Genomic DNA, 144,179 nt, shown 5'->3' on the forward strand with positions numbered 1-144,179 from the left:
TGAGCCAATTTTGGATCCAATTTGGAGCCACATTTCCCTGTATCCCTTGGGCTTTTACCTTTCTGACCAATCTGCCATGTGGGACCTTGTCAAATGCCTTACTAAAATCCATGTAGACAACATCCACTGCACTACTCTCATCAATCCTCCTTGTCACTTCCTCAAAGAATTCAATCAGATTTGTAAGGCATGACCTTCCCTGAACAAATCCATGCTGACTATCTCTGATGCCTTTCCAAGTGACAGTTTATCCTATCTCTCAGTATTGATTCGAATAGTTTCCCCCTCCGAGGTAAGACTGACCGGCCTATAACTGACCGGCCTATAATTGTTCGGCCTTTCCCTCGTATCCTTTTTAAACAATGGTACTACGTTTGCAGTCTTCCAGTCCTCCGGAACCTCCCCTGTATCTAGTGAGGATTGGAAAATGATCCTCAGAGCATCCGCTATTTCCTCCCTGGCTTCCTTCAATAGCCTAGGAAACAATCCATCCGGCCCTGGTGACTTATCAACTTTCAAGGATTCCATCTGGGACCTGATTGAACTGGGCAAGCAACCGGTCCCAAGCAAGACTGAAAGATTGTTAATGAACAGTGCAGCTAGAATAGTGAATTCAATGTCAAATCAGGTACAGAAAGAGAAATAAATAGGGAAAGAAAGATTGGATTACGAGAGGGAGAAAAAAGAGACAGAAAGAAAAAGTAAAAATAAAAATAAAATTATTTTTTTTAAATCTCCAACAACAATTAAAAGCTGAAGGAATGAGACTCTACACTTGTAAAAGTTAATTTTCAGTGCCAGAGAGGTTGTTTGGCGGTAATTAAGACTTAACACGCCGTTAAAAAGGGTACTTAAGACTGAAATGGACAAACCCTAACTTTGTGGCAAGTTGAGATCGTATCTATCTTGCAAATACAGCAACTTCACGCCGTTCAATGTATTTGAATGGTGAGTCAGACAGCGAGATGCTGTTTTCGTGAAGCTAATGGTGAAGTGGCGCAACTCAGACAGCAACTTCTGGCTTTTCATGTTTGACCACGCATCTGCCCTCACCTGAAGTTGCTGTGTGATTTGTGCATAAATAACGGTGAGCGTCATTTGCCTCACCATTACCTTGACAGTAAATTCTGGCCCAATACAGGGCTTTCTGGGTACATTACGCTTCCCGCACTTTTACTTGAACCAATCACAACATAAAGCATTCGAGGCATGGACACAACACAGAAGTAATTCGCCAATGTTTGCAGGTTTAAGTTTGCAGATGTTAGTAACAAGTGGCTCAGCAGCATTATTCAAGGAGGGTTCTGATTGACTCCTTCACTGTGTCTTAGTTTTAACGTAACTACTCTCATGGAAAGCGTAGAGTAAAATGGCGCAGAACTGTTAATGCATTAAATAAAAGGGAATAAATATTAACTCTCATTTTGTACCTACAGGAAATAAAGCCACTCAGTGAATAAAAAAGGCTACCCAATATTGCCTGTCACCACCACTGAAAGAATTGACAAGGAAGGTTACTTGGAATGATCAGATATCCTCAGCAGGAGATAGGCCACACATTCCCAGCTTTAATTAACTTGAAACTGATATCCAGGCACCCAGTTTCCATTTTGGAACATCAGCCTCACTTCATCAATAAAGTGGTGCCAGAATTCTTCCTACTAAAGATGGTTATACTATTAGTATCACAGCTCCTTTCTCCTTGTTCTTCAGACGTGCAGCAAATGTGTGTACAATTTTATACTTTAATCTGGGTTGCACTAAATCATTAAGACAGGTAGGACAGTTATTTATGTTCAAAGGAAAACTCAATCTAGGGCAACCCCCTTCAAGATAGCAATTGCCAAATTAGGTAACTGGAAAGGTTCGCAGTCATTTAACTGGGGCAATTCCACAAACTGGACTAGTTTCAGATATCCCCACATGGGGGAAACATCTTCAAGGCTGACACAGAACATTACTGTAAAATGAGTCATTATTTTCCAAAAATATATATTTTTTTAAATTAAGGAATCCTTTTATCTTGAATTTTCTCTTCAGGAATGATTATAGGAACATGGGAACAGGAGTAGGCCTTTCAGCCCCTCGAGCCTGTTCCACCATTCAATGAGATTATGACTGATTTATATCCTAACTCCATTTACCTGCCTTGGCTCCATATCCCTTAATACCAATGGCAAGCAAAAATCTACCAATCTCAGATTCAAAATTTAAAATCTCAAGGCTGAGATAGACAGATTTCTGGACTCTAGGAGAATCAAGGGATATGGGGATCGGGCAGGAAAGTGGAGTTGATCAGCCATGATCTGATTGAATGGCGGAGCAGGCTCGAGGGGCCATGTGGCCCACTCCTGCTCCTATTTCTTATGTTCTTAAAATTATTAACTGAGCTAGCACCTACTGCTTTTTGTGGGAGAGAGTTCTACACTTTTATCATCCTTTGCATGAAGAAGTGTTTCCTAACTTCTTTTCTGAATGGCCTGGCTCTGATTTTAAGGTTATGTCCCCTTGTCCTAGACTCCCGCACCAGCAGACAAAGTTTCTCTCTATCTACCCTATCAATTCCTTTCAAAATCCTAAAAAACCCAATCAAATCACCCCTTAACCTTCTATTTTCCAGGGAATACAAGCCTAGTTTATGTAATCTCTCCTCATAATTTAGCCTTTGGAGCCCTGGTAACATTCTGGTGAATCTGCACTGTACTCCTTCCAAGGTCAATATATCCTTTCCACAGTGCAGTGTCTAGAACTGTACACAATCCTCCAGATGTGGTCTAACCAGGGCTTTGTATAGCTGTGGCAAAATGTCCTCCTCGTTATATTCTAGCCCTCTAGATATAGAGTCTAACATTCCTTCAGCATTTTTGATTATTTTTTGTACCTGACCACTACATCTTAGTGATCTGTGTACATGAAACCCTAAATCTCTTTGGACCTCCACTGATCCTAGCTTTTCACTATTTAAAAAATATTCGGATCTATCTTTTTTTGGTCCAAAATGGATGACCTCACATTTAATTACATTGAAATCCATCTTCCACAGTTTTGCCCCCTCATTTAATCTGTCAATGTCTCTTTGTAATTTTATGCTCCTGTCTACACTACTTACTATGCCACCAATCTTTGTGTCATTGGCAAACTTGGATTGAGGCTCTCTATTGTGTTGTCTAAGTCATTAATAACTATAGTGAATAGTTGAAGCTCCAGCACAGATCCTTGTGGGAGACCACTAGCCACTTCCTTCCAATTTGAGTACATATCCATTATCCCTACTCTCTGTCTTCTGCCGCCTAACCAATCTCCCAACCAATAATTTGCCTTCAATTCCATGAATTTTAATTTCAGCTAACAGTCTCTTATGTGGAACCTTATCGAATGCCTTCTGGAAGTAGACAAGACATTCCCCTGTCTACTACTTCAGTAACTTCCTCAAAAAATTCAATTAGGTTCATTAGACACGACCGACCCTTTGTAAATCCATGTTGGCTCTCTCTAATTGGCTCAAATTTCTCTAAGTACTCAGTCACTCTGTCCTTATTAATAGATTCCAATAACTTCCCCACAACAGATGTTAGACTAACAGATCTATAAATTCCTGTCTTCTCTCTCTCACCTTTCTTAAATAATGGAGTTACATTTGCAATTTTCCAATTTAAAGGGACAATTTCTGAATTGAGAGCGCTTTGGAAGATTATGGCTAGAGCATCTGCAATTTCCTCACCTCCTTCCTTTAAATCCCTGGGGTGGAAACCATCAGGTCCTGGGGATTTGTCAGTCTCTAGTGCCACTATGTTTTCTTGTTTATGTTAACGTTAATGAGTTCCAGTCCTTGATTCATTATTAGTTTCCCTGGAATGGCAGGTATATTATCCTCTTCCTCTAATGTGAAGACTCACACAAAGGAATTACTCAACAAGTCTGCCATTTCCTTATTTTCATTTGCAATATTACCTGCATCTATTTTAAAGGGCCCACATTACCCTTGACTACCCATTTTCTTCTAATATAATTATAAAAACTTTTTGTGGTAATCTTGATATCCCTCTCAAGTTTCTTTTCCAATTCCCTTTTTACAGCACTTCTTATCTTTTTTGTCTTCCTTTGCTGTTCTTTATATCTCTCCCAGTCCCCTGGATCTACACTATTCTTTGCACTTTTGTATGCTCTTTCCTTTTAGTTTCATGTTATCTCTCACCTCTTTTGTCGGCCATGGCTGTATTATTTGGTAAGTAGAGTTCTTGCCCCTTAGGGGTATGTACTGGTGCTGTATTAAGGTAAATTCTTTTTGAACACCTTCCACTATTCATCTGTAGTTTTACCCAATATCAGTTTTGACCAGTTTGCTGTTGTCAATCTCTGCCTCATCCCGTTAAAGTTAGCCTTACCAAAATCTAGAATTTTAGTAACTGTGTTCTGTTTCTCCTTTTCAAACCTAGCATTGAATTCAATCATATTATGACCACTGTTAGATAAATGTTCCCTTACTGTTAGATTATTAACTAAGTCTGGATCATTACTCATTACAAAATCTAGTATGGCCTGCCCTCTTGTTGGTTCTAGAACATGTTGCTTCAGAAAACTATCTTGAATGCACTCAAGAAATTTACTACCTTTCTGATTTGAGCTAATTTGCTCTTCCCAATCCAAATCAAAACTGAAGTCTCCCACTGAAACAACTTTGCTTTTGCTACAAGCCTCTCTAATCTCTGAATTAATACATTCAGCCATTTCATTACTGCTATCAGGAGACCTGTAGACAACTCCCATTACAGTTTCAATTCCTCTCTTATTCCTCAATTCTAACCATGGAGTCTCCGCTGATTGCTTTCCATGACCTATATCCTCTCTTACTAACGTTGTAATAGTATCTTTAATCAATAAGGCTACCACTCCTGCTCTTCCAGTTTCCCTATCCTTTCTAAAGACCTTATAACCTGGAATATTCAACTCCCAATCATGATTAGCTCAAGGGTCCTTTATTGGGGTACTGCTGTGGGCCTCAAGGAAACCAGACGTGAAGGAACAAGTTTCTTTTCAAAGCCCCATTCTTAGATATTGGTCTCTGTCACAAAATAATTTCACATCCTACTCCCCACTTGGTTTGTGGAATGGGAAGATGTAGGTTAACTCTGATCAAACCAAAAAAAAATGAATGGAATGCACAGAGCATGGGATGGGGAGAGTTGCCTTTAATTGTGAGGTCTTCAAAGTGCAATGACACAAGACTTAAAGAAACAGAGGCACAGATACTCTCCCAAACTTTGTCCGTGGTCAGACCTGACCCATAGGGATAATTTTTTGTCTTCACCGCAAGGGCAGTAATCTGGTGGAGCAGATCAGATGACCCAGCCATTATAGAACACATCGATTTTCAAAAATCGGATGGGTTCCATCCCAGGGTGTGGACGATCCACTCCACCAGATTACTGCCCAAGCAGTGAAGGTGAAGATTTACCTCACAGTTTAATAAAAGTTTTCTTTGGAGAATAATTTCATTTGCAGCAGTGTCATTAATTTGCCTTTACAGATATCAACATTCTGATATTCTTGTGCTGTATGTTTGTGTGAAAGTTTACTTTGATATTATGATGGCAACTTTCATTGCATAATACTTCATTGATGTTTTAGCTTTGTGTTGAGTCTAAAAATACTGCCTACCTTTAAGGCTTTTAGGATTAATTTTTATGGAGGTCAGCCTTCTAGCCCTCTATAACAATGTTATTCAAACAACTTTTCAGATGGTTAATAGTTCACAAAATTAAACATCAAAGGAATTTTTTCTTAGTATAAAACACTGTCATTTGTATACCCTTTTTGCTGAATTATAGAATTTTACAGAAGGAAATGATTCAGGCCTACACCAGCTTTCTGAAAGAGCTATCCTCTTAGATTCAGTCTGCTACCCTTTGTTGTATTGTTTTCCTAGTCAGACACGATTTGACACATACTTAGCTTTGACTGGGGAACGGCATGTGGGATTTCAAGAAATTAAGGCAACATTTTTAACTGAAGGAAAATATAAAAATTAAAATCTGATTCTATAATTTCTAATAATAAATATCAAAGAAGAATTTGAAAATTCACAGAATGACATTGTTATAGAGGGCTAGAAGGCTGACCTCCATAAAAATTAATCCAACAGTATTAAAAACCTTAAATGTTCCTAAATACTTCAATATTTACCATTTTATTTTTGATGTCAGTGTAGTAATTTTAGTTCAAAAACTATTACTACTTAATAAAATTCATTACAAGTTACATGACTCAGCAACTCAGTCAAATTCCACTTATTTGATCCTGTGCATTGATTTTGTATGCGTGCTTCATATTCTCTTTGTTCCATTACCCTTATGTTACCAAAGCACAAGTATTACTGTGCTAACCCAGAAAAGACAATTTTATCAATACACTCATATTATTCTGTTTCACAAGTGCATGACTCAAGTGACTGGTTAATGTTTGACTACAGACTGGCAACCTTCAGAGCTAATAACTTGCTGGTAGACTTAATTTCAAGGCTCAATAAAACAACACGGAATTAGATCAGAGAAATTTTGCAATGCCTGGAAGATTGCGGTGCAAAGCTGTGTTTACTGGCTATGAAGGAGGCCTTCGAAACCAAAGAGAGCACCCTGCTCTCCTGAAGATTGAGAACATTTATTGACATGATAAAACGGATTTTTACCTGGGCTAGAGGTGTGCCCATGTCTACAAAGCAAAGAACAACACTGTCACTTCTGGTGGTAAACCAAACAAGACTGGCGTCATTTGAGATAAAGTGACCCGTGCTCATGGAAACATTGGCATGTTGCATGCCAAGTTCAACCATAACCTGCCCGCTAAGGCAATTGGGCACAGGAAATGTGTGATGCTGTACCCATCAAGAATTTAAAGCACAATATAAATTGACAATAAATAGTAAAAAAAAGAGTCCGACAGCAGGAGCACTCAGTATAATTGCGAGAGTGATACTGTGCTCCAATGGAGTTTAAGAGCAGGCCCTTCATGGAAGTGAGCCTACCTGAAAATTTCTGAGATGATAACTCATCAAAGTGAAAGGGAGAAATATAGGACTTGAAAGCATTTATAAAAAGTCCTGAGGCAGGAAAGGAGTGGAACTGTGCCCCTTCACGTTTTAAATCAATTTTAGCTCTACAAAAGACAATGGGGCAGCAATTGCTCAGAGTGGTGAACCAACCGTGTTTACCGCTCCATAGATTCATACTAACCCACTAACTTACCGCTGTCTTTACATCGGGCACTTCCTCGAATAGGAAATGGAGAAGAGCCCAGTGTCAGTTCAAACAAAGCTGGGACCTGTGGGAGAAATGGGAGGATCGATCTCTCCTCTCGACCAGTCAGATTGCAACATTTTTGACAAGCTGCGTTAACTGTCTCTGCAGGCTTCCAACATGAAAACCAGGAAATGAAAGGTACAACATTAAAATCATTGTAAAAACAGTAATAGACAGTGAAAAAATGAAAGGTTAAGAAATAATTGTATTAAATAAAAGAGACAGAAAGGAAAAGTAAAAAAACATTTTAATTTTTAAAAACTACTTGACCAAAAACTATTCCACATTTTTAAGTTAATTTTTAGTTGTTTGACAGTCATTAAGACTTACCATGCTGTTAAAACTTAGTTTAGACCTGGTATTTTTAAATGTACCTGAATTGTGGCGATATTAGTTACTTTCCAGCTGGGCAGATGAGCAAGTTGGTGCTTTTTCAATGATTTCACTGATTGCAGCGGGCGATATGCCTTTAATTCGAAGCTGTCATATCGCCAGTGAACCAGAAGGAGCAAGTTCCGGATTTCCGCGTTTCACTGCGCATGTGCGAACGTTGGAACTTGCTCCTCTATTTCGCCACTAACAACGGAGAGCGCTGTTGAGCTCACTGTAATTTTGCAAGCAATTTCTGCCCCAATATAAAGAAAACATAGAATCCTGTTCATTGCATGTGAAAGTTTCTATTTTAATCTTTCAGCAAACATGATTCTTTTCAGTCTTTGTGTACAACCTTTAATTACACAAAATCCAGATCCACCTGTTTGTACAGGCTCCTTTCAAGTGACTGTAATTATCACTATGATAACAGAAAAAGCAGAATGTTTTGTTATTTATTTTTCTGATTAACGGAAAAATTCCAAATTTATTACAGACAAAACAGGCAGTTAATTGACCAAAGTGGTGAAAACTAGAAATAGCTCATTTTAAAAGCCTAAGATATAAGTATTACTTTGTGAGCTGCAACTGGGTGTAATAGTTGCCCAGTTTGTTCCAGTGTAAATTGACTATGTACCAATAAGAATTCAAACTCTTTTGCCCATTGCATTTATTTCATCTTATAGTCTTGGAGAAGTTAACCATTGTCAACTCCACCCGAGGTATCAAGCAAGGGACATCGTTATTCAAGCACAAAAGAAAAGAACAAAGCATATAGTTGATATGTAGGCAAATCGAGGAGAAGGTCCTACAGCAAAAATTTAATTGACCATTGCCTTCATTTATCTATAATACAAATTATAATATATCCCTGATAAAAATGCTATGTTGTTTCTCAGTGAAATGGTTTCTTTCAGTCAGGTGGCCCTATAATAACTCTAGTGCCATGATGTTGTAACAAGGCAAAACTCAAGAGCCCAAGTGGCAGTTGTCAGGATAAAATCTCAATGGTAATGGAAAGCACAAAGTCCAATTGAAAATTTTAAACAAGAAATCTCCAAAACAGTTTTTTTTAAAAAAACAAGACTTATTTTTAAATTGCAAAGTGGTTTTTACCCACATTATATACCCACACTCTTGGGTATAAACTATTCAGTCTTTGCTACTATGGTTGATGATATTATCCAGGCTCCTAAAATGTGTTGCAGCCTTGAACGCACTCTTAGGCATCTGTTATTCTTTATGTAAATGATCACAACACTGATTAATATGACACCCGTGTATACACAACCATCTTCTGGCATTTACTGTGAAGGTAAAGCAGGAGCGGACTGACTCCCCAGAAGGATGTGGGATTCACATGGTAAAGCAAGGGGGGGTGGGTGGTGGTGGTCAATGAAACAGTGCTGAGGAACCATTCACCACTCAGGAAATCTCCCAATTTCCAATATGGCCAGTCCAGCCCAATGTATAAGTCATATTTTTGTGCATTTTTTATCTCCTCTAAATACAGACGAGCAAAATCCACACCTGCATAATTTAAAGGCTTTTCTTTCACCAAAATACTGACTGTTTCTCCTAAGCTGCAAACACGTCATGCTACACATGCTTCCACCTCCCTGCATTATCACTGTGTTGAAATCAAATTTGACCACTTTGTCTCTTACTGGAAATCACTATCTGAGGACCTCAAAGCTGTGGAACCTTTAGCTCTCTCGGCCTTTTCTTCCTTGTACAGTCTTTAGGTTTTTAAAATCCAAGCCTAGCATCATTAAATCACTGCTTCATGATTTATCTTGTCTTTGCTTCCACTCTTTTCAAACTTGGTTATGTCTTACATTTTAAGCTTTCACCATTGACCCAGCTTTAAAAAAAAATACCTGTACTACAGGGCAGTGATGTATGCATCGGATTTTATGGTACTTGATTTCAAAGATGGAAAACTATGTGCTTCCAATAGTGCCATTGTGGCACTATTCAGCCTCCAAGTATTTGTATTCAGTGTCCTAATTGCTGCTTCTAACACAAGTCACTTTGGTGATTATGCAAGCCAGTTAAAGTAAAGTGTTAGCTTTATCGTAGCAATAGATAATGCAAAATTAATTGCTGGGTCTCCATGATTTAACCTTGTGTATGAGAAATGGACTTTCAGAAAAAAAATATTAGTGCTTATTCTACAATGTCACTTTTGTTGAATGCCTTTCTTGCGTCTCTAACACAGCTTCATTCAAACCTAGATGCAGGTAAAAGTACAAACTCATTTTTTTAATTTTAAGTTTAATTAACTTTTGCTAAATCACAAATATTTCATGGAGCATAACATTGTACTGTTGAAACATTGTCACAGAAACTTCATGTAAACAATGAATTTAGTTATATTGTTATTCAATGTTTTTTCAGAAAGGAATAAATAATGAGTAAAATCACGGCAGTTTCATCACACGATACATACTCGAGAATACACTGGCAAATTTAGGATTGTTGGTGAAGTTGTGCACAGGTTGGACAATCATTTCTGATGTTAATTGTCGTGGCTGCATATGGTAAAGACTAGCTAATGCTCACTTTTTTTTAATGGGAACATCCAATTAAAGGGAGAATGTACTCATTATAGATTTAACTGTACATAAGATGCAAAGGAAAATTATCTGGTTTATGGAAACGGTTTCAGATGGAGTGGCTGCTTTATAGAGGCAATATTAAACCTGTTTTGTAACAGATTTATTATTGCACCAACAGATATAAACACTTAGAAAACATTCCAATATCATCAGCAGAGTTTGCGACCCTTCACAGTGAGTGCGGACCCTTTACAGGAGTCAGGCCCCTTTTGCACAGTGGAACCACTGCTATTTGAAGTGGTTGTACTATGTGCTGGGGCTCCCCTTGTTCTTTAAATTGCAGAGAGGGATTCGGAGCACAGGCAGTAACTGAGAAACAACTTGCATATGCCATTGCCACTTTCATTTTCCAGCAATGGATTTTCATGATTATCATGGAAAGTCCACACAGATCAGCAATCTAAACGTTGCATTGCTGACCTTTCTGATCAGGCCAATTGCTTGGCCTACTCATGGCTGAGAACAACAACCGTTTATAAGGGGTTCTCGGCTCTTCCCACCATTGACGGCTATGCCTTCATCTGTCTAGGCCCTAAACCTTTCCGTTCTCCATATCTCTCACCTCCTTTAAGATGCTCCTTAAAATCTACCTCTTTGACCGAGCTTTTGTTCACCTGTCCTCATATCTCCTTATGTGGCTCAGTGTCAAATTTTATTTGATAACGCTCCTGTGAAATGCCTTGGGGCATTTTGCTACATTAAAGGCGCTATATAAATGCAGGTTGTTGTTGTTCTGGTGCCAGTGGCATCATCACATTTACATTACAGTGCTGTCACTGATGGGAGGCCTGTAATATGGAGAGAGGGGGGGATCAAACTGATGAAGTAACACGAGCACAACTGAGGAGAATTTAAATTACTTCCTGCTGCCGGAAGTTTTACACCCCTCTTATCACTTCTTGAACACCTGCTACTGGGGAATGATTCGACTTCTAGGGCATTTTACAGAATCACTGCACACAATATTAAATTTAACATGACCTGATAAAGTGAATGGTTTGCTTTAAAGCCGGCTTAATATTATGCGAGACCTGTGCTACTGCTGCTGACTCCCAATCAATGGGCACTGACTCCCAGCCAATAGGTGCTAGCTCCCAATGGACGGGCCTTCTCAGCCACCGGTCTAAGTGAATCTATCGAGTTTACTTTGGTGTTGCCATGGGCTACTTGAGACCCAGACATCAGGAATCAGCAGCGCAGTTGTGGCAGTTAAACCAATAACTGCGCAGCTTTTGAATGTTTGTTTTTAAAACTGAAGTCCAATTTTCTAAAAAAGTGTAAATCTTTTGGCTGGACACCGTTAAATTTACAAAATTACGAGTAAAATAATTGGGAAAAAGACATGGTGTCTCTACTGCCTGTGTACTTTATGGGAACAATGATTGGCTCTGAAAGGATACCAAGCAGTTGCAAAGCACAAGGTAATGCATGTTTTCTAATTAAAGCACTGATCAGAATTACACTTCTGACACCTCACTACCTCACTAATTGTATTTGGAACCTAAATTTGAACAAGTTATTAATCTCAGTTTCCTATTTATTACAATTATAGCTGAGTTTGTGCCATCCATCGTTACTATTGTTCAATAATTGACTTTGCCGTGGTATTATAAAACCTCGTAGCTTTAAATGTAATGACAATATTCTCTTATTGCATTTCTGCTTCATTTTTGATTAAATCAAATTTGCATAATGGAATGTTAATAACTTTATATATTTCTCATTCCTCTGTCTGCAGATTTAAATGTCCTCTTTATGACAAACCCTACTGTTACATTGTAGGAGGCCAGGAGATAAACCCTTGCCTCCCTGTGAACTGTTTCAAATGTTTTTTGTGGGATTGCCTAAAAATTGATCCTTGGAGAATTATATATGTTCTGCATCTTAACAACATGCCTTTTTTGTGTATAGTAACTTGAAAGATTATGTTTTACAAAGATAGTAATTTATTAGGTTGTGGAGATAATATGGAATACAGAACATTGAAAAGAAATCATATTTTGAAATACAATTTGGAAAAGCTGGGGTGCATTGGGAATATCTCAAGCAAAATGCAACAATAATTTCTCTCAGTTTGGGAACCACAAAAAACTAATCGTGTTAATTGATTTATTGCAGAATCCCAAATGGCATTTGCAAAAAGCACAATGAAAGTGATTCATCACAAGTATTCCCAAAGGGGCTGGATATTTATTTTAAGTAAGCACATGTTTTGTACATGTATACTAGTACTGTGCTTCGAAGCTTGATGCCCTCCAAAAATAATTACAATATTTTTTGAGACACAAAGGGATAAGATGTATAAGAAATTACATTTAAAATTGATTAGCACAAGCTTGAACGTCTGTATACATATCCGAATAAGGCTGCCTGCATTAAATATCTATGGGTAAATATTTGTTGATGCCATTCTGAAATATTAGATTAACATAATCCAGATTATAATTTGTGACCAAATTTTATTCCGCTAAATCAGGCTTATTACTCGGAGTTATAGGTGCCGTCCCTCAACTTCAGGAGAGTCATGACCTCTACCCATACCACAAATTTTAAAAAATATCTTTGCTCAAGTTGTGGATCTGGATGGTACAAATTTGTTGCTGTGAGTGGATCATAACCAGTGCTGTATTATAAACTATTTGTAGAGACAATTCCTGTGCCATGTTAATCTACAAAAAATTAGACATCACTGTGATCTTAACTATTTTTTTAACAGTTTGAGTCATGAGAAACCCTCAACTGTATGTTCTATGATAAAGCACAGTACTGTGCTTTACACAAGCTCCACTGGTACAGATATCCTTTGTCTCCAATTTCAGGCCCTGCTATCTATCCACACCTTCCCATTTTACTTCCAACAGCAACAGAAACCTAAACATAAAACGTCGCCAAATGACTTACATTAAACATACAATTAAAATACTCTGGGAAGATTTTCAACCAGCCACCCAGGCACAAAACTGGCATTGAGGATCAGCTGGCCGTTATAGAAGCTGGATGATTTTCATTTCTATTGATTTCAGATAAAGTGGACCTTTCTATACTCTGTCCTCAAAGGTACATACTTGATTGGTTGCTGTCAATGGCAATCATGGCAAGTGCCCCCCCTCTTCAATTTGGCTTCAAATCCAGTTTTAAAAAATAGTCTTCTGAGAAGTGGTGCTGAGGGGAGGAGGCCCAGGTATCAGTACAAAAGCGGGAGCGGAGTGGAGTTGAGGGAAGCGGTGCTGAGCACCAGGGGAGGAGCCCCAGGTATCAGTACAAAATGGCAGAGCAGGCTCGAGGGGCCGCATGGCCTACTCCTGCTCCTATTTCTTATGTTCTTACTAGAAAGGCTGGCTGCACTTAAAGTAGATAGGTCACCCGGTCCGGATAGGATGCATCCTAGGTTGCTGAGGGAAGTAAGGGTGGAGATTGCAGAGGTACTGGCCATAATCTTCCAAACATCTGTAGATACGGGGGTGGTGTCAGAGTACTAGAGAACTGTAAATGTTACACCATCGTTCAAAAAAGGATGTAACGATAAACCCAGCAATTACAGGCTGGTCAGTTTAACCTTGGTGGTGCAGAAGCTTTTAGAAATGATAATCCATGTCAAAATTAATAGTCACTTGGACAGGTGTGGATTAATAAAGGAAAGCCAGCATAGATCTGTTAAAGGCAAATTATGTTTAACTAACTTGATTGAGTTTTTTGATGAGGTAACAGAGAGGGTTGATGAGGGCAATGCGGTTGATGTTGTGTATATGGACTTTCAAAAGGTGTTTGATAAAGTGCCACAAAATAGGCTTGTCAACAAAATTGAAGCCCATGGAATAAAAGGGGCAGTGGCAGCATGGATATGAAATTGGCTATGTGACAGGAAACAGTATAGTGATGAACGGTTGTTTTTCGAACTGGAGGAAGATATACAGTGGTGTTCCCCAGGGGTCACTGCTTTTTTTGATATGTATTAATGACCTGGACCTGGGTGTACAGGACACAATTTCAAAATTTGCAGATGACACAAAACTTGGAAGTGAAGTAAACAGTGAGAAGGATAGTGATAGACTTCAAGAGGACATAGAAAGACTGATGGAATGGGCAGACACGTGGTAAATGAAATTTAACAGAGGAGTGCGAAATGATACATTTTGGCAGGAAGAATGAAGAGAGGCAATATAAACTAAAGGGTACAATTCTAAAGGGAGTGTAGGAACAGAGAGACCTGGGAGTATTTGTGCTCAAATCTTTGACAGTGGCCGGACAGGTTGAGAAAGTGGTTTAAAAAGCATACGTGATCCTGGGCTTTATAAATAGAGGCAGAGAGTACAAAAGCAAGGAAGTTATGTTGAACCTTTATAAAATACTGGTTCGGCCACAGCTGGAGTATTGTGTTCAATTCTGGGCACCGGACTTTGGGAAGGATGTGAAGGCCTGAGAGAGGGTGCAGAAAAGATTTACTGGAATGGTTCCAAGGATGAGGGACTTCAGTTATGTGGATAGACTGGAGAAGGTGGGGATGTTCTCCTTAGAGCAGAGAAGATTAAGAGGAAATTTGAAAGAAGTGTTCAAAATCATGAAGGGTTTAGATAAATTAAATAAAGAGAAACAGTTCCCGTTGGTGGAAGGATTGAGAACCAGAGGACACAGAATTAAGGTGATTGGCAAAAGAACCAACGGCAACATGAGGAAAATCTTTTCTATGTAGCGAGTAGTTATGATCTGGAATGCATAGCCTGAAATGGTGGAAACAGATTAGATCGTGGCCTTCAAAAAGGAATTGGATAAATACTTGAAGGGAACAAATTTGCAGGGCTACGGGGATAGAGCGGAGGAATGGAACTAACTGGATTGCTCTTAGAAAGAGCCAGCATGGGCTCGAGGGGCCAAATGGCCTCATAAGGGGTAGGCCATTCGGCCCCTAGAGCCTGCTCCACCATTCAATAAGATCATGGCTGATCTTCGACCTCAACTCCACTTTCTCGCCCTATCCCCATATCCTTTGATTCCCTTAGTGTCCAAAATTCTTATCAATCTCAGCCTTGAATATATTCAACGACTGAGCATCCAAAGCCCTCTGGGGTAGAGAATTCCAAAGATTCACAGCCCTCCGAGTGAAGAAATTCCCCCTCATCTCAGTCCTAAATAGCCAACCACTTATCCTGAGACTGTGCCCCCTAGTTCTAGACTCTTCAGCCAGGGGAAACAGCCTCTCAGCATTTACCCTGTCAAGCCCTCTCAGAATCTTATATGTTTCAATGAGATCACCTCTCATTCTTCTAAACTGCAGAGAGTATAGGCCCATTCTACTCAATCTTCTTCTATGTTGTAACCATTCTATGTTTCTATAAATAGAGCAAACATTTTTGGAGGATTAAAAAGGTTTTTTTGTATAAGAATTTGCAAACTGCAGAGACAATTAACTTGAGTGACTTATGAGGTAATTTTTTGAGTTACAGAAATTTATATTTATTAAAAACTATGGAAGTCAGCAATATACGATGCATTAAATGCTTAAGGACAGGACTCGGCCTCCAACGGGGAAAGCCGAAGGGAGAGGTGCCCAATGGTTCAAGAAAGGCCAAGGGCAGTTTGGGAAAGCAGCTGACAGACAAGATTGGTGCAAGGACAGTTTAGATCTTATTCTCTTGGGCCCCCTAGCCCTTCAAGGCTGCTAGATGCTGCACTCCCAAAAACTGCTAGACCCCACAACCCTCAACACTGCCAAGATCATGGCGATCCCAATTCTGCCAGTACGATTTCCCCAGTTATCCTGATCGCTAGTAGTGCCTCCTCTTGTCTTCTCCCTGACTCCCATATCTCTGGAATCCCCTCAGTACTCTGAAACCCCTAAAATGCCCCCCAGATCTCCCAGACCCTGAGATTACACATCGTAATCGAAAAGTTAGTATGCAGGTGCAGCAGGTGATCAAGAAGGCCAACGGAATGTTGGCTTTTATTGCTCGGGGGATAGAATATAAAAACAGGGAGGTATTGCTGCAGTTATATAAGGTATTGGTGAGACCGCACCTGGAATACTGCATACAGTTTTGGTCTCCATACTTAAGAAAAGATATACTTGCTCTCGAGGCAGTACAAAGAAGGTTCACTCGGTTAATCCCGGGGATGAGGGGGCGGACATGTGAGGAGAGGTTGAGTAGATTAGGACTCTACTCATTGGAGTTCAGAAGAATGAGAGGCGATCTTATTGAAACATATAAGATTGTGAAGGGGCTTGATCGGGTGGATGCGGTAAGGATGTTCCCAAGGATGGGTGAAACTAGAACTAGGGGGCATAATCTTAGAATAAGGGGCTGCTCTTTCAAAACTGAGATGAGGAGAAACTTCTTCACTCAGAGGGTAGTAAGTCTGTGGAATTTGCTGCCCCAGGAAGCTGTGGAAGCTACATCATTAAATAAATTTAAAACAGAAATCGACAGTTTCCTAGAAGTAAAGGGAATTAGGGGTTACGGGGAGCGGGCAGGAAATTGGACATGAATTTAGATTTGAGTTTAGGTTCAGATCAGCCATGATCTTATTGAATGGCGGAGCAAGCTCGAGGGGCCGATTGGCCTACTCCTGCTCCTATTTCTTATGTTCTTATGTTCTTATGTAACATAGAAACATAGAAAATAGGAGCAGGAGTAGGCCATTCGGCCCTTCAAGCCTGCTCCGCCATTCAATATGATCATGGCTGATCCTCTATCTCAATACCATATTCCCACTCTCTCCCCATACCCCTTGATCCCTTTTCTGTCTAGAAATCTATCTAGCTCCTTCTTAAATATATTCAGTGACTTGGCCTCCACAGCCTTCTGTGGTAGAGAATTCCACAGGTTCACCACCCTCTGAGTGAAGAAATCTCTCCTCATCTCAGACCTAAATGTCCTACCCTGTATCCTGAGACTGTGACCCCTCATTCTGGACTCCCCAGCCAGGGGAAACATCCTCCCTGCATTCAGTCTGTCTAGCCCTGTCAGAATTTTATACGTTTCAATGAGATCCCCTCTCATTCTTCTAAACTCGAGTGAATACAGGCCGAGTTGACCCAATCTCTCCTCATACGACAGTCCTGCCATCCCAGGAATCAGTCTGGTGAACCTTCGCTGCACTCCCTCTATGGCAAGTATATCCTTTCTTAGGTAAGGAGACCAAAACCGCACACAATACTCCAGGTATGGTCTCACCAAGGCCCTGGAAACTGCAGGAAGACATCCTTGCTCCTATACTCAAATCCTCTTGCAATGAAGGCCAACATACCATTTGCCTTCCTAACTGTTTGCTGCACCTGCATGTTTGCTTTCAGTGACTGGTGTACAAGGACACCCAGGTCCCTTTGTACATCACCATTTTCCAATCTATTACCATTTAAATAATACTCTGCCTTTGTGTTTTTCCTTCTGAAGTGGATAACTTCACATTTATCCACATTATACTGCATCTGCCATGTATTTGCCCACTCCTTCAACTTATCTAAATCGCCTTGAAGCCTCTTTGCATCTCCTAATATTCCCAGACCCTGGGACGCCCCCTAATGTTATCAGACAGTGGGGTACTCCCTAAAGTTCCCAGATTCCAGGACCCTTTGCCAAGTGATCACTGATCCTAGAACTTGCCCCAGTGCTCCCAGAAGCCCTGTCCACAGTGCTGCTGGACCCCAGTGTTCCCTCCCAGTATTCCCAACATCCAGGGACCACTTCTCAAAGTACAGTTAGACACTGAGACCTCCCTCCCAATGCTGACAGACCTCAGGCCCCTAAATCAATGTCCTTGTTAATACCACTTGGCATAACACCCCTGTTCTTATAAAACCTCCCGCTGACCGTGAGCAATGCCATCAGTCATGTGTATTATATATTAAAACAATGCAGAAAAAGCAACTTTGTTTCCATTGTATGGGTTCAAAATGTAATATGGAAAAGACCCAAACCTCTATTTCTGAGGGGAAAACTCTCAATTCAGTACACAGATAAATTTAAAAAGTGAATTTTTTCTCATTGCTTTAACTACACACTGAATCAGATCATTTTATGTTTGCAATTGACAATGTAACGCAAAGGCAATAACTCTAACTCTCACTTATTATTCCACAATTTCTGGAAAGTGCTGTAATTGTTTCCCATCCAAGAGAAGAAAATTCATGTTTGTAATCATCGCAGCTCAAATTAATTTGTTTTTGATGCATACGTTTGCTTACATAACTGCAAATGAAAAAGTCATCCATTGGTTGTAAAGTGCTTTGGGACAACTCAAGGATGTAATAAGGTGCGATATAAATGCAAGTGTTTATTTCTTATAAATGTTAGGTCTGCAAAGAATCATGGGATACAAAGCAGTATTGACAAACCAATTAGCGGTTTGAATTTAACCTGGGAGCAAATCTACAAAGGATTACAGGCAGCTACAAATTGGGTTGGACCCTGTCAAAAAGAATTCAAACAAGTGATATTCTACTTTATGAATTATCAAAATGGGGCACAAGTTCCACTCCATAACACACTGCCTACTTAACCAGTTCCAATATGATCTGTATTTCAACGTCACCATCATTGAACTAATGGAGAAGTAGGTACAGCCTTCAATTTTGACCACATCATTAGGCAATGTCTGATAATTCTCCACCTTGTGCATGAAAGAGACTCAGGCTCAAAATACTGTCACAATCAAGTGACAGTTAACACAAAAGCTTTAAAACACACACACACGCTGTGAACTGAATACTGCTCTATAATGTATTGCACTCATGGCATCATCCACATAACTCATACATGACCTTGACAAGGCTTGGTGATGAAAGAAAGGGTAATTTGTAGAATAATTTCCATTTCAAAAAACTAACATACATTATCTCCATTTTGTTGTTCACCGATTTTCTACTGAAGGTAGTGACTCCATACTGTCGCACAGTTCCATAGTTCTCCTTCTGGTATCGTGCCCAAGAGGCCATTATGACAAAATGAAGCATTTTTGTCTCTGATGTATCATGCTATTGGCTTCTTTGTTTGTGTAACGGTACATACAGTGTTTAAAAACCAAGTTCACTCAGACAGTAACTGAATTTCTCATGATACATAATAGCTTCAGAACAGATGTTATATCTGTGACAGATATCTGCAGGAGGGGGGCCAAGCTACTCAATTCAAAAACTGTGGACTTTATTTGAATACTTGTTTAATTGACAGCTCTATTTGGGTTCAAGGGATACATATTTAAAATTTCTTTCTCACGTCAAATTTTGAACAGTGTAGCTCAGCTGATCTTATTCCATTTGAGTAGCCCATCTGAAATCTTCAAAGAAAGATGGGTAGGTCAGAGAAACTCCATGGATGGTCCACAACAAACATCCATGTAAGGTTAATATTTGGGATCCCCAGTTGCATTGAGATTTAACATCATAATGCAATTGTTATTTTCTATCTTCCATGGAAGCATAGCTAAGCTTGTAACTATTGTAAATCTACAGTGTGTCATTGCTTCTGTTCACTTATCCCTTCACTGTTTAATAAGTCTCTAAACTAAAATACAATGATGGGGGTTTTCTGTTTGACCCCTGGGCTCTCTGGAAATTACCTCGATATTGGGATGGTAATGGTACATTCCAATTCATAGGGAGTGAGAGCTTGTCTATGGGAGTGGTTTGAGATATTAAACCTGAGAAAATATCTGGAGTAATACCCTCAAAACTTAACAGTCATTATGCTTGTGTGAGCCTTGACAGTGCATATCATCAGGTTATTTAACAATGGGGGAGCATCAGAGTCAAGCCTGATTCTGTCCTCACCTGATATCCACAACACATGCACTTTCAACATTCAGCATAGGTTGCCAGATAGCAATCAGGAGCAGGAATCCTGGATGAGTTTCCCTTCCCAAATCCTGGGACAATGAAGTCAACTCTACACTCCCTGCCACAACTGGCTGACATCAGGCTGACGTAGAGCAGGGATTAAACCTGGGACCTTCCTCATCTGCTTGGCTCAGATACTCACTGCTTCACCATTGGGAAAAGCCAGCAACCATTTTTGGTTGTCTGTGGATTAAATTATTTCCAGTCATGTTTGGTTGACATTTCATTGGTAAACACAGTTTTTTTCCACCAGATTGTTCATAAACATTAACAAATACCAGAAAATATCAAAAAGTGATGGATAATATTCTGATTTTAATACACAGAAGTGCAAATGGGTGTTAATTTAAAATTAAGCTGTGAAAAGAAACATAACATGTGCCAAGACTGCACCTACAGTCTCTTTCTCACCAGCAGCACTTGCTCCATATGTAACATAACAACAGCAATTATAAACCAGAACAGGTTACAGGAACACCATAAATAAAGCGCAGAAACAAATATTTATGTTACCACTAAATTATAGGATTGGTTGTTAAAATAAAATGGGTTGTTAATCTCACAATGCATCTGTGACAGTTATGCTTTGACACTTTCCGCAAGCTAAAAGCTAGAAAGATCACCATATGAAGTGGTCAGAGCTGAAAATTTCACAACTATTACTTATGTTCATTAATCCTTGTCATGAACAACAACCCTCATTAAAATAAGATTTTAGTTACAGTCGGTGCCAAAAATACCAAAGAGAAGCTCAGAATTTCTTGACGTTTTGTAATGAAGCTAACTGGCTTCCTGCCCAATATCTTGATGTCTCATCTGATGATCCCGTCACATATCAGTTTGCTGGGGAGGGACATATGAAGTAGAGACTCACCAGGGATGGAAGGACAGAGACGAAGAGGATCGCATGATTTGGGAGACATGGGCATGAAAAGGGAATTTCAGGAGTATGTACTAAACCCAAGGGTGAGGGTGATGAATATTTTGGAGACATGGAGCAGTGAGAGGTAACCAAGAGACACAGACTAGGCAGGGAATCTTAAGACACAGCGAGGAAAAGTGATCTTGAAATGCAAGGCAAGAAACTGGACTAATCATCAGCTGGTTTTGTCTAGTTATTGCTGATAGATGATGCAGTCTGTTGCTATCATCAACACTAACAGGACAATTGAAGTAAATGCTGAGGTATAACCAGCATATGCCAATTCATATCAAATTGTTGACCATTTCTAAGTGGACTTGCTCCGTCTTACCTTATCATAATTGTAATGCTGCATCTCTATGTGGTTCTCTATGAAGAAATAGGCAAGGACATGGAAGGTCCTGTGACCAGCCAATCAGTGTGTATGTCAACTGTGATCACGGCTGCTGCTACTTACACCATTTTAGTTTTAATAATGCACACGCTGGTAATTTGGGCAGCTCGGACTCCAAAAATAACATTTTAAAAGTGAAGAGTGGAAAGAGAGGTTAAGAGAAGCAAAGAGAGGAAATAATAAAAAAAAGGAAGAAAAAATACTGAACAAAGAAATAAATTGTAACAGAAGAGACAAAATAGCAGGAAAAGAAAAACAGAAATCACAAAAAGGAATACGAGGGAGGGTTAAAAAAAAAGAGCCAGCGAGAGTAAGACGTAAATTATAAATATTACAGCATAACCTTATAACATCATCGGTTCAATCACCAGCTAGTTTTGAATTAGTTTATCTTAGCCGTACAGCAGTTGAGATATTATAAATGATGTCACAGTCCCTTAGTTAAACAAAGGAGAAATAAGCTGAGGTCCCCATTCTTGATCACTATCCAGTGACTCCTGCTGGGAAGTGTGATTGTATAATTGCTGGATGAGGGCAGGATCTCAGCTGTGTTGCCCTCCATGGTTGAATGGCCTCAGTAACATTTAATCTTTAGGGTGGCACATGAAGAATGACCACCTGGGTCAGGCGTCAGAGATGTCCCAGCACCCATATATTCCAGTATGAGTCAATGCACTTGATGGGGAAAATGGAATTAAAAATTAAATCATAAAAAAATTCTGTGTGCGCATGAATGAGAAGGCAAATTCAAACAAAAAAAATGTAGCAACAGTTTCATTTTTCCTCATACATTCCCATGTGAATATACCAAAAAAGTATGAGAAAAACAGATGAAAAAGACTGAGGATGAAAGGGAAGTGTGCGAGATCCAGGTTTGTTCCTGCTATGGGAGCACTTTCATTTAATCAAATAAGTGTATTATCCATTCCTTATATTTTACACAGAGAAAAGTTGTTTCTAAATATAATCAATCTTCTGTCATCCTGCAAATTCAATGTAGATTTTTTTTCTACTTTGATTAGGCCAGGGGTCCAGGAGTGGGTTTAATTTATAGGATGAAACAATTTAATTTACTGCATGGAACAGGGCAGACAGGAAATGTACGTCCTCACTTTGCAATACACTGGTGCCTCAGTAAGAATCAGGTGAAACTATTGTATTTCGTTACTATTCAACAAACTGGGAGAATAGTTTCATTTTTCCCATGTGCTTCTTGAAAAGCTCTCACCAGGGTGAAGATTGTGTGAAACAGGAAACACTCTGGAGTTTGCTGGATAATTTTGGTCATAAATTGGGAGAATTGAAATAAGTAGTGATTATTATTAATAGTATTACTTTGGTTATTCGTGTGTTCACGGCATGCTATGATAAGTATACGAATCTCGGTGGAGACGCCTGTTAATTAATACTTCCCTGAAACCTTCACTGGAAATGGGACTATTGCTGATAAACAGAGGAAATACGGTGTCAGCAGTTATCAATCTCTCAGTGCAAAAGTTGTAATAAACACTATTGCGATAAAAGTTATTCAACTTTTTGCTCAAACAGGTTGTTCAATGATACTTATCTATGTATATATATATATATGTATATAAAATATATATATAAGTTTTATAAGTATACTTCTGTGTATGCCTATCAACCAGTGTCTATCTGTATTGATGGGTATCCTGTGACCATCCATGAATCATGACCCAGATATGTTTCACTCTATTAACATTCTATTTTAAAGTACAATATATGAAATGGCACTTCGTTCTTTTTTTTGTCGAGGCGGCGCTAATTTTTTTCCTTTACCACAGTCGCCAGAGAGTTGACGCTAAAGAGAAGGGTAATAAAATGGGTCAGAGCAGGGCATTTTCAAGATTCTTATCTGTATTGGTGAATCATTCAAAAGACAAAGATCATCTTAAAAAGAATAAATCAGAAGCACTATTTAAGTCACTACTTAAAGAATGATGCAGATCTCCCCCCATCTCCATTACTTCATTCATGTGCTGGTAACAGGGCTTGCCCTTCCAATAGGTAGACTGGATGGTGTCTGAAGAGCAGAAAGATCTATTCTGAGCTGAGCTCTGAGCTGATCGGCATGGGAAGGCGGGAGTGTGTCTGCCGCCTCCCGCTGTCTGTTTAACCGTGTACATTTCATTCAATGTCTGGTCGGAGGCCGGGTGTGGTTTACTGAGAGGGGGGCAAGGAGCCAGCTCGGCGGGCACACGGTGCGCCGTGTGAACAGCAAAAAAAAAACCTCAATCGGCGCCACCGTCTCTCCAGAATCGATGAAATCAAATGAACATTAAATAAAAAGAAACCTGAGAACCCGCTGCTAACTTTGATGCTCTGCTGTTGCTCGGCAACCAAGAGCGCCTGGCTACATCTTTTCGGTTCCAAATCTTCCCAGTTTCCCTTGATCTTTAAACATGTCGAGGTGTTTAAATGAAAGAGCAGCACAGGGTATCGTCAGATTAACGAGTCAGGAATAAAGAGGGCGTTATTACTTTTTTTTTTAACCTGCTCGTTTTAACCCTGCTGAATCTTGGTGTCTTTGGTACTCGGTGTTCTATATAACACTAAATGCACCGCCGTTCACGCCCCACTTACAAAGTATTCAGACAGATTCATTAAAAGCTCTAGTTAGGAGAATTCCCACTGGATTCAAACCCATTTTCCCAGCGCATCCCTTGGAGAGACTCGCTTATTAATTCTAAATGACTGGACCATGCCATCACTAAACTAAATCAACCCTTTCAATGTGGATCTGTTTTCTTTCCCCCCAATCTTGCCGGGAGATATCACTGGAAGTAGAAAATGTTAATTGACAATAAATTAGTTTCAATTAAAGCGAAAACATGCAGGGTTTAAACACACTCGGGACGCCAGTATATGAGACTGGGTGATAACAGTCTCAGACTCTCAATTTCAGCAACAGACTATGAAGTCGCCGCTTTGCCAAGGAAACAAATCTTCAATGGCGAATCATTGATGGGAAATTGTGCAAATACTGTGTGGGTTGGAACATCCAGTTTCATGACTTAGTCATAACCTGAGCGGATTCAGTTACTCAAAGCAATGGTTTGATATACAATTAAAACACACACCTCTCTAACCATTGGATATGCATTGTATCGAGTAGCTTAACAGTCCACTCTTAACTCAGTCACTTCATTCAAATTATCTGACAATTCAAAGTTTTTATCGCCGAATTCCCACTTTGTTCTGGTATTGCCCGTTGCTTCATTCAAATTATTGGACAATTCAAACGTTTTAGTGCAAATATGTATTTTGGATTATAAGGCGTAGACTGGAAAATCCTCCAGAATCTAAACACGTTGAAATTTTACCTGCTGTAAAAAAAATATTTATCCCAACTTATCATTTCAGGAAAGAGAACTCATTGGGAACAGATCAAGACTTGTGAAAAAATGTAACAGGAGCTTGATCTGGTCAGTACTTACGGTTGGTAGCAATGGCATGAAGGAAACACCATAGTTGGGAGCAGTAACACTGCCACTTAGCGACATAGTTATTCCGGTACAGGGACTGCGTACTGATCTGGTTAGAAATGAGCATTTGAGTCTGTTCAGTCCTTATATTCAACATACGCCACATTCTGGTTTTGGCAAAGCTAATACATATATATATATATACTAATAATATGGACACAAGCTGGTACCATGCAACGCCACGAGACCAAGAATCAGACACAAATTATGGGGAAGAATTGCTCTAATTGCAATTTGCCCAAATGGTCTCTTTGAAAGCTACAAATCGCAACCAGAGCAAACCTGGTAAAGGATAGATAGTCGCAATCTAGTATCAGAGTACATTCTCGATAGGGTGGAACTAAGGTGACATTTTTATCCCATGGCGACATGTTCGTTTAAAAAAAAGAGCGGGTTTACCATGTCGCTAAAAATAACGACCAGAACAATTCTTTCCCCTTCTCCCCCAATGTTCCACCTCGCCCAAAATATACTTTGCTACTGGAGTGCTAGGTACTTAACCTATACTCCTTCGCCGGGTTGCTACGGTTTGGTTTGCTCTACAAAATGTGCAGGAGCTGGATTACCCCCCGCAAAAACGAATTGCGCTTAACTCCAATCCAAGACCGACCACCTGTTATCATAAAGGAGAATGTATGAGGAGGAATGGTCGAAGAGACAGGTCCAGGAGGCTGGTGTGGTGAGATGGCGAAATGGCTTTGTACATGTTATGAGAAACATTCTTGGTCCTCTTTGTCCTCGGGCAATCTGTTTCTTTTAAAAGAGATACAAGGCATTAATCCGAAATGAGCCTAAATTTCGATATAAACCAATGAACCTGTTTGTTTCACTGGATTGAATATGGGTTCGTCATGTATTCCAGTGCAAGCACATACTCAATTTGATCCATGAAGTTATAATAATCTGATGTGTAAGTTATTTATATTCATTGTCCGGCAGGTTCAATGCAACAAATTCACCGTGACTGTTAATCTCACGCCCATTTTGTACAACAGCTTGTACATTGGGCTTTTTAAGCTGTGGCTGTTTGAAGTGCACGCTTTCTATTTCCCCATAAACCAAGTCCTCCCGCGCCGCCCCATTCCTCAATTCCAAATAGAACTTGCTCCCCCATCTCCATTTTGGTATCTAATACATTTTTTCTAACCTTTCATAGGTTAAGAACAGTTCACACCCCACCTGTATCGTTTATAAACGACAAAAAGAGTTTACTTAATGTGTTAACTGCTTAACGTTGACTCCGAATTGATTTTAATAAAGTTTTGGTCAGATTCAGATGAGAACGTGGAACACAACTGCCCTTGACAAATAGTTCCATCAATTCAGATCAGCTTCTTACCAGACATGGACTTTTCATTAGATAGGAGCTTGATCTATCAAGGATCGACTTAGTCTTGTTTAGTTATTGATCGGATACAAACAGACTGTTGAAACACAACTCCCAGCTCCAGAAACGCTTATTCTGTATAACCACACAGTACCACCCCCACATATATCTCAACATGTGGCAGATAGACAGGGAATAGCACGTCAGTGGTGGGGAGCTGTTGTTTCTTTTTTTTTTCTCTCTCTTAAGTTTTTTTTTGGGGAAGGATCTTTAAGTAGAAGGCAGTGTCTGAGGCGGTGACGTTCGCTGGCCGGGTGAGCAGTGCGTGGGCTGTACTGCCGGGGGTGGGGGCGGAGCGGCCGGGCTCAAGCGCTTCGCAGCTTCACTCACTCACTCACTCACTGTCTCTCTCCTCGCTGTGCCAACGTGAGTGCCATCAGGAGCGACCGGAGCCAGCCGTGTAACGCGGTAAGTCTCACCAAAAAAAAAATGAATAACAAGAGCAATCGGCCACAGCGTTCGGTGTCAACTGGCCGTGGATCCTAGAACAGCGATGATTTCAATCAAATAAACTTAAGTCCCCCCACCCCCCTCCCCACCCTCTTTAATCTATTTAAAAGATATCACTATTCGGACAATGAATGGCAGCTCTTAATACCATTCCATACCTGGTCCTTGCCTCACAGTGTGTGTGTGTGAGTGGGGTTATTTTTTAGTAATGTATTCACCTCTATCTGGTTGCGTTGGGTGCGCCGTACTGTTTCTGTACTGAGTTGATATTCAGTATGTAGATAGCGATATCTCTCCACCTGACACTGCTATAACTAGCCTTTTTTTGTTCTTGTTGCTGTCTTCCCCCCGCTCCCCCCACTCCCCCCGCCCCCTGTTCTTTTGCACCCATCAGACCAGCCTGGGCAGTGGAAACTGAGAAGTGAGATTACATCTCCCCCATGCTCGATGGGAGAAAATGCTCTTTAAAAAACTTCCACATTCCGACAGAAAGGAAGGAATTTTCGCCTGCAATCGAGTGATGGGATTTAGTACAACCCCCATCTTAATTTAGAAAACCCAAGGACTTTTTTTTTCTTCTTCCTTGGGCTCGGGTTGCCCAATTTGCCGCAGTGGAGAGCGATTCAGTTTGATTTATACCTGTGTATATCTATTAAAATAGATATCTGAAGCCATTTGTTTCCTCTGCGGATTGAAGGAGATGGTTCTGGCGAGCTCATGGATCATGGGCATGTGGGAGCTGGTCGCTAGCGGAGGTATCTGGGAGCAGGGCAGGAGAAGCCACCGTTAGTTGTGTTTGGGGAGATCGCAGGAGAGGACCGCGTTAGAAGCAGGCAGCCCAATTGCAAAGAGATGCAGCACCTTCTACTCTTTCTCGTCTACTTGGACCCATTGAACCTGCTGATCTGCGCAGGGAGGACTCGGAACAACAGGACGCTGGCATCTCCCCGGCGTCAAAGGGGCTACACTTCGAAGGTGCAGCAGATCAACGCCACCGTCGTCGTGCCCGTCCTGCAGATCAACAGGATGAAGCCCCTTGTCCTGCAGCACTCCGAGAAGTGCCGGGGTCATTACGACGTCGCCGGGCAGTGGGACCCCGATTTTGAATGCAACAAGACTTCCTACAATTACTGTTGTGGCACTTGCTACGTGCGCTACTGTTGCCAGGACAAGAACCATATCCTGGAGCAAAACAGTTGCAAAAACTACGTGACGCCTAAAGTGGAAATCCAAGTCACCACCGACCCGGATCGGGACAAGTTGAAGAACGTGTACGATCCGAGCAAGGACAAGACGAACAGCACCGTCTACATCACCTGCGGGGTGATCGCCTTTGTGATTATAGCTGGTGTTTGTGCTAAAGTTGCCTACGATAAAGCGACTCGACCTCCTCGTGAAATGAACGTGTCCAGGTAAGATCATGATTTTTTTTTCTCTCTCTCTCTGATTGAGAAGATGCAGTGCCAGACCAAGTGGTTTTCAAACTTGTGTGAATATGTGTGAGAGAGACCTCTTGTAAATGTTTCACACATTCTAGGGAATCCCCTCACCCTAAAGTCCCAAAGACCCTGTCAGCTGCCCAAAGGAAAACCCAATGCAAAAAAAAACCTGTTCTTTTTAATATACAACCATAGAAATGTGCTGATAAATGAATACAGAAAAAAATTGCAGAAATCTGATGAGGGTTCGACAGGAATCTATCTGATGACGTCTGGGATCCCACCTCCCAGGCTGAAAACCGATGTCGTGCTGTGTAAAATATTTCCCACCCTCCCATATGCAAAGGTGAAATATCCAGCTTTAAATATGTTAATCAGTACTTGATTGTTTTAGCGCCTCCGATGAGAAAAGCAGTGAAAGCATCAGGTGAGGAGAAGTTAAGAGTTCTCTGAAATGAACACTGTCCTTGGAGCGTTGGGGTGATTGCTAACACATGGAGGGAAAACTGACCAAAAAAATGTAAGGATCCACAGCACAGACAAAAACAAACCCACAATAAACCAAAACAAAGTTAAGAATCTTTAAAAACAAAAAAGGCGAGCCACAAATTATTTTAAAGTAAGAACATTTTAAAAACATGCTTCAAAATATTAAAAAACGTGATGAAACAAGCAATTTTGCAATTCATTTGTCAACATTCACTTTATAAATGTTTGTTTTAGCCTATGACTATGTTATCCTGATTTTTTTTTTGCCAAACTGTACAAAAGGTTTCAGTGGAATAGCTAATAATTCAAATCATCTGTACCAACGTATCATGTAGTTGCTGTCTTCCCCCAGAAATATATTTACAGAAATAAAGTATATTTACTTTAGTTTAATACTTCAAGTTTTAAACACAAACTAAGTGACATGTAAACAGGACAGACAATATATTCCTCTTAAATTAGCCCCTAATTTATCACCTAATATTTTAGGTGCTAAAACAAGGTGAATTTTCTCTCCATAATCCCGTCACCAAGTTTATTGCCTACAGTCTCGGGTGATAACTAAAGCGCTAAATTAAAGAGAATTTACAAATGAAGATTTTGGGATCATTGGAATATACTTTACAACAAATATATTGAGACAGAAATTTCAGACCTTGGAATTTTTTTTGTATAATTTCCTAATTTCTACTCAGTGAAACACCAGTATAATATAATCAGGCAGCATCAGGAACCATTTGCAATGAATGAATGTGTTTGTTGCTATACGATATTTTCAAAATGAAATCACAATTCCTTTTATTTTTCTGCTTTAAAAAAGATTGTCATAGAACTTTGTATAAATTATAGTGTGTATGGCCGTTGCAAAGAGGGTCTTTGATAACTATGACATATGCTTTTCCTTTATCTGCCCATCCTCTATCACAAAAATACAGCACAAATATCTGATATTGCTATAGAATTAGACTGCCATTTTCACACTGATGCAATTTAGGTTTCGGGTGTACATTGTTGTTAAAGCAGCAGTATACCTTGGGAGCAGATCAGTTTCTGAGCACACGAGACAGAGAAGTCATACCACCTTGAATATGTTGCCTCACACTGCTTGGACTGTGTACCATGTGTAATATAACTCTAGCCTGCTACAAATCTGCAGGTAGTATCCTGGGCCTCCTAAGGAATATATAACCTTATGATTCAACGCTTTTAATGTCTGGAGAAACCTGATGCTTCTGCTCCCATTCTCCTAACATCAAATAGTATCATAGTATGTTACAGCACAGAAGGAGCCATTCAGCCCATCGTGCCTGTGCTGGTTCTTTGATAGAGCAATCCAATTAGTTCCATTCCCCTGCTTTTTCCCTATAACCCTGTACATTTTTTCCCTTCAAGTATTTATCCAATTCCCTTTTGAAAGTTATTATTGAATCTGCTTCCACCACCCTTTCAGGCAGTGCATTCCAGATCATAACAACTCTCTGTGTAAAAAATGTTTCCTCATGTTGCCTCTGGTTCTTTTGCCAATCACCTTATATCTGTTACTGACTGGAAACAGTTTCTCCTTATTTACTCATGATTTTGAACACCTCTATCAAATCTCCTTTCAAACTTCCCTGCTCTAAAGAGAACAACCCCAGCTTCTCCAGTCTCTCCACATAACTAAAGCCCCTCATCCCTGGTTCCTTTCTAGTATAGCTGAAAATCTGTACAAGCATGCAACAAAGTGTTCCTTTGTTACTATGCGCACTGGAGGTGCAGCCAGCAGAATAACCTGGGGCTGCCATCTGTAACATCACACTTTACAGGTACTGCCCTGAAACTAGTAGCTGTTGTATTAGTGTAGCCTTAATCACATCATCTTTACCTCTAGGCTGATTGCCATTCCTCCCTTTATTTCCCCAACATGTACATCATTTGCAAACTTCATGCACCAACAGCAGAAGATGCAGCAAGTGTCAGAAATCAAAATCAAACTAGCTTTAGTGATAAGTGTGACCTTGTATATTTTGTAATGAATGAAATATGGCTGGCAGAGATATGAAGCTGTAATTGAATCTCAGAGTTCTGTTGATGATTAAAACTCATTGGGCTTTGCTCTTGCAGCACTAGAATCATCAGAGGCCCTCGGTTTAACTATTGCCTTGTATCTCACTATCATCTATCAGTGGTCTATATTTATTCTCACGTATGAATACAGAGTCAGTGTACTCGTGGATGGTAAGTATGCATACATTTTGTGTGCCAACAGTACAAAGTAAATAGCACCAGTGATCAGCAACCAGCCAATTTACAAAACAGTAGGCATCCCTTTTTATTCCAGCAAATCATATAGGAATATAATTTAGGGTTTTATTTACTAAAGCTGCCAACAACTTACAAATGATTGTTTATGTTTTTTTGCTCTAGAAAATCTATTTTTGCAGCAACCTAATATAGATTCAAACTATAAGTATAAATGTTAGAATTTGTGTAGATTCTCAACACAATTTGAAAGCAAGTCTACATCGTGACTGGTTTGCTTCAGTTGAATTCAGTAATTTTTCATTTTTAAATTTTGTACCGATCTTCAAAGTGGTTCATTTTCATATAACTTGTGGATGGATTTCCTTTAGGAGGTAAACTGAGTTTGTTTTCAAAACAAAATTGAAGAAGAAAAAAATAACGAAAGGACAAAGTAAAAAAAATCTTAGATGGGGGGGAAAAAAATCCATGTTATTGTTTATGGAATTGATTCCCAAACTGAAGCCCTCCCCACTCCTTCTGGATCAGCTGGGTGACAGAAGCATCAGGAAGCCTAGCATACTGCCAGTGTAGTATACAATAAGAGAAGCATTGGGAAACCTAGTATACTGCCTGTGTAGTATACAATAGAGAAGTATCAGGAAACCTAGTATACTGCCAGTGTAGTATACAATAAGAGAAGCATCAGGAAGCCTAGTATACTGCCAGTGTAGTATACAATAAGAGAAGTATCAGGAAACCGAGTATACTGCCAGTATAGTATATAATAAGAGAAGTATCAGGAAACCGAGTATACTGCCAGTATAGTATATAATAAGAGAAGTATCAGGAAACCTAGTATACTGCCAGTGTAGTATACAATAAGAGAAGTATCAGGAAACCGAGTATACTGCCAGTATAGTATATAATAAGAGAAGTATCAGGAAACCTAGTATACTGCCAGTGTAGTATACAATAAGAGAAGTATCAGGAAACCGAGTATACTGCCAGTATAGTATATAATAAGAGAAGTATCAGGAAACCTAGTATACTGCCAGTGTAGTATACAATAAGAGAAGTATCAGGAAACCGAGTATACTGCCAGTATAGTATATAATAAGAGAAGTATCAGGAAACCTAGTATACTGCCAGTGTAGTATACAATAAGAGAAGCATCAGGAAGCCTAGTATACTGCCAGTGTAGTATACAATGACAGAAGGATCAAGAAGCCTAGTATTCTGCCAGTGTAGTACACAATGACTGGGTAGGTGCACTGGAGCAGTTTGCTTAGCCCTTGGAGGATAGCAGGAATGTGGCTCCACTTTTAATTCATTAAAATACAAGCGACTTTCTATGTGTTCCAATCCCAATGCAAACAATTGTAATAACCAAAATGCAAAATTAATACGTACAGCTTGTTTAACTTAATTCCTTTCATATGATTATTGAACCACAAAATATTTCAACAGTTTGAGCAATCTTTGCTAATTAATTCTGAGACAGCCAACTGTGAAAATCCAAGTTACAGAGTGAGGGTGATAGAACAGGATATAAGGATGTAGTGAACACTGATAGACAGACAGAGGCTGAAAGAAGCACGATGTAAGAATTTCACCAGTGAAAGCTACTGAAAGAATAAAAGAGTACTGTGTACTGAGCTGTTTGAATTCAATCTGCTTCAGCTGAAAGAAGCAATCAGGCCTCGCAGACACCACCTAAATTAGAACATATTGCACAATACACGTCCAATGGAAAGAACAGAATTTGAAACTGATCAATAAATCCTCAGACTGATCAGTTTCAAATTTCTGTTCGCTCCCACACTGCAGACGATCCTCTGATCTGTCAGCAACGGAATACAATGGAGCCTCTTCTATATGAAGTAAACCTATCAATTCGCTCAAAAAACCTAAAGCCTCAAGAAAATACATTCTCTAATAGGTGTCACCAATGCATTATTGAATCTGTAACCTTTAACTACTTAACTCCAACACAGCCAAGCTTGTTAATCCCATGCAATGCAACACCAGGTAGCAATGGAGCACAAAGTCATCCACTGATAGAGCTCAATAACTGGTGATAAGATCAGTGTTATGGCTGACAGAATAATTGATGTAGGAGGTATTCCAGCTTATATCTTCATTGGTAAATACAAGCCCTGGTACAGTACTAAGTCACGCAGACCAGGGCGGTTACAGTTCTATCCCTGGTATATGCTGAGTTGGGAGAGGGACAATAAGGATGCTGTAATTGGCATTAATGCTTCTGTGCTAAAGAGAGGGAAATATAAAGTCATCTTGTTCCAGACCACTATTCAGTGAGCCCTTTTGGAAAGTGTGCATCCATGGATATTGGATGAGGACAGAATAGGGCACAGCTGTGATGCCCGACACTTGAATAGCCTTCCGACACTCACTGTCTGGGCTCAATGTTACTTGGACAATCACACTGAACTGTTCATTTTCTACAACACATAGGATTGTTTTGTCAAAGTTCCTTGAATTTTTGACACTTTGGGGAGCCAATGAGTCTGTCCATGTAGGGACAAATGATATCACAGAGGCTACTGTACCCTGTTGAGAGATTGCTATGGGTTTATTAGAAAATAATTTGCTTGTACCCATCACAGCAAACCCACATCCTAAGTTTCTTGGGAGCTAACCAAGTAGCATAATGTATGAGGAGATTTTAGAATAAGCTCCTGTGCTCCATCGTAACTAATCTCTGCTGGTCCATTGCAATTTTATTTTAAAATTCAGTGAAGTCTTATTTACCTTATTTTGAATCTATATTAGCATCTTATCTTCAAAAAATCAATCCTGAAAAATTCCTCTCTTCTCTTGATTTCAATTACTACTCCCTCTTAGTTGACTGTTAAAATCTGTCCAAGTAACTTATTTCCCTCAGCTGTGTTTCTGGTTCTTTCCCACTGCTCCGTATCTCCATCTCCCTGTCTCTGCGGTCTTTCAATTTTTTTCTGCTCTCAGTACCACCATCTCAACATGAACAACAACTTGCATTTATATAGCAACTTTAATGTAGAAGTATGAAGCAAAGTTCTTCACAGAGGCATAATCAGACAAAAATAGATGACAAGACAAATAAGGAGATATCTGGAGGGGTCAAGCTTGGTCAAAGAGATGGGTTTTAACGTGGATCTTAGAGGAGGAGATGGAGAGATATGGCGGGGGTGGGGGGGTGGTTTAGGGAGGGAATTCCAGAGCATGGGGACCAGGCAGCTGAAGGCATGGCTGCCAATAGTGGGGTGAAGGAAGTGGGAGGGTTTGTGCACAAAAGGCCAGATTCAGAGGTAGGGTGACTTCGGGGGTGGAGATTGTAGGGCTGGAGGAGGTTAAAGAGATAGAAAGAGACAAGGCCATGAAGGGAATTAAACACTAGGATGATCATTTTAAACCTGAAGCAGCCCCCTCTCTGGTGTTTGTTCCAATTTTGTTTGTTATCCGTATCCCCGGCTCCTTCTCTCTGCCGTGTTTCCACTTGTTTCCCACTTAGCCTCTGATTAATTATTCCTTGCTTCCTTCAGGTATTCTGCAAAGGTTGAGACAGCATGCTTTTATACACATATGTTTCATTATTCATGTTTCATTTTGTAGCAAGACAATGTAGCCTTATACAATTCGATTTAAAATTTCTGCGGAACCACTGCATCAGTGTAGTTTCTGAAAGGCCACATCCATAACTCAAACCACTGGCTGAGGTGACTGCCAGCCTCAACCAATTTGAAGCTGAATTCACACTACTCAGCACAGAGAACATTAGTGTTTGTACTCAGTTCAATATTTTTATGGCTCCAGGTTCTTTCCTTCGGAGATTGGGAGCTATAAACTGCAACATTATAACCACGACTGCACTATTGGAAGGAAGGCTGCAACAGAGAGCATTTATGCATATTGGACAGAGAATGAAAAATAGATCTTTAATCCACTTCCAACCTTATATTTTTATAAAATACATATAATCTTCCCCCTTTTGTAGTTGCATTTTTCTGTATTTAGCTTTACTGTTCGAGTATTGTGAGTTTTGCTTCGTAGCTTCATGTCACACAGGATGAATAGATTTTTTTTTGAACAATACCACATAAAGCCTCATACATGTCATGAAGGGGCAGTTTATTGAATGGTAAAACAATAAATTTCCACAAGGCATTGACCATTGTGCATGCATTATACAAAGGATAAAAGATGACCAAGAGTGCATTTGAAGACTGAAAAACACTCATAGGGTTGAGAAGATTCGATAATAACAAGGAAATGCGATTACAATATATAGCTCCAGTTAAGCAGCCAGAACTGGCCCAGACGTGAAGGCTAAAAGGCCTCATGCTGTGATGTAATTTTTATGATAGACACAATCTCAGCCCTTTTTTGTAATATATGTACATTTCCCATCTCCAAGCTTTGAGTTAGTATTATTCATTAAGGGTGCTGAATTGTGCTGTGCGGGTTAGCACAATATAACCAAAACAGTGATTTTAAGATTATGACGCTAAAACTTTTACATTTTTTAAAACTGCTATATTAAAAAATAGCTACTTTGCATCAGTCTGCACGACTGATGATGATGCTGGATTACCCATAACACTATATGGGGTTGATACTACATTGGAATGATCTATGATTGATGTGGACAATGTCCTTGCTAGAATTGGTAATGTTAAACTGGATCGAGCTGCTGGCCCTGATGCCATTCATTCTAGGGTGCTCAAAGAAATAGGGGCAGGGCTTTGCAAGCCTCTTGTTCATATATTTAACAGATCACTGGGGTCTAAGATTGTTCCCATGGTCTGGAGAAAGGCCCATGAAGTACCAATATGTAAAAAGAGCAATAAGCCAGAGCCAGGCCCATTAGCTCGACTTCAGTTATAGGCAAGTTTCTAGAATGGATCACTATCGACATACTGTATGACCAACTTGACAGACAAGGGGCTATTAGGGAATCTCAGCATGGCTTCCGGAAAAGAAGATCCCATCTCACCAACTTGGTTGAGGTTTTAGAGGCGGTTACGAAATTGGTGGATGATGGAAGCCTCTTCGCTGTTGTGTATCTAGAATTTCAAAAAGTCTTTGCAAAATGCCACACAAAAGGCTATGAAGCAAGATTGAGTCTTGTGGGATTTGCGGACAGATTTTGGATTGGATAAGTAACTGGTTGCATTTGTGTAGACGGAAGGTAGTTATTAATAGTAGTAGTTCTGCATGGGAGATGGTCACTAGTGGTGACCCACAGGGATCAGTGTTTAGGCCTGTTGCTCTTTGCCATCTTTATCAACGATCTGGATGAAGGCACCAGAGGAACTATCCACAAGTTTGCAGCTGATACAAAGATATGTGCGGGTGTAAGGATCTAAGATGAAAAAAATAGATTGCAGGCAGATCTAGATGCAATGGGGAAATGGGCCCGTGTCTGGCAGATGTAATTTAATATAGATAAATGTAGCATAACTCACTTGGGTAGAGGCAACTGCAAGAATGTGTACACTATGCAGGGTTGCACACTCAAGGCTGCTGAGTGGAGAAAGGACCTGTGTGTTACAATGCATTATTCATTGACGGTCCATGACTAGAACCATGAGGCTACGGTGAAAGTGAATGGGGTGTTAGGATGTATTTTCAGCACAATTAAATGTAAAGCATGGCCTTGGTTAGGCCATGTCCAGTTTTGATCCTCTCACATGGAGGGGATGTAGAGGCCCAGGAAAAGGTGGAAAGGATGGCCACTAGATTGATATCTAGTTTAAAGGCACTTGGTTACCAGGTGAGGCTTAGAGAGCTAGAGCTACATACTTTACAAATGCATAGACTTAAAGGAGATATGATTGAGGTCTTTAGAATAATGACAAGATTATAAACTTAGTCCAAGTGGATAGGTTATTTGAGCTTAATAGGTTAGCCAAAACCAGGGGACATAAATATAAATTATGAAAGCATAGAACTAGGTTAGACGTTAGAAGGTGCTTCTTTTTGCAGAAATTAAACAGACAGAAAACAGAGAGTAGGAGTAAACGGGTCATTTACGGGTTGGCAGGTTGTAACTAGTGGGGTGCCGCAAGGATTAGTGCTTGGGCCTCAGTTGTTTACAATATATACCAATGACTTAGATAAGGGGGCCGAGTGTAATGTATCCAAGTTTGCTGATGATACAAAGCTAGGTGGAAAGTAAACTGTGAGGAGAATGCAAAGAGGCTGCAAAGGGATATTGACAGGTTAAGTGAGTGGGCGAGAAGGTGGCAGATGGAGAATAATGTTGGGAAATGTGAAATTAGGAAGAATAGAAAAACAGAATATTTTTTAAAAGGTGAGAGACTGAGAAATGTTGGCATTCAGAAGGATTTGGGTGTCCTTGTACATGAATCACAGAAAGTTAACAGGTACAACAAGCAATTAGGAAGGCAAATGATATGTTAGCCTTTATTGCAAGGGGGTTGGAATATAAGAGTAAGAAGGTATTGCTACAATTATATAGGGCTCTGGTGAGACCAAAGCTGGAGTACTGCGTAACTAAGGAAGAACATACTTGCCTTAGAGGGGGGGTGCAACGAAGGTTCACTAGATTGATTCCTGGGATAAGAGGGTTGTCCTATGAGGAGAGATTAAGTAAAATGGGCCTATGTTCTCTAGAGTTTAGAAGAATGAGAGGTGATCTAATTGAAATGTATAACATTCTTAGATGGCTTGGCAGGGTAGATGCTGAGAGGCTGTTTCCTCTGGCTAGAGAGTTTACAACTAGCGGTCATAGTCTCAAGATAAGAGGTCGATCATTTAGGACCGAGATCAGGAAATAATTCTTTGCTTGGAGGGTTGAGAATCTTTGGAATTGTCTACTCCAGAGGGCTGTGGCTGCTCATTCGTCGAGTATATTCAAGATTGAGAGCATTGGATTTTTGGATGCTAAGGAAATCAGGGGATATGGAGATGGGGCAGGAAAGTGTTGAGGTAGAAGATCAGCCATGATCTGATTGAATGGTGGAGCAGGCTCGAGGGGCTGTATGGCCTACTCCTGCTCCTGTTTCTTATGTTCTTATGTAATTGACCTCTGGAATTAATTGCCGTCGGGTGCAGGTTCACTGCACGCATTCAGAATGGAGCTCAGTGAGTTCCTGTGAGCAGGAAACATATCCAAATGTAGAAGGGAGGTGGGTCATTGGGGATAGTGCCACCCAGTCACTGGTCTCCTGGAACTTGATCGCCTTTGGGGGGTTGGAGAGGAATTTCCCAGGCATCTTTCCGAATTTGTTTTCTCCCAGGAGATCGCATGACTGTGTATGGGATGGAGGAGGGAATGAGGGTGTCGGTGTGTAGAACTTACACCATGGGATAGGCTTGATGGACCCAGCTGGCATTTTCCTTTTTCATATGTCAGTGGTCTTATTACAATCCACAAGCTTTTAAAACTCAAGTTTGGTGTCACCTATCTACTACTACTTGATTTATTTCCAACCTTAGTGGTGACTTGCACCATGGGGCTTGGCCTATCATTAAGGTTTCCTAATAAAATCTGGAAAGGAAGTGTATTACTGAAAAATGGTATATGGTGGCAGTTTACTCCTGTATTTATTTTATCAAGGAAACAGCACTCAAAAAAGCTAGGGAGTAAATTAATTGTAAACTTTACAATTTGATTTCTAGTTTATTTGAAAAAATGATGAATATATGACAAAATTGTAATTTGGTAACATGAACACTGATACAAGTTAACTTTAATGCAGGGTATGAACAGAATATATCATATAAATATTTATGTAGACACATATATAAAATATACACACACTAAATTACTTAAGCAATTCATCGGCTATGAAGCACTTTGGAGCATCCTGAAATTTCTTCTTTCCTTCAAGGGAATGTAATGCTAGTCACTGAACATGGGTAGCTCTGCAGTAATGTTTTCAGAGACATTGTTGCTGGCTGATGTGAGAAATAAGACTGCCTATAAACACTGCACTTATGTAACAACAAGCCTTTAAATTGGTGTATTATATCGATACAAGAACAGGCTAGTTCATTTTTTGTATCTGTGAAATGTGTCACTCCCATCTCCAACAGATGCCACGTTTAGTCATAGCTGTCATGATCGGGGAGCTGTTCCAAGTGAGATTTATGATCAAAGAGTGAGACTGATCACAAATCCATTTAAACATATGAAGCTGGGTTATTTTTAAGTGTTAAAAACATTAAAAGGGGTTATTTTTTTAAATTAAATGATTGACTCTCATTTCAGATGAGTAAGCCTTGGTAGGTATGACTACTGTTACCAGTAGCATACTAAATTTGGGGACTATGGTTTCCTCAAGGTCCACATTTACACTTGGCTTCAATTCAGAGGTGTCTTGGAATCAAGAATTCTCTGACTAAATACTGGTGGTGTAAATTCCCATATATGGGCATTTGGCAGCACCATGATGTCAGATACCCATAGAAAGATCTTTACAATCTAATCTCTCCTTGCTAGCAACTCCAGAACTCCCAACACAAGTGATATCAGGAACAAAAACCAGAGGGGCAATACTGAACAGGACATTAAAGATTAGAACATAAGAAATAGGAGCAGGAGCAGGCCAATCGGCCCCTCGAGTCTGCTCCGCCATTTAATAAGATCATGGCTGATCTGATCCTAATCTCAAATCTAAAGAACACAAGAAGTAGGAGCAGGACCCGGCCACTCAGCCCCTGGGCCCGCTCCACCACTCACAGGGCCTTGACCGATCCGAACTCAGCTTCATGTCCAATTTCCTGCCCGCTCCCCGTAACCCCTAATTCCCTTGTTGTGACAGAACACAATATGAGGACAGTTTGTGCTGATGAAATGATTATTCATTTAAGTGTCGTGGTGATGCACAATCAGAAGTTAAGTAACAATCCATTTTCTTTGAAGATGCAGAGATGATTGGCTATTTGTTGCCTGCTGCTGATTAAGAGCGCTAAATTGGTGACTTGCAAGTGGAAATTTCCAAGTAGAAATTGACAGTCCACAGCTTTATTTTGTGAACTCCTCTCAGCTGGAACACAGATTATCCTTCATTGTGTACCAGATAGTCATGCAGATGCTTTTAGAAAATATCAAGAGATTGGCATCACATCTATTGATACTGCAGCCTTCAATCCCTTCCATCTTGCTAACTTTGCTTAATAAATATAATCTTATTGTCCACAACCGCTTCTCTTATCAGTGTTGAGAGGAAACAAGATGCAAGAGAAAACATCATATTAGTTAGTCAATATCAACAGCTCAATTTCCTGGCAGTGAGATGTCATCAAAGTTTCCTGTAGCAACTACAATGAGCCGGGCATTACATATATTATCATTGGCTTTTAAGAGCTTATATAATGGGGCTCCAGTGTTCAAACTAAACCAAGCAAATCAAAAACGTGTCTATTTTGCACTTTTCCTTTTGTTATTTAGTTCTCTTTGAGCCGCACTATCATTCTCTGGCAGAGAGCACCAGCAGGTGATCTGCTTCTAGGCATCTGCCATTGCGTCTTTCAGACAAGAAGTTAAACTGAGGTCCCGTCTGCCCTCTCAGGATGGAAAAGATCCCACGGCACTATTCGAAGAGGAGCAGGGTAGTCCTCCCTGGCCAATATTTATCCCTCAACCGACATCACTAAAACAGATCATCTGGTCATTTATTTTATTGCTGTTCGTGGGACCTTGCTGTGCACAAATTGGCCTGCTGCGTTTTCTATATTACAACACAGTGACTACACTTCAAAAGTACTTCACTGGCTGTAAAGTGCTTTGGAATGTCCCAAGGTTATAAAAGGCGCTTTATAAATGCAAGTTCTTTCTTTCTTTCTCAATAATCACCAGCAGAACTATGGACAGCAACCTGCAGTGATTTGCCTACTGTTCCCAGTTGTCTCCTGAAATGGGGCGAGAGCGTTTTGCTGGAGGGTGGGGGGGGGGGAGGGAGGGGAGACGGGAGGGGATTTGGAATTTGGCACCACTAAAGTTAGGGAATTGCCATATGGAGAGGGGGAGGGAGAGGAGAGAGGAAAATCTTGACAGCGACACCATATCCTACCACTAAATGCCATGAACTGCCCTAAAACCATCTTTTCAATAGGACACAACTCAACTCGTTACTGAAGCAAACAAACACCCTCTCCAACCATTTGGCCGTGTCTTTTCCTGCTCCTTCAATTCAATCCTGTAATCACTTTTTTAAGGTCACCCACAGAAAACCCAGGACAACTGGTCCGTCTGATTACATTACGAGGGAAACATTTGCTCCCATGGTATTCAATATATTTTTGTTAGATTTTAATTGCATTTGATATTAAATATTATACTTTTTGATTGCCTTTGTTCAAAGTACACTGCACATAGAGCTGAAATATCAAGACCCAGGGCTGCTACTTTTAGACTTATATTGGTATTTAATGGTAAGGAGAAATTTTTAAATAATAGGTGATCTGACACAGCTTGCAGTTGATTGATGGTCTCAGTGCTGTACTTGTGACCTGAATATAGTGCTGAACATCCTGACCATGAATTGAAAACTTGTTATTGAAATAAAAATGGCTCTGGTGTCATTGAAAACAAATGGCTGCAAGAGAGGAAATTAACAAAAAAGTAAATTTCAAAAAAAGGCAGGAAGAATCAATGCCACACCATGTTTTTCTTGTTTCACTGAGGAAAAGTATTATTAAAATTTAAAATAATTGAATTTTGCAATGTCAAGTAATGGTAAACTTTAATTAATGGTTGATGGGGAAAATCAATAGGAGATTGTAGCTACCCCAGTTAAACACACTGCTACACTGCGCATATAAATGGTGTTATTTTACTGTTTGCTATGCTTTAAGGGTTTCAAATTTACATATCTCAATACCAGTTGAGAACAAAGTCCGAAGCTACTGCAGGGTTTGAATCCCAGTACATCTCCTTTTCTATGGTGCACAGCACATATGTCAGGCAAGAGTTTGACAGGGCAGCACATGGCCTACTTTGGAAAGATGGTGCAACATAAACACTAGGGACATGGAATTTAGCTTGGATCAACGCTTTCCAATCTGAGTTTGATCACCCATGTAAATACAACAAAAATACATTCCTTGTTCTCTTGCTGCATTGACTTACTGAAGTCTTTTATCACTAACATGCTGGGAAAATGTAACCTTCAATTTTCCTGTCTTGACCAAATAAACCCCAAAATAATTCAAAATTCAATTTACACAAAAGTTGCTTTGACTTAAAATGATGGACCTTACCATGACAAAGCACAGAAGACAAACTGGCGCTATGGGGGTAATTTTAACCTAACTCGCTGAGCGGGAAACCCGTGGGATCGGATGGAAGGCCGGTTTTGCACCCCACCCAACATTATTCTCCATTGACTTCAATGGACGGGTTAGGTTAAAATTGACCTCCATTTGTGTAGTCCATGAACTAGCTATGGCTGAAGTTGAAAAAGATCTAGGAATGTTAGTTGGCTTGGCTCTGAACATAACCACACATGCCAACAGTTATGCTATCCTGGCCAGTCTCCCATCCTCCACCTTCCATAAACTTCAGCTCTTTCATAGCTCTGCTGTCCGTATGCTGACTCGGACCAAGTCCTGTTCACCCATCACCCCTGTGCTCGCTGACTTACATTGGCTCGCGGTCCAGTAATGCTTCAAATTTTAAATTCTTTTCTTTGTGTTCAAACCCCTCTAGGGCCTCACCCCTCCTCCAGCCCTACAACCCTCCAAAAATTCTACGTTACTCCAATTCTGGCCTCTTGTGCATTCCTGATTTCCTGCACCCCTCCATTGGCGGCCGTGCCTTCAGCCGTCTAGGGCCTAAGCTCTGGAATTCATTCCTTAAACCTCTGCACCTCTCTACCTCTCTCTCCTTTAAGACATTCCTTAAACCTACTTAGAAGGTTATGCTGATAGGGTTTGATGAAATAGGGTGGGAGGAGGTGCGTGTGGAGAATAAACACCAGCATAGACCAGTTGGGCTGAATGGCCTGTTTCTGTACTAGAAATTCCATATAATGTAATTCTATGTATCCCTTTGACTAAGTTCTTGTTCACCTGTCCTAATATCTCGTTATGTGGCTCAGTGTCACATTTTGTCTGATAATGCTACTTTGAAGTGCCTTGGGAAGTTTTACTACATTAATGGTGCTGTCTAATTGTAAGTTATGGTTGATGAGGTTATTGTCCACTTGTCCAAGTTTACAGTTGAATATCTAAGCTCCGTAACTTTGTGGCGCTTCCAACACCTACCAAGGCTGCTGCAGTTCTGTTGGGGGTGGGGGGTGGGGCGGTGAAACACTGCTGTACTCACTACAGTTTTGTGAGATCAGGAATTGCTGGTAGCAATAGTGATTTCAGAGAAGATGAAAACCTGGTTGCAGCTTTTGGGAATCACTAAACATAGGCAAGAGAATTCTCCAGAGATATTGGCTTACGAATGGAGAGAAGAAAGAGTCAACAAGTTAGTCAACCTATGTTGTACTTATGCACATTGTGGGTGAGGGGGAGGGGGAGGACCAGGGAGAGGGGGAAAGAGAGTGCCAGCATGAATTGAAAGAAAGAGTGCTAGAATGAACCAGAATGGGGGGAGGGAATAAGAGTGCCAGAATGACCTTGGTGAAGGACACCACCAAGCCTACATGGCACAAGGTGCAGGGACACCTGAAAAGGAGGGGAGGAATTAGTAGAAATGAGAATTAGAATATGTTTTTTCCTCTCTAACTTTTCCCCTTCCTTTCCTGTAAGCTTTGACTCCTTGCTGCAGTTTGGTTCCACAGGTACCTTCCAGAACCCTTCCCAAGTGCCCATTACTCACATGTGAGCTGACAAAGAGTATTGACAGGCTGTCCTACTGATGGGGATGGGGTGAAAATTACCAGTGTGATATGTGATATGAGGACGGGATAAGATGAGCACGTTCTGAAGTGGGGAAAGCGGACAGAAGAGTATCTTCCTGACACTTTGAATACTGTATAAACAATTTTACAATCAAGTGCAAATGCATATCCACAATAGCATACACAGTACAAATACATATCCACAATAGCAAACAAATTTTCTGCAAGAAATTGGGGCAGCTCCCTTATTTTTACCACAATCTTCCACTATACAAGTGACTAAATGTTGAGTGTACTTGCAGCGTATGTCTTTTGACAGGCATGAGCCTCACTGCACTCAGTGTAAGTGCATGTCATTTACTGGGAATTTCCTCAGAGCTGCTTCCACTTCGCCCCCGTAACTTTGCCGGAGGTGTGTCGGAAACCCCATTTCCACAGGTACACAGGGTTTCCGCCGCATTTCTGGTGAAGTCACTGAGGCAGAGCAAGTGCAGCTCCGAGGAAATTCCCAGCCATAGGTATATCCAGCACTGATTTTGAAATGTCAGCTTTTTTTGAGGCTGCATTGGTGTGCAAGTCAGAGGATGTTATGCTGAACTGTCTAATACTCTGGTTAGACCACATCTTCAGTGCTGTATCCAATTTTGGTCACTGAGACACAAGGAGACATTTTAATCCTAGAGGTAGTGCAGAGAAGATCCCTAAGAGGCTGATCCTTAATTTGAGTGGATCGGGAAAGATGGGAGAAATGTTGGCTTTTCAACCTTGAAAGGAGGAGAAAGAGACATGATATTGCAGAAGTAGGAACATAGGAACTTAGAAACAGGAGTAGGCCATTCAGCCCCTCGAGGCTGTTCCGCCATTCAATGAGATCATGGCTGATCTGTATCCTAACTCCATCCACCCGCATTGGCTCCATATCCCTTAATACCACTGGCTAGCAAAAATCTATCGAAATTATTAATTGAGCTAGCATCTACTGCTTTTTGTGGAAGAGAGTTTTTACCGCCAGGTAGCAAATGATACAGAAATGGTAAATCTGGAGCATATAGCATAAAGTATGCCATTAAAGTAAGGCACAAGCAGTGGTTCAAACTGGAGCAAGGAAAATTTAGGATCAACATCATGAAGTTGTTCCCACAAAAAGAGGCCTTCTGGGTGGAGTAGTGGAGGCAACAGCCTTTGAGACATTAAAGAGACAGTTGGTTGCTATGGTGGGGAACTGTAGGTTTTCCTTGATGGAAGCTCTGCAATTCCCTCTCTCAACCTCTCTGCCTCTCTCCTCGTTAAACTTACCTCTTTGACTAAACTTTTGGTCACCTGTCCTAACATCTCCTTATGTGGCTCGATGACAAATTTTGTTTGATAACGCTCCTGTGAAGCACCTTGGGACGTTTTGCAATGTTAAAGGTGCTATATAAATGCAAGTTGTTGTTGTTGAAGAGGCAAGATGGGCTGAATGGACTTCCTCGTGTGTATTTATCTTGTGATCTTGTTATTTCCTGATTAATGAAACATTTGAGCATGTCACAAATTTGTCTGGATATCCAAAATAGCAGCATGTTAGCTTCTTCATTTTAAAGGTAAACCAGACGACATCCCTAGAATAAATCTGGAAATGTCAAATTTATTGTAGGACCAGGGTAACATGTTCTGTCTGATTTGACTCGTGATTTGCTGCAAAACAGCTGCATTTCTTCTGTTGAAAATGATGGTGTGCTAAAAAGAATGATAAAATAACTAGTTGACAAATCATGATAAGTTGACCTGCTTATTAGTCACTCTCCTGTTTTTTTATGATTCTTGTTTTATTATAAAGGAATCGAATAAGGTTTGGATCAGTGTGTAACTCACTCTCCTAAAATAAGATAATAAAGGATCTCCCACTATGGCCAAGGTGGTAAGGCCTTGTGCTCAAGTTAGCCACAAACCTAGTAGGTCCCAGGTGTGATTTCCAATCTGAGCTGAGTTTGGTGAACTACAGTTAGGAACATATGAACATGAGTAGGCTATTCAGCCCCTCGAGCCTGTTGCTCCATTCAATTACATCAAGGCTGATCTGTATCTTAACTCCATCTACCCGTCTTGGTTCAATATCCCATAATACCCATGCCTAACAAAAATCTATCAATCTCAGTTTTGACATTTTCAATTGACCTAACTTCAACAGCTTTTTGGGGGTAGAGAGTTCCAGATTTCCACTATCCTTTGTTTGAAGAAGTGCTTCCTGACATCACTCCTGAATGGCCTAGCTCTAAGTTTAAGATTATACCCTTTTGTTCTGGACTCTGCCACCAGAGGAAATAGTTCCTTTCTATCTATCCTAGCAAATACTTTAATTAGCTTAAAAACCTTAGATCACCCCTTAATCTTGAGTACTGAAGGGAATACAAGCCTAGTCTAACCTGTCTTCATCATTTAACCCTTTAAGCCCCAGTATGATTCTAGTGAATCTGTGCTGCACCCCCTCCAAGACCAATATATCTTTCCTGAGGTGCGGTGCCCAGAACTGAATGCAGTACTCTATATGCAGTCCAACCAGAGCTTTATATATCTGTAACATATCTTCCACCCCTTTGTAAATCCGTCTCCTTGAGATGAGGCTAACATTCCATTAGCATTTATAGTGGAAGGGAAGTGGAGGATGAAATATGTAGACAAATCTATGAAATGAGTAAAAAAACAACAAATAATAATCATAGGAGATTTCAACTACCCCCAAATAAACTGGCAAGAAGAGGTAGGGTAAATAGAAGAGGGAATGGAGTTTTACAGTGTGTACATGACTCCTTTCTTACCCAGTATGTGAGAAGCCCAAGAGAGGAATCACTGCTGTATCTAGTAATGGAAATGAAGCATAACAGATAAAAGAAGTAAGTGTAAGGGGACATCTAGGCAATAGCGATCATAGCATAATAAGGTTTAAAATAAACCTTAGTAAGACAAAGTTAAGACAAGTAAGACAAAGACCAAAGTAATAGATTGGAAAAAAGTTAATTTTGAGGGGATGAGAATGGAACTAGGGCAGGATTTTTTTTGACACAGATAGAACAGCAGTGGGAAGTATTTAAAACGGTGATCAATAGAGTTCAGGAGAAATATATTCCTCTAAACAGCAAGGACAATCTAGTCAATAATGAAACATCATGGATGAATAAAGAGATAAAGATAAAATTGAAACTACAGAAAAAGGCATACTCTAAGCACGTAGACAATAAAGGAGAGGATGACAAACAGGAATACGAAGAGGTTAGGAAAGAAGTAAAAAAAAAAATTAGGAAAACAAAGAGGAACTAAGAGATTAAATTATCAAGGAATATAAAAAGAAATAGTTAAGTATTTTACAGACAGATAAATAACAAAAGAAAAATCAGAATAGGGATAGGGCCACTAAGGGATGCATAAGATAAACGCACAGGTAATGACAGTGAAATGGCAGAAATATTGAATAGTTACTTTGCCTCCCTATTTACCAAGAAGATGAATAAGACTGGCAGGACATTAGAAGAAGGTCAAAAAAGATATTAAAACATTTAAGATAGAAAGGGGGGAGATAATTGATAAACTAAGGGAGGATAAGACTCCTGGTCTGGATGGATTGCATCGGCGAATATTAAAAGAAGTTAGGGAGGAGATAGCAGAGGCACTATTACATATATATAAAATTTCACTAGAAATGGAAATAATGCCAGAGGACTGGTGGATAGCTAATGTTATTCCTATATTTAAAAAGGGAGCTAGAACAAGTCCAGGGAACTATAGACTAGTTAGCTTAACATCGGTGATAGGAAAGATAATGGAATATTTACTCAAAGATGTAATCGGAAGACATCTAGAGAATGAAAATATAATGAAGAATAGTCAGCATGGATTTCAGAAGAGGAAGTCATGCTTGATCAACCTTATTGTATTGTTTGAAGAAGTAACAGAAAGAGTAATAAAGGGTCATGTAGTAGATATAATATATTTGGATTTTCAGAATGCCTTCAATAAATTACCGCATTGTAGACTCATAGATAAGGTCAGAGAATGTTCATGACAGGTAGCAGAATGGATAGCAAGTTGGCTACAAAACAGAGCGTAGGGTTTAAGGGTAGCTACTCAAGACTGGCAAAAGGTGGGAAGTGGTGCTCCATAGGGATCAGTGCTGAGACCAGTGTTGTTTACAATTTACATTAAAGATTTGGATTCGGGAATCGGAAGTACAATTTCAAAACTTGTGGACGACACCAAATTGGGGAGTATAATTAATACAAAGGAAGAATGTGTCAAAATGCAAGAGGACATTAATAAACTTCTTCTAATGTCCTGCCCACCTTGTGTAATTGGCAAATGAGTTTCAATATGGATAAGTGTGAGGTGGTGCATTTTGGTAGGAAGAATAAGGAGGCCACATACTGCTTGGATAATAAGACTCAAAACGGGATAAAAGAGCAAAGGGATCGAGGGGTACAGATACACAATTCACTAAAAGTAGCGATGCAGGTTAATAAGGCCAAAAAAAAGGCAAATCAAGCATTATGGTTCATTTCTAGAGGGATAGAATTGAAAAGCAGAGAAGTTATGTTAAACCTGTATAGAAGCTTGATTAAACTGCAGTTCTGATCTCCATATTATTGAAAGGATATAGAGGCATTGGAGAAGGTGCAAAAAAGATTCACAAGGATGATACCAGACTGAGAGGATATCCTTATCAAGAAAGGCTGAATAGGCTGGGGCTCTTTTCTCTAGAAAAGAGAAGGCTGAGGGGTGACCTGATAAAGTTCTTTAAGATAATGATAGGATTTGATAGGGTAGACGTAGAGAAAATGTTTCCACTTGTGGGGGGAGTCCAAAATTAGAGGTCATAATTATAAAATAGTCGCTAATAAATCCAATAGGGAATTCAGGAGAAACTTCTTTACCCAAAGAGTGGTAAGAATGTGGAACGTGCCACCACAAGGAATAGTTGAGGCAAATAGCATCGATGCATTTAAGGGGAAGCTACATAAGCACATGAGGGAGAAAGGAATAGAAGGATATCCTGATAGGTTTAGATGAAGTAGGGAGGGAGGAGGCTCGTGTGGGGAATAAACGTTGGCGTAGAGCAGTTGGGACAAATGGCCTGTTTCTGTGCTGTAGTTTCAAAGTAACTCGAAGTAATTCATTTTTGTTTATGTCCACTAGTTTTTAGTGATTTCCATGCATAGACCCCTAATTCTCTCTGCTCCTCCATAGTTCCTAGCTTCCCACCATTTTGAAAATACTCTGATCTATCTTTCTTAGGTCCAAAGTGGATAACCTCACACTCCCCACAGTGAATTCCACCTGCCACGGTTTTGCCCACTCACTTAGTCTATCAGTATCCCTTTGCAACTGTCTGCTCCCATCTACATTATTTACTGTGCCACCTAACTTAGTGTCACCAGCAAACTTGGATATACGGCTCTCGATTCGTTCATCTAAGTCATTGATAAATACAGTGAAATGCTGAGGCCCCAGTACAGATCCTTGGGGGATGCCACTAGTCACATCCTGCCAATTGGAGTACATACCCATTATCCCTACTCTGTCTCCTACCTCCTAACAAATTCCCTACCCATGTCAAAAGGTTGCCTTCAATTCCATGAGCTTGCATTTTTGCTAACTGTCTCTTGTATGGAACCTTATCAAATGCCTTCTGGAAATCCATATAAATAACATCCATAGACACTCCCTTATTTACCATGTCAGTGACCGCCTCGAAGTATTCAACTAGGTTAGTTAGACATGACTTACCCGTTACAAATCCATGCTGGCTCTCTCTGATCAGTTCATATTTGTCCAAGTGCTCAGTCACTCTGTCCTCAATGACAGATTCTAGTAACTTCCCCACAATAGACATTAGACTAATAATTCTATAATTTCCTGGTTTATCTCTCCTACCCTTCTTAAATAATGGAGTGATATTGGCAATTTTCCAATTCAAGCGGTCAATTCCTGAATCAAGAGAGTTTTGGAAGATCGTGACTAAAGCATCTGCAATTTCTTCACCTACTTCTTTTAATATCTTGGGGTCGAAACCATGATGTCCTGGAGATTCGCCCCAGCATTGCTGCTCTAGCAAGGGAAAAATCAGTAACCTCTGCAAGGAAAGTGAAAATATGTGGGGATGTGAGGATACAATTGGGCCTGGCTGGAATGACCCCCAATGGGTAAGTAACCCATCAACATTAAGATGTGAAGAATGACTACTGACGAGAGGTGTGGGGTTACTTGTTGCTGATGTAGATCAACAGCTGGAATTCTGATTACCTCTCAACATCTAGGGGAGGGGAGGAGGTTGTGGGGGGGCGGCGTCTCTGCCTTGGCTGTCCTGCAGAAACCAACAGGAAAATAAGGAGAGAGGCTGGGAACACCCTTTTTGCAATGCTACGATGGGCCTACACCTAATGCAGATGCAGACTCAACCTTTCACCATCCCTCCTCAGTAATCCCAGGGTAATGTAACAGGGGCCGAGACTCATTTCATTGGTTCTCCACCCCCTTGTCCTGACCTGTGCGCCTGGGGAAATGTGTATTCCCTGGGATTGAAGTAAGGGAAATTAGTCCTGTGTTCTATGTAGTTGCTGGTTCCCGGAAACAAAACAAATACAAATTCAATACAGTTCTCTTAGTATTTACAATGTGACTGGCAACAATCTGGTTTACATTATGAACTCTGATATAACAATTGTCTCTGTGATAAAAATATGCTTATCTTCTGTAATTAATGTACTTGCCATATTATTACATTTTCCACCTGAGGTAAAACCATATTCTAAAATGCTTAATAATTCATTTAATGTTCCTTTATCAATCAATGGATAACTTCTCCAAAACACACCCTGACTTTTGGTACATTATTTATTCACGTTTCAATGACCTCCCCCCCGTTAGACTTTTCCCCTGTACACACAAAATCTTCTTCCTCTATTTGTTCCTTAAATCCTTGATTGTTTTCTTGCATATGCATAATACCAAAAAATGCACCACAAAGAAGAGTGGGAACAATGAAATCGCCTTTGATGATATTTGGTGATAAAATGATTATTGAAGAGGGATAAAAAAAGCACAATTAGGCTGTGAGGCTTAGCACCATTTTAGATTCTGTAATGCAAAAGGTGTCCATTTTGGGATCAGACAAAAACAACGAGGTCCTCAAACTCCATTGATTTTGTCAATTTTGCTGCTCTACACCCTGTGTATAATTTCAACTTGTTTTGTTCCTGTCAAGTGCAGGAATCCCTCTAGACATGGGGGTGATGCTTTGGCAGTTTTTCTGATGCAGGTTTTTTTTATTGAAGATAGCAATAGCTTCAGCCAAAAGATGCCACAGATTTCCTCTAATAATTTACAGTCCGGTATATGCTCCCTGTTCGTTTCAGAGAGACAGTAGTTTCACTGTGCAGTAGTGATGTGTTGTACGAGTCAGGAAGTGTGCTCTTCAATGAAATTGGAATCTCTACTTGATTCACACTAAATCGCTCTATCTTTATTGATAAAGAAATTAAATTATTGGCGCAATATTAAATCCATCCATTGTGCATCACTGATTACCCTCTTTAAAACTCCAAATAGAACTATGTGCTTCAGATGACTCAGCTCTAATAAATCTAAATAATTGAGTCATTTACATATGAAACTGCTGGAACTGATTTTTAAAAACTCTCCACTGTAGTTTTAGGCAGGTATCAGGCAAAAGGTTGACATTTCAGGGTAGTATGTATTTGGTGAGGTGAAGGGTTAATGTAGTGTCCTCAGCACTCTTGTTTGAATTAATCAGCTTGGTGAGTGCTTTAAGGATTGCAGTGTGACTGCGGCAAAATCAAAACTGGAACAAAATTCCAATATATTTTGCATATTCGATGGTTCTCTACATTTCTCTAATTCCACATGATAGCATTAATTAGTGAATATTTACGGAAAATGCTTTTTGAAGAAGTCTTATTTTACATTGGGTTGATTTCCAATCCCAGTGATTGCAGATACTGGTCAATGGCAAATACTTTCCATGCGCCCATTTATGAATATCAGCAGAAATCAAAGTATTGCATTAACCTTTACCTTGTTGCCCATGACTTTCAATGTCGGGTTTGGGCAACCAAACTCTGCTACAAGGACAGGCAGTATTTCTCAGCTTCTCGTGATTCTATTCTGGAATTCAGAATATTTCAACCAGAGCTTGTCAGAGTACAAGGAGTCAGGCCTAAGGAGTGTTGGAAGATATACAACGCTCTAAATAGAATTTACATTAAAATTGCTTTTCTCTTTTACAAGTTCTGTAGAAATGTAGAGGAAATTTGGCCATATAAAATTTGCTTCTGTTGGGATGGTTTTGCACAATATGCCCCGCTCCACTCCTTTTTAAAAAAAAATGCAACTCAGTCCAACAGCAAGTATGGCAAGAAAATAAGCCAGTTTGTTTCTTATGAAAACCTTGCTGCAGAGATACTTAGAAAAGTTACAGAACAACACACCTCATCTGACTTTTCCCATTTTGGAACTCATCTATCATTGATGTTGACAGCATTGTTTCCAAAGATGAAAGACCATAGATTCTGTGACAGATACTGCAGCACAAGGCTTATCCATTCTCAAACTCCTGCAGGAGAACAATGCAAAATGAAAACTTCCAGGCATTTGATTTTGATAAGCAGAGCCCCTTTGTCTGACCAGTCCAATATCTAGTTTAGATCATGCTGTAATCAGACCTAAACTTCTCATGCCCAAAGTGAAAAAACATTGCTGCATTTTCTGCCACTTTAGCATGAGTGGATAAGCTCTCCTTTCTAGTTAGACTTATTAGCAGTCCAACTGCAAACCCATCACTTCTATCGCTAACTTGTTAAAACAAACTGTACTTTTTGGATTTTGCAAAAATCTTGCTTAAAAGAAAACAGAATCATAAGAAGCCGAGAAACACTGCCTGTCCTGAAGCAGGCCTGGAATCCTGGAACAGAGCCAGTGTTAGGACCTGTATTGGTGGATTTATAATGGAGGTTCAGAAGTAGGCTAATTAAATGTTTAAAATTTCCCTTCCCCTACTTTTTGATGGGTGGTTAGAAAACATAGCAGCAAAAAACCAATGTCTTTTGCTACAAAACATATAGTGATGTGCAAATCATTCACAATATCCAGTATTGGCCTTACCTTGAGATGAGTGGAATCCAGGTCCTTGCCCTGGCTTCTCCAGCATTATCTATTACTTGCTGGAGGGAGGGAGGGAGGGAAGGAGAATTTCCTGTAAACATTTCCCTCCCAGGAGACTGAGTTTAAGGCAGTATCTGTGAAGAAGTCATCACCATGCCAGTAACCTCTCTCCCACATGCAACGTTTGACTTTGATCATCCCACCGATGGTTTTGCCTTTTTATTCTTGCGTTGTCAAACCATAGTTCTGAAATATCTGCACCGAGTTTCTTGAAAATACAGCAGATATATATTTGGTACAGAAAATGAACCAGATTTACCAAAATGCATTGACTACATGGTTAAAGACTGATGGTTATGGTAACGCCATGTGAAATTACCTCAAATTATTATTTTTAAAAAATGAGTCGTCTTCTTTCAAAAATCATACCACTTTGCATTCATGTAGCACCCCTCACACAGAAGAACACCTCAGAGTACTTTACAGGGAGGAGGGGAACACACTGAGCAGGAGACAGAAATGCTAAGAGGAAGAGGTTTTTAAAAAGATAGAAAGGCCGCAGGCAAGCAATGACTGAAGGATCCGCCTCTGATGGAGAAGTGGAGCTGAGCAATAATCTTTCATACAATAAAGTTGTTAAAATAAGATCAAATTCATAAGTATATGTATTTTTTAATAATATAGAAATGTGATTTTAGGTATGTAGGGGACCGGAAGTCCATATATGTATCACCCTTTACGTTAAGTAGTTAAATCTAAACTGTCTGTTCATTTTCCCTTTTATGAGCTTGAGTCTATGCCCCTGATTACAGAGTTTGTGGTCACATCAATCAATTTATTAGAGTTCAGTTTAGTTATTCCCCTTGGAATCATGAAAACTGATAATTTCCTCCTTGCAGCTTAGGTGTTTAATTCCCCCATATCTGTTTAGTTGCTGTCTTCTGCACCCTCTCTAAAGCCAGAATGTCCATGCTGTAGTACTATGACTAGAACTGTACACAGTACTCCATGGGATATATATTGCTCTACTCAAGCTCATTATTAGTTGCTAATACTTTTGATCCATTTGGTTGTACACCATAAGCTACGATGTTGCTTGCATTCTTTACTGCTACCACACACTGCACGGTTTTAATGAGCTCTCCCCTTGTCCCTTCTCTTGTGTTGTGTCCGGTAGTGCACTATCTTTCATCTTGTATCCCCACTGCTTATTTCTCTTGTACAATCTCTTCACCTTGCATTTATTTCATTAAACAGCATCTGCCTCGTTAGCCCAATCTCCAAATCTATCCCGATCCCTCAGTATTTGGTCCATTTGTTTCATTATTTGTAACTACTCCAATTTGTACTGTCAGCAAACGCAGAGAGATTAATTTCTGTCCCCATTTCCAAGCAATGGTCCAAAGAATTGATTCTTGAAGCACCGCGATAATCACCTTCTTCCATTGTGATGCAACTCTACATAAAACGACCCTTTGCTTCCTCTCTTCAAGTCCATTTCTGATCCATTTCAGAAGATTCCACTCTATTCCATGCCTTCTAACACTGTGGACTAATATTCTGTGCAGCACTGTGTCAAATGCATTGTTTAAATCTAAATATATAACATCAAGTGAGTTCCCCTCATCCACTAAGTCTGTTATCTACTCAAAGAATTCCAATAGATGTGTCAGAATCTTTAGATGGTTCATTATTCCCTCCTTTATTATGCCCTCCAATGTTTTAACTACTACAGATGTTAGACTCACTGGCCCATGGTTCCCAGGGTTATCTTCATGCCACTTTTTATAAATTTTATAAATTTGCTCTTCTCCAGTCCTTAGGCAGTGTTTTGGTTTCTAACGAATTCTTGAAACTGTTCGCCATCTGGGATGGCAGCTTTGTCCTCTTAGCCTATCCATTATTTGCAATTTCTAACATTCTTAATAATGCCTCATCCCTCCCTGGAAAGGTATCCCATGATTTCCTCTGAGATTACCAACACAAAGAAGTCACTGAGCATAACTGTCATCCCTTGGTCACATGATAATGTCATTCTTGGCATCGTTCAGGGGTTCCACAACTTCACTGGCCACCGTTTGGTTGGAATGTATTTTTTAAGACTCTTTTACATTGTGCTTTACATAAAAGCTCCTGTGCTCGTTCATTGAAGCAAGGCATGAACCCCTATACACAACACTCATCTTAACCACACAAGTTGCATTCAATTAGATGCAAATTAAGTCCTCATTACTTGTCAAAGGACCAATAATTTGAACAGCACATTGAATTAGGCTTCTATATTCTAGCTAATCTATGCATCAAAGAAGCTTCCTTTATCTTGAAGCTGGACTTTGGTCTGCTTTTAAGGAAAGACAGCTTCCATTTTAACTCTAGGTCGTTCTAAAACACATACATCTACAGTCATAAAAAATATTATATCGAGGACTTCCAAATCATTACTGGGTTTAGTGTTTCCAAAGAGAGCTGTGCCCCACACTTTATTTCTGGAATTATATTTGTAATCACATATAAAGATTTTCTTCGGCAAATAAATTAAAAAGAACTGCTTGCCTACTTACCAGCCAGATTACAAAAATTAATGTAGAACCCAGGAGGATTTTCCTTATTACACAGTTTTAATGAAATCTGTCTTTCATTGTGGGAGTTGTCATTTAAACAGTCCAATTTTAAAATAATGAACTCTGGTAATTTCTAGAGAAAAAAACAATCTTAAGAGGAAAGCAAATTTCCCTTGAATAATAAAAGAATAAACTAGTAAATCAGATAAATTATTGCTAAGAGGAAGTGATCTGCACAGCTGATTGTGTGGTGTTCAGAAGTAAAATGGAAGCTTGACCTTCTAAAGTGGAAGACGTCAACTAATGGACAAGCAGAAGGATATTACAAAGCAGCAATACAGTGCCACAGGAGTGACTCAGCCACATTGAGCACAGTGCGGCCAGAACTTCCCACCTATTTGTTTTTCTTAAATGATATGGACATTTTATTTGAGAGTTGTACATTTGCAGAGAGTCGCTACAATTAAGAACTGCTCAGGTTCGAATGCACCTTACAAGCAATGGGTTGCCGGACAGCAGTGACGTGAGGTATTTACAATGTAGATTCGTGGCAGCGAGATACAGGATTATTTACTGTCTTATGTAGGTGTCAGCTGTGGATCAGTGGTAGCACATCTCGCCTCTGAGTCAGAGGTTGTGGGTCCCACTCCAGAGACTTGAGCACAAAATCTAGGCTGACAGTCCACTGCAGTACTGAGGGCATGCCGCAATGTCGAAAGTGCCGTCTTTCAGATGAGACGTTAAACCGAGGCTCCATGTGTCCTCTCAGGTGGACGTAAAAGATCCCATGGCACTATTTCTAAGAAGAGCGGGGGAGTTTTACCCGGTGTCCTGGCCAATATTTATCTATCACTCAAAATCACTAAATCAGATTATCTGATCATTGTCACATTGCTGTTTGTGGGAACCTGCTATGTGCAAATTGGCTGCTGCGTTTCCTACATTACAATGGTAACTACACCTCAAAAGTACTTAATTTGCTTGTAAAAGGCTTTGGGACTTTGAGGTTGTGAAAGACATTATAATAATGCATGTCTTTCTTTCTTTTATAATGCTGTAATCACAGTTATAGACCACCAGTTTGAGTTAGAAAACTAATAAAATGTTGACCTACAGCAACATAAAATGTGGTCACAGCTCCCAAAAAGTTGGATAGTTCATAAATCACCAACATGTGAAAACAAGTAGTTACAGAGGCTTTGCAACTTTAGCTGTAGGTATACACAACATTCCTTCACTTGTATTGAAGGAAGAAAAAAATTAAAGTATATGAAAGATGAAAGGTGGAATCCAATTGTTGAAGACACAAAATTCATGGTGAAATTCTGGAGGGTCCAGGAATACTTCCCTAGAGGATTTTGAAATTTTGCACAATGCATTCTGCTTCATTATTAATATTATTACACTTCACAATTATTAGATTTTTAATCGAAGTTTCATTTGGATTTTCAACCAGCCCATCACTTAAAATACCTCAAAAGTCACTCTTCCACATCCAATCCCCTACAATTCCAGTTCACTCCATCCCCTCTATTCCCAGATCACAAAGACACTGTACCCCATCCACACCCTCAGTTCATACTGACGCTCTTCTCCTTCTGCTTATCAATTTAAACTGGCACTCTCCTTCCCCTCCAACCCAATTCTTCTACTCTCACAGTTCAAGTTGGCACTCTTTGCTTTTCCAGAGTTCGTGCTGGCACTTGTTCATTTCCCCTTCAATTCCATCCATTTGAGCCCTTCAACTGTCACCCATTTGACTCCATTCAATTACATTAATTTGCTCCTCCCTCACTCAGTTCTGCTCCTACCTGAGTCTAGCTGCTAGTGTATGGGGCCTGGTTGCCCTCTCATTTCTGTGATATGGCTAGCACTAGGGCAAGGGTTGCTAGGACTCTGTATATTCTAGGTGAAAGCTCCTGTTCTCATGAGAGTTCCCACCTGCATTGTACAGAGACCTGGCGATCACTGCCCTAGTGCGCAGAGGAGAGCATGACATGATCCATTGCATTCGCAGCTGGACTCAGGTAGAAGTGGTAGTGAGTGGTGGGGGGCACGGGGGGAAGAGAGAGAGAAAGGGTATGGGTTTTGCTGATTTTGTCATGCTGACCGAACCCCAAAATATTGACTTTAGGCACGAAATGTTGAAGATTGGTATGTGTACTAAAGTGCATACACTTTGAGAATTGTAAACAATTTTACAACACCAAGTTATAGTCCAACAATTTTTATTTGAAATCTACAAGCTTTCGGAGGCTTCCTCCTTCGTCAGGTAAATGTTCAGGAGCTCCTCGAAGCCTACGCATTTATACATATAGAACAATACATGGTGTTTACCATGTAACTTTGAGAGTTTGGCTGCCATCAGTGCCCTCTTTGGGTACCTGTTGGGAGGCATGCAATATCAACCAAGTAATGACACCCCACTATATCTTTTTTTTTACTTGTCCTGCATGTAGTGGTCAATTCCCTGCTCAATACGCTTCAGTTCAGGAACTGAACAGAGTGAAGGAAACCAAAGCTGGGTCCTCCTATTTAGTGATGCTGAATATCAGTGGAAGAAAATAATGACAGAATTGCATTTACATCGTGCATCTTTCAGAAACATCTTACAACACTTTGTAGCCTCCATTTTCTGCCCTAATCCCATAAATATCAATGAGATAAATGAGCAGTTTATTAGATTCGGATGGTGTTGAAATGGAAGAGAAATGTTGATGAAGACACCAGAAGAATGACTTGTTCTTCTTTGAACAGTACCATGAGACCCTTTCTCAGCCACATGAATCACCGGAATAGGCTGATGGGGCCTTGGTTTCATGTCTCATGCGAAAGATGGCACCTCTCAATCACTGGAGTGTGGCAAACCGGATTATTTTGTTCAAGTCCTGGAGTGGGCCTTGAATCCAGAACATTCTCAGTTAGAGACAAGAGCGTTACCAACTGAGCTGGGTTGACATGGTGTACCCAAACAGAGCATCCATAGTTCACTGTAGACTAATGTCTCGTTTCCATCTTTACTATTGCCAACCTTTTCATTGTGTATATAAAAATGGGTCAGTTTAAGACCCCATTATTCAGAGCTCAGCCAGTGTAAATACCATGCTCTAAATTGCCCATTATTTCTACATGAGAAATGCCATTTTTCTGAATAAATCAGTTTTCGTACATCACCGTACTTTGTGCGTACTCATTAATAAGGTGAAAAACTACTTACAGGTTTAAGGGTGGCATCTTTTATTCTGAGCGTTCTTCGTACAGTTTGGATCAAGAATTAACCTTTGTTTGACAACATTTAATTACCAAAAATTTTCCACAAACAATTATTTCTGTATTTGTCATGTGTCCAATTGCTGCGTGACCCCTGAAGTTCTAAGAGTACAAAGCTAATTACCTCACAAGCGTTTTAAGGAGGCGCTGTAGTTTTTTGCTGGTGAGGAAGAACCACCAGAACACTGCGTCTCATTCACATCATGGGGTCGATTGGAACTTGCCAAAATCAGCATCAACAGGGCGGTAACGGCTGCAAAATACCGCCCGGTTAATGCAGGCGATCGGCCTGCTGCCACTTTCACAGGACCTACTGCTGGATGACTGAAGCCTATTTCAGATGATAGGCCTCTTTTAAGATGGAAGTTGGGGTCCTATGACGTACGTTAGACCCCGATTGCCATTTTAGGATAGAATTGGTCAGACCGTGCACCGTCCACTCTCCAATCAATTTCATTGGCGATAGAGCTGAAGAGGCCCCGAGAAAGGTAAGTTTTAAATGAATGTTGTGGGGCCAGGAGGAGATAAAAAAATAATTTGGGCACTGCCGCCCATGGGATCCCCCCACCCCCCTCTCCAGTGATCTTGACCCCTCCCCGCCCGGTCTCACCTTGCCACCCGATGATGCCAGCCTGAATCCAGCGAACCGCATCAGCTGACCCATTTCATGCCCGCAGCTCTATTTAAATGAGGCCCAGGACTTCACAATGGCTCCCGGCCTCATGGCCGTCGGAACGGGCGGGCTGCTGGCGCGCTCCGTCGATCGGCTGCCCGAAAGTTAAAATCGTCCCACATGTGCAAGGGGTGGAATGGCACTTCTGTGATGCAGTGACACATTTTCTCTCAATGTGCCCCATTGCACCAGGTGTTTGGCAAACTCAGAAGGGTGACAAGCTGTAATACTTTTCAATAAAGACTTTAAGGTGGACTACAAATTGAAATATCACTTCTGAACAAGTATTACAAGGCTCTTCATTCCCAAAGTACTCCGTGTTTAATTCTGGCTAGCCATGGCTTATGAATGGCTACCCCACTCACCACCAATCATCAATAACTGTTATGGTAAAATGCCGATCGCAGCTCCCCGTGCGTGTCCTCGTTGTCAGTTTCAACGCTCAACTTGATCCCCATGGAAGAGTTGATTTAAAATATTAAACCGATTCCTTGTTGCAGTTAAAGTTCTGTTCTTTTTTATATGTAGGATTTTAAAAGCTTGCATATCCTTACAGATCTATATATTTTGGGCTCACAAAATAAATCAATGTTAGATTTGTGGCAAAGATTCTAGTAAATTTTCAGCTAGCATTTATGCATTCATTTTGCTGACCTCTTGATCCTTTGCAGCCGACAAATAAATGTCTCACCAGTGATTCTGGCTCCCTTGCACTGTGAAATATTGTTAACTACTTCAGCAGTACTTGCCTCCCACACATTCCAGAAAGATCACAAAATTACTTTGCTGACATCACACATCTCATGGAGTGGAGATGCCGGTGATGGACTGGGGTTGACAATTGGAAACAATTTTACAGCACCAAGTTATAGTCCAACAAATTTATTTTAAATTCCACAAGCTTTCGGAGGCTTCCTCCTTCGTCAGGTGAACGGTGTGGAAATGAAGAGGAACTGCTAGATGAAAAAAGACCAAGGTCCATCTAGTTCGCCTTCTATTGTCCTGGTAGTCACATTATACAACAATAACCATGACAAATCATGGCAATCAATCGCTATCAATCAGTCTACAACAGATTCAAACATGAGGTGAGGAAACCCCCAGTGAAGAACTTTGGGAACCATGGGTCCCAAGTCATCTGTTCCTCCCAAGCCTGCTTCACTTACCACATGTCATGTCTCAAATTACTCCTATACTGTATTCCTGCATTATTTTCTGAAAGAAATCTATCTAATTTGCATTTGAATGAATCAATACTATCTGCTTCCACCATCTCCCTATGGAGCCTGTTCCACAGATTTATCATTTGCTCACTGAAATAATGTTTCTGCAGATTAGTTTTGAATTTACCCTCCTTCAAGTGGAGGCCATATCCTCTGGTTCTATTCTGGAAAAGTGAAACAGCTTGTCATTATCTACATTATCTAGTCCCTTTAGATTCCTAAAAACAGCAAACTTATCACTTCTCAACCTTCACTTTTCCAATGAGGATATGCCCAATTTACATAATCACTCCTCATAATCCAATCACTCCATCCCATCAGTCATTCCAGTTGCTCTCTTCTGTGGATTGTCAATAGCTGCAATATCCTTCTTGTACTGTTGCGATCAGATCTGTACACAACATCCTAAGTGTGGTCGCACCAATGATTTATAAAGTGGCAAGATTACCTCACTATTTCAGCTCAATATTGATCTTTTAATACATCCCAACATCTGATTTTCTTTACTCACTGCCACGAGCAGCATTGTGATAGTTTCAATTTATTGTCAATCAGGATCCCCAGATCTCTCTCATTTTCCATGCACATTATTTTCTTTCCATTTAAGCAACAGTTCCTTCCTGGATTTTTTGTTCCCATGTGAAGCACTTTGCATTTCTCTACATTGAATTCCACTGCCCCCTGTCTGCCCAATTCCCAAGTATATTCAGATCCTCTTTAGCCTATTCAGCTTTGGAGTCTACCATATTCATTAGCTTTGTATCATCTGCAAATTTTGCCATAGTGCTTGTGACTCCTAGTTCCAGATCATTTATGAAGATATTAAACAAAAGAAGTTCCAAAACAGACCCTTGTAATACTCCACTAGTAACATTCTCTCAGGCTGGTGACAAACCCTGAACCACCACTGTCTGAGTTTTATTGGTCAACCAATTACGATCCATTGTAAAATATTTCCACTAATTCCCGCTTTCTTTATTTTCAGTACCAGCCTTTCAGAGGAACTGTATTAAAAGCCTTACTGAAATCTCACATCCACTGCCTTCTATCCTCGATCACACCCTCAAAGTAAACCAAAGTTAGATTGACAAGACCTCCCTTCATGAACCCATATTGGCAATCTTTTATGATTTTATTTCTATCCAGATGTTCCATGATCTTATCCTTAATAAGGATTTCCATAACTTTACCCACAATGAATGTCAATCTCATTGTTCTTTAGTTTCCTGGATCATTTCTGCTACTTTTTAAAAAAAAAATAGGAGTAACATCTGCTTTTCTCCAGTCCTCAGGCACCTCTCCAGTATTTTGTGATTTCTCGAAGATTTGTGCCAGAGTTTCTGCAATTTCTGATTTCTCTTGGCTGCATCTTATCCGGCCCCCGAGATTCATTTACCTTAAGTTTGCACATCTGTTCGGCCACCATGCTGGTGAATAGTGTTACAACTTGCAGCACCCTCTAATTCCTTTTCCAGATCAAAAAAATTACCTATTTCTTCCTTGGTAAAGACTGAACCAAAAAACCTATTTAGCACTTTTGCAGCTTGTGTAGCATCAGTTGTCACGCCATCACCTGATCCCACTTTCAGTGGCCTCATGCTATACTTTTTATTATTATCCTTCACTTCTCTTGCCATATTCAATTCAAAATTTTTCTTTGCCATTTTGATGTCCTTTTTAGGGCATGCCTTTTGGTATTGAATCCACCTTAATTCTGTGCCATTTCCTTCACGGCCTTAAATGCTTTTCTTTTCTTCTTTGAGTTGTTTGATAGTCTCGGTCAACCATGCAGGAGGGCCTTTTAGCTTGGTACCTGTGCTTTGCATGCATACACACTGGTTCTTTGTATTCAGGATCACCTTTTTGAAGTAACTCCATAGTTCCTCCACTCTCCTAGCCATATTCAAACTTTCCAGGCCTGTTCTGACAAGGCTTCTCAGCACATTAATTTGGTCCTCTTAAAATTTGTCTACGTGAAGTCCTATTTAGTGTTTATCCTACCATTCAGGTTTTTTCTTGTTGGTGAGTATTATAATGCGGTTTCCATAAATTATGCAAGTTTTCTGCATAATCTACTGAATATGAATATACATGCTTTCACAAGGTGTGAGATAAGACAAATTAACAACTCTACAACTTTTTTATTTTATGAAAAGACTTGTATTTATGGTCATTTAAACAGCCAAGAATGAAGTAGCAGAAATGAACTGAAGAAGAAGAAATGGTGGGAGTAATTTTGAATCTATGAAGGTTCAATGACATTTTCCTGTAAATATAATTGCATAAGCACCAAACTTAAACATGGGTATTATTTGGGTTAAATTTGGAACATGTGAGATCATGTTTTTTTTTTGACTTACCAAACAAAAGAAACCAATAGGAGGTGTATAATGGAGCGAATCTGGCAGTTTTAAGGCTCAGTACCCTTGCAGACAGGTGGATGTGGGGGAAATGGATGACTGACACCAAGACGAGCTGCAAGATTCTGTTTATTTTACCTGTATGCTTCATAGTAACTAAAATGAATAGGGGCCAAAAGTCAGATTATAAAAGTACAGTGGGCAGATGCCACCCAGCAACATGTTTAGAATGACTGTGGAAACTAGGAAAGTGTCCACTTTTAACACGAATGGCCAATGGTCAAGACAGAAAGACCTTGTAAAATAAAATGTTTCTAAGAATAATAACAAATCCATTGAGATCTTTGTGTATCTTTCCTTACATTTTAGCTCCTTGACCAGGTGAACAGAGGGAGATCAGATCAGCTGGGAGCATGAGGAGGTTTGCTGGTGTAAGTCTGATGAATAATAGTTGGGTTTGAGCAATTCTCCCAAAGGAGGCAAAAGAGTCAAAAACCATGACAAATAATAAGACAGGATGCATTGTAAATTTCTGTCTAGTAACGTCAGTGAGAAGTACAACCCACAATTGCATTTAACAGAAAAAGTTTTTCCAAACTCAAAGTCATTGCATAAGGCAATTTCTCTTGGTTACTCTATGCCATATGACCAAATGGCCACTTCTGCTGGAGATAATAAGAGAACACCTACTTTCTCCTGGAAGCAATGACACGTAGTGAAAACCACTGCTTTTCCAAGGAAGAGAAGCCAAGACGGCACACAGCAGAAACTCCTGTTTATTATTCTTCATCCTCGCTCATAACGTCAACAATGTGTCCATGATGCACATAGAGCAAAGGAAGCAATTGAAACAGGGAACAAGAGAGCACACGTCAAAGTGAGATCCCACCAAGAATTCAGAAGAAGTAGCAAGCAAGATTAAAGAGGATAGAAGGGACTGAGGGTCAATTCTAAAAGTATGTGGAAGAAATGATCTTGACAACTAGAAAAGGAGAGAAGACAGAATTCTCCCTCTCCCAGTCAGAGAGATGCCAACTAGGAAAAAGAGAGCTACTCTGGAAGAGACAAGTGGAACAAGTTAGTCTGAGTAAGGACAACAACTTAATAGGGATGAACCTAACAAACCAGAGTAGACAATTCTCTATCAACATAGAAGTACAAACCAAGAAAAATCTAGTCAGAGTATTGGAGCAGCCTCCAGTATGTGAACCTCCTCAAGACAAGCTCTCAGCTGATCAGATCTTGCTCTGTTCACCTTGTCAATAAGTTAAAAGGCAAGGAAAGATACACAAAGCTCTCAATGATGAAGAATAACACCAAATAGGGAAAAAGTCCTTTTCATGGATAGTGATAAGGGTCTTACAATAATACCTTTATATAAGCCGTGACCGTAAGACTAACTTGAAGTTTATAGCTGAGAATGGAAGACCTGAGATAAGAAACAAGAGTCAGCTGAATAACCAGAAGTAGGGTGCAGCGAAAGTTGCTAGTGTCGTGAAATATACCTAATACCAGTTGATAGAGAAAGATGGAAGGGGTTATAAATGGAAGAGTTAAAGGAATGGCAACCTAGAATATCATGTACTCACATTTAATAGAGATGGAATGAGCTCTGTCCAGGTAGAAAAGTGAAAACACAAGACCAGAGTACATGCACCTATCAGGATGCAAGCAGACAATTGACAGCAAGATGCCCTGTAGAGGAATAGGTGTAGTGCATGAGGACAAGTTAATATACAAACAGAGACCTGGTCATTTTATTAGAAAGATAAAATCAATTCAGCCAGAGAGCAAAGACACACCTACTGTAATGGTGCATTAAATCAATAAAACACTAGATAGGGTAAAATGAAAGGATCTAGAGGGTGAGAGAGATTGGATCTGAAACCAGAAGTTGTAAATTGGGCAGGAAATTTAACCCACATATAATAAAAGGAAAAGGAAGGATAGACTCCATTTTTCCTCCAATACCTGCTCGCGGGTTGGAGAACAGCAAACTCCACTGGGTGATGATGTTAACAAAGATCCAAAGAATGAAAGATGAGTGGCATACAAAGTTTTGTCCAGCTTTCTGAACAAAATCAAGTTGTGTGCTACAGTGATGTTTTTATTCACAATTATTAAATGTCTACTCAGAACCCTTTACAGTTATTTTTCTCATGTTGTATAGAAATAGATTCTTTATGTCAGTTGACTGAAAAAATACTTCATGTATAATTTTATATTACATTCTATTGAACCAACAAAATGGAGGTATAAATGTTCAGGATCACGTGTTCTTTCAACAAATGAGATATCAGCAGCTATTGAACAGCTTTAATAAAAAGCAAACTTATTGAGCTTTGGAACATTGCATTTTTTTATTCATTTAAAAAAAGAGGCATAAACACATGTTTTAAATGGGAATGTATGTATGTACTTGTTCCAAGATTTAAAACTATAGTACTGGTGATATACAGAATTGCTTCATTGATATAATTGGTTTTACTCATAGAATATAATAATATAATAGCCAAAGTGGAATCACAGTGAGCAACTAACAGAAGACATGAAAAGTATTTCAAAGTGGAAAATTAGTACGTGAGGTGATAATGAAGGTAAAGATGTGTACAGACTGATGCTTTTACCACACTTGACATTGTTTTGACGCAAGGTAGAGTTCAGCAGTAATACAGAAATGGGTGAGATTAAAAAAAAACAAGGCAGAAGAGAAAAATGAAGGAGCACACAGTAACCCACTCAGGAAGAGTCAAATGGGGAGGGGGGAACTACACAATTTGGAAAACCTCTCTTCCCCCCCCCCCCCTTCCCCTGAGTAAACAGAGTAAATGATAATGCATGGTGCCCATGTGAGGGATGTCCAACCTTTTGAAGCTGTGAGTTGAATATACATGTTGAGAGCAGTAACTGGGCTGCATATGATTATACAGAAGCCCGAGCTCCCATACACAAAAATGAGACCCCCTCCTTGCACATCGTCCCCCTCCCCTTCTCTCCCCCTCTCGTTCTTCTCAGTACCTTCCCCCACCCCCAATCCTGTCCCCTCTATCTTCACCTTTCCCAAAGCTTAAAGACTTGGAAGTTTCAACTCTTTAAAGTTCCTGGGCTGGAGGACTGGTAAAGACTGATTGGTGCAAAAAGGCAACTTCCTAATTGGTCAAAATACATCAATGTGAGATGAACTTTTTCCACTCCGCCAAACTTGGGATGTTTAAAGAGCTCAAAAGGAACCAGCAAGGGCTTGGTGGGCCTTAGGAAAGGAGCTCACAGGCTGCATTTGTCTTGGGCATCTGTTCATCTACATGCCACCCACAATCATGCACCACTGGTCAAGGTGTCCAATGCGTAATCCACTTCAACGCATTGTACCTTGTATACAATGTATGGTGTATCACTGACACTCTATAATTGTATCCTTGCAAAACAAAAATTTAAAAAGCCACATGTGCAAGTTGATCACTGTTCATTGCTGCCACTGCATTAGAGTTTCTAAATATCACGCTGATACTTGTTGATTAAAATGGGCTCAACATTTGTATGAATGATACCACAGTGACCAATATTAGAATTAGCAGCAATAAAAAAAAGCACACTAGGAATATAGGACTGCTGATGCAGCAAGGGGTTCGAATGGAATGTATTGATGTGACTATACCAGTAGTTGTACAATGGTGTTTCAGCCAATCACAGCATTAAGTTTGAATACTTACTATTCAACCAAATATTGATCCAGACAACTCTCTCTGAAAAACCCAGAAACACTGGGTCACTAATAACAAATGACATAACTGTACTTTGTTTCAAACCTTATTTTCTGTGAAATTTCACAGGGCCTTGGCAGACATTTTACGAAACCAGGGACCGATTCCAGTACCACACTACGAGAGAGAGAATATGACTGCAATAGATGGATCGCCCAAGGATAACTCGCCTGTTAGAACCTCCAAAAACCATTTCACACCAGTGCGAACATCCAAGGGCAATCATGGTGAGCAGAACTTCGTCAAGAAACTGAGTTCTTATTTGTGTTTCATGATTCATATCATTCATTGAAATAATAGATTTTTATTAAAGTATTTGTTACAGTGTCTGAACAAGGCAGTAGTGAACAAAAAGCTGTAGTTCACATGCCTTGTAATACACTAAGCACGGCTTTGGAGCAAAACAAGCTAAGGCTTTCATCAAACCTCGGTGCACTAAAAACTGGACAAATACATACATTTAAGTCCGAGTTTGTCACTAACTATCTCTTATTCTGTAAGGGTATTTTTGAATTTATTTTCAATTAGGCTGTAGTTATGTCGCCAGAGACTGATAACTGAGGCAGATCGGAGTTTTACTGTTAGAGACACCTTGCTGCAATTGCACTGAGGTCAGTGACAAAGGAGCACTGCATTTGTGTGCCTGGACTCGTGGGCAAAGCTCTGCTTCTCAGTAGTTAATTTTTAATGTTCGGAGTGGGTGGTCAGTAACGTCCATTTTCTATCACATCAAAAAGATTGAAATATAAAATTCTAATGTTTCGACGGGGTCCAGTGAACCACCTGGGAACAAAATCAGCCTCATTCTACCTGCTGGAGATTGTCTTGAGGCTTCAGTGCATTTGGGATCCAGATTGGGAACTGACTTCCACAATACATTGTCACTTTCTCATTGGTGCACACCCAAAACTACTCTGCATTAACATGAAGGTGCCTGTTAACTGTAACCTTAATGTACTTTGGTGCAGTGCAATAATATGTTTTGAGATTGGGTGAAATTGTTTCGGTATCAGGGGTTTACAACAGTTCTTAATCAGGATACTTCTCATTTGTTATCTTTAATTAGGAACCATAATTTACAGTAGGCCATAGCCTCATATTAACAAAATACAAGTCAGGCTATTAATAATTCATTTATATTTCAGAACTGCTTCTACTCTACAACAATCTTCCAAAATTTGAAAAATCAATGATACATCTCCTTGTCAACTTTTCCTTAGTGATTAGGTCTTTCTGTCTTCCCCATTCCAAAAATAAAACTGTGTCAGTCTAACAATTGTCTTCAGTTCTTAATGTTCCATAACAGTAATTCCAAATTCTAACCTCCAGGGGAATGAGAAACAGGCAGCACCTGCAGTAAAAGGAAAACAGAAAAAATAATTGGGTTATAACACTGTCCTTGTACTTTTGGGATCTGAGTTCAAATCCAGTCTAAGCTCTTGGGATGAAAGCTTTTTTTCTTTCTGCTGCCTCTAAAAGTCCTAGGTGTTAACCCAGTTTGTAGTGGAGACGAGTTAACAGCACAAAGCTATCCATCATTCAGCACTAAACTATCGCTAAATTGGCAGCTTTGATCAGGGAGCCTGCATGATGGCTGGGTTGGGAAATGGCAGTGTGACATTGGCACATACAAGTGCTGCTCTGAGAATGGAGTTAAGTTACATTGTTGGGGCAGTGTGGGATGAAGATTTATTCTGTATCTGGCCTGCACCATACTGAACCTCATCTGTTTATGGTCATAATCTTGATTAAAAAAAAAGTTCACATTTTAATTATGCTTGGATCCTTATGAAATGGAAGCCAAATGTTAAAAACTTTTTTTTTTAAGAAATAGCATATATTTATGTACAAATATCCATGCAAATAGGATGGCCCATAAGTTCCTGGGAGGTTGTGCTTCACTCAGTATTGTTAATCTTTGCAGTCACATAAATATATACAAGGCATTCAGATCTCTATTACTGGTGTTGTGTAAGTTGTCAATATAATAATATACATAAAATACTGTTTCTTTCATAAGGCCTTACTGGGTCACATAAGAACAGGAGTAGGCCATTCAGCCCCTCGAGCCTGTTCCACCATTCAATTAGATCATGGCTGATCTGTACCTCAACTCATTCACCCGCCTTTGCTTCATATCCTTTGGTACCCTTACCTAACAAAAATCTATCCATCTCAGTCTTGAAAAGTTCAATTGACCCAGCATGGACAGCCTTTTGGGGGAGAGTTTTCCAGATTTCTATTACCCTCTGTTTGAAAAAGGTGCTTCCTGATTTGACTACTGAATGGCCTTGTTCTAATTTTAAGATTGTGACCCCTTGTTCTGGATTCCCCCAACAGAGGAAATAGTTGATCTCTATTTACTCTATCAAATATTTTTATCATTTTAAAGACCTCAACTATATCTCCCCTCAACCTCCTTATCTCAAGGGAATACAAACCAAGTTTATGCAGCTTCTCATAATTTAAGCCTTTAAGCCCTGGTATCATTCTGATGTACCATCTCCAAGGCCAATATATCTTTCCTGATGTCCGATGCCCAAACCTGAACACAGTACTCCAGATGGTGGTCTGACAGAGGTTCTGTACAACTGAAGCATAACTTCTTCCCCTTTGTATTCCAGACCCCTTGAGAGAAAGCTCTTCTGATTACTTTTTGTACCTGCCCACTAGCTTTTAGTGATCTGTGTACATGGACACCCAAATCCCTTTGCATCTCCACAGTTCCTAGTCTCTCACCATTAAGAAAATACTCTGATTTGTCTTTCTCAGATTCGATGCACATGACCTCACACTTCCCCACACTGAACTCCATCTGCCATAGTTTTGCCCACTCACTTAGCCTGTCCTTGTCCCTATTTAAATTCCTGCTCCCATCTACACAACTTACTATGCCTCCTAACTTAGTGTCATCAGCAAACTTGGAAATACAGCTCTTTATTCCTTCATCCAAGTCATTAATATATATGGTGAGAAGCTGAGGCCCCAGTACAGATCCCTGGGGAACACCATTTGTCACATCCAGTCAATCAGAGAATGTTCCCTTATCTTTCTCTGTCTCTTACCTCCCAACAAATTACCAACTCATGACACAAGGTTACCTCCAATTCCGTGTGCTTTCATTTTTGCTAATAACTTCTCGTGCGGAACCTTATCAAATGCCTTCTGGAAGTCCATATAGACAACATCCATTAACACCCACCTATCCCACCATGCTAATGACTTCAAAAAATTCAACTTATTTAGTCAAAAATGACCTACCTTTCACAAATCCATGCTGACTCCCTTTGATCAGCTCATACTTGTCTAAGTGCTCAGTCATTCCGTCTCTGATGATAGATTCCAGTAACTTCCCCACTATTTACTCCAGAACTTATTAAGCACAATTCCATGGCCCATTTATTAGTTACACTCTTGATATATAACAGAAATGTAACTAATAAATGGGTCATAGAATTCCACTTAAGTTCTGGAGATCTATAAGTCATCTAATGTAGTGTACGGGGTTTAATATAACTAAAAGAAAGGCAGTAGTTTCTTTAAAGAGCGGAGTACCACCAAGTCACATTTTTAGATGTTTATAATAGAATGAACATGCTTCATTTTTGGTGACTTAAGATGGCAGATAAAGATAAATTGCAGCATATATCAAGAATTCAATTGTATATATTGCTAAAATGCATTCTATGTCAGTGTAAATCACATGAAATTGGACTTTTCCAAAATGGACCACTGAGTAAAAAAAATATAATCTTTCTAAATGAAAAGTGGGACACTTGTTCCCCATGGGTTGTCAATTTCAGGGACATGGTGCAGTGGACACAAGACACTCGTTAAACCAATGGGATGTGTGCATCCTTTCTTGCCTTTGAATTAAAAGTAAAATGGGTCAGAGAAACATAGGTATACCTGGGAAGCACAACACCTGCATTCCAACTGCTCCACTTCTCAGTCATGATTTCCTGTTTCTGAGGATATTAAACTCCATAACTGGTGCCTGAGAGTAACAGGGTTTTAAAAGTGACTAATTGTGGCGTGGTAAGTATTACTTCACAAAGTTTTAAAATTGTGAGGAGGACAAGAATCCACAATAAAGGTATGTTAGGTACAGAAGGTGAAATGACATGTAGTACAAGGCAATTAGGTCATATTTGCTTAATACAGTTCTATCCATAATGGAGCTACACTAAGGTTCGATTATAAAATTTGAATTTCTTCTGCAGTTGGAGAGACGCTATAGGGCACCCCCCTCCTCACCCCCTCCAAGTAGTTCTTGTATTGCAGAGAATATATCAACACAGTAGCATGCCTGATAATATAATGCATCTCAGAGCAGATTTACCTGCTCCATGTGCTGGACAGGAACAGTGCACCACTCAGGCCTACAGTTGCATGGTGGCTGTTGGAGATCAGGATCTCCTGATTGCCTATAGAGATTAGACCTGGACAGCCAGGGTGGGATTCAAACACCAAAAAAAAGATGTATACCGTGAAGTCTTTGGTCTGCCCCGGTACCCCCATGGACTCTCGGGTTGGTGGGGTTTTGGGGGCAGGCCAGGGTGCCATATTTTCACCCAACTCCTGGAAAGCCTTGGAAATCTGGTGCAATGTAAAAGGGGCAGAGACCAGTTGAGCCAGGTCTCCGACCTTTTTCCTGACCTTTGCTCCTATGGAAATGGCGCTCCCTGGGAGCAAGGGTTAGGAAAATCATCCCTTTAGTTTTAAAACCTGTAGGTTTTTGTAAGGGTTCATAATTGTTCTCTTTTCCTTTAAGAGACTATTAATTGACTGCATATTGAGTTCTGTGAAACAAGACATTCCTGCAACGATGGGCGTAGATGCTTCATTATCATTGTCCCATAAACCACACTCATTAACAAAGATCTAGCAGCTCATATCAGTTGGTGAGGTGGTAAATCAGTATGATTTTGTTTATATGACACTGAATGGCTTAAGTTACTGCCAGCAAGTTGCCGAGTGAGAATGAGGATGATACTATACCTGCAGTTCACACTTATGTAACCTCATGCAAGGCAATTCCTTCAAAGTTTTTACTACTGGCTTTATTTTAAATCATTTGGATATTACTGCCCCATCCTCAGATTTACTTAACTAAAACTCTGATTTTATAAATTCGCTGCTTTGCTGTTGAATGGATCCTGTGTTCTGAACTATATGTTGCTGTGTTACATAATTAAATTTAAAATATAAACGTTTGCCACTGCTGGATGCGATTGCTACTTCACCCTGCTGTGAATTCTGTGTGGGGTGACCTTGAGGCCACCTTGTATTCTGAAGCTTCTCTTTTTTTATAAAGGGTTAATAAACAGAACCACTATTAATTGAGTCAATTTTTTTGAAAGCATTAAGAACGCAAACAAGCTGGCTGCAATTATTTACTTCCCAGAATGTACTGCACTAAGGATAGGTTCTGGTGTCCAGCAGGGGATATTAAAACTGGAAGGTCAAACCCAGATTTCACATCAGGGCATTGCAAAGTAGAAAGCCATTTGGAAGATGGTTCTGTTTACGAGTAAACTTTTTTTTAAAAAGGGAGAGTGCACCTATTTAATAGTTTGTATCTCACAACTGCAATCTGACTTACTGATTCCGGACTCAGTGCTGGTCCTGGAGTTTTGCCAACAGATATATAAATAATTAAAACAGAAGGGTAGATTTTTTCCTTTTGCTTGAAACAAACCTTGACTGCAGAAGAGAAGGTCAGTAATGCCAGGCCCCTGTAGTGAACCTGCTGTGAGGTGGGACATGTGGGCTGCATTCAGAAATCCAAAACCATTATCCCTACTGACGAAAGTGCTAACATATTCCCCTGGCAACAACTGCAAAAGTGCCCTCAGAAGTAGCACTGAATATTTAATATATTACTGCCCCAAAGAAGAATCACAAGACTGGGTCTCCCCACGTAGACTGTTTTAAATTTGTACTGATTTGAATGGACTGCCATCTTTCCTTAGTCAAGAGGGAAGGAATAACACAAATAAATTATAGTTTTTAACATTAGTGAAAGAGTGTAATGTGGACCAAGTCACAAAACATTATAGCATTTAAGTCTTTGAAAGGAATTTATACTGAAGAATGTACAGCCCTCCATGATTTAGAAATACAATGAGACAAAGCATTTGTATTTATATACTGCTTTATTACATCTCTCAGAAACGTCCCGAAGCATTTCACATACAATGAATTACTCTGAAGTGCAGTCACTGTTGTTATGTAGGGAAACACAGCAACCATTTTGCACACAGCTGGGTCCCACAAATAACAAGATGTTTTTGGTGGCGGTTGAGGAAGGAATGTTAGCAGGATGCCAGGAGAATTCCCTGGTCTTACTCAAATAGTGCCAAAGATCTTTAATATGTACCTGAACCGTTGCAGCAGAACAAAAGGGCTTTGGTTTGACGTATTCTCCAAAGGACATCGGTTTAATGTACTCTCAAAAGGACAGCACTTGTGGGAATGCAACACTCCCTTAGCACTGCACTGGAGTGTCAGTCTACACAAGGTGCTCAAATTCTGGAATGGGGCTTGAACCCAGGTTGCTATCAATTTAGCCAAGCTATCACTCTTCAGAATATTTCTGACAAAACTTGGATAGGCAAAACATGAGTTTTGCTTTTTTTCTGAAATTGTCAACTTTCTTAAAATTAGAACAGAAACTAAAAACAAATAACGGTTGAGGCAATAAAATACCAATTTTACATAACTGTTAGATTTATCCCATTGTACTATTTTCTAAGCAAACTGAAATGGAAGTGGTTGACAAATGAATGGAAGTGATGGACGACCCTGTGGTATTAAATTGCTCTGGTCGCCGATAGCAACATCGCTACCTGCAAAGAAGTTCACATTCAGAAATGTCATGCAATCAAGTAAGGACTTAAAATAGACTAATTGAAAAGTAATGGTATAGGAGAACCAAAAAATAGTATGATAATAATGCAACATGATGTCAAAGCTATAATGACCACAGTGGGGGACTCACTTCAAAAGCAATGTGTACAACAGGGGTTTCCTAATGTAGGTGTAAGTCTGAATTATTAATTGAGGCGACCTGGACATTTTGAAGATCAAACTGAGCCCAGAATGAGTCACAATCATGGTTGGGGTCTTTGAGAAAAAAAAATTCAAGCTGAGACTATTTGAAAATAAGTCGGGCTGTTGCACCCTCTTTTGTATGAACTGTGAGCCGGATTTTTGTTATGTCCTCTTTTGTACAAACTGTTAGACAGAATTCTGTTCTGCCCTCTTTATATTAAGTGTGGCAGAGAGCACTATTTATGGCTGCAGAGTATCTTCCCCACACCTCCACCAACCTAAATATTGCATTGGTTATTATAAGTAGGCCAAGGTGTTAAAGATTGAAAGTTCAGTCAAGATCTCCACGGTGACAGTAATATGATTTAAATTGTGTGATGCACATATGTTTCATGAATACTCTAGTCCCTTATAATAACACTGATATATAACAACCCCGCCTTCCTTACAACATTCCCTTCATCGAAAACGGTGTGATATAAAAAAGATCCCCCTGTATCATCCCATAATAAAAGCACAATATCACCAGCCCTAATCAGTAAATTTTCTATATTACAGCAAAGGATGAACCACTATTGTATTCAGATTGCAGCAGGACTGCAACAATAATCGGAAACTGCACTCCAGGTCACCGACTACCTGTGTGCAATGCCACAGAAGATCTGCTAGGAATTATGCAAAGAATAACACACTCCACTGTGTGTTCCAAGACAACATAACTCCAACATTAAGCTTTGTTCTCGTGATTTGTGATGTTATCTTATGTCTTCCATGTATTGCTGCCAAGTACCACACTTCATACTATGGATTGTCCTGTATATCAAACAACATCTTTTTGGCATCCATTCACCATGGCTCATTTTTCTGTATGCCTCCCAAAGACAGCCTTATAGATTAGATTTGTTGCACAGGTTTACAGAGCTCATTCAAACTGGTTGTCAGTAGAAATGGAGCAAATTCCACAGCATCAGGAGCGAACACATGCAGAACTGCTATTTGAAGTTCTTCTGAATAATGTAAAATGCACCATAAGCCTGCTAGTATTGGAGGCCTGTATTAAAATACACAGCTGCAGCACAGACCCACCTGGGTCAGTAGCTCCCCCGATTATGACATTTGCTTTTTAAATCCTTTCAAGAAGGAAGTTTCAGGAAGTCACTGATTAAGCCACTTCTTATCTCACCTGTACCAATTATGCACTACAGTAATTAGGCTAATTAGAGCGGGTTAGCTGGATTGATAATTCAAGGTTATGCCCAACACATTGCAACAAAGATATATAACAAGGAAAAAGCTGAATACAGCATTCACACAAAAGCAAGTGTCTCTAGGCAATGTCAGTTTTGACTTGTTACTTTTCCGTTGGGGTTAATTAACTGAACCCGTATAGTTTGTTCCTTTTTTATAAGATGCTTATTGCATTAGGGAGACTTCAAACTGTCAGCAGAAATCATTGCATTTACCGAATAATACACAAGATCTTTGTAAAGAAAACTTTACTACTACAACAACAACTTGCATTTATATAGGGCTTTTGATGTAGAAACACCTCTTATGGTGTTTCGCCAAGATGTAGAATAGAAATAATATCAACTGACAAAGTGGATACAAAAACAGTGGTCTTCATTTGTCTGGAAGGACAAATTTCCAATGAAATAGTTTTCCATTCTATATGTTTAATTGCTGTAACTGCACTTACTTCATTTGCAACCATGCCATTCAAATCATCAAGATGTACCTGCATCTTTAATTTACGACAAGTCTGTGTCCTTCTGCACTTTCAGCCTACCCCTTGTCTTCACATGTCATAAGGTCTATATTCAGGGCTGGGTTTGAACCGTCAGATTTTTTGAAGCTGTTAATCAGCTTTTGCTAGTTGGCGTGCATGCAAATCACTGAATATTATTACAATGACATTTTATGATCTTAACACTGGGGTTAGCAGCTGTGAACTCATGCTTTTTGCAGTAGCTATCAGCAAACCAATGATTCAACCAAATAAACTGCACAGAAGAATATTCCCAGAGATACATCATCAGCATCTGCTGTTTCAGGATGGCATATTCTCACTTACGCATAATATTATAATAACAGGTGGTTACAAGATAATCATCAGAAACCCAGCAGTGACAATTTGTACTGGTGCTTGCTGTGAGAACAGCCAGTACCTGCAGGGAACAATTTGGGTGGAATATTTCCAAGGGAGTTTGGACCTAATCAGCCACGGGTTACTAAGGCCTTCTTGTGACAAGCAGAATTAACTACATCATACTAAAAGCTACAGCATTGTCTGTTTACCTTTCATGTAATTGAAAATATTTATCAACTGTGCATCAAAAGATACTTTTACATTTAAATTCATTTCTTCCCATTCCTCCTTTCAGGTCCCCACCCCCACGAAGCCTCCAAATATTTTCTCTCTCTTCCCCCCCACCCCCACCCCTTAGAATCACAACTTCACCTTTGCACCACCCCTCAGTAATTCATTATGCTGGAGTCTACGTCATAGAATCATAGAATCATAGAAGTTTACAACATGGAAACAGGCCCTTCGGCCCAACATGTCCGTGTCGCCCAGTTTATACCACTAAGCTAGTCCCAATTGCCTGCACTTGGCCCATATCCCTCTATACCCATCTTACCCATGTAACTGTCCAAATGCTTTTTAAAAGACAAAATTGTACCCGCCTCTACTACTGCCTCTGGCAGCTCGTTCCAGACACTCACCACCCTTTGAGTGAAAAAATTGCCCCTCTGGACCCTTTTGTATCTCTCCCCTCTCACCTTAAATCTATGTCCCCTCGTTATAGACTCCCCTACCTTTGGGAAAAGATTTTGACTATCTACCTTATCTATGCCCCTCATTATTTTATAGACTTCTATAAGATCACCCCTTAACCTCCTACTCTCCAGGGAAAAAAGTCCCAGTCTATCTAACCTCTCCCTAGAAGTCAAACTATCAAGTCCCGGTAGCATCCTAGTAAATCTCTTCTGCACTCTTTCTAGTTTAATAATATCCTTTCTATAATAGGGTGACCAGAACTGCACACAGTATTCCAAGTGTGGCCTTACTAATGTCTTGTACAACTTCAACAAGACATCCCAACTCCTGTATTCAATGTTCTGACCAATGAAACCAAGCATGCCAAATGCCTTCTTCACCACCCTATCCACCTGTGACTCCACTTTCAAGGAGCTATGAACCTGTACTCCTAGATCTCTTTGTTCTATAACTCTCCCCAACGCCCTACCATTAACGGAGTAGGTCCTGGCCCGATTCGATCTACCTACATCCTAAACCAATCACCTACAACACCAGACTGCTTGTACCTGATGATGTTGGTTTGCAAACAGTGCATCCTATCAAGTGGCAGAAAATGTTTTGCACCATAAACAAATAAGGCAAATTTAGTGAGATAGCTCAGAGGCCAAAGTTTGAGTGATGTGCAGTACACTATGGCAATTTGCTTTTGTTAAGGAGGGCAACTTCACTATTTGTTTGAAAGCATTAACTATTCCATTTAATTGAAGTTTGGTTAAATGTGCCTATTTTATGGTAATCTGTAGGTGGATGCTTTAGAGGTAGAAAGAAGCTCTGCTTGCTGGATGGCAAATAATTGAGTGCCTCACTCTAAAATCTAAGGATACATCTAATAATCAGACTGCTAGAACTCAGAGAGGTAGAGAAAGACAGATAAAGATATTGAGCAGGGACACGGTGACACAGTGGGTTTGAATCTCACCGAACATATTGAGATCATTGTTTCCTTACTCTGTTGACTGTAGTGATTTTAAATAAAATGAGTTTGGGCAGTCTCAATTCCGTTCTTAGTGGGCACAAATGGATGTCTAACATTGAGCCACTGATATATTTGACCCAGCAACATTTGATGCAGCACCAAGTGCACAGAGTACCTGTCTCGAACCCTTCACCCCACCACAGGGAAAAAATAAGAAATGCATGAGAATGTCAGAGAAAAAAAGGATTGCAGCTAAATCAGAAAATATTAGCCATTAAGAAAACAAACACGGATAAAAACTGCATGGGAGGTTGAGAAATAGGTAAACGTAGAAAATGAGAAAGAGACAGACACAGTGGGGCCGATTTTTGGGTGAAGAAGTGGGTGCTTTGGGGGCGGGGGGCTCCGAAAATCTCTGAAATGCCGAGCGGGTTCGAAGCCCGGCTCCAACCCACTGACTTCCGGGCTCCCCAGTGATGCATCTGGGTGCGCGTGCGCCACTCAAATGCGGGAGTCCCACCGGCAATTAAAGCCGGCGGGATGATAATTTGCATAGTTTGTCAGATAGCTGAGGTACTTGAAATACTTGACTGACTTGACATTTTGGCAGGGGTGCGATTTTGAAGCATCCTCAGCGTGTTTCCCGTGCTGTGCGAAACGCTCCCTGTTGGAACAGACGTGTTTCAGCCAGCAGCCAGTGGGAGATGCAAATGCTTATTTGACAGGCAGGGAGAAAACCTCATTTATTGCAGCAGGGCACTCTGTCACTTCCAGACAAAGTTTTGGCTGCAAGACCTTTGTTTTTTCACTCAAAATTTTTACTTTCCACCCAAAACTCTGCTGTGCAAACATATTTACCTACTATGCGACCCCCTCAAACTCACACCGTCAGGATGGGGGGCGCCATGGCTGCATTCATCACTTCATCTGAGGACGAGCAAAATCACCAGCCTCGCCAGGCACGGCGTCCACCTCCGCCACCTGGAGCTCCACAACACAGTGCTGCACCACAGGCACCTGCACAAGAGCACGGAGGACAACAACAGAGAGAGCGATGTAGCAGGAGGCACTACCTTCGCCACAGGGTCTACAGACCGAGGTCCAGATTCCTGGACCTCTCTGAGGAGCAGTGCATACGGAGGCTCAGAGTCAGTCGCCAGGTAGTCGCAGAGATCTGCAGCCTCCTTCATGCCGAGCTGCTCCTGGCTGGGCCGAGCAGCATCTCCTTACCTGTTGCTGTCAAAGTCACCACTGCCCTCAACTTCTTCCCCTCCGAATCATTCCAGGGTGCCACCGGGGACATCGCCGGGGTCTCTCAGTCGTCTGCACACGAGTGCATAAGGCAGGTCACCGACAGCTTGTTTTGCAAGGCCTCACACTACGTCAACTTCACCATGGACGACTTCAGCCAGACGGAGAGGCCAGTGGGATTCCACGCTGTGGCTGGCTTCCCATGGGTGCAGGGTGTAATCGATTGCACCCATATAGCAATACGAGCACCTCCACACAAGCCAGGACTGTTCATCAACAGGAAGAGCTATCACTCCATCAACACTCAGCTCGTTTGTGACCATCGCAAAAGATTCCTTCACTTGTGCGCCATATAACCTCCGGGAATCCAATATCCTGCCCCTCTTCCACCCGTAAGGGTTGGCTCCTCGGGGACAAGGGATACTCCCTGCACACATGGCTCATTACACCTCTGAGGAACCCCATCACTGACCAACGGTGTCGATATCATGACAGCCACATCGCTACCAGGTCTACAATTGAGCATGCTATAGGGCTGCTCAAGTTGCGCGCCAGGTGCCTTGATCGTTCTGGGGGAGCACTTCAATACGCACCAGACAGAGTGGGACGCATTATAGTCGTGTCACAACAAGGCACAACAGAGAGGGTGTCGCTTGAGGAGGCCCCATCCACATCTGCCATCCACATTGAGGAGGAGGAGGAGGTGGTGGAGGAGGAGCAGGAGCAACCCATGGGCAGAACAGCAGCTCACCGGGCTGCTCGTGAGGCCAGGGAGTCACTGATACGGGAACGGTTCTCCTAACATCAGAAAGTGTGAAGAGTCCAGTCCTCACACCACCTGGAAAGAGCAGCGCCCACACCAGCGCCCCCTCCCTGCACAAAACAGTCCTGCAACTACACATGCACCCACTGTAGAGTGACCCAATGGGTGGCATCAAGTGTCGGCGTTCACGGTGAACCTTATGAAAGGGCCTTATTACAAAAGCCAGTCAAGAATGGCCGAGACATGGCAGTAGTGGTGACAATAATAATATTTAATGTGAGTTTAACAAAAAGCTAATATAAATAAAAAACATGACCAACCATCAAACACCCTTGTGCATCCCCTTTGTGCTTACAAAACCTTCGCCTTTCACTTCCGACTACTTCTTCGTGGTGCATCCCCTGTGGCTGCAGCAGAGGTAGTGGCAGGTTGCTCTTGTTCATGCCCTGACCGATTAGATGCTTTGGGCCTGCACCCTCTGGGTTTTGGTGCCCGTGAAGGCCCCTCCAAAGACTGCTCCACCTGCACCTGTGCAGGGGCAGACTTGGCCACCTGGAAAGGAGGCAGCATTGCGGGCACTGGTTGAGAGGGGGATAACGGGTGAGACACGGGGGCACTTTGAATGGTGTCCCCACTTCCATGTCCCCTTTCGCCATCATCCCTCCCTGGGCCAGGCCCACACCACTCCTACCACTCTGTGGGACGACCGTTTGGAGGACATGTGTGAAACTTTGTAAGGCCAGTGCTACTATATCTGCCTACCTGCTTAAGGTGGCAGAATGTTGTTCCCCCTGAGTCCGAAGGGCCGTTGTCAGGGCCTGAATGGACTCATTTTTGAGCTGTGCTTGAAGCTCCATGGAGGCTAGCCTTCTCTCCATCGCAGACATTCCCACACTTACCCGTGACAATATTTCAGACATGCCCTCACGTCCCTGTGACACTATCTCAGAGATTCCCTCCCTTACCTGTGCCACCATTCCACTAATGCAGGAGTTGGACTCCTCCATCCTCTGTGCTATTGTGGAGACTGCGCATGGCACCTGTTCCAGCACCTTGTAAATGTACTGCTGCCCCTCAATCATTCTCCTTTTTAAAGATGGCCCCCAGGGTTCAGCATCTGTGTCCAGCTGAGCAAAGCCTGGAGAGGAGTACTCCCACCGAGCAGACTCTCCACAGCTGCCCTTGCCACCAGTGTCTGCTCGTGCTCACACGTGTATGGTAACTCACCATGTGCGACCCCAACTAACTGCGGACTAGGACCCACTGAGTTGTGAGTATCTGCGCTGGTGGATGGCTCACTAAGATGTGACGGTGCCCCCTCAGAGGCCGGCAGGTCCTCTGAGGAATCGTCCCCTGCCGTCACATGCAGGCCCTGTAAGAGAACAGAAGGCAAGATTAAGCATGATGACAGATGTGTCATGTTGCGATGAGCATACTGAGGTGCTGAAGATGGTGGGGCATGTTAACATCAATTGATATTGTGTGCGCTGAATGTTAAAGTTCTGTCACCTGACATTTGTCGGGTGCCAGTCTCGGCGTCCCCGACGGACAGACACTCGAGGGTGAGGCTCAGCTCCAGTGCCTCCTGCTCCGCGTCTGTGAGGACAACTATCTGTTGCGGCCCCCCCTCCGGTCCTCGCCCTCTCCCGTGCATTCTGGGCACTCTTCTATAAGGGGAGAAAGTACGACGTGTGAGTGAGTAAAGGTGATGTGGTCAGCCGCTGAATGCATTGGTTTGGGTGAGGCTGACCGTGAAAGAGATGCATCAGAGGGTGAGTATGAGACAGAGCCATGACATTGTATGAGGATTGGGTTGAGTGGTAGTGGTGGGGTGAGTAATGGGGAAGTGAGGAAGTGCAGGTAAGTTGAGGATGAGCTTTGAGTGGGTGTGAGGAGTGATGTGATAGAGTAGTGTTGGCAGTGCAGAATGAGTTGGGGGGTTGTGGCGGGGATGTGGAAGATGGAATGTAGGGGAATGAGTAAGTGTACTCACTTTGGCTGACCGAGTTAGGTCATTGAAGCGCCTCCTGCATTGGTTCCAGGTGCAGGAGATGCTGCTGCTGCTGGTGATCTCCTCTGCCACCTCGAGCCAGGCCCTCTTGGTGGCAGAGGCAGGCCACTTCCTCCCGTCCGCCGGGTAGAAGACAACCCTCCTCCTCCTCACCCTATCCAATAACACCTGGAGTGAGGCATCGCTAAATCTAGGAGCAGCCTTGCCCCTGTGCTGCTCCATTGTGCTGTGTGGGTGTTTGCTCCAGGAGCAGTCCTTGGAGGACTGCCCCTTTAAATACAGCCCCTCCAGCTGACAGTCTGTGACGCGGGTGCGCAGTCCGCCCGCTACGCAGCTTTCGGACGGCAAACCCGGAAGCCACGTTAAGTGGCTCCAATTGACCCGCGGTCGCATGGGAAACGGACAGGTTTTATTGGGCGGGTTACCCACGCGCACAATTGCCCCCCCCCGCTGCCATCCCGCATCCTCGCTAATATCGGGGCCAATGATTGGGAATTTTCCCTGGGTTAAATTTTGGCACATAATAAGTCTTTATAAAATGTTAGTTTGCCCAGAAATAATCTGTGAAGTTGACAGTACTATGATGGACATTTGCAACATGTTTATTGGTGAACAATTTTATGTTATGTTTCAAACATGCAATGTTGGAGGTTCAAGGGATATTTTCCCTAATTCAACCAGTTACAGTTATATTGACACAGTAAATACATCTATGTAGACCTGATGCATATTTCTGCAACATGCCTAATAAGAGTCTCATTTTCAAGCTCTACACTTCCAGTCATGTGTTCTGTATTCATACTTACTAATAGTCCGTTCCAACAATTTACCCTTTAGAGGAGCCTGAAGTACTTGTGTGTTACAAGCTCCTTGTTTGAATGTGTATGTCCTGTGGAGTTGGAAGAAGCACCTCCGTGTGCGAGAGCAGCGACTGGTGATTAAGTCTCTCATCTTCAAATGCTCTATTCTGTGGTATTTTTATATTTACTTTTCCTATTATTGTATAATTTGGGGTATTTTTATGCTCAACGATCACTGTTAGAAATAGAATAATTTTCTGCTTTGGACTCTCAATGTCAGCATCAAATACTCACAAGTCAGATGCAGCAAAGAGTAAAGGTCCCTCTTCTCTGCACCAAGAGGAAAAACTAACCTTAGAAAAGTTGAACTATAGCAGTGTGATTTTTTTTCTTTACCTGCACCAGTCGTCCCGAAGGCCTGTCTGGTCAAGGGTACCAGTTTGTAGGCAGCTTTCTGGTGCGGACTCATATCCATTAGAAAACGGGCTGAAACTGCCAAAATCCATTCCACCAAAGACCACTGAGACTTGCAGAGAAAGGAGAATTCTATCTAATCAATTAGTAGCAGCAGCATTGAGGGCTATAGTTGGGCTCAATGTCTGAGCTAGAGAGAGGAAAACTGGCCAGAGCTTCTGCCCATTTTTGCTGTGTGTAGATGTTGGGTAAGGACACGATTGGGCTCATCTATTGTGGCCTCTGCTGCCTAACAGCTCGCCAACACCAAATCTGGCTCACACGTGAAGGATGCTGCTAGGCTGAGGTCATTGGGGGGGGGCAGCCCATTATGGAAATGAATGACTCATTGTACAGAGAGGATGGGTGAGGGAGCTGGAAAAAACATAGTCCCAGAGAACCTACCAGCAACGATATCGGGGATCTTACATTATTTCCTCTCCAATTTACTCAGCCACATCAATAACACTTTTTCCACCAGTTTAAGATGTTCCATTTTGCTGCCTTCAGTACTTTAAGGACTCTAATTGTTTTCTAACCTCACAACTGCTTACCTCTGCAGGCTTCCTTCAGTGGGGTGCAGACAATGAATGGGCCGTGGGCCTGTTTACAGTTTATCCATTGCATCGCTCAAATGACAGGAGGCAAACTCAACAGAGGCAAAGCGACAGTATTTCCCCAGGGTAGGATGTCACTATGATAATGCTGCTGTGTGATGTAAGATTTAGTGAAGTCTGGGTGGTTCAGTATGCTGGAAAACTATTTCAGCTCTATTAGGACTTCAGATACTCGAGATAAAAATCTCCTATAGCTATTAACTGTTATAGTTCTGAATTAAATACAGCTGGGCAGTCTCAATCCAACTCCAAGTGGGCACAAATTGCCCCTAATTCTGCACTCATTTGTCGAAACAGGGTATTTTCACTTCAAGAGGACATACAGCTAGCTGGTTTCGGAAAGTGAAATGAAATGCTGGTGCAATATATAGAGTACTTCTGGGGATAAGGCTGACATCTATCTTTGACACTCTGTATCAGCTTCTACCACCCTTTCAGGCAATGCATTCTCGATTATAACAACATGCTGCTTAAAAAAAAATTCTCCTCATCTCCCTCCTGGTTCTTTTGCCAATTATTTTAAATCTGTGTCCTCTGGTTATCTACCCTCCTGCCAATGGAAACAGTTTCTCCTTATTTACTTTATCAAAACGCCATTTAATTTTGAACACCTCTATTAAATCTCCCTTAACCTTCTCTGCTCTGAGGGGAACAATCCCAGTTTCTGTAGTCTCTCCCGATAACTGAAGTCCCTCATCACTGGTTTCATTCTAGTAAATCTCCTCTGCAGCCTCTTCAAGACCTTGAATCCTTCCTAAAGTGTTGTGCCCAGAATTGAACACAATACTCCAGCTGAGGCCTAGCCAGTGATTTATAAAGGTTTAGCATAAATTCCTTGCTTTTGTACTCTATGCCTCTATTTATAAAGCCAGGGAAACCATATGCTCTTTTAATAGCCTTATCAATTTGTCCTGCCACTTTCAAAGATTTGTGTATGTGAATCCTCAGGTCTCTCTGTTCCCGCAACTTTAAAATTGTATGATGTGAATTATATTCATGTGATCCTTTGAATGAGATGCCTTTATCTGCTGCTTTAAATTAAAGGATTAATACCTCTGGTAAACAGGTGTCTTGTGAGACAAAGGATCATATTATGTATTTGTCCACTAACATCAGCCAACACAATGTTATCCCATTAGAGCTCTAATACCTGGATTGCGAGTTACCAGTAAGGTTATTCCATTTTTCATTGTATAAGACATTTCACTGGTCGAGAATTTGTTAGCAGCTCCTGAAGGTTTATCACATTGCTCGACCACATTCTAACCAGCAATGGTTTTGAATGAAATCATACAGCACTGCAGGGCTCAGAAGTGTTACCACGTAGGATTGTCCTACTATGCAAATCTGATTTGTTCTGTGACTGTGGTAAATTGCTTTTGACTGCAAAAAGTGAGAAACATCATAATAGTTCAATAACCTACGTTCCGGCACCGTGTTGGTAGAAAGGGGCAGTTACTAATGACCATCATTATTCAGGGAGCAGCTGGTTTGGTTTACTGAGGGTGAAATCACAGGATCCTTAAAAATTATTTTTCTCCAATTTTCTCACCTGAAGGTGCTGACTCATGTTGTGGGTATGGTTTTGAATGTGTTGTTTGCCGTTTGGGGCCTTTACAAGTGGCCATTGTTTTGAGCTTGCGTGGAAAGCGTCAGCAGGCTGTTTGACCGTGGGGGCCATCTGAGCTGATCTCAGCCAGAGCTACAGAGGGGCACAAAAATCAGCCTCAGTATTATTTTTATATATATATATCAGTGTTCAAGAAACCTGTCTTTTACTCATGGTCAGACTCACACGTTTAGAATGGACACGTAAGCAAAATATTGGATGAGGGAAGAGAGATGGGGAAAATTGGAAAAATGAAAGTAATTAGAATACCTGAGTTGATACCCCCAGATTTAAGAGCTGTAGCAAATTCTCAGAGGGAGCTCCTGATATAATTAGCTGAGAAACGAGCCCCAGTGTGGTCTGGAGCTGGCCCAGTTGTTGTAATGTACTCGCAGTAAGCTGTACAATAAAATTCAAATTTCTTCTACTGTGACATGTCATAAAAACAATAGCACATTGCACCTATAGTCTGCTGTGAAGAATACCTGTAGAAACCTCTAGTAGAAATCTCATAGCAACAGTAGAACTTCATCACATGAGCAAAGAAACAATATACAGACTGGCAAGAAAGTAGCTCCCGCGCCAGTGATGTTGAGTACAAGTGTACAGTAGCTCCTTTGTAAACCCTTCTCTCCCTTTCCCACCTCACCTATTACTGGTCAATTGGCTGCAGATTTTCATCAACCCTTCAACTAATCCTTTTATAATCCCTTTTTGTTTCCTATCTTTTCTTCTTGTGTGCTTTTTGATTCTGTCAGTTTATCAGATAGGTCAGTGCTTTTACAGATACTATAACATTGCTATTCAGAATGATTATGTCTGCACATCTTTCGGCTGTCTCTGAGTAGAGGTGAATATAACACGCAAAGAGATCTCATCTATTCTAGGTCAACGTGGCTTGAATTGAATCTAATCCTCAATATAAGTAAGACAGTGGTGTTTGTATTTTCATTTGAATCTGGGTTTAAAAAAAATCTTTTATAAGAAAAAATAGGAGGATTTAGGGACATACAATTTGATATTGATATTTGAGGAGGTAAGGGGTTCAGTCGAAGACGCATGGGCAAATAATGGTTACTGTGAGCAGTGTTACTTTTTTATGGATAAACTTAGCTGGAGAGTCAAGTTCTATAATGTGGTACACTACCAAGACTGAAGAGTAGGAGAGATCAGAAAAATGACATAGTGGTTAGTTTAACACCAAGATTTTCTTGTGTATGCTTTATAATAGGGCAGACTACCTCCACTGATGTTTCCCCTTCTTTCAGCACCAATGGCAAGGAGCTGATGCTCGGGCTGAGAAAAGGAGGCAGAGTGCACCAGAAGATAATAGCAATGGGGATTTTACCCTTTGGTTCCCACTGTCATTAGTAGACATTAGACCAGTTACAATCTAGTGTGATGATTAGCATATTCACTCTTCCCTAGACATCTTGGTGGAAAGTCTGCATATGTAGACTCAGGATGAAGTCAGAATTGTACTCGGCTGTGATGTATGCCTTATTAGACAGACACTCACTGTATAGCACATGACACTCATGTATAAAGAATGGCTACTTCACTAAGGTATAGGTGCAAGTGTGCCTGGCAAGAGTCAGCACCTTCAAGATAGAAAAGGAGGGGAAAGGAAAAACATTGAGGCGTCATGAATGGGATTTGTTAAGGGGTTGAAAACACAATCAGAATTTACTTACAAAAACAAACTTTTTCTTTGCTTCTGCTAATCAGCTCATTCTAATCCAAGACAGTGAGCATCCTGCAGGGGAAAAAAAATTGGTCTCGCCTGTTACTCCAATTATTCCAGGGTTCTTGGAGTGATTGCAAGGCAGCAATCTAATCAAGGAGAGCCAACTTCATAAACTGCAAGACTGAAGCATGTAGTTTCCAACAGTCATGTGAAAATCTTTGGAAAGGTTACTGTTTTAATACGCACTCCAGGGTATCTCTTTTTAAAAAATAAATAAGGTGTAAATTTTATGGGTGATTTTATTCAGATTTTGTTCTGCTTTTTCATGATGACTGTGGCTGTCAGTATGATCAGTGGAGTTTGATTTGTGATGACAAAACATTAACAAGAGTGACACCATTAGTGCAAGATAATTGACAGATAGTTTCCAGTTGATTGCTGGTACTTCCCATAAAAAGCAACTACATATTTCCATTAATACATTTTGTGATTTCTAATGCAGGTTGAACACTTATTTCACAGTCAAGTTCATTCTCTGTATAATCAGAATCCTTAATGGAATAACATGAGATGATGTTCTAACATGTACAGGATGTACACATTCCCTGTTATTTCTCTACAAACTGCCAGTAATAGTATCACAAATTCCTCATAATGTTATTCAGTGAGCATTAAACAGTCAAATGTACACTTAAAAAAGAGAGAAAAAACTGAAAAAGTAGATCAAAAATGACAGCAATTGAAAAAATATATTTCATAAAGGGTGTTAATACTTTTATAAGCAGAAGCCAAATATTGTCTCTTTCAACGTTCACTCCATTGTTTTTAACAATCAATATGAAATCTATAATGTGCTGAAAAGAAAAACAGCTGCTGAGATGAAACTTGTGCACATCTTCCTCTCCACACACATCTTCATCATCTCACTTCACGGCCTCACACATCTTCATTATTTCACTACATAACCTCATGCATTTCAGTTACCTTACTCCATGACTTGATTCAATGGTCGCACTCTTGCTTCTGAGTCAGAAAGTCGTGGGTTCAAGCCTCACTCCAGGACTTGAACACATAATTTCAGATGACACTCCATTGCAGTACTGAGGTAGTGCTGTACTGTTGGGAGGTGCTGTCTTTCGGATGAGATGTTAAACCATGGTTCTGTCTGCCCTCTCAAGTTGATGTAAAAGAACCCATAGCACTTTTCGATGAAATGTGGGGGAATTCCCCCGGTGTCCTGGCCAACATTTTTCCCTCAACCAACATCAATAAAACTGTTTAATTAACTCCTTGCTATTTGTGGGATCTTGCTGTGCACAAATTGGACTCCTGCATTTCCATACATTACAACAGTGACTACATTTCAAAAGTACTTCATTGGCTATGAAGCACTTTAGGGTGGTCCGAGGTCGTGAAAGGCGCTATGAAAATGTTAGTTAGTTAGTGAGTTAATTATTTCATTCATTCATACTCTGTACATCTTCATTCCCTCATTCTATGACCTCACACATTTTCAGCGCCTCATTCTATGACCTCACACATTTTCAGCGCCTCATTCCATGACCTCACACATTTTCAGCGCCTCATTCTATGACCTCACACATTTCAACGCCTCATTCTATGACCTCACACATTTCAACGCCTCATTCTATGACCTCACACATCTTCATCACCTCACTCCATGACGTCAAAAATTTCATTACCTTATTCCATCAGTTCTCACATTTTCACTACCTTATTACATGACCTTATGCATCATTGTTATCTCACTCACTGACCTCATATCTCTTCCAAGACGACCGGAGAAAACAGTTAGATGCACAAAGAATGAAGATGAAAAACACAAAGTACTGATATAATAAATAATTGCTAGCAGTCAGTGGTTGCAAAGTTGTAATTTAACCTTCAGATTTTGTTGACAAGTTTAAGCTACTGATCTTTATACTCATGGCTAAGATGTAATCTCAATCTCTTAGCTAGAGCAACACATTTCAGTCACTCCCTGCTATTCATATTATATATACATAACTAAAACTTTTATAATTCCATGTATACAAATGCTTAAAAACAGTGATATTCACCACCAATAGCTTGGCAAGCTTATCCATACAGACCAGGCATGCCCCATGTTTGATTTTCTGTATGTGCTGGGTTAGCTGATCTCAGCTGAGTTGACAGTAGAGCGACGACTACCCCGGGTTAGAAAGAGCAAAATCATCCTAATGGCTCTCTAATGATACTTGTTGGAAATCACACAAGGACACAATTGGGCTGCACTGGGATGGCCAAGATCCCATGGTTAAATAACTATCCAATACTTACTCCCTGGGTGCTGTACAAAAAGGCGACTGGTCCCCAGGGAACCATACCCCAGCCAGGAGTAAATGCCTTCAGAAGTGGAGGGGAGAAAATTGGTAAGAGGAAAAAAGTGCTGTACCATTTGGAGTCTTCGATGTGTGAATCACAATATGCTTTTCTGATTCAGTGCACAACCCATTATAAAGCATGGATCCAGAGTCACAGTTCAATAAACCACAGGCTATACCAATGTTAAAGCAGCAGCGTATTGTTAACTTAAAGCCCAGTGATTTTCAAGAAAATGTCTCACATTTCAGTTAAGTCTCTCTGGCACAAATGTTATTTATCATAATTCTGGAGACCGAATCCATCCACCAGGCATTGGAAAGATACAAATACAGCACAGAAACCAAAGTAGCTGTAGGCTGTACTCAGGAACTAGCTCTTCAAATTAATACAGGAAAAAGAATTTGTTCTTAAAATAGATGTTGAACAAAATGTATTTGGTTCTGAGTTTAGGTAATTTATTAAATATATGTGTTTAAACCATTTAAATTTGTGACCTCTCCAGGTTACATATTACGGTTTTTGCTCTTGTTTACATCCTTGTACAATTCATCTCATCAGGCTGCATATTTAAAGGAACAGGTTTAGTCTTCTAACCTACTCTTTTCAGCCTTGGAGGCGACCTGTACTATGGGCCTTCACCCTTTACTTACATTTCTCAGTTTTTTAAAAACATAGCCTTTCTAAGTCTCACGTGATACGTGCTAGAGACCCATTGCAATGTGATTGTGAAATATGTGACTGTGAGCAAAACTTAATATCATGATTGTTCACAAAAGCATGCTGCCATTGGGGCTATATAATTACTTTCAAAAAACAATCTTTGCATTATAATTGTGCATTAGGGAGACAAAAAGAACACTCATTAAACTCTTCTGTGCTGTGAGATACATGTGATATTGCACATCATGAATGTAGGATTGAAGAGGCTACCATCAGAAGTCAATAAATATGTATCAATACCATTTGAGCATTCTCCCTTTTAGGATAGGAAAGGTCAAGGATCAAGCGAGACACTGTAGTTACACTGAAGAATTTTATTTGATATTCAGACACGACAGTTTTACCAGAAAGAAAGTGGTGGCTTCTCATGTAACCTTATTCTGGTGAGCACAACTCAGGAACGAAGGTGAGATCAAGTCCTCGTGCTGGGAAAGGAGAAGGTTCCTCTCCCACGCCATCTTCCTCAAATGTCGCACATGGATCTCCTAAAAATCCTTGCAGGCTTGGATGTTTTTTATACCTTTTACTTTTTCAGGTCTGTTACTGAGCAGAATACCATATTTGGGCTTGTTTTTAATTCAGCAACTTTCTTATCAGTTCCTTGGTCCTTGTTCCTTATCTCTGCAACAGTGAGCATTTTTAGCATGTTTTGGTCTTGGGGCTTCACAGGGGTCCAGCCAGTCCTCCTCACACATTCTTTTCTCTGCAAACATAGACAGTAAGCAAGAACCAGCATGCACTCTGATTTTGGCCAAGCTGATAATTCCATGTTCTTCCTTTGCTGTTCATACTAGCAGTCATGTCAAGATGGAAAATTAGAACCAAGTCAACCCACTGTGGCAGACTCAGTAATTCAGTACCCCAGGAGGGTAGGTCTGCATTCGGGGCATTAGTAATGATTGACCAGCTAGTCTGGCTCCTTCGGATGGGTAGACCAGTAACTGGAGGATGGGATTCTTACAATTCGACTACAGATGAACCTGCAGACCAACACCCTCGTGGGTCCTAGCTGGAAGGCAGCACAGTTGGAATGAAGTGTGGTTTTAACAGGTTAAACTCAAGAAGTACCCAGGCCACGATTGCCAGCTCCAGTTGGACGTATTCCTGGAGGTGTCATCACATGACCTCCAACCACCCCACCCCACCCCCCCGCCATTGGTTGCCTGATATTAAGCACACCGCCTTCCCATGCCAATTGGAGAGCGAACAGTCTCTTTGTTAGCCAATTAGATGACTCCTGACTGTCAGTCAAACAGCTTTTTTTCCCCATCTCCAATATTTTTGCAATTAATAAAATGCAAGTTCAAAGAAAATGAATAAAAATACAATTTTTTTTATTGTTCCTTGGAGTTTTCTTCCAGATTGCTCGCAGCAGTGTCCTTGAGATTAATCTTTAATTCCTGGAGTCTCCAGGACAATTTTGGACGGTTGGCAACCCTAACCTAGGCACACATTTGCGGTCCCTAAGTCATGTATATTGCCTATCTGTGCCGAAGCTCTTTGGACTTAGATAAGTGAGGTGCATCCATGGGAAGACAGTGTACATCTGGGCAAAAATAAACTCTGTGTGGATTTTTCAGTAGTTTAGTTTGGATTATCACATGTTAGACACCCAGTTCACTTAAAAATAAACCTTCCCAATAAATTATCCATTGGGTTAGAATCATAGAAGTTTACAACACGGAAACAGGCCCTTCGGCCCAACATGTCCATGTCGCCCAGTTTATACCACTAAGCTAGTCCCAATTGCCTGCACTTGGCCCATATCCCTCTATACCCATCTTACCCATGTTATATACATGAAGTTGTTCATTGAAAAAGTTGAAAGCCTTCCACTTAAATGACACATTTCACATCTTCAGGGTGACCCAAAGCACTTCACAACAATTAATTATTTTCAAAGTGCAGTTGCTGTTGTTTTGTAGGCAAACGCAGATTCCAATTTGTGCACAGTAATGTTCCACAAACAGATGAATGAGACAAATGACCAGTTAATGTGGTTTTGGTGTTGGTTGAAGGATGAATGTTAGCCAGGACAGTGGGAGGAATCCCTGCTCTTCTTCAAAAAAGTGCCATGGGATCTTCTACACCCACCTGAACAGGCAAATGGGGCCTCAGTTTAATATCTCATCTGAAAGATGGGGCCTCTGATAATGCAGCACTCCCTCACTACTGCACTTAAGAATCAGCCTAGATTATGCAAACTCCTGGAGTAGGCCCAACAGCAATTAGTCTGCTATCTAATTTTCCTAAGCTGCCGTCTACGTCAAAAAGTCATGGTAAGCCAGGATTTCTTTTATACTGTGCAAAAACTAGGCGACATTACAAAAACTGGACAACAGGTATAGTTGCTAAAAAAATAGACATTCCAGACACTATGAACCTATAACCTTTTCATTCAGAGGCAAGAGAGCCACCACTGAACAAAGCTGACACTTACGTGCCATCTTATTATCATCCAGAGTGTACCTGCTTAACTGATTTTGTTTTGGTTGACCCCTTTAGCCACAGTTGATATTCCCAGATGATTGGGCCTCAGCTATTTACAATCTATATTAATGACTTAGGTGAAGGGACTGAGTGTAATGTATCCAAGTTTGCTGACGATATAAAGCTAGGTGGGAAAGTAAGCTGTGAGGAGGACACAAAGAGTCTGCAGAGGGATATAGACAGGTTAAGTGAGCGGGCAAGAAGGTGGCAGATGGAGTATAATGTGGGGAAATGTGAGATTACTCACTTTGGTAGGAAGAATAGAAAAACAGAATATTTTTTAAATGGTGAGAAACTATTAAATGTTGGTGTTCAGAGAGACTTGGGTGTCCTCATACAAGAAACACAAAAAGTTAGTATGCAGGTACAGCAGGCAATTAAGAAAGCATGTTGGCCTTTATTGCAAGGGGGTTAGAGTACAAGAGTAAGGAAGTCTTACTACAGTTGTACAGGGCTTTAGTAAGACCTCACCTGGAATACTGTGTACAGTTTTGGTCTCCTTATCTAAGGAAGTTTATACTTGCCTTGGATGCGGTACAATGAAGGTTCACTAGATTAATTCCTGGGGTGAAGGGTTGTCCTCTGAGGAAAGGTTGAGTAGAATGGGCCTAATTCTCTCTGGAGTTTAGAAGAATGAGAGGTGATCTCATTGAAACATATAAGATTACTGGGAGACTTGACAGGGTAAATGCTGAGAGATTGTTTCCCCTGGCTGGAGAGTCTAGAACTAGGGGGCACAGTCGCAGGATAAGGGGTCGGCCATTCAAGGCTGAGATGAGGAGGAATTTCTTCATGCAGAGGGTTGTGAATCTTTGGAATTCTCTACCCCAGAGGGCTGTGGATGCTGAGTCATTGAATATATTCAAGGCTGAGATAGATAGATTTTTGGACTCTAGGGGAATCAAGAGATATGGGGATTGGGCAGGAAATTGGAGTTGAGGTCGAAGATCAGCCATGATCTGATTGAATGGTGGAGCAGGCTCGAGGGGCCATATGGCCTATTCCTGCTCCTATTTCTTATGTTCTTATTCCGTGCATTCTGTAAATTCCAGATTCTCAGTCACTCTGGAGTGTAATAGTTGCACGCCCAGTTATTATGCCCAACCTGCTGGCAGAAAATGTTAAGTCACATTAGCACGTCTGCAGGTCAGAAATAAAATGTATAAAGATGTGATGTGTACGCCAGATTTTACGGTATGCTTGGTTAACAAGTTTTTGGTTCATTTTAGAATTCTGTAACACTCACAAGGTACAGGCCAATTACTCAGTGGTTGTTCTTCACAGTTCTAGAGACCTTCAAAGAGCATGACGTAAATCAAAGAGCCATCACTTTCAGTCAAGCATATGGCTAACAACTGCAACACTGTATTTAGATGGAGACATTCTGTCATCGTTCAATGACTTTATATTGTCTGGAACGAGTATTTTGTGACAACTATAACTGTTGCTTCGTTTCTGTGATGTAGCCTCATTTTTGGACACCAGCACCCAATTAAAAAGGAATCTTTGCTATGTCATCACATTTTGATGTAGATCATAATCCAGGAAAATTAGGTGGCAGACGAGTTGCTGTTGGATTTGTCACTCATGAATACCTGCATGTAATTAGGGCCAATGTTTCTCACTTACAGGAGTAAGACCAGCTGGTATCAACCATCACTCATCTTAAAACAGTCTACTTGACAACACATCACTGAGCGGTATTGGTATATGTGCTGTATGTACTGGCTATATTTCAGTTTATGCTGCGTATATAGTGTGAGCATCATACAGCCCATCAGCTGGTCCATTCATCAAATATAAATATATTATTTATTTAAAGAAAGCTCTATCTTTTGGGGGGAACTGGGGGAAGTTGTTTGTTAATCAGATTCATGGATTCTTTCTTTGCAAGTGTTTCAGACAATAAACAAACCAGCTGGGAAGAGCACAAAATATCATCTTTATGTATAAAAATCTTGAGTCTAGTTTAAATCCACTACACTTCAGATATTGCACTTCAAAGTGTCAAAAAGTATTAAACAAAAACTGTCATTTCATGCTGGCTTCTTCTGACCTGGAGCCAGAAATTTCCAAGCCCCTATCAATCTGCAAACTTCCCTCACTGACAACAAGCAACCTCTAATTGACCCAAGAATGTGCCTGTTCATAGAAATTGATAGCCTTAAAGTGACTTGCCAGATGAAATACAGCTCAGCCTTAGCAGCAGAATAATACATTGTGCATTACATGATATAACATTCCTGTCATTATAACAATGTATCATCCGACTCATCGTGAGCTATACGACAGGACAGCCAATAGTTGTAATCAAGAGACATATAAAATGAGAGATTTTTAATTTACTTGCTTGTTTGGTAATTAATGTAAACAAAGAACCTGGACCAACTCAAAAACAGAATTGAGGAAGAGCTGTGTCAGGGATACAATCTCAACAAAAACACTTGAGCTCTGAAATTACCCCATGGAAGGCCAATGCTATTTTAGCAGAGGTGGCAACCCATTTAAATTAAACGAGTTAATAATATCCCAGAACATAATTTTGGGCCTTTATTTTTAGTTATGGGTTTAATTTCTTTTTAAAAAACAAATATAAGATTCGCTGGCACAGTGGATGAGTAAAATGCCCTTTCAACTCTGCGATGAGGGTTGAAATTTAATCAAAGGTGCTAAATGAGTTCAGCGCTGTCTCAATTCACATTCGAGCAGGTGCGAGTCTACAGTACAAAACTGTCTATAATTTGGAACTAATTAGCACCAAATTGGAAACTCACTCAAAGATGTCACAAGGACAGTTGGTGTGGAAAAGAGAAAAATTAATACGGACATTCATCAGGGTTTTGCTGACATATATTACTTGGGCTTTGCTCTTGTGGTTTATGATTTTATTCAAAGTGTTCAACTAAAGCACTGCCTTTAACTCATTCACAGCCATCTTCCATTAGATGTTTATATACATTGACTGCATTGCAATTTGTAGGTTGTGCTCAGACCTTGTAGCTAAAACAAACTATTTGCTACATCACTATGTTTCCACCATACTTTGAATAATGTCTCCAATCAATAATGTAGCGGAAACTTAATTTAACAATGTGATTCGCATTGGTGAGCCGCCTTCTTGAACCGCTGCAGTCCGTGTGGGGAAGGGAGTTCCAGGATTTTGACCCAGCGACGATGAAGGAACGGCGATATATTTCCAAGTCGGGATGGTGTGTGACTTGGAGGGGAATGTGCAGGTGGTGTTGTTCCCATGTGCCTGCTGCCCTTGTCCTTCTAGGTGGTAGAGGTCGCGGATTTGGGAGGTGCTGTCGAAGAAGCCTTGGTGAGTTGCTGCAATGCATCCTGTGGATGGTACACACTGCGGCCACGGTGCACCGGTGGTGAAGGGAGTGAATGTTTAGGGTGGTGGATGGGGTGCCAATCAAGCGGGCTGCTTTGTCCTGGATGGTGTCGAGCTTCTTGAGTGTTGTTGGAGCTGCACTCATCCAGGCAAGTGGAGAGTATTCCATCACACTCCTGATTTGTGTCTTGTAGATGGTGGAAAGGCTTTGGGGAGTCAGGAGGTGAGTCACTTGCTGCAGAATACTCAGTCTCCGACTTGATCTTGTTACCACAGTATTTATGTGGCTGGTGCAGTTAAGTTTCTGGTCAATGGTGACCCCCAGGATGTTGATGGTGGGGGATTCGGCGATGGTAATGCCGTTGAATGTCAAGGGGAGGTGGTTAGATTCTCTCTCGTTGGAGATGGTCAATGCCTGGCACTTGTCTGGCGCAAATGTTACTTGCCACTTATCAGCCCAAGCCTGGATGTTATGCAGGCTGCATGTGGGCTCGGAATGCTTCATTATTTGAGGGGTTGTGAATGGAACTGAACACTGTGCAATCATCAGCGAACATCCCCATTTCTGACCTTATGATGGAGGGAAGGTCATTGATGATGCAGCTGAAGATGGTTGGGCCTAGAACACTGCCCTGAGGAACTCCTGCATCAATGTCCTGGGGCTGAAATGATTGGCCTCCAACAACCACTACCATCTTCCTTTGTGCTAGGTATGACTCCAGCCACTGGAGAGTTTTCCCCCTGATTCCCATTGACTTCAATTTTACTAGGGCTCCTTGGTGCCACACTCGGTCAAATGCTGCCTTGATGTCAAGGGCAGTCACTCTCACCTCACCTCTGGAATTCAGCTCTTTTGTCCATGTTTGGACCAAGGCTGTAATGAGGTCTGGTGCCGAGTGGTCCTGGCGGACCCCAAACTGAGCATCGGTGAGCAGGTTATTGGTTAGTAAGTGCCGCTTGATAGCACTGTAGACGACACCTTCCATCACTTTGCTGATGATTGAGAGTAGACTGATGGGGCGGTAATTGGCCGGATTGGATTTGTCCTGCTTTTTGTGGACAGGACATACGTGGGCAATTTTCCACATTGTTGCGTACATGTTGCATACACATCCACATCTATATTGGATCAGTCATTCCAATACTGTCCTTGGCCATGGTCTCATGGACCAATGCTCATTCAAGTCCTGGGAAATTTGCAAACAACATAATAGCCTCAAATCAGCTGTTGTAGTCAACCAAGGATTAGTCAACAATGACTCACAAGCAGAAAAACAGATGGTGCTCATCAAGGTGAGAGATGTAAATGTTGCAAAGTCGAACTTTGTTCCATTTTTGCAACCTAGCATTCCCAAGTCACATATAACTCTGTTCAGATGCAAAGTAAAGCTCCTTCTGCTCTGGTACAACAAGGTGCTTCAACCTAGTGCTATGGAACCATTGCCACCAAACACAAGGTTGAGACTGCCCAAACTCATTTCACAAAGGATCCGTATAGCCAGCAGAGAAAGCATACGATCATCTCATCAATAGTGATTTTTTAAAAATAAGAAATCACAGGAAAAATTGCTTATTTAGCAATTAGACAATATGATCTTCTAATAAACATTAAACAATTTCTAAATAAAAGTAGCAGAATGATTAGTGCAATGCGACTGTCAAACATTTACCTTTTCAAACTGTGTCGTGAAATTTCTGAAGTATACAACGGATTTGACAAGAATCCAGATGTGATACTTGACATGGTGCAGGCTTCTGTAGGGATACAGATGTAGGAGGGAAATATGCATAGCACAGGTTTCAAGAAATAAGTAGAGAGAAAAAATAATGCTAACTAAATCATCAAGGTACATGGATTATAAACAGTCAGAAGGGCACCACATAAGAATTATTATTAATGAGAGAACAATTAATTTTATTAGAAAGGCTGTCATCTGATGAATAATCGCTGCCACTATTAGCCTCCAATTTCTCATGTCTCAGGCTACTAATGGGCAGCGGCCATCTGAACTTTCCTTTCTTGTTTCCCCAACACTCCAAATATTCATCCTACATGCTCTTCCTTCTTCCTGCATCCTCGCTGTGTTGAAATTAAGACACGTGCATCATCTCCTACTGAAAACAGGAGCTCCTTAGCCCTCGGTCTTCCTTTCCTTCTACAACCTGTAGGCCTTTAAAACCCAACTACTTGATTTCTTTTTACTTCTCTCCTGTTCCTTCCAACCCTGTATTCTGGGATTTGGCTCCTCATCTGGGTTCCTCAATTTTAAAGACAATGGATGTAATATCAACAATCAAAAATTTCAATAAAAAGAATTTTTTTAAGAAAAGATTTTTTAATAAACCCAATATGCTGTGAAAAAGGGTCAGTTGTCCAATCACTGCCATTTTTCCTATGAGGGCATTGTATGGGCTGGCTCTCTCAATGCACACTATTGATAGTTTGGATTAGTATTCCACTCATATCAATGAGTGCAGAATCAAGGCAGAGATTTAGGCAAGGACAAAATCAAGCAGGTGCTTAATGGCAGGCTTGTGATACAAGTGACAGTGATACAAAAGGCTATTAACATTTTATTTTTCCATATATAAATGTTATGGCCATTAAGATGTCTGTGTTATAGAACGGAATTAGTCCCACTTTTTACAGTGGTATCAGGTACAATTCCAGTGACATGCAGAGTAACATGTTCTATTAGCTCCAACAATGTGCAACCTCAGAATCATTATGCTGACTGCACCCATTTAGGATTTCTGTTTCCCATGCCAGCCATGAGTGAGACTCACAATTTGGTGCAAATCTGTCTGAGTTTGTCCTATCAACTGGTGCCCTGTCAGATCTTGTTTGAGACAGACCAAGATCACAGAAAGAGATGACTTTCATCCCGTCAGTCAGGACGTGGCCCGGGTCAGGACCCTGGTGATGAAAGCATACTGTGCTGACCCACTGCTCTACCTAGTCCCCTATATAGTGATGTTAACAACATTTAAAAAGTAATTTCAATCTGCATTTTCCAAGAAATGCTAAAATAATGGTAGATAAATCTGGTGATTTGAGGATGAGCTGGTTGCAGAGTGTACTGAATTTGCTTGTAGGTTCTTGTTGGGGGTGTGGGTTCTCCCAAGACTGATTTGGGAATTAGATCCATTAATCTTTTTCAAAACAAGGTACATTTTCCCCCTCCTTAATGAAGGCAGTGACTCATGCTGGAGTACAGTTCCATAGACACCAGGAGCCATCCAATACTTCACCTGAGTGACCATTCTTCATCTGTGAGTCTAAACAGTGCGTGTTGGCAAGCTATATCATAATGGGACCATCACATCTGAGCCCAATCTTATTCTCATCTGCCAATTTCACATATACACTTTCCAACTGAATAGGAAACAGGGGCAGAACTCTGATTGATTTTTCCCTTCACCAACCTGACAACAATAAAGCCAATTTCAGTGTTACCCAGCGGATATTGGCTAACAACACAGACCAAGGATCAAACCTAGGACCTTCTCTACCTGTGTAGCTCAGCACCGTAACACAAAAGCTTGGTCATAGAGATAGGTTTTAAGGAGCGTCTTAAAGGAGGAGAGAGAGATGGAGAGGCAGAGAGGTTTATGCAGGGAATTCCAGAGCTGAGGGCCTAGGCAGCTGAAGGCATGGCCACCAGTGGTAGAGCGATTAAAATCGGGCATGCGCAAGAGGCAAAAATTGGAGGAGCACCGAGATCGCGGAGAGTTATAGGGCTGGAGGAGGTTACAGAGATAGGGAGGGGTGAGACCATAGATGGATTTGAAAACAAGGATGAGAATTTTTAAATCGAGGCATTCCCAGACCGGGAACCAATGTAGGTCAGCGAGCGCTGGGGTGACGGGAGAATGGGACTTGTTGCAAGTTGGGATTCGGGCAGCAGAGTTTTGGATGAGCTCAAGTTTCTTAAGGGTGGAAGATGGGAGGCCAGCCAGGAGAGCATTGGAATAGTCGAGTCTAGAGGTAACAAAGGCATGGATGAGGGTTTCAGCAGCAGATGAGCTGAGGCAGGGGTGGAGATAGGCGATGATACTGAGGTAGAAGTAGGCGGTCTTGGTGATGGAGCGGATATGTGGTTGGAAGCTCATCTCAGGGTCAAATAGGACGCCAAGGTTGCGAACGCTCTGGTTCAGCCTCAGACAGTGGCCAGGGAGAGGGATGGAGTCGGTGGCTAGGGAACGGAGTTTGCGGCAAGGACCAAAGACAATGGCTTTGATCTTCCCAATATTTAGTTGGAGGAAATTTTTGATCATCCAGTACTGGATGTTGGACAAGCAATGTGACAAATGAGAGACAGTGGAGAGGTGGAGGGAGGTGGTTGTGAGGCAGAGCTGGGTGTCGTCAGCGTACATGTGGAATCTGATGTTATGTTTTTGGATGATGTCGCCAAGTAGCAGCATGTAGATGAGAAATTGGAGGAGGTCAAGGATAGATCCTTGGGGGACTCCAGAGGTAGCAGTGCGGGAATTGGAAGGGAACCCATTGTAGGTGATTCTCTGACTACGACTGGATAGATAAGAATGGAACCAGGTGAGTGCAGTCCCACCCAACTGGATGAGGGATATCTAATGGTCAATATTATCTGCAATGATACTTCACTGATTCGAAATAATGGGCCAAACATCTCTGACAGCATAATTGGAAACATTGTAATTCCACCGCAAACAATCTAACAATTAATATATGACATGTGCTGGTAATATTATTTTCCTGAAAGGCAAGTGTTCATTTTGCTTTGTAAACTGCAATGACTGCACTACAATCATTAATCTTTCTTGGTGGAAATCATGTGATTCAGTAAAACAGACCCACAATGGAATAAAACAATCCCCCATAAAGTTCCTTGATGTTTTAGTGGGTACAGTAAATGCAACACCCCGCGGGAATGGTACTGAGCCACACAGACTAGGAAGTTCCCAGTTTCATATCCAAGTCTGTGCTGAATAATCTGATTTATATCTGATCTGAATAATAGAAAACAGAGAGTATGGGTTAAAGGTAGTTACTCAAACTGGCAAAAGGTGGGAAGTGATGTTCCACAAGGATTGGTGCTGGGACCACTTGTTCACCATATACATAAACGATTTGGACTTGGGAATTGGAAGTACAATTTCAAAGTTTGCGGACAACAATTGGGAGGTATAATTAATACTGAGGAGGACTGCGACAAAATACAGAAAGACATTAATAAACTTGCAGAATGGATGTGTAATTGGCAAATGAATTTCAATATAGATAAGTGTGAGGTGGTACGTTTTGGTAGGAATAATAAGGAGGTCACACACTCCTTGGAAAATAAGAGTCTAAATAGGATTAGATGAAGAAGGGTGGAAGGAGGCTCACGTGGAACATAAATACCGGCATGGACCTGTTGGGCCAAATGGCCTGTTTCTGTGCTGTAAATTCTAGGCATTAATCTATTCACACCGTTTCTCCAGGATTTCCTCCAATCTTCTGCCAAAGTTACGGTGGGAAATCAGGGGGAATGTGAAAATTCTACCTCATTCATTTATGTATGAATTTCAAAGCGATTATGGTTATTGAGTTAATATTTGACAATTATTTTGGCAGAAAACAAGTAATAGGGCCGATTCCCCGATCGTGCGCTCCCAATGAGCAGTGGCACATGCAGGAAGTCCTGATCAGGAAATTGCTGGCCCACACCCCAGATATTCTATCCATTAATTTAAATGGACATTTTTAAATTAGATGTTGAGGAGCACTTTGAACAGAAAGTAGTCCCTCCAGATTTTTTTGGCCCCTTCTAGTCACACCAATTAATTATGCCACTGTCTCTTATTCAGAAGCCATTAATACACTCATGAGAATGCAATTTCTGCAGTGTGCTTTGTGGCAATTTGTAAATCTATGAAGAAACAGCCTTTCTATCTCACTAGGAACTTGAGATTACTTTCTGTCCGACATCACTACAACACCACGTGCTCCTTAGAGCCGTTACAGCTCTTGTACGTTCCAAACAAGGAAATACTTCACACACCCAAGCTATTGAAATTTGTTTCCATATCATAGCATTGTGTATAAGATGCAAAGTCATTGGAAGAATGCGATATTTTGCAATTTTGGAATTCATACTGTGTTAAGATATCAAAGTGTTAAATGCTGAGGGCCTAAACATTTCAGCTGTACCTGGAAACAAGAAGCTTATAGTTTAACACTGTGCCAGTTACATTTCTAATACATTGAGCACATCTGTTACATATCCTAAAAGGAAATTATTGAAATAATGTGGAATATTTGTCTGAGACATGCTGATTCACGAGGTGTTTGGATTGTAAATGGATGACTACATATACTACGCACCGACTTGTCCAGACATTAATTATATCCATGAGCCCCAAAAAACCAAAACACGAGCCCCAAAAAACCAAAACACTAGTGTTTTTTCTCACTAATTTCTCCAAAGCTGGAGAGCTGGCAAATCCGAGCCTGGCACTTTGTTCAATTGGTAAACCAATGGGACTGTAGGAACAGCCAATAAGCAGCACAGAGGAAGTAAAACAAATTACACAATTTATCCTACATCCCACAAATGGTTGACATTTATTATTCTGGTGACTCACTATGGTGGCATGGCTGAGACTGCTGTAGGCAACAGCAGGTATTGTCCACATTCTGCCACTCTAGCACTTCCAGACACTAGTGTGGTGCCCTACCATGGTACCATTTTTCTCTCCTTTTCCCTCCATTATTTCTTGCTGCTGTCACACTAATGGCATCACCATGACACTCATTTAGGGCCTGGCACTGGGTCAGTTAATAGCCAGTTTAATGCTATTCAGTCAACACATGACTATTGATGTTTTGCCATTTTCTTTGGGCATGGTCGGTGAAAACAGAAGTTGTCCTATTTTTCTAATAAAGAACTGTACATGATAAGTAACTAATGATTAGTCATTACTGTGTACAGATGCATCCAGATGCTTTACTTCAAAGCTTTAATGTAGTGGAAAATGTGAACACTGTTCCTTTTGACAACAGGGTTACATGGGAAGGATTCAAGCTCCAGTCATGGCTATCGTAGCGGAGGACCAGACTTGCATAACTTCATCTCTTCAGGATTTGTGACTCTAGGACGAGGACATCTCAAGGGTACAGTAGAAAAAACTTCTTTGCATAATGAGCTTCATGCTTATAATCTGCAGTCCAAAGTCCCCCATGATGCAATGCGTGTGTGCCCATTAGAAGGGAAGGGACTTTTAGTGTAGGTTTTAGGAGACACAGGACAATTAAAATGATAATTCGAACACATACTCAGTAATAAATCTAATTTAGCTCCTTGTGTTGTGATTACAAAGCATGGGATTTGTTCATTATGGTACTGAGCTTTGCATCAATAAGCCCATCCAAACAGAAGACAATGTTCTGCAGTAGTGCAGCCACCATATAGCAATGCAGTTGCCTGTTTGTATTAAAACTGACATGTTGATGTAAAAAAAATGTAATGCTGTGTTACACTGTGAGGCAATAAATATATTTGTTACTAATTTACAAAGAAAAAGATATGAGGACTTCCAGGTTGTGGCTGTGCTGTAAGGAAGAAGGAAGAAGGTGCCAGGCAGAGGACAGGCACTTCCTCGTGTAATGGTAGCTGTTCTTTCATATCTCCTGGTTATTGACAACAGGAGTTAAAAACAGGAGCGGAGAAATCTTGAATAAAGAGCAATTCATGCACGCTGCTCTGTGCGTTGCAGCAACCCAACCCCATTCGGGTGTTGGAATCTGAAATTCTGCATTTGTGCATGCCCAAAAGCATAATTGTCCTAGGCACTACCCCACAAGCAAACAGTCAGAACAGAAGCTGCCCCAACTGCAGGAAAAAGCCCTAGAAAAAGTCTGATAATTTCTTTTTCCCAGGGCAGTCTGCCATCCCCTGAGTCTGCCCATGCCAGGGGTTCCCAGGGCAGTCTGCCATCCCCTGTCTCTGCCCACCCCGGTGGTTCCGAGGTCAGTCTGCCATCCCCTGTCTCTGCCCACCCCAGTGGTCCCCAGGGCAGTCTGCCATCCCCTGTCTCTGCCCACCCCAGTGGTTTGCGGGGCAGTCTGCCATCCCCTGTCTCTGCCCATGCCAGGGGTTCCCAGGGCAGTCTGCCATTCCTTGTCTCTGCCCACCCCAGTGGTTCCCAGGACAGTCTGGCATGCCCTGTCTCTGCCCACCCCAGTGGTTCCCAGGGCAGTCTGCCATCCCCTGTCTCCGCCCACTCCAGTGGTTCCCAGGGCAGTCTGCCATCCCCTGTCTCCGCCCACCCCAGTGGTTCCCAGGGCAGTCTGCCATCCCCTGTCTCTGCCCACCCCAGTGGTTCCCAGGGCAGTTTGCCATCCCCTTGTCGCTGCCCACTCCAGTGGTTCCCAGGGCAGTCTGCCATCCCCTGTCTCCGCCCACCCCAGTGGTTTCCGGGGCAGTCTGCCATCCCCTGTCTCTGCCCATGCCAGGGGTTCCCAGGGCAGTCTGCCATCCCCTGTCTCTGCCCATGCCAGGGGTTCCCAGGGCAGTCTGCCATTCCTTGTCTCTGCCCACCCCAGTGGTTCCCAGGACAGTCTGGCATGCCCTGTCTCCGCCCACTCCAGTGGTTCCCAGGGCAGTCTGCCATCCCCTGTCTCCGCCCACCCCAGTGGTTCCCAGGGCAGTCTGCCATCCCCTGTCTCTGCCCACCCCAGTGGTTCCCAGGGCAGTTTGCCATCCCCTTGTCTCTGCCCACTCCAGTGGTTCCCAGGGCAGTCTGCCATCCCCTGTCTCCGCCCACCCCAGTGGTTCCCAGGGCAGTCTGCCATCCCCTGTCTCTGCCCACACCAGTGGTTCCCAGGGCAATATGCACCTTTGCAGGATTGATGGGGCAATGTAAAAGTCAATATCTATACTAAAGCAAAAATGAAAAAACGTAAGCAAGTGCTTAATTCGAATTTGGCATTGATTTGGTTCCAAATTAGATTGTTTCATTTCCTTTTTCTACCACACATTATCTCATCTGTAAGTTCAAAAACTTTAGTATATATATATATATATATATACTATAGATAGAAATAAAATATTTAAACACATATACACAGACATATATATCCAAATGGTTCCATATACAGTTTATCCAACTGTTCATTCACCATTTCCAAGTGGTGCGTTTATTGAGGTCGAGAGTTCAGTGCATTGCAGTTTCTACATTTATTGAGCAGATACCATGACAAGCATTCTGTGCATGGTTGCCACCAGTGAATCTTCCTATTGCCCTGTGGGTCACCATGTTACAGACGATAGAGCTGTGTTGATGAAAGCACATTTCATGAAAGAGTGTTTTTATGAGCTGTTTCAATGTCTATTAGAGCGCTCTGATTTGCTTGATTAATTGTGGACACAGTGAATGGACAATCAATTAAAGGCAGAAGCCCAGATTTCCATTTTCTTCTGCCATTTGCACCATTAATCCTTCACTTTATCTGATCGAACATGACTTCAGTCTTCTGTGCAACACACTGAACACCGTACTGTAGAGGTTTTGTTGAGCGAATGTTTCAGAATTTCTCATAGCCTATATTACAGATTTAGAAAACTGAAGAGGCTGAAGTGCAATTTGAAAAATACTTCAAAAAGATTTAGTGAGCTGCACTGTCATGTAAATTTTCTTGCCCGTCAATGTTCTTTAGTTCTTAATGGGCAGCTTTGCAAAAGGACAGTGGATAAAAAACACTCAAATTTTCACAAAGCACAACTCTTCCAGTTCAAATAAAAAAGCATCTAGCATTTATTTAACCTTGCTGTAAAGAAGCAGAAAGCATTTCACCATCAACGCAGTGAACCACAGAAGCTTGCTTGTTCTGCCAGCCTGATTAGAAATGAGCATTCCAGAATCTCCATTTTAAATAAGGGGAGCAAGTATCAATTTGCACTGGGATTTTTTAAAATTTATGTTGGATGACATGTAGTAATCTAGATGACGCTGGCCACGACTGATTGGGCCTTTAGTGCGAAAGTGAAAACACTAATTGAAGTAGTGCCATTTATATCTGTATTGTGCTGGTACCAGGGCAAGTGGGTCAGAATAGTTTTCACACAGCTATTTTCACTAATTGCACATTATAAGTGTTTCCTCATTGTCACAGAAGTGCAGCATCCTTTTGATAGCTTGTTTTCATAGCCAAAGTAAAAGAGCCTGTAAACGGGCTGTTTATAACATTTTTCAATTAGTAAAAGCAGCCATCAGCCTTGCGATATCAGAGAGCCTTACTGAAGAGAGCTCACTGCGTTAACTTTTCCAGCACCATGGGCCGATTTACTCTGGATCCTGAAGACAGAATGAAGATTGCCATGGATATATCTATGATATGGTCCAGTCAATTCTCAGATCAATCCAATCTGATTGGCTGAAACATCATCTCCAAAGGCCAGATTTTAGCCAATCAAATGGCAATATTTGTAATGTTGTTCCCACCTCTAAAATGGGATAGTGGGGACAGAGGGGCAAAATAAAAACAGATAAGGAAAATATAATAGAGGATAAAAAGGTTAGAATGGAGTACATTCGTTAGAAGTGGACAAAATGTTAAGTTAAAAGCAAAAAATAAGGCCAAGAGGGAACAGGGAAGAGGAGAGATTAGGAATGTAAAAAATTATGGTTTAGGTGTTTGTTTTATCAGCCTAGGATTAGATCACAGTAATAACTTGATTCATGATGCTTGAGTAGCTTTGCTACTAGAATATTAACTTTGCACATCTAAAATAAACTGTTAAAATGTTATATTTCTTTATATGGAATTAGAGGAAGATTTAAAGAACTGAATTAAAATTTAAGAAAAAAATGTACCTGGCTCATAGTATCAGCAAGAAGCTGAATTCAAGCCAAATCTGAATGATTCAGGTCGCATCAATAATTGAAACTCTCACCAAGGTAGCGTATTTGGAAGAAATGAAGCTCACCATTTTGATTTGTTTTATTTATGTGCTCTTAATGGGGAACCCCTGTCAATAGATACACAGATAAGCTTCACAGTCTCATCTGTGACACTAAAGAAATATGCAAAATGACTTCCCGTTACTGTGGTTTTAGCAGGATTTGCAATGAGTTGGGTTCCTCTCTACACCATTGTAACACGGAGCTGAAAAACTAGATATTTTCTTTGAAAACTATGCATGCAGTCTTATAGAAAATAATTTCCTCACTTTTGCCAGCTCCATTTTACACTAGTGAGATGAGTCCATTCAATGTAAATCCTGTTAAATCAGTGGCAGGGATGATGGAAGGCCGACAAGCACTGCCATAAATCTTCATATCAGTGATACAAGCCACAGGAAGGAGTGCCTCCAAACTCTCAGACCGTGATTCCTAAACACAGCTCCGAGTACAAACGAGCTTTAAGATTGAATTCTTGGTCCTTCGTCCCATAATTACAGTAATGAGTTAAATCATTCATAAACAGTGTCATTAAGATCTCTTGTAACATCATTAACACTTTTAATTAGTTAACATTAGCAAAACAAACAAATATGTTGCTTAGCACTTTGCTAATCCTTACAAGGAGGTGTTAAAGACTTGGGGCCCTATCCACCATCATTTGGAAGTTTTTAGCCAGCAGTCTACAAACATCGGTCAACATTGCTACTAAAGGAAGCAGAGATCTTAAATGGAGGAATTCAACACTGTCATCTGTTTAATATCTTGATGCAGATCATCAGTGGCCTGATTAATTTCGCAAGCTACTTATCAGCAGAGTTGCCAGCAATACATAGAGATGTTGTTGCCTATTTTAGCACACTCACCATCTTGCAATTTAGCCTTTACATTTCAAGAGATCTTTGTGGAAATTTTCTAGCTGTAAATTAATTTTTTTTTTTGAAAGTTTTCTTTTGCTTCCTCCAACAATTTTGATGCTAATGGCAACTCCCAGAGCAGAACTCAGAGGTCCTGGGATCAACCAGCAGTCTGGGCCGTCACAGCTGATCTTAGCTGGTGTGGTCACAGATGTGCTAAAACAGGCCTCAAAACCCCAAGCTAGAGCAGGGGTGGAGGGGGGGGATAAAAAAGAAATCAGCCAATGATTTTGCTCCCAGTTTATATCTAATGGTTAATGATGAGCAGAATAGGGTGTGGACAGGATTCTGCTCAGTTATGATGCAACCCCCTCCCCCCATGGAATTAGCTTGCTGTCACCGTCTACACTCCCACCTTTAAAATGGCCACCTGCATGAGCTACTGGAGTGTCTGGAGCTGGCAGTCACAGAACTGCACCCCAGCATGAATGAGGAGAAAATTGGAGAGGGAAAAAGAGTCCTTTTTTTCACAATGGATCTTCCTGTGCAATGTGGCGGGGACTCGGTGAAAACCCAGCAGCTGGAAACTACTTACGTGGCTATTGAACAATCCCTGTTTGCAAATTGCAACAGTGACTACACTTCAGAAAGTACTTCATTGTCTGTAATGCACTTTAGGATGCCCTGAGGTTGTGAAAGGCGCGATATAAATGCAAGTCTTTCTTCTTTCTTTCAATATGCAATGTATACTGATCCCCTGTAGAGGAAATCCCACTATGTTTGCAAATTTCTGAAACATTCTGAAAACCCTCATTTGAAAACTTACATTTTAACACATCAACAAGAGTTGGTCAACTGTTTGATCTCTCTCCATCCCCCCAATCCACAGTCGGTGACAGAGCCTCAGACATTATCCTCTGGAATTTCTGCAGAGACCTCTCCACCTACCTCCTCTCTTCCCACCTTCAGCAGGCTCCTCAAAACCTATTCTTTCGATCGCACTCCTGTAACATTTTCCTTAACACCTGCTTGGTACCCTCTGATTCCCCTAGTGGAGCTCCTTGGGACGCTTGTTACATGAAAGTTGTTGTTAATATCTACCCTTCAGCACTGAATTCACACAGTGATTTAATAAAGAGGGAGGTGCAATGCCTCTCAACTGTCACTAGATGCCTTTAGTAGGCTCTGAAATCCTCCTCAGAATAGTGTTTAGGAAGCAAATAAATGACTTGCAGTGGGGGAAATTAAATTCTGTACTAATGTTTATTGTACATTTTCTGGCAAAGGTTCCAAAAGCTCTATAAAGCAGATATACAACTTTTGGTGAGCAGTGGCAGGATGAGTTCCCAATCTCTACGATGTTGCCATCAAGGGATAGAGGGAATAATCAGTGGTCACTGCTCTTGCACACCTTTTACTGGCTGTTTTGAGAATGGAATTGGTGAAGACTGGAAACAAGTCACCTTCCGGCAGCACTGAAACTCACTGGTAGAGAAAAAAAATGAAAATAAAATTCCACCATAAAAAGTGAATCATGTTTAAACTCAGATTTTTCTTTTGAAAATAACTGATCTTAAAAGGAGCTGTCTCTTTGAATTCGACATAGTATCATCGTATGTTACAGCACAGAAGATGGCCATTTGGCCCATCGTGCCTGCTCTTTACAAGAGCTATCCAATTAGGCATAATCCCCCGCTCTTTTCCCATAGCCCTGGAATTGTTCTCCCTTCAAATATTTATCCAGTTCCCTTTTGAAAGTCACTATTGAATTTGCTTCCACCATCCTTTCAGACAGTGCACTCCAGATCATAACAATTTGCTATGTAAAACCTGTTTCCTCGTCATCTCTGGTTCTTTTGCCAATCACCTTAAATCTGTGTCCTCTGGTTACCGACCCTTCTGCCACTGGAAACAGTTTCTCCTTATTTACTCTGTCAAAACCATTCATGATTTTGAACACCTCTATCAAATCTCATCTTAACTTTCTCTGCTCTATGGAGAACAACCCCAGCTTCTCCAGTCTCTCCACATAACTGAAGTCCCACATCTCTGGTACCATTCTAGTAAATCTCTTCTGCACCCTCCCTAAGGCCTTGACATCCTTCCTAAAGTGTGGTGCCCAGAATTGAACACAATACTCCTGCTGAAGCCTAACCAGTGTTTTATAAAGGTTTAGTATAACTTCCTTGCTTTTGTACTCTATGTGTCTATTAATAAAGCCCAGGATCCCAAATGCTATTGTAATGACCTTCTCAACTTGTCCTGCCACCTTCAAAGATTTGTGTACATATACCCCCAGGTCTCTATGTCCCTGTACTCCCTTTAAAATTGTACCATTTAGTTTATATTGCCTCGGATCATTCTTCCTACCAAAATGTATCACTTCACACGTCTCGGTGTTAAATCATATACGTGAAGACTCACGTAAGCACTGGACAAAACTCTAAAGACGGCATATATGTAGAACGGAATGATAACCAGCTGCAACAACACTTCACCTTTTGCCTCTCTCTTCTCTCTCCCTTCATAGAACTTTTTGGATGTGCCTTTTAGAGCCAGTTCCCTCCTCCCCGTCACTCTTCTTCGCTTATCCAGTGGTGAGAGGAGCCACAACTCCACCTTCCCGCAGCCCAGCCCCTCGGGGTCGTTGCACCTTGTTGGAATTACAATTCTGCTGCCAACAATTTGTCATTACTGAGAATCTTTGAACTATTTAATTAGAAAGTGGGGAAGTGCTCCTGCTATTTTTAAATGTGGGAATCTGTGGCTGTATGTTTCTGCCCGCCTGCAGTCTGACCCACACAGTGGGGGCCTGATCATATTTGTCACTAATCCTGACCCATAGATAGCACAGAGCAAAGTTGGACTGGTCAGATTCAGGGTGTGAAATGTTTAAAGATTACATTAAAAAAAAAATAAAGCATGCCTCTCCTTTTAGGAGAGTTTTAATGCTTTAAGCAATCAACACAGGCATGATGGATTGAAATAAAAGCAGAAAATGCTGGAAATACTCAGCAAGTCAGGCAGCGTCAGTGGAGGAAGAAACAGAGTTAATGTTTCAGGTCGATGATCCTTCGTCAGAACTGGAAAAAGTTGAAGATTAAACATTTTTTAAGCGAGGGAGGCGAGGGGAGGAAAGAACAAAAGGGAAGGTCTGTGATAGGGTGGAGGGCGGGAGTGATTAAACTGATTAAAAGGGATGATGATGCAAGGCAAGAAGGGTGGTAATGGGACAAGTAAAGAAACAAAAGATGGATCTAGAGGAGCTGTAAATGGCAACAGCAGAACCATGAGCAGCATTTGCTGGCCGAAAAAGAGGGGAGTAGTGGTTGTGATCTGAAGTTATTGAAATCAGTTTTGAGTCTAGAAGGTTGTAAAGTGCCTAAATGAAAGATGAGGTGCTGTTCCTCGAGCTTCCATTGAGCTTCATTAGAACAGTGTAAGAGGCCGAGGAACAGCACTTCATCTTTCGATTAGGCACTTTACACCTCGGCCTCTTACACTGTTCTAATGAAGCTCAATGGAAGCTCGGGGAACAGCACCTCATCTTTCATTTAGGCACTTTACAACCTTCCGGACTCAACATTGATTTCAATAACTTCAGATCATAACCACTACTCCCCTTTTTTTTCGGACAGCAGGTGCTGGTAATGGTTCTGCTGTTGCCATTTACAGCTCCTCTAGACCTATCGTTTGTTTCTTGTCCCATTACCACCCTCCTTGCCTTGCACCATCATCCCTTTTGTCATTCAATCACTCATGTCCTCCACCTTCCCTCTTGTTCTTTCCTCCCCTCCCCTTCCTCCCCCTGCCCCTCACTTTCTCTGGCTCTGTACTTGCTTCTCTGTTTCTTTTTCCACAGATGCTGCCTGACTTGCTGAGCTTCTCCAGCATTTTCTGTTTTCATTTCAGATCTCCAGCATCCGCAGTATTTTGCTCATGATGGGTTGAACCTCTTTCTTCTGTGCTGACAGTTTTATGATTCTACGTGATGTATTTATGGGTTACTGTGTGGAGTGGTTGGATGCTGGCTACGCCCTGAGACTCTTCAGTCAATGAATCCTTAAATTAAACCAGGCCATTTCCTCATAAGGAGAGGAAAATATAGTGATAATCAGAGGAAGGTTAAACCCAAGGCATCTTATAATGTCTCTTAGCAACCATCTTAACTGCAGCATTGATTGAGAACCAAGAGTAACTGCCTGCCTACCTCAATGAGTGGCCAGTATTGTTGTGGTGGGGGGGGGTGGTGGGTGAAAAACCTAAAGAGGGCAAAAATGATTTTAAAATGCAGACGAAAATAAAATTAAAGGCGAGAGTAACTATCCTTGACATCAATGCAGCACTTGACTGAATAGGTACCAAGGAGCCCTAGCAAAATAGGTCAAAGTGGGGGGAGGTGGTCAGAGGGAATACCCTTCCGTAATTGGAGTCATACCCAAAACAAAGGAAGATGGTTGTGGTTGGTGAAGGCCAATCATTGCAGCCCCAGGACAACGCTGCAGGAGTTCCTCAGGGAAGTGTCCTCAGCCCAACCATCTTCAGCTGCTTCATTAATGACCATCCCTCCATCATAAGGTCAAGAGTCCACATACGGTTCCACAGCATTCAACTTCATTCAAGACTCCTCTGATAATAATGCAGCCCATGCCAACTACAGCAGGAATTGGACAACATTCGACCTTGAGCAGACAAGTGGCAGGTAAGATTCATACTAGAGATAGCTAGGTAATGACCACCTTGAACAAGCAAAATCTCAACCACCCCCGACCCTCAACCACCCCCCACCCCACCCCACCCCCGATCCTCAACCATATCATCACTGCCAAGTCCCCAATCATTAACATCTTGGGGGTCACCATGTACCAGAAGCTTAACTGGCCCAGTCACATCAACAGTGTGGCTACAGGAGCAAGGCAGAGGCTGAGTACTCTGTGATGAATGGCTGATTTCCTGAGCCCTCAAAGCCTCTTCACATCTACAAGGCTCAAATAAGGAGTATGATGGAATGATCACTTGGCTGGATGAGCACAGCTGCAATAACACTCACGAAGCTCATCATCATCCAGAATAGAGCAGCCTACCTGATTGGCGTCCTTACCACTGGACTCAATATCGACCTCCTCCACTACAGGTGTATTGTAGCTGCAGTATTTACGATTTGCAGGACGTACTGCAGCAACTCACCAAAGCTACTTCAACAGCACCTCCCAAGCTCATGACCTCTACCACAAAGAAGGACAAGAGCAGCAAGATCATGGGAACACTATCGCCTCCAAGTTACCCTCCGAGTGTCACACCATCCTGACTTGGACATGTATCACTGTTCCTTCATTGTCACTGGGTAAAAATCTTGGAATTCCCTATCCAACATCATTGTTGGAGCACCATCACCACAAAGACTGCACCAGTTCAAGGTGACCCACCAACACCTTCTCAGGGCAACTGGGGATGGGCAATAAATGCTGCCTTGCCAGAATCGTCCGCATAAAGAGAACAAATATTTTTTTCAAATTCAACTTTCATCTCTTACATGTAGCAACAAACAGGACCAAGCAGTATTTCATTCTTTATGTCTGCTGAAGTCTCCTGCATTTTGATTATAAAGCAGCATTGAGTCAAACCTTGTAAAGCTCACTGAACTTGGAATACATATGTCCTTAGAGACCAGCAGCACTGACTCCAGCATGACCCAAGAGGAGACTCACAGGAGGCAATAAAAGTTAATGGGATGGAATATAAATACAGAATCTCAAATCAATCAAGCAGTCACCGAGCACTGCAGGCGATGTGATTTATGGTGGATCACAGGCTCAGATGGATGGATCTAAACCAGGCTGACTGTTGGCATTCTGCAGTGGGGTCATTGAATAGAAGAAGAGGCAGGTGGGAGTACCAAATGCATCGCCTTCAGCTTCATGGCACGATTGCAGCAAACTTTCAAAGACATCGGACTCTAAAAGTCATATATTGATAGCATACTGCTGAACCCATTACATTGGGCAGTGGATCAATTGAATTTTAAGTGAAGCTCCTCCGTTCCACTTAACCCAATGGCTGAAAATGGCCAACTGTATTGCACTGTTACTTAGAGCCGTCCGTCTTATTGAAATGAATGGGAGCTGGAATCTCATTCATTTCTTGCGCTGTCTTAATGTCGAAATCATGCTGCAGCCAAGCTCTACCACTATCTCTGGGTATCCAGATTTGCAGGAAGTGCTGTCAGGACACAGTAATTTATTGAATGCATCATTTGTTAAACAGTCTTATTGTAACTGTTCTATGCCCCAGTCTAAAATGGTGTGCACATCATGGAATTAGCTCTGGTGATTTAATCCTCTGAGTATGGTCTCTCATTTTCAGCTTATAAAATATATTTTTTTTATCATGTAGACATTTGCAAAATTATATTTCTATTGCTAAATATCATGCTGCAGAATTAGACTAGATTAGACTAGACAGAATTAGATTGGATGGACTAATAGAATATTTCTTAAAAGGGCAGTGTGTGTGGAGCGGGAAAAAGTTCTGCATTATTTTCATTACATTGTCACATGGCAATAACGTTGGCACAATTGAAGTGGTCACAATGAGAATTTCAATATTTAAAAAAGGTTTGTCAATCAACACGAGGATGAAGCCTCTTCAATGTGCAATGGTCTCTGAGGGAATCACAAAATACATCTTGCACTGCTGTAAATTTATTCTAATGTCGACTTACTTCTTATTGCTATGGAAACTGTTGAAGGGCACACATCACACCTTTGGTGCTCATATCATTAGGATTGGGTTGTATGGCCCTTCACCTGAGGGTGTGATAGTCTTACAGTTATTTATCGAAAATGTATTATGTAAGGACTTGTAAAGACAGTTTTCGTTGCTGATCCAAAATGACGAGTTTTCTTTCAGTTTTTATTTTTAGCATGGAAAACTATGAGAAAATCAGGGTTTATATTTTATTTTGAACATTACAAAACCTCAAGAAAACAAGCAAGAGACTAACAATGCATAGTTAGGCTGAATGGCAACCCACAATTATTTACACAGATCACAGTCACCAAAAGTTCTAGCAAGTGCACACTTGCAGCAGTTGTGTCAAACTATGTATTCACCAAACATATAGATGAAGGGATAAACCAATGCAATCCTATTTTTTCAGGCCTTGGTATCCAGTTTGATACATGTAAAGTGAGATTTCATTAACTCAACGATCCGGGTTCAATCCTACCAACTTGTGAGACTTCCTAGAGTGCTAGGGAACACAGATGCATCATGATTATGCTATTAAGGAAAAATAATATATGCCAATCCACAGCCAGTAGGGATTAGATACCATCACCAAACACTCCCTGGTGTAAAAACAATAGCTTTCATTTATACAGTGCCTTTAATGTAGAAAAACATCCCAAGACACTTTCACAGAATTGCAAGAAAAAAAAAGCTGAACCGAAGAAAGAGCTATTAGGAGTGGCCAAAAGCTTGGTCAAAGAAGTGGGTTTTAAGATGTCTTAAAGAAGAAGTGGCATATGGTCAGGCAGAGGGCTTTAGGAAGGGAATTCTAGAGTTTAGAGTCTAGATGACTAAAGGCACGGCTGTCCATGGTTGGTTGAAAAAATGGAGGTGGGGGGGGGGGGGATGAATGCACAAAAGATCATTGTCAGAGGAACAAAGAGTTCAGAAGGTTGTAGCACAGGAGGATAACAAGATAAGGAGGGTTGAGGCCATGGAGGGATTCAAATACAAGGACAAGAATTTTACATTTGAGGTGTTGGATGACCAGGAGCCAATGTAGGTGAATGAGGTGATGAGTGATGGGTAAGTGGGTCTTGATGCAGGGTAGGATGTGGACCACATAATTTTCGATGAGCTGAAGTTTACAGTGGGTGGAGGATTGGAGACTGGCCAGGAGAGCATTGGAATCGTTGAGTCTGGAGATAACAAAAGCATGGAAGAGGGTTTCTGCAGCAGATAGGCTGAGGTAGGGATATAGACGGTTGATGTTATAGACGGTTGATGTTATGGACGTAGAAGTAGGTGGTCTTTGTGATGGAGAGAATATGGAGTTGGAAGCTCAGGTCAGGGTTGAATAGGATGTGGAAGTTGCGAACAGTCTGGTTCAGCCTGAGGCAGTGGCCGAGGAGGATGATGGATTCAGTGGCGAGGGTGCGGAGTTTGTGGCAGGGACTGAAGACAGTCGCTTCAGTCTCCCCACTGTTTAGCTGGAGGAAATTGTGACTTATCCCAGACTGATAAGCAGTCTGAAACATAGGCAGTGAAGGGGTCTAGAGAGGTGGAGCTGAGTATCATCAGTGTATATGTGGATGATGTTTCCAAGAGGCAACATGTAGATAAGGAAAAAGAACAGACCAAGAATGAATCATTGGGAAGACCCCGAGATGACAATGCAGGGGCAGGAAGAGAAACCATTGTTGGAGATGCTCTGGATATGATCAGATAGATATGAGTGAGCAGTCCCACTGAGCTAGACAATGGAGAAGGTTAAGGCACAATAATGCACTATGGTCACAGTCACAGCCTGCAATCTGCCCAATAATACTGATAGGGCAATCGAATACATACAATTAAATTTCCATGATTGATGCTCCACCTCCATGGGGAGTGCAAAAAAGATTTTAACATTAATTTTAAATTTGTTTTCAATAAATATCATTGTTGTGCTTTCAGTTACAGATAATCCCAACAGTATGATGGTGATATACCCAGAGTGATGATGGGACAATGCAAATTCTACACATTGGGCACAGTTTGAGTTCAAAAATTAAACCAATTTGACCCAATCTTTAGGTTAAGAATTAAGGTTTCATGCTCATTCCTGGGTTTCTTAGAGTTAGTGCACCTACATTAAGTTGCTTCCCTTCCAGAATTTGATGCTGAAAGTTAGGTCCTGGGATGCATGTATATCGTGCTAGTGATGTCATCCTGTGCATTGCATGCATACATCATCACACAACATAGGTGATGTCACTAGTGTGACGTACACGCACCTTGAGATCCACAAACAGCAGGGAAAATTCCTCTTCTTTGCAGGTCAGAATCAGACAGAAATTGCTTTTTTTTTAAAAACTGATCTACGAACCTGGAAAACTCTGGGAATTTATCATTGCAATTCGGCAAAAAATATATCTTGAATAGGAATATAAATGAAGTGTACTTCTGTGTAAAACCAAAGAGAAAAAAGTTGTTTTAATATTTACAATAAGATAAGGGATATCTAAAACAAATGATCAGTGAGTTTGTGATTATTGAATGTGATTTTTAAAATTATTTTTACCAATTTAAGTTAGTCTCTCCATTTCTGCTGCTCTCCTGAGGGCGACAACCTAAGTGGAAGCTAGATATGTACATGAGGGAGAAAGGAATAGAAGGATATGGCAATAGGGAGAGATGAAGAAGGGTGGGAAGAGGCTCGAGTGGAGCATAAACAGCGGCATAGACCTGTTGGGCCAAATGGCCTGTTCCTGTGCTGTAAATTCTGTCTAATTCTGTGTAATAATTGGAGTCCAACATCTCGGAGAAATTTCTGAGAGCAGGGCCAGCAGGCAGCTGAGGTTATACTGCCCACTCGCACTGCTCTCCTGTCAGGGATGAGCAGAGCCCTGTGGATGTCTCCTTGAACACACGCATAGACAACTGTTTCTCACCTTCGAGTTGCCAGTGAAATTCCCAATGTCAGAACAGAGCTGATATCACAATATTAGACAATGATCAGTAGTTCTGCTGAGGGCCCAAGTTCTCTTTTAAAGTTTAAAGCGTTGGCTTTGCACTGGCTGTAGTTCCATTGGCAAGACTACAGTAGTAAGTGAATAATGAGATGTTAAACCAGCCCGTTTAGATAAACATTCAAAACATTATGGGTATTAATCTAGTGCTTGAGTGCATTATGTGAATGGACTACAAAATTATACAGAGAATGAATATTATTCATATTAACATTCAGTTAACAACACAGGCTTCTGTCGAAATAGTGGACAAACATTTAGAAATCTTTTACTTTTTTTTAATGAATTCCATGCTTATTAAATTAAGGGATGTTCATACTCAGGAACATTAATCTTCCAATCCATGCACCCAGTGTTGGAATTAAACACATCCAGGTTGGGTATAATATGGCGAGATGTCATGTAATGCTGCCCCTAGCTCATTAGAGCAACTCTTACTGTACCAGTGAAACCTTTTTGCATTTCCTGCACCAGTCACCTTGACTCCCAATTGAGTGCCAATTGTATCCAAGTTACACTTACGTGCTGTGTGCACTTGCTTACTTGGAAATGGATTGAGACAGCTCGAATTTATTTCATGCAAGAATGTCATCAGCAATTAACCCTTTCACTACCAGCTCCAATCATGAAGACGCTTTCAGGTAGCAATGTGATCTGGCATGCTCGAATGTTGTGTTTTTCTCTTCCATTTTGCCACAGCCCTTATTGAATTGGATCCATTCCCCTTACAGAATGTTACACAAGTGTAAAATGTTACAGTTTAGAAAGAAATGGAGATAGCCATGCAAAAAAAGGTGCAGGTACATCTTGGAAGACCAGGCCGTTCAAATAACTTTTATGAAGATGAAAGGGGTTAAAAATGTGGCTTAGAAGCAGCCTTAGAACAGATAATTTTTTATCCAGATTTCTCCCCTGCTTTCCTCTCTTCTGAAGGCACTGACTGGGGTAAAGTCCGTAGGTGCCAACTGCCCTCCAGTAAGTTGCCCAAGTGGTCATTCTTCATGTCAGAGCCCATACAGTGAGTGTCAGCAGTGAGGGGGCATCACAGCCAAGCCCCATTCTGTCCTTACCCAATGTCCATACATGCACACTCTTCCAGCACAGGCCTTTGAGTATCAATCAGTAGCTAGACCCTGGTTGCTTTTTCTCTCCTCTCTCCAGAACAAGGCATTTAAGCCCACATGCAGCACACTTTCCACAACTTGGCTGAGATCAACCAACTGAACACAGATTGGGCACCAAACCCAACACTTTACTGATCTTTATGGCTCAGTTCCATACTGGGCAGTGCACCACCAATGGAGCCAAATGGGAACAGATATTTTAAGTAAAACTCACCTGGTGTGACATGAAGGTCCACTCCAGTACACTATGGATAAGAACACCACAGTGAGCCATCAGCCACACTTTGATTCATAATATTAATCATGAAAGCTTATTATACCTTCAAGTGGAGTAAACAGTATTATGACTACAATATTATGTAAGAGCCTAAGAAAGTAGGCAATGAATCAAAGCCATTTGTCTGTCAAGCATCCTCTTTCCACAGACTGTCTACAACTTTCCATAAATTCCATCTTATTTAATTTTCTGACGGAACATTCTTCAGTGTTGCTTCTTGACCCCAGCGGTGAAGGAGTAAAACTCTATAACATCTATCGAATGAAACAACCTTAAAGATAGCAGCTTCTGACTCAGATCATTGTGGGTTCTGACCCCACTTCAGGACTTGAGCACATAACCTAGACTTACACTTAACTGTAAACCTGAGGGGGTACTGCATTGTTGAAGTATTGTATCATCCCTGTCTATACTGACTCCATTAATAATCTGTCCCATTCCCAGCTAGAATATTTATCTAGAGCACAAGTATGAACAAATCAAAAGAATGAATGAAACCTATGTCCCGATATCTTGGTATATTCAAACACAAACATACACGGGAAACAAAGGGGCCAACATCGGGAGAAAACAGGAAAATTATAGCATAAGGAAATTCTGATCATACTAGTAGATGTCCCATGGCATTGCTCATGATGAATTGGAGAATAGTGTTACCAATAAAGTGTGATGGGGAGAATATTATGGGAATTCACATGTTAGAGGAATTGTATGCAAAATATAAAAGTTTTAATATATTTTGTGGTGTTACTAATAATAAGTTGGAGGATATGTTGTCTGTTGTTCTGTTGTCCTCTTCCTGTGTTGCAGGGTACTCTTTTTCTTCCCAATTTCTGTTGTTTTTTGTTCTCTATTTTAGTTTTGTTTCTAATTGTCTTCTTTTCCATTTCTGTATATGTATGTTATTTTCTTTCTATGTTTTCGATGTGTCTTTCTTGTGTTCTGTCTGGTGTATTTATTTGGCGGTTGTATCCTTTGTTCCCCAATGCGTGTCTTATTATTGGCAGCCTTTCTGCTGCTACCTTTTGTGCTTGCATTGTACGTCTTTCATTTCTGCTTTGTCTTTGCTATGTTGGTGTCATGTCTTGCTCTCGTTTCCTTGTCTTCTTGAACGCCTTTTATCCCTAATGTGTGATACTGACACTTTCCCATCTCTATGTCCCCTCAATGTTGTCCCTTCTTCGCTTCAAATTTGTTGCACCTGAATCTTTTGAGTTCCCATAAACCTTACACCTTTGGATACACATCCCTGGGTATGTCCTGTCCCACCGGCAGGACAGACCCACCAGAGGAGGTGGTACAGTGATATACAGTCAGGAGGGCGTGGCCCTGGGAGTCCTCAAGATTGACTCCGGACCCCATGAAATCTCATGGCATCAGGTCAAACATGGGCAAGGAAACCTCCTGCGATTACCACCTATCACTCTCCCTCAGCTGATGAATCAATCCTCCTCCATGTTGAACACCACTTGGAGGAAGCACTGAGGGTAGCAAGGGCACAGAATGTACTCTGGGTGGGGGACTTCAATGTCCATCACCTAGAGTGGCTCGGTAGCACCACTACTGACCAAGCTGGCCGAGTCCTGAAGGACATAGCTGCCAGACTGGTGGTGAGCGATCCAACACGAGGAAAAAACCTAGTTGAGCTCATTCTCATCAATCTACGTGTCACAGATGCATCTGCCCATGACAGTATCGGTAGGAGTGACCACCGCACAGTCCTCGTGGAGACGATGTCCCGTCTTCACGCTGAGGACACCATCCAACGTGTTGTGTGGGCACTATCACCGTGCTAAATGGGATAGATTCAGAACAGATCTAGCAGCTCAAAACTGAGCATCCATGAGGTGCTGTGGGCCATCAGCAACAGTAGAATTGTATTCCAGCACAATCTGTAACCTCATGGCCCGGCATATTCCTCACTCTACCATTACCAACAAGCCAGGGGATCAACCCTGGTTCAATGAGGAGTGTAGAAGAGCATGCCAGGAACAGCACCAGGCGTACCTAAAAATGAGGTGCCAACCTGGTGAAACTACAACACAGGACTACATGCATGCTAAACAGCGGAAGCAATATGCTATCGACAGAGCTAAGCGATTCCACAACCAACGGATCAGATCAAAGCTCTGCAGTCCTGCCACATCCAGTCGTGAATGGTGGTGGACAATTAAACAACTAATGGGAGGAGGAGGCTCTGTAAACATCCCCATCTTCAATGATAGCTGAGTCCAGGACATGAGTGCAAAAGACAAGGCTGAAGCGTTTGCAGTCTCTTCAGCCAGAAGTGCCGAGTGGCCGATCCATCTCGGCCTCCTCCCGATATCCCCACCATCACAGAATCCAGTCTTCAGCCAATTCGATTCACTCCACGTGATATCAAGAAACAACTGAGTGCACTGGATACAGCAAAGGCTATGGGCCCCGACAACATCCCGGCTGTAGTGCTGAAGACTTGTGCTCCAGAACTAGCCGCGCCTCTAGGCAAACTTTTCCAGCACAGCTACAACACTGGCATCTACCCAACAATGTGGAAAATTGCCCAGGTATGTCCTGTCCATAAAAAGCAGGACAAATCCAATCCGGCCAATTACTGTCCCATCAGTCTACTCTCAATCATCAGCAAAGTGATCGAAGGTGTCACCAATAACCTGCTCACCGACACTCAGTTTGGGTTCCGCCAGGACCACTCGGCTCCAGACCTCATTACAGCCTTGATCCAAACATGGACAAAAGAACTGAATTCCAGAGATGAGGTGAGAGTGACTTCCCTTGACATCAAAGCAGCATTTGACTGAGTGTGGCACCAAGGAGCCCTAGTAAAATTGAAGTCAATGGGAATCAGGGGGAAAACTCTCCAGTGGCTGGAGTCATACCTAGCACAAAGGAAGATGGTAGTGGTTGTTGGAAGTCAATCATCTCAGCCCCAGGACATTGTTGCTGGAGTTCCTCAGGGCAGTGTCCTAGGCCCAACCACCTTCAGCTGCTTCATCAATGACCTTCCCTCCATTATAATGTCAGAAATGGGGATGTTCGCTGATAATTGCACAGTATTCAGTTCCATTAGCAACCCCTCAGATAATGAAGCAGTCCGAGCCCGCATGCAGCAAGACCTGGACAACATCCAGGCTTGGGCTGATAAGTGGCAAGTAACATTCGAGCCAGACAAGTGCCAGGCAATGACTACCTCCCCTTGACATTCAACGGCATTAACATCACCGAATCCCCCTCCATCAAAATCCTGGGGGTCACCATTGACCAGAAACTTAACTGGACCAGCCAAATACTGTCGCTACCAGAGCAGGTCAGAGGCTGGGTATTCTGCGGCGAGTGAGTCACCTCCTGACTCCCCAAAGCCTTTCCACCATCCAAAAGGCACAAGTCAGGAGTGTGATGGAATACTCTCCACTTGCCTGGATGAGTGCAGCTCCAACAACACTCAAGAAGCTCAACACCATCCAGGACAAAGCATCCTGCTTGATTGGCACCCCATCCATCACCCTAAACATTCACTCTCTTCATCACCGGCGCACCATGGTTGCAGTGTGTACCATCTACAGGATGCGGCAACTCGCCAAGGCTTCTTCGACAGCACCTCCGAAACCCGCGACCCCTACCACCTAGAAGGACAAGGGCAACGTTCCCCTCCAAGTCACACACCATTCCGACTTGGAAATATATTGCCTTTCCTTCATCGTTGCTGGGTCAAAATCCTGGAACTCCCTACCTAACAGCACTGTGGGAGAACCTTCACCACACGGACTGCAGCAGTTCAAGAAGGTGGCTCACCACCACCTTCTCAAGGGCGATTAGGGATGGGCAATAAATGCTGGCCTTGCCAGCGACGCCCACATCCCATAAACGAATAGAAAAAAAAATTCTTGCTCTATTCTGCTCCACTATTGTTCTGTCCTCGTTCTTCTGGTGCACTTATTGCTTACTCCTCTTACTGTCCTGTACTTAACCTGTTCCCCCTGCTTCACCCTCCCCCATCTATATGTTCCCTCAGATTTTCCACTCTCCCTTTGCTGTTTCACCTCTGTAGCTACTCAGCCCACTGTCTTCTCGTGAGTAAACAAACCGAAAACTCCCAAGGCCTTCCCCCTCTTTCTGTCCTGTCCCATAATCTGATGCTTCTCCTTGCCTTCACCCTTTTCTCACTGTTTCCTTTCTTCAGCACTCCTTGAGCTGGGAAAACTGGCTTCTGTTCCTGAATCTGATGCCTCTTTGTACCTTCACCCTCCCCCTCCATCCCTCTGCTTCTCCTCTGTTTCCTTTCCAGATCCCCTTAGCACTACAGATCAAAAAAATCCAACAGGCCTCCTCAGCCTTTATCTTTCCTGAACTGGGTAAACTGGCCATACACATGACTTTTATATGACAGATGTTATATGTACAGATGTGGAAGCCCTGCGCTCTATATAATCTGACACCAAGCTTGGCCAGGAATTGTGTGCAGCATTTATACAACATTTGAGGTGAGACACATCACTTATTAAAATTGTATCTGATGACAACATAATTTCAATTCTATTCAACTTGAAATCCGTGCTTGAAATCCATTTTAGTTCTAAAATGGATTTCAAGGATTCAAACCTAAAACAGCTGTTCAGAAAAAACTTCATTTGACTCTCAGCTACAGAACTTAATTTGATTTACAGGATCTGTTACTTGCATTGTTCCTTGTGTGATGGAGCAAACAAAAATGTAATTTCTGATTGCTGTCACATGTTACTACAATCTGATTGAAACGCAGGGAAGAAAATGCAAGCCATTGTCTCATTCTTTACGAAGGTATTAGATCAGTATCTCATTCCACACTATAAGTTTTTGTTTCTTTATCCTGAGCAAGATATAATTCTCATGGGTTATTCTGAAGCAGGTAAATGCCTCGAGCTAATGAACCTTGGAGCTGTGTCATCAAACCAATGTTTTCAATTCATTGAAGAATGATTTTGAAACACCTCTGCTGTTGTTATAAAAATTGATTACCTTTGGTGAAGTATTTGGAATAATAAGTCAGACACTTAAAATGAAACAAAAACATTATGGAAAAGTTATGGAAATCAGTCTGTCAACATCTGAAAGAGATATAGATTAACATTTTGGGTGGAGCCTTCATCAGAACTGAAATTCTCTCGATTATGATACAATGCAGGAATATAAAATATGGAATGAAAAATTATGATGTCAACCAGTTTATCAGGCATTCTCTTTGAGTTCTGAAGAACTTAACATGTTATCCCTCTTTCTTAGCTCAGTTGAAAGCATTATTGCCTTTGACGTTTGAGAGTTCAAGTGCTACTCCAGGACTTAAGCACATGATCTAGGCTGACTGTCCAGTGCAATACTGAAGGGGTGCTGCAATGTCAGAGGTGCTGTTCTCTCGGTGTCATGGTCAGTAGTCTTTCCTCAACCAAAATCATCAAAAACAGATTAAATGGTCTTTCAACTCATTGCTCTTTGTGGGATCTTGCTGAATAATGACTGCCCGTATAACAAAGCATATGAAGTGCTTTGTTTCTCAGAGCCATGAGAAAACACAACATAAATGAAAGTCTTTCACTTTCAACATTTGCTGTTTTTACATTTTTTTATGTCCTTAGAATGGCCATTTTACAGTAGTTCCACAAGTGATGTTTATTACACATAAACATGTTACACAATGTTACAGGACACTTGTCCATTGGCTGTCAATCAGTATTTAAATTCCATTGAAACATTACCATTATAATTAATTATTGTGTTATTATAACAGCCTTTTTGTTGAACTGCTGCTAATTACTGTGGTATTGCAGTATTCTATGTTACAGTTATGTTAATCATCAAGTTCACAGCAATTATTCCATGACCTCACTCCACCTTTCCTAAATGACCTTCTCCAGTCATATGTCCCAGCCTGTACCTCGGCTCCTCTGACCCTGGATTATTGTTTGCTCAGTCACAGCTTTACAGCCACTGCCCCCTGCCCTTTATAATTCTCCCCTGAAACCAATCCAGCTGGCTGCCTTTAAAAGCCTCCTAAAATTGTGACATTGTTACAGATGGAAGCACAATCAACTGACTGGTGGGCCAGGAATCAACCAACAAACTGGATTAAAAACCAGCCAACTAACCGATAAAGCCAAAAGTCAACATGCCAATCAGATAACCAACCAATAAAGATCAAGAGTCAACATGCCAATCAGATAACCAACCAGCTAGAAAACCAGTCAACACATCAGTCAGGCAGCCAATCAACAAGCTCAGTAACCAATCAGCTTATCAATTTTTCAAATGAATGGAAAGCTTTGGATAGTATTTTTAAAAAATATATAATTCCTTTTGTTTCAGCAGCTTGTCGGTCCAGATCTGACTTCTGCATTTCATCGTAAGCTCCTTGCTAGACCGTGAAACCTGCTTCCTGTGATCTGTGTCTCACTTTAATGTCGTGGCCAATTTATTACCAAGTGCCTCAGACAAAGATTCATTTTCTAGAATTTTTGCAGCAATGCCTCACAGAGCACTTTAATAACTAGCAGCACGAACAATGACTTAAAAACGCATTCCTAATATTAGTAACTGGACCACTGAAAATGCAGTTCCAACCTGGTAATGTCATACATCTCTTACTCTGTTGGGCACTGCCCTAATTGGTAAGGAGAAGAGCTGCAGAGAACACTGCCTTAGATTGAATTAACTATTTAGAGATAGAAAATGTTTTTCAAATCTGTTTGTGCTTATGTCCTCTTCATATTCACCAATGATTCCAATTTCATCTCGATTGTCGTGACATTGATTTTATTATGTTGATTTCTAATTAATAATTATTATTATTTTATTATTCTGGCAAACCTGCTTGCATATCCACAAATACTACTCACATCAAATAACCCAAAGAAACAGTCCTCTCTGTTTATAAGTTATTTTTATTTGGCTTTCACCCCCCCCCCCCCACCACTGACCAACCACTGACCTGAGCTGAACTCTTACTGCCCCAATTTTCATTTATGGGTTGTTAACAGTTAAAAATAAATTAGCACTTAGATATATAAAATATCAATTATTCTGCTTAAATCATGAACGTTATTATTTTTGGTTTGTGTGTCCCAGAAATGCAGGGAGAAGTATGCAAAGAAAAAATGAATTTATAAACTTTTTTTAATTGTATATTATTACACGTCCTGTTAAGTTGGATTTTTGTTTGCACATGAGGTGGTATAACAGCAGGTTTCACTGTAACTATCTGTAACTAGGGCAGTTGTCTCCTGAAATTAACCTTGGTGGTTGCTGAATGCATAAAAGGACCTAGGGGTTGAAGCCCTGCTGTGCAATATTAGTAACGAGCATGATTTCAGCTCACTAAAGAACTGCATTAGGATGTCTTCCTGTGAACCAGAGCATGCTCTGGCTGAGCAGTTGATATTAAATTCACAGCATCTGAATATCTGCATAAAGGGAGCAAGAATTCCATGAGATGGCTCCATCTGGGGAAGAGGTCCATAGACTTGAGCAGCAGCTTGTCAAAGTTCACCACTGATACTGCAGACAGAGTTTCGAATTGAATGTAGAATGCTGAGCTATAGCTATTCAGGAGGCACAGGGTGGTAGCATAGCCATGTGGAGAACTATGTGTCCTTTTTAAAAAATTTGTTCTTGGGATGTGGCTGATGCTGACAGGGTTGTATTTATTGACCATCGCTGGTTGCCCTGAGGTGCTGACGACAGGCCTTCTTCTTGAACTGCTGCAGCCCTTGGCCCAGATTTTCCTGCAGCGCACGGTTCTAGATAAAGCTCCGCCATACTTTCCTGCATTAGGATACGCCGCAGCGAGGATGGCTGCGAATCGGAAGTGGCGCGGCCGTTATTTGTCAGCGATTCAATGAATATGTAAACAGGGCGGCAGTGCAAAGTCATGAAACCGGCTTTCATACGATCAACAACAACAACTTTCATTTATATAGCGCCTTTAATGTCGTAAAATGTCCCAAGGCGCTTCACGAAACCAGAGTATGGCAGTAATTGGAAGCGTTACTCGCACCAGGCCAATCTCTTTGTGCTTTCATCTAGACCACGTTGTTGAAGTGTATGGAGAATTCACGGGTATGCGGAATCTGTTCTCTAGCCTCAGATTGGCCCATATTTAATCATGCAAGCAATTTAAATAAAATGATCCATCAGCACCATTACTTTTAAGTCTAAGTGGCAGCGGTGTGAAAATTGGTGAGAACCGAGTAAAATCACAATGATCATTGTTTTCAGTGGCGGGGGTGGGGAGGTGGGGGGTAGAGGGGGTGGAGGGGCAGAGCTACGAAAATTATTTTCCAACTGTTTGCGGTGAGGGACGACTGCAAAAGACTAAGGAAAATATGGAGCATGTAAGTGATGGCGTAAGTCATTTACTCCATAATTTCCTCTTTCTTTTGCACTGTTAAAGGGTACCAACAACATACATGTGCCTTTAAAAGAAAAACCTGGGCCCATGTCTCATCCAACTGTGCAGCAAAACATTTATAAAGTGACACGTCAAACCTTGTATCCAAACCGGGCACATTTCAAGCATTTGTGAGGTGATCTGAATAATTCAGCTCAGTTCAATGATTATCCCTGGTATCTATGTCCAATGGTCATTTCTGTGACTACTTTAACTGGCACAAATCTGTATTTAGACTTGAACAAACCAGGCTGCAAACAACAAGAAGTCACCTTTGTCTTTGTGGGCCAAATTTGTGGCTTCTGTTCAAAGAGCAATGTCTTACAAGCACACAGGAGTCTGTACAGTTCAATAAGAAACTGAGTTAAAATAAAAGATAATCAGCAATTAATAGACAAAAATCAGATATTCAGTGCGGTAATTGGATGACAGCTAAAATTAATGTGTCATGCTGAAAGCATCTTCATAATGAAAGCTAATCATTGCAGTGAATAAAGTATCTGTGATCTGTAATGTTTGTGGTTCCAGAATATCACCCCAGGGCTTTCATGAAATTGCCCTTTTGAAAGCATACATCAAGATATGTATTCTTAATAAATTAATAATGCAGGTTTGTTGCTTCATGTGAATGTAGGTCAGTCATGATCTGAAGAAATGAATAATGGACAAAAAGTTACTGCCAAATGTTTGGGAGAGGGAAAGGAATCAGGTGAAAATATGAAAATTTTTCCCAAGCAACTATTTTTTGGCCTCTATCCCGCCATCCTCTTCCTCTCCTGAAGCTGTCAATTCCCATTAAAGTATGGTTCTTTGGGCATTAGTCACCCTCTGGTACCTCTCCCAAATGTCCTTGTGTGTCAGCAGGTTATTCAAATTGTTAGGACCAGGAATCCTGGCTGATTTTCCCCTTCCCAATCTAGTGGCAATACAACCAATTGTAACTTCCCCCCACTTACACTGTGATTGAGATCAGGTAGCTCACTGTGTACTGGCAAACAAACCAACACCTGTGACTCATAGTTACGTACTGCCTTTGCCAAAAGAGTCATTGAGAGAGTTATGGCAGGTTTTGTTAAAGGCCCTACCTTGCTTCCAGCAAAAAGCTGGATACTAAAATATCAGGGAATCAGGTGGCAGAAGAGGCTTTAACCAGTTACTGCTTATACTATGTGTAAACCAGGAAATAAAGCATCAGTGGCCTGTTTTATAAGGATCACCGAGGCTGACACTTCAGTGTAGTACTGAGGGAGTGCTGCACTGTCAGAGCTGGCAACCCACGGCACTATTTGAAAAGAACAGGGGAGTCCTCCCAATTTCCTGGCCAACATTTATCCCCATGTTATTCAACATCACAAAAAAGAATGATTATTTGGTCATTTATCCCATTGTGAGTCCTTGCTGTCTGCAAATTGACTGCCGGATTTCCCTACAATATATCAGTGGCTCCACTTCAAAAAGTACATCACTGGCTGCAAATCACTTTGCGATGTCCGAGGGTCATGAACAGCGCTATATAGCTAGTTCTACTTTTTTTCTATGGGAGTGTTTACTGTGTAGTGCACAGTGTATTATTATGTTGCTAAAGTAAAATGGTTTGCCTTTAATGCCTTAAGGCCCATTTGTAGCGAAGTGAATACTGGGTGGGGGTCAGAGTAATTGCTCTTCAAGCTGCAGGTCAAAATCCCAGATGAAATCACAGGTTTTCTTTCCCTTTTTATTAATGGTATTGTAAAGTCACAGGAATCCTGACTCCATGGGATAAATCTTAACCCTCCCCACCCCCCACACCAAGAACGGGTGGGTTGGGGGGCGGGTGGGAAGTTAAAATAACAGCTTTTTGGAGCCGGACCCCATCTCAGCTCCAACTGGCCCATTTCTGGGTTTAATCCAGACAGGTTTGTATGCGTGTGGACAGCAGACACAAGGAAGTTTTTCCCCCACTTAAAGCCAGCAAGCCGCTACTTAAAAGGGTAATGTACCTCATTGAAATACTTGAGGTACCTAACATTTTGTGTATTGGAACATTGAAATGAATTTAACCTTACCTGTTCAGGTTTCCCATCGCTTCTGAATCACGTCAGGTGAAAGCAGGTGGGAAGGGCCGGATCCATGAGGTGAGTGCTTTTATTGCACTGCCTGTGGGCCCGGAGGAGCAGGAGTGCTTCACCCAGGCCCAACAAGCTCACCTGGCCGACAGCAACCCCATGATTGGCCGCACCCCCCACCGCCCCTGAAGGTGGCCCTCCCCCCGCCACCCCCATGGTGGACTCCCACCTACCTCTGACTCTTCACCCAACCTCCAGCGACCTCTTCTTCTTCCCAGCAGCCCTCGATCTTCATCCCGGCCCCCCGAATTCCTCCTTGCCTCCCCCCCGAACTCTTCCCCGGCTCCCCGAATTCCTCCTTGGCTCCCCCCCCAATCTCTTCACCAGCCCATAATCCCTCCCTCCCTCCCTCCGATCCCCGGCTGCAGCCTGCTACCGCAGGCCTTCCTGCCCTACAGCCAGCCAGGCGCGAAACCCAGAAATAAAATTTATTGGCCTCATCAAGGTCCTGCCAACTTACCTTCCGGGTTTCGCACACGAAAACCTTCCCCCTCGAAAACCTTCCTGGGCTCGACGTGACAATTTTGCCCCATGTGTCAATTTACATTCCAAATGACTGACTTTCTTTTTATATAGATTTTTAAAAGTATGACATAGAAATTTGCCCATGTGGTACCTGAGGTATGACATATACAAACATGTGATAAATGTACCGATTCTATTGTATTAAAATGTAGATATAATAAATAGATACAGATGTAGGTTGGAAAAAGATATCAAGTAGGAAAATGTGGGTAAGAAGCCAACGTGACTGACCCATGATACAATATACCTTCCATTTAATGATCAGTAAACAAGGGCATTATAGACATAATCTTCCAAAAAGAGTTTGAGATTATAGAATTTTTCCTCAATTGTACAAGAACTAAGAATCTTCTTAATGTTTACACCTCAGTTTGGCTTTGAGTTTCACAAGCATTTTTATGTCTCTGCTGTCGATGAGAGACCAGAAGTAAAATGAAAGATAAAATGTACCTTACAATCCACTGTCATTAAAAGAATGATCAGAAGTAGAGTTATATTTTGGTAAAGTACTTCAGGGATGATAAATTATTCTAATTACCAATATTATAAAGCCATTGCCGTGCTTGTTCTACTTGTTAGAAATGTACTGATTAAATAATGTGCTTGTTGTGCATTATCTCAGATGATGAACTAATTACATCATGTAATTAAGGAAAATACAGATCCACATCCTCATGAATGGTGCTGTTTAACCTCACCTACATTTACTCGAATGATAATTTTTCAAGTTACATGTGGGTGCAGCTGCCAGTATTCATTGTTGGTGAGAAATCAACAAGAAAAGTAATATTTCTAAAAACAAAACTTGAATGGGAGGGGGGATGGGGCAAAAGTGACAGATTATAACAAATATACATGAAAAATATGGCAACACTATCAGTTCTCAATGTGCTAGGACCCCCCCCCCCCCCACCCCCACTTTTCTAATAATCTGTCAGGTCAATTTTATTAATTAAAATCAAATGTGTTCAGTCCTGGGCACTGCACCTTAGGAAGGATATATTGGCCTTGGAGGGAGTGCAGTGTAGATTTACTAGAATGATATCTGGACTCCAAGGGTTACATCACGAGGAGAGATTACACAAACTAGGGTTGTGTTCCCTGGAATTTAGAAGAATAAGGGGTAATTTGATCAAAGTTTTCAAGCTATTAAGGGGAACTGATAGGATAGATAGGGAGAAACTATTTCCGCTGATTGGGGAGTCTAAGACTGGGGACATCGCCTAAAAATTAGAGCTAGGACTTTCAGGAGTGAAGTTAGGAAACACTTCTACACACAGAGGGTGGTAGAAGTTTGGAATTCTCTTCTGCAAACGGCAGTTGATGCCAGCTCAATTGTGAATTCTAATTCTGAGATTGATAGATTTTTGTTAACCAAGCGTATTCAGGGATATGGGGCTAAGGCGGGTATATGGAGTTAGGTCACAGATCAGCTGTGATCTCATTGAATGACAGAATAGGCTCGAGAGGCTAAATGGCCGACCAATGTTCCTATTTTCCTATGTTCCTATATTCCTATAACTGTGATATTTTGTATGTAGGGTGGGTATAAATGTGCCCTTGTGGGGGTGTGTGTACTTGTGCCCCTGTTGTGGGGGTGGGTGTACTTGTGTCCCTGTTGTGGGGGTGGGTGTACACGCGCCCCTGTTGTGGGGGCGGGTGTACACGTGCCCCTGTTGTGGGGGCGGGGGTGCACGCGCCCCTGTTGTGGGGGCGGGGGTGCACGCGCCCCTGTTGTGGGGGCGGGGGTGCACGCGCCCCTGTTGTGGGGGCGGGGGTGCACGCGCCCCTGATGTGGGGGCGGGGGTGCACGCGCCCCTGTTGTGGGGGCGGGGGTGCACGCGCCCCTGTTGTGAGGGCGGAGGTGCACGCGCCCCTGTTGTGGGGGCGGGGGTGCACGCGCCCCTGTTGTGAGGGCGGAGGTGCACGCACCCCTGATGTGGGGGCGGGGGTGCACGCGCCCCTGTTGTGAGGGCGGAGGTGCACGCGCCCCTGTTGTGGGGGCGGGGGTGCACGCGCCCCTGTTGTGAGGGCGGAGGTGCACGCGCCCCTGATGTGGGGGCGGAGGTGCACGCGCCCCTGATGTGGGGGCGGAGGTGCACGCGCCCCTGTTGTGAGGGCGGAGGTGCACGCGCCCCTGTTGTGGGGGCGGGGGTGCACGCGCCCCTGTTGTGAGGGCGGAGGTGCACGCGCCCCTGTTGTGAGGGCGGAGGTGCACGCGCCCCTGATGTGGGGGCGGAGGTGCACGCGCCCCTGATGTGGGGGCGGAGGTGCACGCGCCCCTGTTGTGAGGGCGGAGGTGCACGCGCCCCTGTTGTGAGGGCGGAGGTGCACGCGCCCCTGATGTGGGGGCGGAGGTGCACGCGCCCCTGATGTGGGGGCGGAGGTGCACGCGCCCCTGTTGTGAGGGCGGAGGTGCACGCGCCCCTGTTGTGAGGGCGGAGGTGCACGCGCCCCTGATGTGGGGGCGGAGGTGCACGCGCCCCTGCTGTGGGGGTGGGGGTGCACGTGCCCCTGTTGTGGGGGCGGGGGTACACGCGCCCCTGTTGTGGAGGTGGGTGTACATGTGCCCATGTGCCCATGTGAGCTCACTGCAGGCTACTTCATGGATACTGGTGATCAGGAGGCAAAGGTGAGCAACTTTTCTGTAGGGATGGGAATGGGAGAGGGAACCTCTCTCCTGTCTTTCCCCCCTACATTGTTATTCTCGGATTATGCAGCGCAGAGGTATTTGGGGGCTGATTTTTTTTTAAATCGCTGATTCATTTAATTAGGAGTGTTATATAGAGACATTCATTCAGACTGCCAGTTAAACTACCAGTGATTTTGTGGGATTTTTGATTTTTTTTTCTTCATGGAAAGGTTTGTGGAATTGAGTTGTGCTTAAGGGTTGAGTTTTAAAACAAAATGAATTTGTACAGGCTTAAAAAAAAGAGCCACAGGCTGCCGATATTGAGGAGAGACAGGCCAGTTTGTGGAATTCACAACTGTTACAATGAGAGCCAATTATCTCATCCAAGGCTCATTAGCCAAGATGGCCCCCGTTCATCTTCAGAAGAGCAGGAGATGTTCTCTTTAAATTTACAAGGGGTGAGTGGAGAAGCCAGTTTTATTGACAGGCCTACTGGCGAATCACTATGGGGAGGAAATCAGCATCACAGCCCTCTAGTTGGCTGAGCAAAGGGACAAATAGATACTGAATGATTGGCCTGAACCTGGAAGCTAAAAATACAGAGGGTTTATGAAAGGGAAATCATGTTTGACAAATCTATTAGAGTTTTTTGAGGGTGTAACTAGCAGGGTCGATCGGGGGGACCAATGGCTGTAGTATATTTGGATTTCCAAAAGGCATTCGATAAGGTCCCACACATGAGGTTGTTGTACAAGATTAGGGCTCATGTGATTGGGGGTAATATATCAGCATGGATGGAGGATTGGTTGATGGACAGAAAACAGAGAGTAAGAATAAACGGGTCATTTTCGGGTTGGCAGGCTGTAACTAGTGGGGTGCCGCAGGGATCGCTGCTTGGGCCTCAGCTGTTTACAATATATATCAATGACTTAGATGAGGGGACTGAGTGTGATGTATCCAAGTTTGCTGATGATACAAAGCTAGGTGGGAAAGTAAGCTGTGAGGAGGATGCAATGAGATTGCAAAGGGATATAGACAGGTTAAGTGAGTGGGCAAGAAAGTGGCAGATGGGGAATAATGTGGGGAAATTATGAAATTGGTAGGAAGAATAGAAAAACAGAATTTTTTTAAAAGGTGAGAGATTGAGAAATGTTGGTAGTTAGAGGGATTTCGGTGTCCTTGTACACAAATAACTGAAAGTTAACATGCAAGTACAGCAAGCAAGTAGGAAGCCAAATGGTATATTAGCCTTTATTGCAAGGGTGTTGGAGTATAAGAGTAAGGAGGTCTTGCTGCAAATTATATAGGGCTCTGGTGAGACCACACCTGAAGTACAGTTTTGGTCTCCTTACCTTTGGAAGGGTATACTTACCTTAGAGGGGATGCAATGAAGGTTCACTAGATTGATTCCTGGGATGAGAGGGTTGTCCTATGAGGAGAGATTGAGTAGAATGGGCCTATACTCTCTGGTGTTTGGAAGAATGAGATAAGGGATCGGCCATTCAGGACTGAGATGAGGAAAAATTTCTTCGTTCAGAGGGTTGTGAATCTTTGGAATTCTCTACCCCAGAGGGCTGTGGATACTCAGTCATTGACTGTATTCAAGGCTGAGATCAATGGATATTTGGACTCCAAGGGAATCAAGGGATATGGGGATAGGGCGAGAAAGTGGAGTTGACGTGGAAGATCAGCCGCGATCTTATCGAATGGCGGAGCAGGCTTGAGGGGCCATATGGCCTACTCCTGCTCCTATTTCTTATGTTCTTATGTTCTTATAGAAAGATAATGCCCCAAACAAGTAAGTCAGCCTACAAACTGGACAGAGCACGTCTTACATTTCCTATATTACAGCAGTGACTACACTTCAAAAGCACTTCATTGGCTGTAAAGTGCTTTGGGACGTCCTGAGGTCATGAAAGGCTCTGTATAAATGCAAATCTTTCTTTTCTTTCATGTGGTATATTATTTCTTCCCATGTTTTTGAGCAAAGAAGTGAGATTGAGATGAGTAAATAGGACTTGCGTTGACTATTACTCAATATGTTCAATGCGGTCTGATTTGTATCTGACCTCGTCTTACCTGTTGTATCTCAGTCTGATTTTTAAAAGATTGGAGAAGCACAAGCGAGAACATGTGGAAAAGACAGGCGATCACAAGGGGGGTCCCTATTGTTTCAGATGTTACGCGATCATATGGTTAGATATTGGGTGGCATGGGCAAAACCCTAAACTTAAGGTGCTCAGATCGCTTACAGTACGGTCAAGCACCACTGTAACCAAGAGAATATGTAAGGCAGTCATTAAACTTGTAATACTGCCCTCAAACCATAATGACGACAGTGTCAGTACAATTTTGGGCAAGCAAACAAGTCTGAACTATCAATATAATTTCTGCAATACAGTATAAGTTTGTACTTCCCATCTCCCTCTCATCCCATTTTTACTGTATCAGGAATCCATAAATTTCAATGTGGTATTAGTGACTCAGAATGCATGCTTAAACAGGATAGAGTGCAGAGTGGAGAGATTACCCACAGTGGTGTTTGGGTATAAATGGAAGGTAGTTAGAGTAAACATGGTTAAAGGACACTTTTAGCTTGGTTCCAGGTCAGAAAAAAACAGTATGAAATGAGTGACTTCCTTCCTATTTTTTTTAACATACCTTTCACACTTTGAAATGACATTGGACGTATGACGGACACACACAAGATGATGAATATAGACCCGAAAGAAAAGCACCGTTTATGTTGCATCAGTCTGTGTGTCTCTGGAGCATCTTTATGTCTTGACGATCAGGCAACAAAAAGTCAATCACAGTGGTACTTAAGTCACACCCCAATATTCGTAGGACTTAAGAATCTGGTTGAGAGTGAAACTTCTGGACTTGATTTTATTGCCAGGCAAATATGGATTTAAGCCTACAAATTATCATCAACAATTTTTGCAGATGAATGCCAACCCATTCGTATGATGATTTTATGTCCATTATTTTAATGAGGGCATCGAAAAGGTAAAGGCCTTTCCCCGTTCCTAAAAATTCTTACGTTCTTATGTTACTCAAGGTTCTAGATCACACACCTCATGAATAATATCAAGATGCAACTGCGAAGATAAAATGTATTTTACAAGAAAAAGCTTTTATGCACGTGTTGTCTGCCGGTGAATTTAATTCAGAAATCCACTCTTAGCTCTCCGATGACAAACATGAACTGTTCAGTGTTCATGAACTCCTTCAATTGGATTAGTGTTGTGTAATTCACTGACAGGGGTGCTTGCCACGTTTTGTGCATTCAGGTGGTGAGCAGAATATTCCGACTTACACAGACAGTAAAACCCAACTGAGCATCAGAGCAATATTTTTTTGGTTACAAGTGCCTGCTTGAAAAAAAACTGTAGAATTTTGTAACAATTTATGAGATCAACTTGTCCAAATACTGTCAAACCCTTTAAAATTACACTTTAATCACTACGTTACATGTTATGCAATGTCATTATTCTTTAATTGGACTAATGAAAGTTGTAGTTCCTCTGAACATATATGGTCCTTTTTTTGTTTTTTTTGTTTTAAAAAAAATAGACCATAGACAGTTTAGTGGGTAAATGCACTGCCTGGTTTGGCTTGCAGTCATAAAGACCAGGAATGTCCTAGTATGGCCCTTGATCTGTGCTGAGTTAGCTGAACTCAATAGGACACGACGCTAGGTTACAGTTTCCAATGGTCTATCGGGTTGCCAACTCTGGTTGGACACATTCCTGGAGGTTTCATCACATGACCTCTCACCTCCAACCACCCCGACCCAGCCAGTCAAACAGCCTTTGTTCACATCGCCAATATTTTTATAACTAACAAACAGAAGTGTTTACAGAAAATTAAAAACAATGCATTTGATGCATTTAAGGCAACTGAAGCCAGATAAGTACATGAGGGAGAAAAGACTAGAAGGATATGTTGATTGGGTTAGATAAAGTAAGGTGGGAGGAGGCTTGTGTGAAGCATAAATACCGGCATCGACCTTTTGGGCCGAATGGCCTGTTTCTGTGCTGTAAATTCTATGTAATTCTATGTAACACACAATTTTTTTTCAAAACGCCCCTATGATTTTTCTCTCGGGTTAGTTGCAGCAGTGTCCCGGAGATTAATCTTCAATTCCTGGAGACTTCAGGACAATCCTGGAGGGTTGGCAACCCGAGTGGACTAGTGAGGGAAAAAAAAGCTGCCGGTACTATTGTTTGGATTTCAAAAAATGTAATAGAACTTGTGGAACGTATAGAACTTTGACTGGAAGTGGTCCGAATGGTAGGTAAGCCCAAATGCTTTATTGACTAAAACATTTCGAACTAATTGGGCCATATATATGCCTGCAATTATAGATTTAATCTCGACCATAATAGTGTCTGATCTTGAACAAATGAGTAACAGTTACCCATCCATAAGAAAGAAAGAAAGAACCTGCATTTATATACCACCTTTCATGACCTCAGGATGTCCTAAAGTGCTTCAAAGCCAGTGAAGTACTGTTGAAGTGTAGTCACTGTTGTAATGTAGAGAAACTTGGCAGCCAATTTGCGCACAGCAAGGTCCCACAAACAGCAATGAGATCATGACCAGATAATCTGTTTTTTTTTAAAAAGTGTTGGTTGAGGGATAAATATTGGCCAGGACACCAGGGAGAACTCCCCTGCTCTTCTTTGAATAGTTCTGTGGGATCTTTTATGTCCACCTGAGGCCTTGATTTAACATCTCAACTGAAAGGTGGCACTTCTAACAGTGCAGCATTCCCTCGGTACTACACTGGAATGTCAGCCTAGATTTTATGCTCAAGTATCTAGAGTAAGACTTGAACCTACAACCTTCTGACTCAGAGGCGAGAGTGCTCGCACTGAGCCACGGCTGAATCATGAATAATTAAGGCTATATGGGGAAAGAAGCTCTGCATATCCATGCTGAGAGTGAACTGAGTGGATCAGTGAGCACCTCCTGAGATTTAAAGTGAAAGTCACAAAGCTTCTTCCCTGAGGGAAATTGAGACATCGAGACAGGTGGAAAGGACCTGATACTGCTTTCCTGCAGACATTCTGTGAGCCAAGACTAAAGAATCAGTCAATTGGAATCTGGAGATAGCAATCAGACCCAATTAGTAAACTCCCCAAAGATTCTGTCATCAGATCTGTTACTGGTTTTTTCTATCGTTGCCAAAAAAGGACAGTTTCCATTGCAAGTTTGACTGACAAGAGAAGTCCCTTGAGATAATGATATCATGAAAGCTGGGGATGTAACGTCTGTCTGATCTGAAAAGGAAGGCGATCTCACGTATTGTCAACCAACAGAAGGGCTAAAAGTACAGAACAAACCCGATTAATTGGGCTCTCTGTTAGTCTATCAACCAAACAGAGAGGGTTGATGAGGGTAGTGCGGTTGATATGTAAATGGACTTTCAATAGGCATTTGATAAAGTACCACATAATAGACTTGTAAGCAAAATTAAAGCCCATGGGTTTAAAAGTACAATGTCTGTGTGGATACAAGATTGGCTAAGGGACAGAAAGCAGAGAGTAGTGGTGAACGGTTATTTTTCAGACAGGAGGGAAGCATACAGTGGTGTTCCCCGAGGTCAGTATTAGGACCACTTCTCGTTTTGATATATATTAACAACCAGGACTTGGGTATACAGCGAATAATTTCAAAGTTTGCAGATGAAACAAAATTTGGGAATGTAGTAAACAATGTGAAGGATAGTAACAGACTTCAGGAGGACATAGACAGACTGGTGAAATGGGCAGACACATGGCAGATGAAATTTAATGCCGAGATGTGTGAAGTGACATATTTTGGTAGGAAGAATGAGGAGAGGCAATATAAACTAAATGATACAGTTTTAAAGGGAGTACAGTAACAGAGAGACCTAGGATGTTATTAACCAAATCTTAGAAGGTGGCAGGACAAGTTGGGAAGGCTGTTAAAAAAGCATATGGGATACTGGGCTTTGTGAATAGAAGCATAGAGTACAAAAGCAAGGAAGCTATGCTAAAGCTTTCTAAAACACTGGTTAGGCCTCAGCTGGAATATTGTGTTCAATTCTGGGCACAACACTTTAGGAAAGATGTCAAGGCCTTAGAGAGGGTGCAGAAGGGGTTTACTAGAATGGTACCGGGGATGAGGGGCTTTAGTTATGTGGAGAGAATGGAGAAGCTGGGGTGGTTCTCCATAGAGCAGAGAAGGTTAAAAGGAGATTTGATAGAGGTGTTCAAAATCATAAACGGTTTTGATAGAGTAAATAAGGAGAAACTGTTTCCAGTGGCAGAAGGGTTGGTAATCAGAGGACACAGATATAAGGTGATTGGCAAAAGAACCAGAGGAGACATGAGGAAACATTTTTTTAAGCAGAGAGTTGTTATGATCTGGAATGCACTGCCTGAAAGGGTGGTGGAAGCAGATTCAATAGTAACTTTCAAAATTGAATTGGATAAATACTTGAAGATACAAAATTTACAGGGCTATGGGGGAAGAGCAGGGGAATGGGACTAATTGGATTGCTCTTTCAAAGAGCCAGCACAGGCACGATGGGCCAAATGGCCGCCTTCTGTGCTGTAACATACTATGCTAAACTTGTGACTGCTCTATTCCCTCCTTCCTTTGTACTGAAGTCATAACTGTGAGATTTATTGGCCATTACTTGGAAATTGACAACTGAAAATGACTAAAGGTAGCGATTACTGTTAATTGCTGTGTAATCAGCCCCAGTGAAATTGATAAAACCTGAATGATTTTATTAATCGGTGAGTTCAGACCATTTCACGTGGCTGTTTGAGAGAAAACTGAAAAGTAAAAAAAAAACTGTAGTTTTGGCAAATGTTTTTATTACGTGAAAAAAAGGAACTCTTAATTAACTAACATTTTTCTATAGACAGATACAAACTAAGCAACCAGTTAAAATTGTCTTTCTAAATTCAACTCATTCACAGAGCATTTACCTTTGTGATCTTGCGGCCATGGAGTGGTGAGATTGGGGGGGGGAGGGGAGTGGTGAGATTGGGGGGGAGGGGGGTGGTGAGGGGGGTTGGAGTTGTAGCTCCAGGGATGAATTACCAGTTTCAGCAGCGTCATTGTGGGATGATTCAGAGCAGGAGTTCGGCCAGTCCCAGGGGGAGGGAGAAAACAATTACATTCAATTTCTGTACACAAACACTTTAAATTGAATAATACACACCCTGATTCTGTTCGTCACTGTTGCCATGGTTTCAGTTTCATTTGCATTACAGAGTGGATTCCATAGCCTTAGCAGCAATTGAAAAATACAACTGTGCATGGACATACTTACACACACACAAACACCTTACAATGCAGGTTGTACCTTCCCTCTGTTGCCTGGAGAAGGTCTATGCGAGCCACCAATGTGAAAAGCACATTACTGTATGGCTGAGTGAAGTGGTCAGTCCACTAATGGGCAGGAAAGAAGGGAGGGCAAAAGTGACCATTTATGTTGCCAAACCAGGTGAGCGGAAGAAACCACCTCGGAAAGTGGCTCTTTTACACGACCAGTGGCAACAGAGCAACTTCATTTACACTTAAAGCTCACCTTAGCTCTGTAAAGGAAATGCAGCATCAGAGTGAAAGTCACCCAAGTAATTCTTGTGTATTTGCTAGCAGGCAGTTTCATTATAGCATTAAGGAAAGTCTTGGAGTAGGTCACTTGGAGAACGAAGAAAAGGGAAGGGGAGGAGATCCCCTCAAAAGAGGGAGTCTGACAAATAAATTCTTATCCAATGAGGATCAATATCAGCAATGTGCCACGTGGATACTCATGCCAGTGATCTCCACTATGTGTCTTTGGGTTTTTATGAATCACAACGATCACCAAAGAAAGCCTGACTACGAGAGGATATTCACACAGCAATGAAAGAAAGAAAGAACTTGCATTTCTGGAGCACCTTTCATGACCTCAAGACGTCCCAAAGTGCTTTACAGCCAATGAAGTACTTGTGAAGCGCTGTCAGGTGTGATGAAGGTAAAATTTTATCCAACGCTATTTGCAGTTGCCTTGTTTATTTTATTTGACTTGACGTAATTCCAAAACAAAGGCCTACACCGAGTCCAAGGAACCCTCTGAACACTTTTTAAACCAGGTTTGCCTTCTCCAGGGTGTCATATACCACTTGTCCCCAGCGTCAGTTCGAGCCCTGACTGGAGTTGTAATGTAAGTTTAGTGTTAAAAACTATTTTGCAGCAACACTAAGAACATGCACCTCTGGGATATAAGCAGAAAATCAACCAGGCTTCCCACTCCTCACTGCTACCCAGTGACTCCCAATAGAAAGTTCATGTATGGACATTGGGTGAGAATAAAATCAGGTTTTTTTGCAGTGAGCTCCTGGGGTGAATAGCGTATACATTCATGAAGAAATGCCACTCGGGCATGGTACTGGTGGGCATCTGCTACCTATGGAACTGCATCCCAGTATGAGTCTATGCTTTTGTTGGTAATGTTCTTACCGCCCGAAATTAAATAACTTAGTTATCAGCAACTATCCTGAGCTGCATGGCAACTGCTTTTTTGAAAGGGATCTCACCTTATTCTACTCTTACCTATCCAGTCGTAGCGCCTTCAATGGCTTCTTTTCCTACCCCCGCACCGTTATCTCTGGAGTCCCCTAAGGATCTATCCTAGACTCCCTCCTATTTCTCATCTACATGCTGCCTGTTTCTGCCACTGCCTTATCTATGCTTTTGTTACCTCCAGACTCAACTATTCCAATGCTCTCCTGGCTGGCCGCCTATTTTCCATCCTCCATAAACTTGACCTCATCCAAAGACCTGCTGCCCGTCTTTTAATTTTAAATGAGAATTTTATAATTCTCATCCACATGTTCAAATTCCTCCGCGGCCTCACCCCTCCCTATCTCTGTAACCTCCTACAACCCTCTGAGAACTCTGCATTCCCCCAACTCTGGCCTCTTATGCAGCCCCATTTCCATTGCCCCACCATTGGCGGCCATGCCTTCAATCATCTAAGCTCTAAGCTCTGGAATTCCCTCGCTGAACCTCTCCACCTCTCTCTCCTCCTTTAAGATGCTCCTTAAAACCTACCTCTTTGATCAAGCTTTTAGTTTGATATCTCCTTCATTGGCTGAGTGTCAATTTTTTTTGTCTGATAAAGCTCCAGTGAAGTGCCATGGGCCGTTTTACTATGTTAAAGGCACTATACAAATGCAAGCTGTTGTTGTTGTTAATGCACCATGCTTCCAGCCCTAAGGGCTGCGTTTGAATCCAACCCGCACTGACGAGGTAAAAGCTTCCTCCCTCCTCTAGAGTAAGGATCCTAATTGAAATGTTTCAGGAGTTTGAACCTAGTAACTAATGGAGTTGCACAAAACTGCAGATATTTACATTCAATTAAAGAGGTCAGAAGGGAGCCATTACAATGGTGTACTAGAAGATACAGTTGTGAGCCTAGTGTTAAAGCACATTCTTGAGGTAAAGTAGAAGTTTTGTCTGCATTTAACCAGCGCTATAACTAACAAGTGAGCGCAAAATGAACACAGGAACATTTTTAAAATATTGCTGCAACTTAGGGAGCCAGAGTCTCTCCCTCGGAGCTGGGGTCTCTCCCTCGGAGCAAATTACAGTATGAACTCCGCTGCCTCCAACACAGTGAGGTATATATTAAATATTACAATGCATAAAGACATCACAGCTACCTTTTCTAAAGCCCAGGGTGCATAGCAAAATGGCAATTCAATGTTGGGCCAGAAATTACTCACCTGAGGACGCCACTACATAATGGTGTCCTCTCCAACCGCCAGCAAATCAATTGTACAAGTTCGCGAATGCGCACATGCGCAGTAAAACTCCAGAATTATGAACTTACTCCCATTTGTTCGCCGGCGGTTTGACAATTAGGAATTAAAGGGCCACCTACGCTACAGTCAATAAAATCAGGAAACATTCGGAAACTTACCCATCTGCCCAGCTGGTACGAAGATACTTACGCCACCAAAAGGTAAACTGGAAAATACCAGCCCTACACTACTTTTTAAAAGCGCAGTGACTGTTAATGACTGCAAAACAACAAAAAAATTAAATTTAAAAAATGTGGAATGTCAAATTACTCTTATTTCAATATTTTTTGATAATTAAATTTTTTTTAAAATGTTAAATTTTTTTTAACTTTTAACTTCTGTAAGTTTCATTAAATTAAATCATTTACTTGGCTTTTTATAATAAGGTATGTAAAATTTTTATTTACACTAACATAGACAAGTTCACTTTAAATGAATGAGTTTTATTTGCCTGCTTGTGGGCGTGACTGCTCTCGACAGATTCTGTGGGCGTGGCTTCCATTCCTACAGAGTCTATCGGTGCGAAGGAAGATGTGCTGATATCACAGCGCTGAACTGAGAAAAAACTTAAAATGGAGCAAGTGGGCGTTGGAGACCACGAGGTAAGTATTTTTGTTGTCTCTGGCCGCAGGATGTGCGGACAGCCTTGCCAAGCCGGTCGGAGCAAGTTCCGGCCCAACATGTACTGGGTCAGGAGGAAGAACTGGCATTGGGTGGGCAGAGGATTTGTTCATGTTTTCTTGTGGTGAAAGGTTGGTTGCTGAGGGAAGAAAAATAATGCTAGGTAAGGAGCAGCAGAGGCTGCCACAGGCAGAAAGCTGGGACACCAGAGGCTACTGCAGGCAAGGGGCAGTTTGGTGGAGGCCACAGAAGTGAGGAGAGGCCCTGAAGGTTCAATGGCAGCCGAGTTATTTTTAGTTTTGAACCCATCCGTGAATTGCTTGGCAATTATATGCATCATGTCGCTTGTGCTTCTTATGGACCAATCCTTGCTGACTTGGCAGTGGTCATGTGATTTCCATTGCCGAAGTGTCAGATGAGAGTATCCACCAGGTTGTCAGGATGTGAGCAACAAGCAAAAATGTGCTCCGAGTATGAACAAAAATGTATGATCAGGAAAGTGTTGTGGGGAGAGGGGAGAGGAGACAGGGGTGGGGGCCGAAGACTCCACTTTATTGGAAATGAGGACAATTGCACCAAAGCAATTTATATACAATAAACTGAAACTCTATCTGTACAGACTGTGCTATTTACCTTTCAGCACATCCTATATCCAAGCTATTTGGTTAGAAGGGTTTGACTATGTCCAAATGTTATTGAACTAAACAAAGGGTAATATTCTTACAATAACTCTTCACTAAAATAGAGAAATTTGCACTTTGAATTGATAAAATGGGGATATTTTAAGTTCACAATAAATGAATGATAATAAATGTCACTGAAAATTAGTGGGCAGGGGGAACAGGGAAAGAGAGAGAGAATGAATGAGAATATATAAATGAATGAATGATTTGGAATCAGGACATTGAATAAAGTTGCCCAATCATTTGTGTAAATGCTTTGGATGAAGTATGTAGACACACTGGAGTCCTCCCATTGGTACTGGGCTGGACCTTTTTATCATGAGCTAGTCACCTTTTTCCTTTTAACAATGACGCTGAACTTTACAATGGGCATTTTTTTTTAATAAAGTTAATTAAGGTGGTGGGATTTTGCACAAATTTGATAGAACAATTTAAATACCAAAGTACGACAGTAAAATACTCAATCTTTAATGAGGTTTAGGATAGGTTATTAAAATGTAAGTAAATTTTGATGAGTCACTGCTTCAGTACCATAAAATGAAACAAGTCGTTTTGTAACATTAGTATTCCACCAAGCCGTATAATCTACCCCTAAATTAAACTGTAGACCAATTTCTGCTATAGCAGATATTGATTTCAGCTCCACAGCCAGACTGAGTTAAGTTGACAGAAACAAAATTGATGACAAAATTACGCCGCACTGTGTAATTATACAGTGTCTTATAATTCAAATGCTAATTTCAAAAGGTGATATCTTCTGGCAACCTTGGTCTATCTCAAGTTTGTTCATCGAATT

General features: G+C 41.4%; 1 protein-coding gene and 1 pseudogene across 1 annotated transcript; both read left to right on the forward strand.

The window, feature by feature from the left end:
* The first annotated feature begins 6,559 nt into the window (after positions 1-6,559).
* LOC137341407 (large ribosomal subunit protein eL33-like) lies at positions 6,560-6,892 on the forward strand (annotated as a pseudogene).
* A 19,635-nt stretch (positions 6,893-26,527) lies between these two features.
* LOC137341233 (protein shisa-6-like) lies at positions 26,528-103,166 on the forward strand. The gene is made up of 4 exons (XM_068004304.1): positions 26,528-26,731; positions 27,435-28,185; positions 66,813-66,970; positions 102,672-103,166. The coding sequence occupies exons 2-4, from the start codon at positions 27,626-27,628 to the stop codon at positions 102,896-102,898; spliced, it is 945 nt and encodes a 314-aa protein (XP_067860405.1). The 5' UTR covers positions 26,528-26,731; positions 27,435-27,625; the 3' UTR covers positions 102,899-103,166.
* Positions 103,167-144,179: the final 41,013 nt, after the last annotated feature.

The sequence above is a fragment of the Heptranchias perlo genome, chromosome 23, assembly GCF_035084215.1.
Source record: "Heptranchias perlo isolate sHepPer1 chromosome 23, sHepPer1.hap1, whole genome shotgun sequence".
In the NCBI taxonomy this organism is placed as follows: domain Eukaryota; kingdom Metazoa; phylum Chordata; class Chondrichthyes; order Hexanchiformes; family Hexanchidae; genus Heptranchias; species Heptranchias perlo.

Bases quoted from the DNA above. Each gene is read 5' to 3' on its own strand.
- LOC137341233 (XM_068004304.1), top strand. From the start codon at position 27,626: ATGCAGCACCTTCTACTCTTTCTCGTCTACTTGGACCCATTGAACCTG. The intron at 28,186-66,812 runs GTAAGATCATGA...GAAATTTCACAG, and splicing joins CGTGAAATGAACGTGTCCAG to GGCCTTGGCAGACATTTTAC. The intron at 66,971-102,671 runs GTGAGCAGAACT...TTTTGACAACAG, and splicing joins AACATCCAAGGGCAATCATG to GGTTACATGGGAAGGATTCA.